The sequence below is a fragment of the Schistocerca americana genome, chromosome 3, assembly GCF_021461395.2.
Source record: "Schistocerca americana isolate TAMUIC-IGC-003095 chromosome 3, iqSchAmer2.1, whole genome shotgun sequence".
In the NCBI taxonomy this organism is placed as follows: Eukaryota; Metazoa; Arthropoda; class Insecta; order Orthoptera; family Acrididae; genus Schistocerca; species Schistocerca americana.
Window position 1 is genome coordinate 599,996,771 of NC_060121.1, and position 144,179 is coordinate 600,140,949.

Consider the following 144,179-nt stretch of genomic DNA (forward strand, 5'->3'; position numbering starts at 1 on the left):
TCCTAAAGAACACAAAATGTTGTATAGAAATATCTAAAAAGGGAACATAACGTATTAAGAAGATATCTATACCCAGTACCTCTTCAAAAACGGCGGTATACAACAGTACCGTGAGCTGTTTAGTGACATATGTTGCATTAGATAAGACAATCTGCGTACGTTACGAGGCGTTACTGGCGATATGCTTTCGAATGCGAAATCTAAAAGTTTTAGTGTGGTCATTTTCTACAAAATAAAAATGTATACGTAATAAAAAGACTATAGCCTAATGTGACTGAGAAACTAGATTGCGACACATTTCATACAAACAAGCACCAATTCTTTTTAAAATTATATAAACGCTAAACTAATGTGAAACAGTGATAATGTAACATAACGTTGACTTTATTATTACAGTATAAACAAGAACGTAAAACTGTAGAATTTAAACTTAAGTGTTGGACGATCGCAATCGTATTACTACAACTAGCAGGTCTTGAAAGACGTAAAATACGGTTTTAGTCTGAAGTTTTATTCATTGAAAAAGCAATGTGACTCTCTTTTACCCTGATCAAAGGTTTCCATCTCTTCCAGTATTTTCAGTATATATACAGGGTGGTCCATTGATAGTGACCGGGCCAGATATCTCACGAAATAAGTATCAAACGAAAAAACTGCAAAGAACGAAACTCGTCTAGCTTGAAGGGGGAAACCAGATGGCGCTATGGTTGGCCCACTAGATGGCGCTGCCATAGGTCAAAGGATATCAAAGGCATTTTTAAAAATAGGAACCCCCATTTTTATTACATATTCGTGTAGTACGTAAAGAAATATGAATGTTTTAGTTGTACAACTTTCTTCGCTTTGTGATAGACGATGCTGTCATAGTCACAAACGTATAAGTACGTGGTATCACGTAACATTCCGCCAGTGCGGACGGTATTTGCTTCGTGATACGTTACCCGTGTTAAAATGGACCGTTTACCAATTGCGGAAAAGGTCGATATCGTGTTGATGTATGGCTATTGTGATCAAAATGCCCAACGGGCGAGTGCTATGTATGCTGCTCGGTATCCTGGACGACATCATCCAAGTGTCCGGACCGTTCGCCGGATAGTTACGTTATTTAAGGAAGCAGGAAGTGTTCAGCCACATGTGAAACCTCAACCACGACCTGCAACAAATGATGATGCCCAAGTAGGTGTTTTAGCTGCTGTCGAGGCTAATCTGCACATCAGCGAGAATCGGGACTCTCAAAAACGTCGGTGTTGAGAATGCTACATCAACATCGATTGCACCCGTACCATATTTCTATGCACCAGGAATTTGAGGGCGACGACTTTGAACGTCGTGTACAGTTCTGGCACTGGGCACAAGAGAAATTATGGGCGATGACAGATTTTTTGCACGCGTTCTATTTAGCGACGAAGCGTCATTCAGCAACAGCGGTAACGTAAACCGGCATAATATGCACTATTGGGCAACGGAAAATCCACGATGGCTGCGGCAAGTGGAACATCAGCGACCTTGGCGGGTTAATGTATGGTGCGGCATTATGGGAGGAAGGATAATTGGCCCCCATTTTATCGATAGCAATCTAAATGGTGCAATGTATGCTGATTTCCTGCGTAATGTTCTATCGATGTTACTACAAGATGTTTCATTGCATGACGGGATGGCGATGTACTGCCAACATGATGGATGTCCTGCACATAGCTTGCGTGCGGTTGAAGCGGTATTGAATAGCATATTTCATGACGGGTGAATTTGTCGTCGAAGCACCATACCATGGCCCGCACGTTCACCGGATCTGACATCCCCGGATTTCTTTCTGTGGCGAAATTTGAAGGATATTTGCTATCGTGATCCACCGAGAACGCCTGACAACATGCGTCAGCATGCTCGAACATTACGGAAGGCGAACTACTCACTGTTGAGAGGAATGTCGTTAAACATATTGCCAAATGCAATGAGGTTGACGGACATCATTTTGAGCATTTATTGCATTAATGTGGTATTTACAGGTAATAGCGCTGTAACAGCATGCGTTCTCAGAAATGATGTTACAAAGGTACATGTATCACATTGGAACAACGAAAATAAAATGTTCAAAAGTACCTATTTTCTGTATTTTAATTTAAAAAACCTACCTGTTACCAACTGTTCGTCTAAAATTGTGAGCCATATGTTTGTGACTATTACAGCGCCATATATCACAAAGCGAAAATGTTGTCCAAGTAAAACATTCATATTTCTTTACGTACTACACGAATATGTAATAAAAGATGGGGGTTCCTATTTAAAAAACGCAGTTGAAATCCTTTTGATCTATGGCAGCGCCATCTAGCGGACCAACCATAGCGCCATCCGGTTTCCCCCTTCAAGCTAGATTAGTTTCGTTCTTTGTAGTTTTTTCGTTTGATGCTTATTTCGTGAGATATCTGGCCCGGTCACTATCAATGGACCACTCTGTATATACGAATATGCAAATGGTTCAAATGGCTCTAAGCACCATGAGACTTAACATCTGAGGTGATCAGTCCCCTAGACTTAAAACTACTTAAACCTAACTAACCTAAGGATATCTCACACATCCATGCACGAGGCAGGATTCGAACTTGCGACCGTAGCAGCAGCGCGCTTCCAGAGTGAAGCGCCTATATCCGCTCGGCCACAGCGGCCGGATATAGAATATTTAGGAATTTTGTATAAGACAGTGAAGGTTACACTAAACACAGACAGGAAGAAAGGGAAATCTGTGTGTCATATGTCAAATTGATTCCACTGTCACGGTAGTCGAAAGAAGGCCTACACTTCACTAGCTTCTCGGATTTTATTAATTTGATAGGAAACGATTGTATGCATACACTAAAACTTTTACATGCCATAAACGAAAGCGTGTCTGCAGTAACATCACATAAGAGCCACAGCGTGTTTTACAAAAGGAGCCCATATCACTAAACAACTAATTCTAGTAGTCCAAGGTACTCCCGCACACTCAAATTCCTTACGACATACTGTGCAGTGACATAAATGGCAGATATGCTGAACTTCACTCAAAGCCGAAACGCATAAAATTGTGAATTTCATACAATAAACACGGCGATGACGCTGGATTATTAAATTTGCGAGCGGTATTGTTTTAACGTTAACAAATGACAAATTAGAAAACAGTAGTGATATCACATCTCAGTTAGCGCTGTCTAGCGGACCTTTGCAAATATTTAAGAGATGACTGTCGTAGCTGACTGAGAGCATCACTCTAGTCGAAAAATTACGTTTAAGAATGTTGCCTCCCAGAGCTTGAGCAGAAGATAGCCAGGACTAACCGTGGAGGCGTAGAGATACCGGCGTTTTTCTTCTAGCTGGCTGTTATCACGGACGCATTAACCGGCGAGGAAAACAAAATTTAAGTGAAAGTCGGTGTTATTGTTGCGGTACAGGTCGGCGACTTCTGGCGACACTGGCGGCGCTGATAAGGAGGCTGGGGGTGGCGGCAGGCGGCAGATAGGCGGGCGGAGCGCCGCACCTGCTGGCCGCTGCGGCTGCCGGGGCAGAGCCTGCGAGGTCGCCGACACTGACCTGCCGCGCGCTGATAGGCGCAGCGCGCTTCCGCAGAGTCGCGTGCCGCAGATAACACTCGCTGCTGCCGCTGCTGCCTCTACCGCTCACTCCTCTGCAGTCTGGCTTCACTCTCTGCGAAAGCGGAAGACAGCGTACTGGTAGCGAACCCTGGTCAAGCACTAGCGGTCGTTTGTCCTAGTAAATCACCAGACAAGGTATTACCCACCACTTAAAAAGCACACTGGACGCTTTGGAGCGCTGTAAAAGGCGTAGAACTGGTATCATATGTTCATATGACCCTTCAACGCTGACGCACACTTATGTAATCAAAAGTACCCGGACACCCCTATGTAATTTCTTTTATTTTCATTTCTTTTTTCCTTTTTATTCCCACTCTCTGCAGGAGGAGGGCAGGCAGTTAGAGAGAATCTCCAATCCTCTTTTCAGCCTTTAGGGTACATAATTTTTTTTCCTTTCTGTATAAAGTATTTTTATCAATATTTTTTGAGCTACATCATTTTTTAAAAAGATCTTATATAAATATGAGGGGCGTTCAATAAGTAATTCAATACAGTTTTCTTCTCAAAGTAGGTTGAAGATTCTAGAACACTATATTAGGAATTGTATAGTGCTTGGAAAACCCACTCGCGACATCAGATTCCCAATTGATAGCGATCTCTGACATCTAGGCATGACAGCTTACTGCTACGGACTGGATCGTGCTTTAAATGTGTAATCATACAGTCTAAGCTTTCACGGCCGGTATTGTCTTAACTTAAACCTTCCGGGCTGATAGGCCGTGGTCCACCTATAAAACTCTCCCCTGACGTTTCGTCTTCGACTGCGGGGGACATCCTCGGACGATGTCTCCCGCAGTCGGAGACGAAACGTCAGGGGAGAGTTTTATACTTCGACCACGGCCTATCAGCCCGGAAGTTTCAAGTAAATGTGTAATGTTTAGTGCTTCTAAATACATCGCAGTGGACTCTGTCATGCAGTGGTATTTGCTGTTGTCTCTATTCTATAACGCAGTAGAATCTTCCTCCCGCCTTTCGAACGTAGTCTATAGTACTTTTGAAGACTCATTCACGGCGTAAAATTCCCGACTGATCAGTTTACTGTTTCCGATAGTTGTACTGCTTGCACGCATGCGTACGGCACCGGCGAGCAAGGCTGGCGCACGTGTAGGTCTCTCTCTCCCAGCGAACGAGGACGGGCATACCTTGCAGTCGGCAGACGTTGCGCTTCGTGATCGCGAGTTCGTGTGATCGTTAGGATTTTTTTTTTTCATCATATATGTTCAGTGGATACGTTGTGGTTGAGGAAGGTGTTTATGCTCTCAAGCGTCAGTGTGTACAACACCTAGGATATGTTTAATGCTGCGGTGTACTTGTGACGAAAATTTCATTACTTGATTTGCATAATGTTTGCGTGTGATACTCAAACGTTGAAAATATGTTTTATTGTGAAGAAGGATCATCGTAAGGTGGAGCTGTTTTAAGCGATCTATTTGACGCCTGTAAATTGATAAATAATTAATTTGACAGGTTAGTGCAAATGAATTGTTTCACTCTATTTTTGATATCGAAATTGCGTCAGCTTTCCCTTTGTCTCCAGCACTAGCCAATAGGAATACATTATTCAGAAGAGAGATGAAAACCTCTGTCTTCATGTTTCGAGACACAGACAAGCAGGGACTGGCCTCTTCACAGAGATAGAGACAGGAATCGAGTCTGGAATTTGAGGTTCAACAGAATGCTTTGTTTGGAGGTCACAAGATCAAAGGAGGCCGATACCTGGTCCGTGATCGGTGGTATTTAGTAACGTGATTTGCAGTTAGGACATTGGGCTGTTTTGACCTAGCCGGCCAGAGTGGCCGAGCGGTTAAAGGCGCTACAGTCTGGAACCGCACGACCGCTGCGGTCGCAGGTTCGAATCCTGCCTCGGGCATGAATGTGTGTGATTTCCTTAGGTTAGTCAGGTTTAAGTAGTTCTAAGTTCTAGGGGACATGACCACAGCAGTTGAGTCCCATAGTGCTCAGAGCCATTTGAACCATTTGACCTCCGTGGCGGCGCCCTGACGATAAACACACACATGGGAGACCCCAGATGGTGTCTAATATACCGTACTTTATTCCATTCCCTGCTGATTACAGTTATTGTGTCACTGGGAGCAAGGGTGAGGGGTGCAGTCACGATGTCTATAAAGTGGGGAACCCTGTCTCCCACAAACTGATTAAATAAAGAATATGTATCAATATATTATTGGCTATGAACTGAATTTCGTGTCCTGAGATCTTTCCTCTCCAGCACAGAGTGAGTCTTTTTCCTACCAGTTTCTTCTGGGAGGGGTGCGGATGGAGGCGGCGAGGGGTTGTGGGGTGGGACATCCTCTCGTAGTGGCACTGAGCTGCTCAGTCGATCCCTGCATGTCAAGGTGAGTGCACGTACAAAAATTTTCCAATAACACGACACCTCCAATCTGCAAACAGTGTAATTTCATAATTAGGACATGTAGTTGTTGCTGGATGTGAGCTTTTCCCACCAAATAAAAGTGAGATCCAGCCCCTGCGAATTGAATTTTATAAACAAACAGCATATCCTACGCTATATAATTGAATTATCTGTCTTGAGAACCTTCCTCTCCAGCACAGACGGCACCTTAGAGCCCATGGCGCAATCCATTCTCAGTCAGGCATTTGCCTTCCAAGGAGTTCTCAGGTGCATCGGTCTTCCACAGCGGTTTACCGGGTATACGCTGCTGATTCAGACCAGCCGTGACCGACGGCTCATGCAGGCCCGGCACTGGGGTGGTACAGGGCGGGAAAGAGAGAGAGAGAGAGAGAGAGCACTTATTTTGACAGGAATTTTTCAGGTGCTTTTGTTCGGGGATGAGCGTGTCTTCCAGTCTGTAAGTCACGGAGCCAGAGCACACACCTCTTGGACCCCAGTGCACGGTGCTACCTCTGACGGACACGTCGCTTCTTGGGGCCCTAGACGCACCCTGACTCCGGGCAGTCTGCGTAGGTGGCGCTCTGTGCAGGCCAGTGGACAGTGCCTGCTTCTCACTCGAAAGATTTTTAACAATGTAATTACGTGTGATGACGGTATTCCTTGCAAAATCAGAATAGAAAGCATCACAATTTTTTAAATATTGCATACATCACCCTCTATCCCATAAATTGTTTAAATAAACAATATTCTGAACATTGTCTAAATTGTTTAAACTATATTCCATACACTGCAATCGATTTCCCTCCAAATGGCCGGTAAACTGAGTCTTTTTCCCATCAATTTCTGGGAAGGGAAGGGGAGGGCAAGGGTTGGGGGGGGGGGGGGGGTTCCCAGAGGGTATATTCAATTAATTGATTTAATTAATTAGTCAATCAAATTGGTGTCAAAAGTGTGCTTGTATGAGCGAGGGGAGTTCCCAAAGGATGAGGGAGGAGGAGGTGGAGGGGGTTGGAGGAGGAGGGGTTAGGGTGGGGGAACAATAGTTTAAAGACCTGTCAATGAAAAGGAAGGATTATCCCCAGGTGTGTCATAATCCACTTAGCAGAACAATAGGTCAAGCATCTGACAATCAAAAGAGAACAATAGTTTTGCCCATGATGGTATACTTGCATTTGATGTAGGCAACCTGCACTAAAAATTTTCCTGATTATCTCTTTGTCACACTACTGAAATGTGTTTCCCACTGCAAGATGTTTACACAATTCTTTTTTCGCCCCTTAGCACCACTGTGTATATAACGCTGGTGAATGGAGAGCTGTGTGCTGACATTGTAAGGTGCCATGACACCGATCTCAAGTTCCGATATTCTGACGGCCGTATAGGGACTGTCGTAATTGATCACACTGGTTTTGGCCTCTTAACGTTAAGGGTTTTCGAACTCCTGTTTGAGGAGCCGCTGGACGTTGTGATGGCAACGGCAGTGAAACGTGGAAGACGTTTGAAACCTACTGTGTAAGATAAAAATTGAACTGAGAAAACCTGGGTTTCATCGCAGCAACAAGCTGCACCTGTAGCCTGTCTCTCCTAGACTGCTGCTGGAGGCAATACCAACAAACAATGGCGGTCTGCAGATGCGAGCCATCTGTCCCGACATCATGGTTGTTAATCGTGGAGTTGTACCCACCTCAGCTTTTCTGCATCTGGCCGCATGTCGGACGACAGCCATCCCCCGTCCGACACGGAACAATACGTTAGGAAGCAACAATCGCCGAGGAAACGGAACAGACAGCGCTGTATCCCTTCTAATGACTGCCTCCATCGAATGTGGCCACGGGATAACGACCCTCCTATTGAAGATGCGCTGTCCTCTTTCGCCCTGTCACCAGATGATGTGACGTCCCTCCCTGCCTCCATCTCCAGACAGCATCCACCTACAAAATGGTTCAAATGGCTCTGAGCACTATGGGACTTAACTTCTAAGGTCATCAGTCCCCTAGAACTTACAACTACTTAAACCTAACTAACCTAAGGACATCACACAGATCCATGCCGGAGGCAGGATTCGAACCTGCGACCGTAGCGGCATCCACCTACAGACCCTGACATTCCCCTACCTGCATTTGATGCTGTTGCCACTTTTTCTATGTGTGGGTGCACCTCTGATGGTGTTACAGTGAACCGATATGGTGAGATATCTGTCTCAGGGCAGACAATGTCGCTGCTGATGATGGAGGTTCTGGAGGCATACAGAGCCTTGTAAACTCATTGGCGGGGTTGGCTCCCTCCCCATCACAGTGATGTGCCCTTCCACCTGGGCCTAATGGGGAGCTCCCCATGCTTCCTCTGTGACTGCATCGCCTGTTCCCCCTGGTGATGGCAGATTTTCAAGCTTTCTGCACAGCTATGTTAAAAGTCAATACCAATCGCGCGTACCATAAACTGGCACTACTGTATGAAATGTTGTATGCATTGGATGTCGGCGTTGCCCTCCTTCAGGAAGTGCGTGTTTAAATCTTTGTGCTCCCCATGGCTTTAAGGCAGGTGTCCCACTTGCTTCCACTACTGGTATTGGACTGGGGATCCTCTCACTTGAGTATCATCGCTGATACGGTTGCCTGTCTTCCTGATGCCAGATGTATGCCTCTCACGTTTAGTGGTGTCAGGCTCATCAACGTCTACGAAGCATCTGGTTCAGGTTGCTGCCACGAACATTCTACTTTCTTCTCTGAGGTGATCAAGCCTCTCTTCATGGGTCAGCAGGCTATATTATTCATGAGAGGTGACATCAACTCTACCCAGCCAACCAAAGACCACCTGGTGCGTCACTCTACGCGCTCGGAATTAGTGGCAATTGTCCAGCAGTTCAGCCTTGCCCGCATCTCGTGGTCGTGCGGTAGCGTTCTCGCTTCCCACGCCCGGGTTCCCGGGTTCGATTCCCGGCGGGGTCAGGGATTTTGTCTGCCTCGTGATGGCTGGGTGTTGTGTGCTGTCCTTAGGTTAGTTAGGTTTAAGTAGTTCTAAGTTCTAGGGGACTGATGACCATAGATGTTAAGTCCCATAGTGCTTTGAACCATTTGAACCAGTTCAGCCTTGTGGACTTTTGAGAGCATTTTCATGGTGATTGTCCAGTGCAAAGCCTACCTTTCAAAAGGCCTTAATTGATTACGGGAGGTCACGGCTTGGTGGCAATGAACCCAGGATTTTTACATCATGATTCTCTGGGCATGTGCTGTGAAGCGATATCCGCCAGAGCGTCAGGCGATGGTGGATCATGCCAAGGCATAGCTCACTGCCCTCTGTCGACATCACGTTGAAGAAGCTATGGTCGGCGTGCGCACATCACATACGGCAGACTAGCAGAGGAGCGTCCATCTATTTATTTCGTAATAGAAGAACAGCGCAACCATAAGAGGACTTTGATTAATGTTGTTACGACTGAAGATGGGAGCGCGTAGACGCTCAATGCGAAATACAGGTATGATCTGCCCTCCACTCACATTATGTTATGCATACACTCTGCACAACGTCATCACCCTGCCACTCCTTTGGCTTAGTTCCTAGGGATACAAAAACGTGCCTGCTTCTCGACATCACGGAGGATGAAGTCCATGATGCTACCTAGGCGGGTTCTACCAGCAAGTCACCCACCAATGACGGCCTCCCACTGGAATTTTATAGGACATTTCGTCTCCTATCGGCGCTGGTGTGGATGTAAATTTGTCGGTGCTGTATGTCGCCTTGAAGTGGAGGCGACGTGATTTTGTTTTATATTATAATTTATGTAAATAATGGTTATTCTTTGAAGGTATGTGGGTAGGGTGGCAGACAGAACAGCTGCTATTCTTACGTTCACCTGTAACACTACTATTTCTCATTGTCTTGTAAGTAATGTCCGCGGAAGTTATTGCCTTACCTCGTTTCTTCTTAACAGTAGTAGCTCCGGAATCTTCTTCTGCAACCTTTCTTTTGCTACTGAAATAAATTTCTTCTGACCATGTCACATGGATAAGGCACTGTCTTCGTGATATAAAATTTTTGTAGCAGGAATTTTAATAGATGTAGGTTTTCCCTCCTACTAAATAAAACCTCTGCTCCAAACTTCTAATAAACACTATACTGAGTAATTTTTGGTACTAATTATCACTTTTATCTCTACACAAAAGATGGAAGCGCCCGAAAAAAGTGATTAATAAAAGATAACTGTTAACAATTGGACATTAGAAAACTGAAATCAATGAGGTAACATTGATTGTATACCCCATATTGTATAATCTTGTTAGGTTTATCTTCCTATAAATCATGAGAAAGAGAGACAAACAGTTATAAGAATATTACAGTCTTTCAGTTATTCCAGTTTAGGTACACTACTACTGGCCCCTACTGTGTACTGTCGTTGTCCAGAATTTAGCGAACGACAGCATACAGCAGTGGGGCAGTTTTTTGGTTGTTTAGGGTTTCTTTATTCGCTGATCAGAGCAGACGCTACATTACAGTTGCTACATTGAATTGAAACTCTTTTGTAAAGTAATTCTTTTTATTAAACACTGACCAACACGATTTTCCCTGACAAAGACAACACAAACTTAACCTATTTATTTATTACCCACAATGTAGAAGCCCAACGCAGTCTAACTGCTATACGTTGACAACATGACTTCCGATAATTAACACAAAAGAATGGACCAGAGTTGCAAGAAATCCTAACAATAATACAAATCCAAAAACTACGAAATTAAAGAAATATGAAACTACATCCAACTCTGTTAATTGCTTAAACTCGATTCAATCACGAATCCTGATTTTGGAAACCCCATTCTTTTTCATGTCACTTACCTTTCAAAAAATTTTCACAACGTGAGCTACAGATATTACAGCAAGTGGCAACAACAGCCAGCTAAATGAAAAGTTTCTAAGTACTATAGAATCTAACTACTAGGAGGCATTATCTCACTTTACAATGCATGCCCTACCAACAAAGAATCTTCACTAAGAATATCATGTCCATATACTTCCATATCCACTCGCTAACTGGTAGTCAATCCAACCACAGAATCTCTTGCCGAGGACGCAGAGCGCTGTCAGCGATATTAACCCAGTCTATAGCGCTGTCAACATACAAACAGGCTACTTACAGTGCCCTTGGCCTGATGAGGTATCAATACCCTTTACTGTTCGTCCAGATTTAATTATCTTTTTATTGGTATTTTTTTGTTTATTATTTTTTTAGTACTCCGGCAAGTGTCACCTTATTTTTACCCTTTTATCCATTACTTAATATCCATTTTATATAATGGTTTTGCGCAGTAATATTACTTACAATATTTAATGCACAATTTACAATATTTAATATACTTTTTTTGTTTTTCCTCATCACTGTGCCCTCGTTAGTTCAATTTATAATCCTTCCTTACATCGCACCCCTGCAGTGGACGTATTGACTATTTAAGTTCTGTCTCCACTCCGCATTGTTAGCGCGTAACAGTCGCGTAGTACTGGAGTAAGACGATATGTCTCTCATTTCTGCCAGAGCCATTTAATTTTCTGTCTACTAGTTCGTAAACTACGACGAACCCTACATCGCTTCAGAGTCCGAAGAAGGCACTTCGTACAATCGACATCTTGACGAATGACCATCGAGAGCAAGGTAAACCTGTTAGCTTTATTTCATTCATCGCTTTCCTCCTGTAGCCACGTCTTAAGCTGTTGCGCCGCTATAGAAGGTTTATACTTGTTTTATCCTTGCCGTAGGCACACGCTGTATTCATGGTAGTAAACCACCCTTATCACTTTTCGCACTTCACTCGGTTCGGGTATGTCTTGCATCACAATCGTGTGTCTTTATGTAATACGCATAAAACGTTACTCAGAGCTACCAGGTTATATACAAGAATCATAGGAGTTAGAAGTTATCTTCATTTTTCTAACTTTCTTGAACTGACACATGGAAGTAATTTGTTGTTTTGAAACAAAGCAAAATTAGCCTTATTTTTATTTACTTACATATCCTTCCTTAGTTACAGGGACTCAGGAAAAAATCTGAAATATTCTTTCATCCTAGTGTCTTTCAACAAAGACAGGCTACAACTAAACTCAGCGACATCTACTGTCTACGGGGAACCATGGCATTTGAACGAAGGAAAAATATGGGAGTCTCTGTCCAAACTTAGTCTGAAATTCATCATTTCATCAAATCATAACAAGCAAACAGTTTGTTTTATCTCATGTTTTCATGTATTCTTATCGCGCTGTCTACTTGTATTTGTGTCAACTATGGGGCAATTCCTCTTTAAATGTACGTAGTCTCCCGGTTTAGAAGTTCCATCGTGTAGATTTTTACTCGTTTTATGGTACCTTGATACAGAAGGCTACTCCATTTCCTCATGTTATTGCTTTCGCTGGAGTTAGCTTCTTAATTCTTGTGCCTACCGGTTATTTTCATCAGTAGTTCTGTTCAGGTACCATACTGACGTAAAGTTTTGATTGTGTTATTTACTAGTCTTATTATCCTTTCTTATGCCCAAAGTACATACCGAGATCGCCGTACTCCAGAGATAGCCATGTTCGCTTGTACAGTTCGTCATTTGAAACGCTGTTTGATACTCATACCTCGTGCATGTGTCTCACAGTAAATTACCTTTTAACTCGTTAGTTATGGTCTTAGATCTTTCCTGTACGTCATAAAGTCATTCACGTACTCTATAAACTCCAAAAAACCCAACCATTCCACATGCGTGTCGTTACTTATACATTCATGCACAAAACACTTGCAATATGGTGGGATCCAGTTTAAAAGGAGCGACCAACCTAATATTCAGTATTCCTGTCTCTAGCCGGGACGTGGCACTGCGTCATTCTCCAGAAAGTAAATTTATCATTAATTAAACTACTAACAAGGTGGAAACACCCCGTCGCGACGCCTCAGATTTAGTGGTAAGATGGCTCAGTGGATAGCCCGCGAAAAACTGAACACAGATGAAGCATGAAGACGGGAAGAAGGTGTACTGACCTGTGATAAAAGAAGCAAGATCGGAACAGCGAGCGACCGAAGCTCTAGTTGTACACAACCGCGGTGTTGGACCCCTAAGGGGGAGACGCGTATTCAAATCTCCCTCGTGTCCCACAACTTTTACACAAAATTATGAACTGTCTGTCAGTTCATTGACGTGTCTGCTCTATGTATTCAGATTTTTGTCTGTGTCGTGGCGTACATCGGTTAGCAACAGCAAGGTGTAACAAAGGAACCTTAAGACGTACATACCTCCTACTTGTTCTGTATAAATACCATATGTCCTGACTCTTGTATTACGTTTTGGAAGTTTTGACTCTTCAGTTCTTTTGTTGTAACATAGTTTACACCCATGTATTTTTTTTCCATTACTGTAAGAGGTATATATGGCTTCTCACCTGTTTTCACTATTCACCACATTTACTTTCTACTGTAGTATATTCTTACTATATGACACATATTCTTTAACCAATGTGTAGCATGACAACTGACAAGTCTACAGAAAGAGAGCAGTTACGTCAATGACCGGACGGGCGGTTCATGAATTTGTGAAAAAAAAAATGCACGATGGAGATGTGAACACGGATCTCCTGCGTTTCAGTCCAACACCGGACCACACAACCACGACAGCGTTACACAACCAAGCATAAGCCGTTCACTGTTTCTATTTAGCTTCTTTTTTCACAGCTCTGTACACCTCCTGTTTTCATGTTTCATCTGTGTTCATTTCTGTGCGGGATATCCACTGCGACATTTCATCACCAAATCCGAAGGGGCTGCGGTTCGGAGTTTCCTTGTAAGCATGCAACTGCCTGTGCGTCAGCTCGCGTCACATTCATATCGAACTCAGTACGTGGTAGTATTCTCTTTCTATTTACTTTCACACTCGGCAAAGTTAAATTCTTCATGCATTCTTATCTTCTAAACCTTGTGTTAGTGAGCACAGATATTTTGATTTTAATATGACCGCAAGTATGAGTTGAACGGAATGGACAGTGTCTTGAAAGGAGGATATAAGATGAACATCAACAAAAGCAAAACGAGGATAATGGAATGTAGTCAAATTAAATCGGGTGATGCTGAGGGAATTAGATTAGGAAATGAGACACTTAAAGTAGTAAAGGAGTTTTGCTATTTAGGGAGTAAAATAACTGATGATGGTCGAAGTAAAGAGGATATAAAATGTAGACTGGCAATGGCAAGGAAATCGTTTCTGAAGAAGAGAAATTTGTTAACATCGAGTATAGATTTAAGTGTCAGGAAGCCGTTTCAGAAAGTATTTGTATGGAGTGTAGCCATGTATGGAAGTGAAACATGGACGATAACTAGTTTGGACAAGAGGAGAATAGAAGCTTTCGAAATGTGGTGCTACAGAAGAATGCTGAAGATGAGGTGGGTAGATCACGTAACTAATGAGGAGGTATTGAATAGGATTGGGGAGAGGAGAAGCTTGTGGCACAACTTGACTAGAAGAAGGGATCGGTTGGTAGGACATGTTTTGAGGCATCAAGGGATCACAAATTTAGCATTGGAGGGCAGTGTGGAGGGTAAAAATCGTAGAGGGAGACCAAGAGATGAATACACTAAGTAGATTCAGAAGGATGTAGGCTGCAGTAGGTACTGGGAGATGAAGAAGATTGCACAGGATATAGTAGCATGGAGAGCTGCATCAAACCAGACCACAACAACAACAACAACAGCTCCCCTCAACTTAACTGCCGCTTGTTCTATTCATGTCTGCTGTATATGTAAACGACTCCCGGTTTAACATTTTGGTGTCTAACGCATAGCATAAATAAGCTACAGGTTTTTGTTTTAATGTATCGTACCGTTTTTTTAGTTCTTTTGCGTATAATCTGTAGTTTTGTTAAAATAATGTGGTTAGCTTATATGACAGGTAACTCCAACTGTAACCCATAGTACATCTAATAAATATTAGTGTACTTCGTAGTTAGGTTTAGTGTTTGTTGAATTTATTTTCCTACCGCTCTCTTGTAGATGTCCTTTCGTTTGTTTTCCCTCCCTTTGCTATAATAGTGTTTCTTTGACTTGATCTTTATACTTTTGTCAATTCCCTATTACTCGTGAATACTCGTTTTAAATTACCTAAATACTATTATATAAATATATACATACTATTTTGTTAATTCCATATCTGTGCTGATACCAGTAGCGTTGGTTATTCTATAGGGTTTTGGTACGCGCGAGGTATTACGTCACTATTGTCGTTCGTTAATTAAGCCATATCGCTCTGCGCACGCGTCACTTTTCCCGACATGCTCCTCAGTGTTTGTGCGTCTCCCACCGCCATTCCTGTACGTCAGAAGTGGTTCTCCCCACCAGTTACGTGCTGTAGGCCGGAATGCGCCTGTCGCTTGTAAACTGTCAGTTGTAAAAGAGGCGACACATCCAAAGAAAGACGAAAACGGAATCATGGAAACCGTTTTTTGCTGTTGTGTCATGTGTTTTAAAGTCTGAACCGGATTTCCTAACACAATTAAATGTGACGCCGAAAACAGCTGTTACAGTAACAGATTAGTCAGCACAATCGGTATTTCACTTCAGTTAGACGAGTTGTAAACAGCTTCCGTCTAATATTACCGCTTATCCTTCATTGTACAAAGAGCCACTCCGTCCACTCTGTCCATACTAGCTAAAAATATTTGAAAACAAAACAAAACTTGACAGCCCAAGCACGTTTAAAAACCAGTTGCGTTTACATGGCAGCAAAAATCGACTGCAGAACTGCAAAACCGGCAACTAGAAGCGGATTTCCAGAAGCGATTTTGACCAACCAAAATCGGTATTGGAAAATTGGTGTACGAATTCTGATTTTGGGAGCCCCATGGAAACAGGGCGTGTGTTGTCCAGCACTACGGCGATTCGAAGTAGCTTGATCACATACTGTTTATTTAATCGTCGCGTATTAGCTAAGTCGTTAAACATCCTGGCACTTACATAAATCGCATCAATGCTTGTTCATGCAAGCTACCTGCCTCAATCGCAGACTCAACGCCCAAATAACCAAACAAGCACTTCTATACTTTGAAAGAATAAACACTATCGTACGACTGTTACAAATAATTATTCACGCTGTTAAGTGTTAATGCAGCTGAAGTTTCACTGTCAACAAAATGAAATTCAATTTAATTCTTATAATAGGAAAGGAGCCAGCTAACTTTCCAGATTAAAATAAAAGAATATGTTTCTCGTAAAGGCACCTTCATAACATTGGAAACACAGTCACAGTGACAATGCAGTGTCGTGACCCAGGTTCCTCTCGTGATAGTTATTGTAATGAAAGCAGTCACCTCACCAGAACATTGTGGGAGGCACTGATGGAGTGTGAAAAAGTTATCTTCAAAACGCTGTTTTACATGTCCCCAACCAATAATATTCAAGTTGGGATTGGATTAATTTACAGTTACTTTCGTCAAAGAGTACATACCAATATGCATACACTGTCAAGATTTTTCTGAATCACCAGCGTAATAACCTTCAGGTTCAGAAACACTGTATCTGTGCATAAGACACCTGAATGCTCTATGGAAGGCTGTAAATTGAGATGCAAATAACTTTTCAAAATATGGACAACTAACAAAGACGCTTATACCGGATAGCGTCGTCTATTTTCCCAGTCTAATAGAAACTATGAACCGTCCCCTTAAAAAAATTATAAATGACAGTGCTGGTAAACCTCTTACGTTATTTCATTTTCAAACAGCTGAGCAGAACTGAACGTACTGAGACATTACTCTCTTTGCTAATTCTGATCAACACTAAACTGACACACAATATTTTCAGCGCAACGCAATCTGACTTTCAATAATCCCTACAAAAGAATGGCCCTAACTAACAATAACCTATACCTTTCATGAATCACTCACCTCACAAAAATCTTCGTTACTCGAACTACTGCAATACAGCGAGCGCCAATACTGCCAGCTGAATAAAAGATTCAAACTACTGAAGGCACCAACTACTGATAGGCATAGTTAGCAAATGAAAGATTTTGATAGAGAACAAACAATGTATTTACCTTAATAATGTTAAAAAGTCATCATATATATATACAGGGCGTTTCAAAAAGAAAGAGCAGATTTCAAACATTTGTTTCTCAAAAACTACAAATGATAGAAACACAATTCAAACGTTTCTTGTCAGAGAAAGGTTCAAAGTTTTTCAATGGTCCGCGCAGAAGTTCCATGCAAATCCGCAGTGGCGCTGGCGTTTGTTTGTAGGAAAATGGCGACGACACCACAGGAACGATCATTTTGTGTGCTGCAATTTGCAAAGTTAGAGTCCATTGTTGGTGTGCAACGTGCATTCCGCCGTCAATTCAACAAACAGCCGCCTCGTCATAAGCAAATTTATGAGTGGCATCACAGATTCGTAGAAGATGGTTGCATCTGCAAGCGAAAAAGCACGGGTCGTCCACGCACATCGGATGAAAATGTCGAGCGTGTCCGTGCAGCTTACGAAAGGAGCCCTAGAAAATCCACGACACGGGCAAGTCACGAACTAAACATGTCTAAAACAACGGTATGGCGCGTTCTGAGTAAGCGTCTGCACATGAAGCCGTACAAACTGCAGTTATTGCAAGCATTGCGTCCTGACGACCACAACAAAAGGTTCGAATTTTCAACTGCAATTCTACAGGACATGGAAGAGGACAATTTTGCCGAACGATTAATTTTTTCAGATGAATCAACGTTTCACATTTCTGGTAAAGTTAATCGGCATAACGTACGAATTTGGGCGAGTGAAACTCCGAGGGACGTTATTCAACATGAAAGAGACTCACCAAAGGTTAACGTCTTTTGTGCAATTTCGGTAAACAAAGTTTCTGGACCTTTCTTTTTCATGGAGAAAACTATCACAGGAACCATTTACCTGGACATGTTAGAAAACTGGCTATTTCCTCAACTTCAGGAAGATTCAAATCACTTCATCTTCATGCAAGATGGCGCCCCACCACACTTCTCTGAACCTGTACGACGGTACCTAAATAACACCATTCCAGGACGGTGGATTGGAAGAGCAGGAGCACAAGATCAATGTCATCGTCTGTGGCCTCCCAGGTCACCAGACCTTACTCCCTGCGATTTTTATTTGTGGGGGTACATAAAGGACTGTGTTTATGTCCCACCTATGCCCGCTACTCTTCAAGAGGTACGACATCGAATTGTTGCGGCCGTGAATTCGGTAACTAAAGACCAGTTGCGTCGTGTGTGGCAAGAAATGAGATACCGGTTTGATATTTGTCGTGTAACAAATGGTGCTCATATTGAGGTACAGTTTTGATATTTGTTGTGTAACATTTGGTACTCATATTGAGTGAAGGACCGTTGGAATTGTGTTTCTATCATTTGTAGTTTTTGAGAAATAAATGTTTGAAATCTGCTCTTTCTTTTTGAAACGCCCTGTATATATATATCATGATATCCAGTATTACAAATTTACTCTTTCTGATAGACACACGTCCAGATCGTCCGCTCTCAAAATTCCGCCATCTCTCTCCCCACATCCACCTCTGCTGGCGGCTCAATTCCAACTGCCCAACGCTATACGCTGTTCACATCCAACTGCCGAACACTACAATAGCGAATATTCCAACAATGCCAACCAGCCGCAGACTGCACACAGCACAGCCAGTGATTTTCATGCAGAGCGCTACGTGACGTTACCAACATAAAAACCTAAACAGCCTACTTACAAAACTATCGATAAAACAGCAACCACAAGCTGCGAAACAGACTCGCAAATCGGGAGCTGTGCGGTGCAGAGACACTACAAAGACCATGGGTGACACTTAATCGAAAACAGGTTAATAATCACTAAGTTGGAGCCAGGCAGCGGACACTGACCCTCGAACGACGAGACACAAACTTCAACTGCGCACTCGCGCCGAGGCAACTACTGACGGGCTCTGACACACTCCTGAAGATTACAGTAGGAGGGGAGGAAACTGCGAGGTTTGCAGCGGCAACAACTGAAAATTTCCCTCTCTCTTCCTGCATGTGCGGTAAGTCCGCTGAATTTACTCCTCCGGCGCTTGTTGCATGTTGTCTTGGTGAACACTTCTGGCAGTGTTCTGGCTCTCACCTTATGATTGGCGGAAAGATGTCTGGGCGTGAAAATTCAGATCGCTTCCCAACTGTTTATAGAAACATAGCTGTGGCTCTTTCTCTCCTTCCTCTATTTTATTCTCTCAGGAACTCACGTGGGTCACACTGCTTTGGAACGCCGTTTGTAGTGCTCTGGCTTAAGACATACCCAGAGCGCCTGTCTCGCGTAGGAATTCTGGGTGGAAAACCTCCTGGATTTTCACTATTTTGTAGCCAATGCCCTAAAGCTTGCAGTTGGCCTTTCTCGCCATGTTCCAAAAAGTGGGGGAAACACGAGTTAAAACGCCAGAATTCACAATCCCTGCTCTTACAGTCAGATATTTTGTGAGAATGTAACACAAAATAATTACCGTATATATATTATCGCTCGGCGAGCATATGACAAACCAGTGCCATCAAACAGAAACTAAAAGAAAACAACTACTGTTTCACAGCTCAAATAGAATGTACCAACACACCAAAACCTAATTGACTGAAGCTTCATCTCTGTGACAGCCAGAGAAGTTTTCTTCTTGTTATAAAAGACAACTTAGTAGCAAATACGATCCGAAAGAGCACCAGGAGCGTTGTAATATATAGATTAAATTAATCATAACTCAATATGGTTAAAAGCTTTCCCAATTTTATAACTTCCTTGCGACGAAGCAGCTAATAATTTTTGATTCCTCCATAAACAAACGGAGCCAGCCCTTGTGGCCGAGCGGTTCTAGGCGCTACAGTCTGGAACCGCGCAGCTGCTACGGTCGCAGGTTCGAATCCTGCCTCAGGCATGGATGTGTGTGATGTACTTAGTTAGGTTTAGCTAGTTCTAAGTCTAGGGGACTGATGATCTCAGATGTTAAGTCCCACAGTGCTTAGAGTCATTTGAATAAACAAACGGAATAATATTAGCGGCACTATAATGTTCTACAATGAGACGTGTGGGAAACTATTGTTGAGTCTGCCGAGTTAACTGAAACTGACCTGCGACAAAGATATTCTGGGAGGACAAAAGCCCCTGCACAATGGGACTGTGGACTCGAATGACGCGCTCTGGCCAGGCGGACGGCGGCAGGTGGCGGATAATAACTCCATCCGAGGACCACCGTGCCACACACACTGCTATTACGCTTACCGCGGAGAAATTAATTTGAAAAGAGCCCTAATCCGTACGCATGAAGGGCACCTAACGACAGCGGCCGAGTGGACACCGAGACATAAATTGGGAGCGCGAGTTGGGCGGAGCCGCTCTGCCCTATGTTTATGTCAGATAACGCGCGCAGTGGGTGGCCCGTGCACTCGCCTCGGCCATCTCCGCCTCTCCTCGGCGGAATTCGGCTCTCGAGAGGGAGCGATGCGCACCGCCCGTGTGGCGCCGGCCTCTCCAACGGGTGAAAGGCGCTCTCTGCTATTCGACAGTGCCCTTTGATCATCTTCAGCCCCTCTCGTTAAGGGGCACGTCTTGCAGCAGTGAAAACTCCCCCGCTATAACCAGCCACAATGTTCGTGTTTATTTGTGTTGCTGACAAAAGATTTACACAGTTTTATTCACAAATATTCACTCATTTTCTACTTCAGTTACATAACACAACAAAGGAAAGACATGCTTCAGTAGTATCTTCGGTTGCGAATGCGGATTCGTTTCATTTTATTTTTATTTTGTTTTTTGTTGGCCCCCTCCATCACTTTATGTATTGCGCTAAGCTTTTCGTATCAGTGTCACTACCACATGTAACACTTCCATTTCTGTCTGCTTCAAATCCCTGATGTTTCTTCGTTGCTACAATTATCACCCACTAGTATTTCTCCAGACACCAAGTCAACTATTACCTATAACTGGTTGCCACAGCAGCTGTCCCACCAACGTCTCCTTTCATCTGGTAGAGATTCTTAGACATATCTGCACCATAATCTGCAAGCCTCCCAACGGTGTGTGGTGGAGAGTATATCTGATACGTCTAACTGATCGCCCCTTCCCTGTTCACTTGCGAATGCCGCATGCGAAGAATGATTGTCGGTAAGCCCTTTTATTAGCTCCAGTTTCTCGATTTTCTCATCGCCGTCTTTTCGAGAAGGAAGTAATATATCATCCGATTCTTCTCGAAAATACTCTCTCGAAATTTCAATAGCAAACCTCTCAGTGGTGCACAACGTCTCTCTTGTAAGGTCTTCCGCTGGAGTTCGTTGACCGTTTATGTAACTCTCTCAACCCGAGTAACCGACCCCGTGACGAAACGCGCCGCTCTTCTTTGGATCTTCTCTATCTCTTCTACCAGTTCTGCCTGCTAAGGCGTCCAGAAAGGGTCACAGACTGATGAACGGTACTCATGAATCGGTCGAACAAGCTCCTTGTAAGCCCCTTCTTTCGTGGATGAGTTACATTTTCTTACGATTCTCCCTACAGTTTGGCATCTGCTTTTTGTTCTATTTCTTTTATGTGGTCATTCCACTTAAGGTCACTCTATACAGGGTGAAGCGAAATTACTGCACTCAGGCTTCGCAGCGCGACTCCTCACGTACCAGCGATTAAAAAAAAAATGTTTCTCACAAAATTAAGCTCGGAGAGTAGATCCGACAGAAAAAGGACGTTAAAGAGTGGCAATCTGGTAACACCGTAACCACATGTATGGTAACTATCTCTGTCAGCACATAGTATCCGTGCTGTACAGCGGGTGCAGTCGACAGAGTTTGGGGTTGGCATGCGGGAGGTCGAGGGTTTAATCCAGAGTTGGGTTGCACTTTTTTATTTGTTAATTTCATTCTGACATTTCATACTGTAATATACACCGTTTCTTAGATCACATGTAGCCTAAATTTACAACATTTTGTTACGCTGAACATAACAAATACTTGGTTAGACAAATAAAAAAAGAGAGTTGAAACAAATGACCTGTCATAGGACAATAACTACAAGAACAATATCGATTTCGAGATGCTAAAGATGACAGCACACTACAATAACACATCATCTACTTGTCATTTATACTACATGCAATATGAGCGCTCAGATGTCGTACATTAGAAACAGTAACAATAACGATGTCCATGTTAATGACAACATGACCTCCACAACAGAAGACGTTGTCCTCAACACAACAGACGCTCAAAGCGACCACCCTGCATGTCCAAACATTGCGCACTCTGCCGCATCACACGCGTACAAATGAAAATGACTCTGAGCACTATGGGACTCAACTGCTGTGGTCATAAGTCCCCTAGAACTTAGAACTACTTAAACCTAACTAACCTAAGGACATCACACACATCCATGCCCGAGGCAGGATTCGAACCTGCGACCGTAGCGGTCGTGCGGTTCCAGACTGTAGCGCCTTTAACCGCTCGACCACTCCGGCCGGCACACGCGTACAGCTCTGGACCCTTCACAGCACAGCTGCGTCCACATTAACAAGAAGAGCATGAACACACGCTACACAATTCTTCCATATTCATCGGTGGAGTAGAGTAATTGTGCTCTTTCGGCTGTCCCCACAGGAAGAAATCCGGAGGATTAAGATCAGTTGAACGCGATGGCTGTACAACTGGACTTCCACTCTTAGCCATTTCCCTGAAATGTTCTGTCCAAATACTGTCGCACATTCATTCCAGAGTGTAGAAGTTTACCATCATATTGGAACCATATCCTCTGCCGAACATGCAGTGGAACATCGTCCAGCACATCAGGCAGATAGTTTGAGAGGAATGCACGATTCCTTCGTGCAGTCAACCGGCAGGCAAAGTACATAGGCCCAAACACCTGTCGACCAATATTCCACACCAGACATTGATACCAAAGCGAACTGGGTATCCACAATCATGGGTGACGTTCAGGTTAATCTCACACCAATGGTGGGCATTGTGCATATTGAAGACGCCCTCACGAGTGAATGCTACTTCATCCGACCGTATTACAGTGTTCATTAGCTTCCTGTTGTTGTTGGAACCATTCACAGAATTGCATCCGCTGATGGCGATCTGCAGCATGCAGTTGTTGCGTGGAAGCATAATGATAGGGTTACAGCCCATTCTCGCGCAGCACGTTAACGACTGTGCATTGCAAGACACGCAGCTGCCTTGCTAAGCCACATGTACTTCGCCGAGGTTCTTGGTGTATGACCTCCAGAATAGCTTCGTCAGTAACTGGTGTACAGCGACTCCGTGGATGACCTCTGTCACGCGATATTTGAAGGAGAGTACCTGACTCCCGAAGGTGCATCTCCAGATCACGAAACATTTTCTTCTGGATGGCGTTGATAACGATATCTAGCAGCATTTTCACGAGTGGCAACACCATCCCGGTTATCAGATGCACCAGGGTCCAGAAGCATATCGACATATTCATCATTTGTGTACCACACATCTGCCACACTGGTTTAGAGATTTGCAATGAGTAAATTCTATAGATGTATGTACACTCTTTGACATAAAACTCGACCGGCGGCCGGCCGCCGCAGAGGCAAAGTCCGCGCCGATCGCGACATGGGACAAATAAACTGACCAACTCGCTAATTCTCTAAGTCCCGCTATCTGCACAATCTGGCAACACTGTAGACTGCGGCACTTCCTGGAGGAAGACTTGTCCCATGTTAGACAAAATGTAGATTGTATACGCCCGTGGTCTAGAAGTAGCGTGCATTGTGTCTGTCTACAATGTCTATGGCTCGAGACCAGCTGGCGCAAAAAAATTTTATAGCCTCTTCTCTCTGAATGCTGAAGACGTGAATGTAATGGTAGCACAGATTCAATCTGTTTCACTTTCTGACACACCGACAACAAAATTTTATCCAGTAACCATTTTGTGGCATATTTCTTGCAGACTGTCCTCCTCTGGACGCCGTATGCGGCAAGCTCCGGGATCCACTTGCTGGCTACCGGCAGCGGCCGTGGCGACAGCAACGGCGCTGCACTCCCCCGTTGTGTATCGAAAGCACCTGCTACCGCTCATCGCTTTTGATAATTAAAAACGCTTTATTATTATTAAATGTTGCTCCACAGAAAATTTCTACGATTTCCATTCTCGCTCGAAGACAACGGAGACAGACGCCCTGATTAGTACATGGGTACTGTATTATATTAACCGGCAAAATATGCCGCACATATGGATAATGAGGAAGTCTGCGTCTTCATACGTTTCCTCCTTGAAATCTGTATGGCCCAAAATTAATTTTATAGACTGGGACGAAATCAAACCACCTCACTACATTAGATGATAGGCGAATGTGAGAATACTATGTCGGGACTGCGAAAAGTAACTTGAAAGTTAACGAAATTTGATATTTCGTTTGAGTAATTCGGTGAACAGTAAAGTTTTAGAATTCAATTATAAAGCAGGTATGACACAAATAGGATTCATGTGACGAACTACTATAGCCTAAAGACCTGGCACTCACCACTTAGGGCTAATGAAGAAAATGATGAAGACTGGATGACTGAGTGCTAGGAACCATTAGTTTATAAGCAGGAATGTGTTGATTACCATAATTATTTTTAGTAATGGTCAATTTAAATTCATGATTTTGATTAGTTTGTTTCAAAATCCGGTCTGGAATTGCAGGAAAATATTACCTCGTGGCTGTAAGTAATCGAGCTGCTAACAGAAATTCATGGTAGAAAGTAATGCTCTTAATTTTGATCTGAAAGAATTAGTTTTCAAAGAAGCCATTTGTAACTTCCATCTATTTTAGTTTGTTATTTGACTAGTTTCTGAAATTAATGGATTAAGGCAAGGTTGCTAATTTAGTATTGAGAGGCACCCACATGCCTTGCTCATACTGTGGCATCAAGCAGTCAGGCCTGCAAGATGAGTGGTCTGCCATGCAAGTGGGCTCATTCTGATTTATCGAGTAACATGAACTCTAGTGCTCACAATTAAGTTACAAGTTATTCTCCTGTTTGAATATTACGCAACGGAAACGCACATCCGACTATTAGTAATTTACAGAACTCTGACTGTTCACTACGAACTGGCAATACTACATTTTCTTTCTTATTTAACGGCTTTGATCAACACGTAGCCATCACACTGAATATGAATGGCACACACATTATAAATTCTGGATATCATGACAGCATACAATTCGAAGGAAAAGGCCACCAGTCTTTTTCTTTTCACTATCTTATTTATTCTGATAAATTCTATAACCTAAACACACAAATTCTATAACCTACAACAATAACACATGAGAAATTCCGCCCAGTGGGCATGGCTTTACATTGGTGATTCTCTATCTTATGGTCTCGTAATTATTTAACGCTACAGTGCACTTTCTGGATAGGATGGTGGATCTTCTGCTATATCTCACACTTCGACTCTCACAACCATCATCACGAAACTTTCCTCCAGACCAAGCGGTACAAAAGGAAGATGCATAACCCACTACCTCTGAAACTACCTTGCTACTCTCCCATGCAAACCACACATACTTAAATTACATGACATACACTACACTGCAACATGGAGTACAACACAAGGAATAGTCACAACATTATCACTTTCAGCTTTCCCACTTCAATTCGTATTCATCCCAGTTTCACACGACACTGCCCCACTTCGTAACTTTTCTTTCCTACTACGAACTCTGGAGGATATATGCACGTCTTCCTGTGCAATGCAAGCCAAGTGGCGTTGCTGGATAGACGGCTGACTCACCTTACTTCTCTCTCAGAGTATTATAGTTTAAATTAAGCGTCACACGGAAACATAACACGCAAAGTAATATTAAGAACATAATCATCACTCACGCGAGTCCTCAACTGATACCATGGACGAGTACTTCGCTTTATCCTTTGTCTCATACACAGATTGAGACTCACACAGTACTCACCACGTGGAAGTACTCGTCTCTAATTTCAAGTCCTGCACACGCCATTTCTTAAATATTTCCAACTTATAGTACACACGCTAGTAACTCAGTTTAACTTAAGCACTCAGAAGTATTTCAACTTATTGCTACACGTGGTTTCATTGTGACTGTTGGTCACTTCCGAAGATTACTATGATCCCCTTAATATTACCTGCCTGACATTTAATTCTCCCCACAAAAGTTCCTGAAATAGAGAAATTATTATTCTGAACTGCTCTGAAGTATTTCACATGCATACCATGTCTCCACTCTTTTGTCCCTACGGAGCACACCTAAGACAGGTCTTACCAACACTAGATCCAGCGGCAGAGTGCTGAAACATGGCCGTTCTTCAGGTCCTCTCGCACCTCTGCCGAAGTGGGGGAGCACCTTGCTACCGTATTGGTCAGCCACATTTCAGGCGCTCAAAGCTTCGGTAAATTTCATCTCTTTGGTTCCACCAAAGGTGGCCAAAGGATCGTCTCAAAGATGATCATATATTCACATTCACTATCTGCAGTTAGCAGACGACCATACATTCATTCATTTCACAGATCTCACCAAACTGAATGTAGGGATTTATTTTGTGGGAGTGCACATGTGATCAATTAAATAAATAAATTGTCATTCTTTCCCACACTGGTATCCGGCTTCACTGTATTAATTGAAATTGAGTTATTATTAGAAAAAATATGTTGTACTGACAATAATAACGAAGAATGTTGTACCTGTTTTAAATGTCGGGCGGTACTGTACCCTTTCAGTATGAATGAATAAGAAGTAACCTTTTGTGAAATGAGTCAGTAGAAATTTACGTGTGAAGCTGATTCTTAGAACAACGGGATTTGAAAGATACGTAGGAATCAGTGAGATCGTTTCCTGAATTAAATAAAGGGGAAACAGCATAATAGTAATTCGTGTAGCCATGCTATGCACGCTATACACGAACACTAAGTACAGGGTTATTACAAATGATTGAAGCGATTTCACAGCTCTACAATAACTTTATTATTTGAGATATTTTCACAATGCTCTGCACACACATACAAAAACTCAAAAAGTTTTTTTAGGCATTCACAAATGTTCGATATGTGCCCCTTTAGTGATTCGGCAGACATCAAGCCGATAATCAAGTTCCTCCCACACTCGGCGCAGCATGTCCCCATCAATGAGTTCGAAAGCATCGTTGATGCGAGCTCGCAGTTCTGGCACGTTTCTTGGTAGAGGAGGTTCAAACACTGAATCTTTCACATAACCCCACAGAAAGAAATCGCATGGGGTTAAGTCGGGAGAGCGTGGAGGCCATGACATAAATTGCTGATCGTGATCTCCACCACGACCGATCCATCGGTTTTCCAATCTCCTGTTTAAGAAATGCCGAACATCGTGATGGAAGTGCGGTGGAGCACCATCCTGTTGAAAGATGAAGTCGGAGCTGTCGGTCTCCAGTTGTGGCATGAGCCAATTTTCCAGCATGTCCAGATACACGTGTCCTGTAACGTTTTTTACGCGGTAGAAAAAGGGGCCGTAAACTTTTAACCGTGAGATTGCACAAAACACGTTAACTTTTGGTGAGTTGCGAATTTCCTGCACGAATGTGTGAGGATTCTCTACCGTCCAGATTCGCACATTGTGTCTGTTCACTTCACCATTAAGAAAAAATGTTGCTTCATCACTGGAACCAAGTTTCGCACTGAACGCATCCTCTTCCATGAGCTGTTGCAACCGCGCCGAAAATTCAAAGCAATTGTAAACGGTAAGGCTTCTGCTTTAGCCTTTCCCCTAAGATTTTCCAAACCGTCGGCTGTGGTACGTTTAGCTCCCTGCTTGCTTTATTCGTCGACTTTCGCGGGCTACGCGTGAAACTTGCCCGCACGCGTTCAACCGTTTCTTCGCTCACTGCAGGCCGACCCGTTGATTTCCCCTTACAGAGGCATACAGAAGCTTTAAACTGCGCATACCATCGCCGAATGGCGTTAGCAGTTGGTGGATCTTTGTTGAACTTCGTCCTGAAGTGTCGTTGCACTGTTGTGACTGACTGATGTGAGTGCATTTCAAGCACGACCTACGCTTTCTCGGCTCCTGTCTCCATTTTGTCTCACTGCGCTCTCGAGCGCTCTGGCGGCAGAAACCTGAAGTGCGGCTTCAGCCGAACAAAACTTTATGAGTTTTTCTACGTATCTGTAGTGTGTCGTGACCATGTGTCAATGAATGGAGCTACAGTGAATTTATGAAATCGCTTCAATCATTTGTAATAGCCCTGTATTGTGAAAAGTTCTGTGTGTGTATTTAAGAATATTTTGGAGGGGAGGTTTTAGATGGTATATTGTTTAATGGTGCCGAGGTATAATTAGGAAATCAGTCTAGGTAACTTGTGGAGGTTTTTTTTCTGTTGCAATAACGTACCGCGCACGAATATGAGGGGAAGGTAAATTTCTGAATCGCGACCGTGCTAACGTTCCAATCATGCGAGAGTTAGTTAACGTCGAGGCACGTCAATAAATGAGAGATGTTTTTGGGATCACACAGTGACTGAAGAATTTATAGAGTTTTTCTAGTTCTGGTCCGCGTGGAGATACCATCATTGCTTTGCCCAATGGTAATAAGAGTGATAGTGTGTCGCTGTGACGTTATAATCAAGCATTGTGGGCTATCCTTCATTCCTTCCCGTGGGTGAGAAAAAGGTTATGTTTGTAAGAGACCATAGGAAGTAGAAATATCTTTATATGTGCTGTTACAAGATCAGCTGTTAGGCAAATTTATCCTGTATGTTACTGGTAATACCGTTACTATGTTTTGAGAGATGAAAGTAAGACAGAATGAAAAGAAACAGCTTACAGAACGGAGGAGAAGTTATTATGCAGGCCCAGTTACAATTCCGGTTACTTACGCATTTTCTTTAAACACAGTCGGGTGATTAACAGTGTACCAAATTTGGGGTTAACATTTCAGAATCAAATATTTATCCGTTGGGCATACATGTGTTTATTTATTTCTTTGAGTAAAGAATTTAATTAGTAGTTGCTATGTGTAACAACCACCCAGTGCCACATTTAATGAGAATACACAGGGACCATTTAACTTTAGTAGGTTACCGGAACACTTTAGGACCTCGCAACTGGTTTGGCCTTTATTTTTCTTTCAGTACCCTAATCATCCTCCCTCGTTTTCTATAATTGCTCAAGCCGCGCGGGATTAGCCGAGCGGTCTGAGGCACTGCAGTCATGGACTATGCGGCCGGTCCCGGCGGAGGTTCGAGTCCTCCCTCGGGCATGGGTGTGTGTGTTGTCCTTAGCATGTTGTTGTTGTTGTGGTCTTCAGTCCTGAGACTGGTTTGATGCAGCTCTCCATGCTACTCTATCCTGTGCAAGCTTTTTCATCTCCCAGTACCTACTGCAACCTACATCCTTCTGAATCTGCTTAGTGTATTCATCTCTTGGTCTCCCTCTACGATTTTTACCCTCCACGCTGCCCTCCAATACTAAATTGGTGATCCCTTGATGCCTCAGAACATGTCCTACCAACCGATCCCTTCTTCTGGTCAAGTTGTGCCACAAACTTCTCTTCTCCCCAATCCTATTCAATACTTCCTCACTAGTTATGTGATCTACCCATCTAATCTTCAGCATTCTTCTGTAGCACCACATTTCGAAAGCTTCTATTCTCTTCTTGTCCAAACTACTTATCGTCCATGTTTCACTTCCATACATGGCTACACTCCATACGAATACTTTCAGAAATGACTTCCTGACACTTAAATCAATACTGGATGTTAACAAATTTCTCTTCTTCAGAAACGCTTTCCTTGCCATTGCCAGCCTACATTTTATATCCTCTCTACTTCGACCATTATCAGTTATTTTGCTCCCCAAATAGCAAAACTCCTTTACCATTTTAAGTGCCTCATTTCCTAATCTAATTCCCTCAGCATCACCCGACTTAATTAGACTACATTCCATTATCCTTGTTTTGCTTTTGTTGATGTTCATCTTATATCCTCCTTTCAAGACACTGTCCATTCCATTCAACTGCTCTTCCAAGTCCTTTGCTGTCTCTGACAGAATTACAATGTCATCGGCGAACCTCAAAGTTTTTATTTCTTCTCCATGAATTTTAATACCTACTCCGAATTTTTCTTTTGTTTCCTTTACTGCTTGCTCAATATACAGATTGAACAACATCGGGGAGAGGCTACAACCCTGTCTTACTCCCTTCCCAACCACTGCTTCCCTTTCATGTCCCTCGACTCTTATAACTGCCATCTGGTTTCTGTACAAATTGTAAATAGCCTTTCGCTCCCTGTATTTTACCCCTGCCACCTTTAGAATTTGAAAGAGAGTATTCCAGTCAACATTGTCAAAAGCTTTCTCTAAGTCTACAAATGCTAGAAACGTAGGTTTGCCTTTCCTTAATCTTTCTTCTAAGATAAGTCGTAAGGTCAGTATTGCCTCACGTGTTCCAACATTTCTACGGAATCCAAACTGATCTTCCCCGAGGTTGGCTTCTACTAGTTTTTCCATTCGTCTGTAAAGAATTCGTGTTAGTATTTTGCAGCTGTGACTTATTAAGCTGATAGTTCGGTAATTTTCACATCTGTCAACACCTGCTTTCTTTGGGATTGGAATTATTATATTCTTCTTGAAGTCTGAGGGTATTTCGCCTGTTTCATACATCTTGCTCACCAGATGGTAGAGTTTTGTCAGGACTGGCTCTCCCACGGCCGTCAGTAGTTCCAATGGAATATTGTCTACTCCGGGGGCCTTGTTTCGACTCAGGTCTTTCAGTGCTCTGTCAAACTCTTCACGCAGTATCATATCTCCCATTTCATCTTCATCTACATCCTCTTCCATTTCCATGATATTGTCCTCAAGTACATCGCCCTTGTATAGACCCTCTATATACTCCTTCCACCTTTCTGCTTTCCCTTCTTTGCTTAGAACTGGGTTTCCATCTGAGCTCTTGATATTCATACAAGTCGTTCTCTTATCTCCAAAGGTCTCTTTAATTTTCCTGTAGGCGGTATCTATCTTACCCCTAGTGAGATAGGCCTCTACATCCTTACATTTGTCCTCTAGCCATCCCTGCTTAGCCATTTTGCACTTCCTGTCGATCTCATTTTTGAGTCGTTTGTATTCCTTTTTGCCTGTTTCACTTACTGCATTTTTATATTTTCTCCTTTCATCAATTAAATTCAATATTCCTTCTGTTACCCAAGGATTTCTACTAGCCCTCGTCTTTTTACCTACTTGATCCTCTGCTGCCTTCACTACTTCATCCCTCAAAGCTACCCATTCTTCTTCTACTGTATTTATTTCCCCCATTCCTGTCAATTGCTCCCTTATGCTCTCCCTGAATCTCTGTACAACCTCTGGTTCTTTTAGTTTATCCAGGTCCCATCCCCTTAAATTCCCACCTTTTTGCAGTTTCTTCAGTTTTAATCTACAGGTCATAACCAATAGATTGTGGTCAGAGTCCACATCTGACCCTGGAAATGTCTTACAATTTAAAACCTGGTTCCTAAATCTCTGTCTTACCATTATATAATCTATCTGATACCTTTTAGTATCTCCAGGGTTCTTCCATGTATACAACCTTCTTTCATGATTCTTAAACCAAGTGTTAGCTATGATTATGTTGTGCTCTGTGCAAAATTCTACCAGGCGGCTTCCTCTTTCATTTCTGTCCCCCAATCCATATTCACCTACTATGTTTCCTTCTCTCCCTTTTCCTACACTCGAATTCCAGTCACCCATGACTATTAAATTTTCGTCTCCCTTCACAATCTGAATAATTTCTTTTATTTCATCATACATTTCTTCAATTTCTTCGTCATCTGCAGAGCTAGTTGGCATATAAACTTGTACTACTGTAGTAGGCGTGGGCTTCGTATCTATCTTGGCCACAATAATGCGTTCACTATGCTGTTTGTAGTAGCTTACCCGCATTCCTATTTTCCTATTCATTATTAAACCTACTCCTGCATTACCCCTATTTGATTTTGTGTTTATAACCCTGTAGTCACCTGACCAGAAGTCTTGTTCCTCCTGCCACCGAACTTCACTAATTCCCACTATATCTAACTTCAACCTATCCATTTCCCTTTTTAAATTTTCTAACCTACCTGCCCGATTAAGGGATCTGACATTCCACGCTCCGATCCGTAGAACGCCAGTTTTCTTTCTCCTGATAACGACATCCTCTTGAGTAGTCCCCGCCCGGAGATCCGAATGGGGGACTATTTTACCTCCGGAATATTTTACCCAAGAGGACGCCATCATCATGTAATCATACAGTAAAGCTGCATGCCCTCGGGAAAAATTACGGCTGTAGTTTCCCCTTGCTTTCAGCCGTTCGCAGTACCAGCACAGCAAGGCCGTTTTGGTTATTGTTACAAGGCCAGATCAGTCAATCATCCAGACTGTTGCCCTTGCAACTACTGAAAAGGCTGCTGCCCCTCTTCAGGAACCACGCGTTTGTCTGGCCTCTCAACAGATACCCCTCCGTTGTGGTTGCACCTACGGTACGGCTATCTGTATCGCTGAGGCACGCAAGCCTCCCCACCAACGGCAAGGTCCATGGTTCATGGGGGGGGGTCCTTAGCATAATTTAGGTTAAGTAGTGTGTAAGCTTACGGACTGATGACCTTAGCAGTTAAGTCCCATAAGATTTCACATACTTCTTTCTTTATAATTGCTCGAAGGCGTCGGGGGAAGTGATAAAGCTAAATTCCTGATAGTGATGAATGTTTATCTCCCACCATGTATTCTCTATATTTTCCCCACAGTGTTTCTGAATTCCTTGACCCAGGAGGTAACGACCTCGTAACCTCCGCCCACATATTTTCAGTCGGGTTGAGGTCTGGTGATTTTGGCACGAAAGGAAGAAGTTTTATTCTCTGCTGACCTTGGAACCAGTTCTCGATTGCTCTGCTATTGTGAAGCGGGCTATGGTTCTGTAAAGAAATGATCATCCATTAACACAGAAATTAAATACTTCTGACTGATACTATGAATACTTAATTTCCATACTGTGATAAAATTCGACAACTGCAGTGGCTGTGTGGTCTAAGCTACAGGTTTGTAAATTATTCGCAGGATTCCACATTCCAAAATACTTTGCTGATATCTGTTGACAAAAATCTACATTGACAAGGGGAGGGTGCTGGGACGGATATCAGAATACAGAGTGAATGGTAATATAGTTTAAGGTGCCAGTTATAACACGCAGGTAGGCCTTCTTTCAGAATATACCGTCCTCTTATACTTTGGTAATGATGAGGTGGGGTGTATGTTGTTCAATACAGTGCAGCAGTCTGTTAAACTGTCAGACTCTGTTGCATAGTTGTAAAGCTAATCTGCTTCGCTGATTCAAAACGATTGCTAGCCTTCACTATACAATTCTTTTTTGTATCTTTCCACTGACAAGGATATATATAAATAAATCTGTTCTCTACGGAATTTACACGTGCTCGATCGCCCCATGTGTTGCATTTACCGAAGGCGACCGCAGCCGCCGACGTCGTGTGTTCACACATCGTGTCTACGCGGCCCCACACTCGGAGTAAACGCCTACAGTTGAGATAAATAGCTGATTTCAGGAATGTTAATGAAATAAATCTTCCTGTCATATTAGTGAGAACCAAATACCACTACGAGAACGTATCTTCATGTGATGTTCATTGCTCAAGAACAATTCGTGTATGCAACGTCGCTGTTATGACTAAGATCACAAAATCTGTAAATCGTAACCCAATTCATATATTTGCATGCGCCTACGAAATATTAAACATGAAAACAATTTGTTTCTTTGCCGTATAATTTTTAATCAAGGCAATGTGGGCTGTTGCCAGCTGATATCAAAATTGAATGTAAGGGAGGAATAAAGAAAAAGATATACGAGAAACAAATCTCGAACCCATGAACAACTGTATACTATCCTGGAAACGTGCTGATGCGGCTATCTCACAATTTCAGAGTATAAGAAAACCATCCTGTCCGCTTTTCGAGGACAATATTTCCAGACAGAAAGCACACCACGGTGAACGGCTTTAGGTTGAGACACCAGGAACCTCAAACTACATCGCCAATACGTTCATTCTCTGATTCCTAACCCCGTCATCACGCACTTCCCATGTCAAAGTGGCTGACAGAATCGAGCCCGAACGACCTGTGATTAGGTGATACTGACCTACATCCACTTAATATTTTCTTGTCATCTCGATCACATATTGAGAGTAATCACCACAGGAGGAATGGTTTTGAGTTAGGAAACGTATTTCAGTTCAAAATGGTCGCTTCATGAAAAAGGTGGCCATACCCTCGTGTTTCACGTTGTGAGCTGTATACGTCAGCTACGATTATGGCTCTGAGCACTATGGGACTTAACATCTGAGATCATCAGCCCTTAGACTTAGAACTACTTAAGCCTAACTAAGCTAAGGACAGCACACACATCCATGCACGAGGCAGGAATCGAACCTGCGACCGTAGCAGCAGCGCGGTTCCCAACTGGAGCGGCTAGAACCGCTCGGCCACAACGGCCGGCTGCTACAATTATGGTAAGAGCAGTATTTACTGCTGTGCGAACAAGGCACTGCTGCAGTGAAGTGCTCAATTTATGTAACTATGGATGTTTCTTTCACTAGTTCCAGTTTTTCTGCAAAAGCTTTGTCTTATCAATTCATTCCACTACTGCTCTTTTTTAAGTTCTAATGCCTAAGGGACCAAATTACTAGGGTCATCAGTTCCTAGACGTAGAAACTACTTACACTAACTTAAACTAACTTATTCTAAGGATAGCACACACATCCATGCCCAGGGGAAGACTAGAACCTCCGACGGAAGCGGCCGCGAAATTTGTGACACGGGAGCCCCAGACCCTGCGTCCACCCCACGCGGCAACTGCTGTTATAAAGGTAACAACTAAGAGACTATTCATAACCCTCCGTATCATGTGTGTTCTGGAAGCCTCTCAGGATTTTCGGCAGTAGTATTCTTCGCGAATACCAATTTACATCAGCAACAAAACAAGACCAAGTCCCTCAAGAGACTAGAATTCACTGCCAGCGACACGAATTTGTGTTGTTTACATCATCTAGGTGTGAAACAAGACGGTAACAGTTACTGAAGCAATAAACGAGGTTATTATTGATGTATTAACTATGGCAGCTATGAAGATAAAAACGTATGAAAATGCACATCAGCGCATTTTCCCATTGTTTCCTTTCTTCTTCAGTAGTCTCACATTACATTTTTCTTTGTGAATCTACCATATGAGTTCGATGTGTTGGACTATTATCCATAATAACACCTGATATTCTAGTCATGTATAACAAATTTCACGGAAGCTGATCAGTATAAGTACACAATTCATTGGTAGATTTCAGCGGTGTAATGTGCTATCGGGTTGGCGTCTGGCAGCGCAGCTCCACTAGGGCTGACAGAAACAGGCCGTGGATAGCAGTGAGGCCTTTCTCATCTGTCCAATGCCTTACTCATATTGCTACTGTTTTTGGTACTTGGCAGACGTTTTGAAAGGGTTTGGGACACCTGTGGTCATTCACTCTCTTTCAGGACTGGTGCCGAAGGACCATGCTCAATTCGCAAAATATTGTCTTTTTATAATGACGAATAATCTGTGTAGTCGTATCACGTTCATGTGCCATCTACATCGCAAATTTAATATTGCGATCCTAGGACCTAACCTGCAACAAGTTTTGTATTTCATAATCGGAACTATCTGCATTAGCCGTCATCAGAGCAATGTCAGGGAATAGAATGCAGCAGTGCCTTGGTAGCTACTGGGGGACCTCCTTGAGTCGTGATCTAACGAAAGGGTAGTTGCTGTTTCACATTATATTACACTAGCAAGAAGTACCCAATTTTCCTTTTTCTCTGCAAACTTCCAGAACTAAATTCAGTAGCAAAATGCTAAGAAGATATTTGCATTGTGCCAACTCAACGATCAACCTATTTTTATAGATTTTTATTTTCACAGACATTCTCGTTCTGCATTGCAATAAACTTCATTCATTATTTGCTTGTTCTCGTTACCATTATTATTGTCATTCTCTCACTCGCAAGAGTTTTCACATCCCTATTAGGTATTGATGCACATGAAAAGTGTCTATGAAAGAAGGGAATACTGAATGTTACGTCATGCAGAATACAGTCATTTACTTCGGCACCTCGTAATCAACGCTACAGGAGAAGTGAGATATATAAAGTTGACAATGTGAGGACAGATATTGTGGCACAACTCTGCAACTACTTCTGTTGATTTAACACAGTGTTACCAGATAAACTTGTGCTCCGGAATCGAAAGTGTAGTACGGGCTTTGCCACAGTAGCAGAGAGCTGCTAATTTCGGACCATGATCGTGGATTACCTTTGGGTCAGCTGCTGGTTAGAGTGTTGCAGCTGTAAATGGAAGGCTTTGTTTGATAGTCTTGTGCTGATGCTGACTGAATAAATTATGCCAGTGGATAAAAAACGGTTTAGTTTTGAGACCTAACCCTCGAGGGGGGAGGGGGTGGGGGAGGGAGGCACAGCGGTCTGCTTCATGAATTCCAAAAAACAACGCAGGAAAGGTTCGAACAACTACTTTCATGCAGAGACTAAAAAATTGTTCAAATGGCTCTGAGCACTGTAGGACTTAACTTCTGAGGTCATCAGTCCCCTAGAACTTAAAACTACTTAAACCTAACTAACCTAAGGACATCACACACATCCATGCCCGAGGCAGGATTCGAACTTGCGACCGTAGCGGTCGCGCGGTTCCAGACTGTAACGCCTAGAACCGCTTCTTTTTTTGTTTTCTTTTTGTTTTTTAAGTACCCGACCGGGACTCGAACCCGGGATCTCCTGCTTACATGGCAGATGCTCTCTCCATCTTTCCTTTTTTTCTTTTTTTTTTTTTTTTTTTTTTTTTTTTTTTTTTTTTTTTTTTTTTTTTTTTTTTTTAGAGAGAGTGTTCAGTTATGAGTAGGTGGAGACAAGGCGGGCAGGGGTCGGAACCCGAGGCCTGGTCGCGATGTCTCCCCCTCCCGTCCCTGAATCACTCCCTCAAAGTAGCTTTTTGATTTATTTTTATTTTATTTTATTATTTTTATTACATTTTTTTCCTTCAGGAACGGGGTAAATGAACAAAAGATCTTTATTGGTACAAAACTTAAATACAACAGAAACGCCATCCTTCCGGCGAAAATAACGCAAGACATTATACTCGTACAAGGCGTGCAAATTTTTTTTTATGAACAAGGTGTAGGAAAAAGAAAGAATAATAATACTGATGTAAGCTAATAGGTGTGAAGCGATATGCAGTGGAGTGAGGGAAAAACCAGTGTGTCTGGTATAGTGCATAAAAGAAAGGAGGCGCGTGTCCATGCGCCTCTCCACTGTGGTTTACAATGTAGAAAGTAGCGCGGGGAGTCTCAGATGTCAGCAGGGGGGGCGGGAGTGCTGACGGCATGTGGCACCATCCAACTGAGCGGGGGTGACGTAAAGATCGCGTGTAGGTAACTGGCGAAGAAGGCGCGGTAGCGCGGTCGGTGTTCGACTTCACTGTGGGCCGTTTGCAAGTACTGCCAGAAATCAAGGCGTGATTTGTCGCCATCATTATACTTGTAGGTGATCGTCCATCCCTTGACCCATACAATCGCATGATTTTTGGTGGCGGGGAAATAAGTATTCTCAGGATGGATAAAAGTCCATGGGTCAATCGAGTCCGGCGGAACGCGGAGGTAACAGGCAACGAACTGTCGGGCAAGTTTCCAGACGTCACTGGTGGCAGCACAAGTCAGTTGATGGACATCGCCATCCACGAGGTGGCAAATGGAACAAAGTGGAGAGTCCAGTAGTCCGATGGCGTGAAGACGATGATTTGTGGCGAATTTTTCATTTGCGACTTGGTACCATGTTGCCCGGACGTGGGAGGGAAGAAAAGGCTGTTGGATGTGACGCCAAACCGTGGGCCACCGCGTGGACGGATGTCTCAGTTCGATATTGTTGCTGGATATGGAACGAAGGAGTGGGGTGTAAAAATCTTTAGGTCGAGGAGAACGCGTGGTCGGTAAGTGTGTGTGAGCACAACTGAAGTCGACGATGAAATCAGAAATGTGCGTCAGGTGGTGCTTGATGTGGCCGACTGGTACTGGTGGTGTTATGGTCGCGGGCACAAGAATTTCAAGCAAGCTGCGCGTAAGGGAGGTGCCCCCGTGCCACTGCTTGTGCATGGTGGACATGTACAAGGACGCCGCGCGGAGTCGTACATTGACAAGGCCGAGGCCCCCCGCTCGCGGGGGAAGGGTGAGCGTGTCGTAGCGAACCTTAAAGAGCGTACCGGCCGTAAGGAAGTATCCGAAGGCAGCCTGGAGGCTGCGTCCAATAGTTGATGGGAGCGGGAGGACCTGTGCAATGTGGACTATTCTGGACGCCACATGTTGATTGAGGTATTGGACACGTTGTAAAGAATCGAGTCGTCGGAGAAGATTTTGTCGCACCGTCGTGCGGATAGTTTGGAGTGCACGCCGAAAATTGATGACAGCGGAGCGGCGCACGGTGGAGGTGAAAATGATACCAAGGTATCGTAGTTTTTGTACACACGGGAGAGGTGCTAAGTCGTCGTGTGAGAGGCCGCGTCCAATTGGCATCGCCGCAGATTTAGCCACATTCATGTTACTGCCCGCTGCAGTGCCGTACGCTGATATCAAATCAAGTACCGTGTGTGTTTCACTCCGTGAGCGGATCAAGAGGAGGAGGTCGTCCGCATATGCACGACATCGAAAACTGTGCTGTCGCAAAGTGAGATCAGAAAGGTGGCTCGTCAGACTCCCGATGAGTGGCTCCAGGCTTATGGCATAGAGTAGGGTCGAAAGTGGGCAGCCTTGCCGTACGGAACGACGGATCGCCACTGGTCCCGCCACACGGCCATTAACCTGAATCAGCGATTCGGCGGTGCCGTACAGGCGCCGGATCACGTCGATAAAGGCTGGTGGAAAACCCATGCGGTTCATCACTGAGAACAGAAAAAGATGGCGTACTTTGTCGAATGCGCTGTCAAAATCAATGGCAACCACTGCGGCGCGGAGTCTGCACGCCGCTGCCAGTGCAATTAAATCGCGACATTCTCCTGCGGTGTTTGTATATTAACTGAGCCACCCGGAGTTGTCTGTTCCGGGGATAGAATGCTGGGCAGGACCTTGCGGCATCGCGTTGCCAGTAGGCGTGTAAAAATTTTACAGTCTGCGTTAAGCAGAGTCAGGGGACGGTAATGTGCTGTCGTCACACCTGGTGTCGGTTTGTGGATGGGTATAATAATTCACGTGACGAGGGACGGCGGTACGGCGTTCCCCATCGTCAGCAGTTCATGAAACATCGTTGTCCACCGTGACGCCATTAGTGTGAAGAAAGCGCGATAAAATTCTATCGGCAATCCGTCGACACCAGGTGACTTATTCAGAGCACCTTTTTTTTATTGCATCGTGGATTTCGTCACGCGTAATGGGCTCCATCAGCTCGTCCGCTTCGTCGCTGGTGAGAGTGCGAGTTACGTGTGGTAACACAGACTCCTCAGCGAGGTTGTCGGTAGTCTCCTCCTGGTACATTGTGCGGTAGTGGTCGACAAAGGCACTGACGATTTCGGTCTGGCAAGTGACGTGCTGGCCGCGACAGGTGGTGATCTTGGTGATGAGTTGTTGTCGTCGATGTTTCCTATCGGAGGCGATATGATGCATGGTCGGATGTTCTTGTTCCGCCGAATCTTGACATCGGGTTCGCACCATAGCCCCCTGAAGTCTACGGCGTGTCAAAGTTACAATTTGCGCCTTAATCCGGCTGCGTTCACTCTGGGTGTCGGGGGTGGGTGGTTGCGCGTCCAGGTCGCGGAGAACGGCGTAGAAATAGTCTGTAGTGTGCCGGCGCCACGTAGCAACTTCCTTTCCATACTGAATCAAAGTACGTCGAATGGCAGGTTTGGCACATTCCAGCCACCAGGTCAAGGTCGTGCAGTATTTAGGTAAGCGACGTTCACAGGTGGCCCATGTCTCGGTAACACGTTGAAGACATTCGGGATCATGAAGATGGGAGGTGTTTAGCTTCCACGGTGCATGACTACGCCAGACCACTTGCTAGGGCAAGAGAATGTTGCAAATGTACGTACAGTGGTCCGAAAAGGCCAGGGGCCAAAGTTGTTCACCTTGGACTGCAGGTGTGAGTTCCCGAGAGACGTAAATTCTACCAAGGCGGCTCGGGGAGCGACTCGTCTGGTAAGTATGTCCGGGCGCGTCGCCGTGCTGAACTTCCCAAGTGTCGCGGAGCAACAGATCTCGGACGACAAGACGCAGTTCTTGACAGGTGTTGTAGTGGGGCACTTGATCTTTAGGGTGCAAGACACAATTAAAATCACCCCCAAGCAAATAATGGTCGCAGCGTCCAAGAAACAAAGGAGTGATTTCTTCTGAATAGAAGAGTGCCCTGTCGCGTCTGCGGGTGGAGCCTGACGGAGCGTAAATGTTGACAATACGCGTCCCCATGATGGTGACGGCCATGCCTCTGGCAGATGGAAGGTGTGTGATATCGGCCACTGGAATGCCTTCTCTGGCGTAGATGGCTACGCCGCGTCCCAGGTGGTTACCAGGAGAAGGATAAGTGTTATATCCCGCGACGTCTGGAAGTGTGGCCAAGTGTACTTCCTGTAGTAGTGCGATATCGACGTCCGACGCCCATATCATCTCTCGCAGCAGTTGAAGTTTCACTGGTGAGCTAATGGTGTTAGTGTTGATCGTCGCTATTCGGTAGGTTTGGAGCCGTACCCCGCCGTGGAGAAGACCTCCACCGGCGGAGGATGAAGAGGGGCGAGGCAACGGCGAGTCGCGCCGTACGCCACCTGACGGCGTTATCAGCTGCGTAAAGGTGCTTCCGTCTGGGGTAACTCTGTCCCCAGCGTGTGGTCCGGGTCCTCATCGACGTCCTCACTCCACACCACTGAAGGCGCTGTCGTTGTGATGGTCGTACGTTCCACTTCGGTCGTAGGGGCGAAGGACGTCTCGGCGGCAGTCGCAACGGTGGAGTCCATTGGTTCAGGAGCGCCTGAGCGAGCCAGCAGAGTAGGCATCGACACAGCCGCAGTCGGCGTCATGTTGTCGTCATTCGTATCGTCGTGCAGGTTCTCCGAGGCCTCGTCTGGTCGGACGGCCTCTGGAGCATCAGGGGGAGGTGATCCGCCTCGTTCCGAGACCGTACGGCGCCTCCTCTTGCGCCTCTTAGGTGAACGTTGTTTGCGGGTTCGTCCCTCCGTGTCGGAAGACGGAAGGGAGTCGCGTCGCTCTGAGAGGAAGGCCGTCGCGGGAACGTCAAATGAAGGTGCGTCCATATGTTCAGGCGGGTGGGTGTCGGAAGTCGTCGCTGTTGGTAGTGGCTCCGGAGTAGCGTCAGGCTTTGAGCGCGACTTGTCGGCCCCGGCGGTATCCGTAGCAGCTGGAAGGGTCACCGGTACGTGGTCCGATGGGCGGCGGTCGGTGGGAGGAGAAGATGCGTAGGTGATCGGTAAAACCGTCGTCGGAGCCGAAGGTGCCACGGTAGCGGCTGGCAATTGGGTGATTCGTCGCTGAAGACACTCAGATCCGAGGTGGCCATCTTTGCCGCACCCGGAACAGGTCTTGGGTTGGCCGTCGTATATGACAACCGCGCGGCACCCGCTAATTTGCAAGTAAGATGGCACGTGGCGATGGAGGTCGATGGTGATCTGCCGTACACCGTTAAGAACGGGGTACGTTTGGAATTGCGCCCAGCGTTCGGCAGTGTGGCCATGTACAGTGCCATAGGGACGGAAAGCCGCGATAACGTCTTCCGCCGGAAGCTCGAACGGGAGTTCGAAAACTCGTATGGTGCGCATTCCTAAGTCGGCATGGTCGACAGTGACCGCTCCGACATTGCCATCGGCGTGGCAAAAGCGTAATCCATGGTTGGTGTCTCGAAGTATTCTTTCACATACCGCGTCATTGACGACTTTGACGTACACAGTACTGCTTAATATGGACAAATGGATGCCCAAGTTGTCGGGAGCTGAGATCTTAGCAACGTCGCTTAGGAAGCGTTCCACCTCCAAGGCCTTTGGTCGTGCGTATTCGTTGCAGAAGTTGAATCGTAATGTTGATTTTCGAAAGCGGTTGGCCATGGTTCTAGTGCACGTAAGCGACACGTAAGTGACGGCCGCTGAAATGTAAACAACAGCGAGCGCGCGCGCACCGCAGGCGGTAACAACAACACGTCCGCACTGCACGGCGGCGAAAGCCGGACTGTTCGGCCACCCCGGCCGGCATGCAGAGACATCATTTGGAATCTGTTCATCGTTTAAGGGGTGAGAACAATAATCAGGCTACTTAGTATTTAATAGAGCATACAGATTTCAAGGGGGAAACGTATGAAAACGCAGACTTCCTCATTATCCATATGTGCGCAACATCTTTCGCGTTAACGACAGTAATATCCCGCTTTACCTCTTCTTAAATCTCAAATGAAATGAATGCCATAAGGAATCGAATATTTGTTGATTGCATCTCTTCTTGCTTCCATCCCTACCAACATATTTCTTCATTCTCGTGGTAATCATGACATTCTATATGTATGCTGTAAAAGATTGCACGTGGACACATTCGACATCGATGTGCAAAGAGTTTGATATCTTACATTATACTCAGTTCAAATAAGCTTTCGATGTATTTTTACTTCGTTTGTATTTTGAGATTATTATGAACGTTACTGAAAATTGTCTCACGTGCTTTACGCAGAATTAGAAACACTGAATTATTGAAACATTGAAATGATATAATGTCGGCGTCACAGCCTTCTTCGACGCCATAAGCTGAGACTTGTATCTTTCTGGATTAATGATAATTGAATGCCTCAGATGTATACATAGCCCACAAGGCGACGTCAGAAACTATCAGGGGAGAACGCCGCAAAGAAACCAAACGTGCGCGCGCGTTCCCCTCTGAAGAACCGTATCGGACAATCACGACAAGCATTTCGCTAAAGAGCTGCCTCGTAAGAGAGCTGAGATTAGGCAGCGTCGTAGCAAGTATTTGCCAACACAGTGATAGTGCATTTATTTATGGGTGTAGCCCCGCATTGCCTCGCTAATTCACTTGGCATTCGCTTTTCACATCGAAGACTGATACGATATAATCCACTGTAAGATGAGACACTTAGAATGTATATTTAATTTCTGGACTCTAAGAACGGCGTTCTTCACATAAGTAACACCTGTTTGTGTGTTTAATGTTGCGTTTTGAGGCTCAGGCAATATCGCAATGACTGTAGTCCGCCTGTTGTCGCCAGTGCTACATTAGCTCAGGACTTCGCTTACGTGTTCCGGTGCTAGTGCTATATGAAATAGCAGTTCGAAGCTCCGTGAAAGTCACTGAATAAAACTTCTTATTTTCCATTTTAATTAATGGAGTTGCAAACTGCTAGTAAGAATTCCTTATACGAAATCTGAAGAATGTCTTTACACATAAATCTTCATGCAATTTCGAATTATATTAATATCATGGATGTCTGCTTTTCAAATGCCAAGGTGCTTCACTGTAACATATTTCTTGAAAAGATTCAAACCGACTGTCAACGATACGAATTTGAGCTTTGTTAGTCATATAGGTCTAACATGTAAGGAGGTTGTTTATGAAGTGAATATGTTGATTTATACAGTTCCTGTCTTCTAAATTTTTGCAATAGCATTTAACTGTAGACGTGTTATGGCACCGGCGTTAGCAATTTCTTTCCGTTCTGTGAAACCTCAGAAACGATAAATTTTTTGGGTTAATTCTGATGACCTTAACTGTCACATCCGATCAACGGCAAATACATTTTGAATCCATACATGGAACTCCAAATGTGCAGTGTTCCTGCACTGCTACAGAGCATGCATTGCATGGTAGTCACACAGTTTATCGCATAGACTTACCACAAGGAATGAAACAGAAACAGTAATACACTTTACACCACAGAAACTCACTCTGACTTGACGAAAGCATCCAAATATTGGCCAAAATTTGCACAAATAATTAACTTTGAAAGGAAAAGAAACGAGGTATGAAGCATTCATAAATTCATCGAATGTAGTGAGGTGGTTCGATTTCGTCCCAGTCTATAAAATTAATTTCGGGCCATACTCAGCTTTTGCCGGTTAATGTAATGCAGTACCCATCTACTAATCAGGGCGTCTGTCTCCGTTGATTTCGAGCAAGAATTGAAATCGTAGAAATTTTCTGTGGAGCAACATTTAATGATAATAAAGCGTTTTAAATTGTCAAAAGCGATGAGCGGTAGCAGATACTTTCGATACAGAACGGGTAAGTGCAGCGCCGCTGCTGCCGCCACGGCCGCTGCCGGTAGCCAGCAAATGGATCCCGGAGCTTTGCCGCATACCGCGACCAGACAGTCTGCAAGAAATATGCCGCAAAATGGTTACTGGATAAAATTCTCCTATCGATGTGACAGAAAGTGAAACAGATTGAATCTGCGCTACCTTTACATTCACGTCTTCAGCATCTAACATTCTGCGTGGTGTCTGTTTGTTCTATATCGTGTCTCCCTACCACTTTAGCGCAACGACGCTCTGAGCGTGTTTTTTAGGGAATTGACTAGTTTGAACCTGGGACCTGTTGCTGGTAAGGAGACGCCAGACCACACATGACATGTAGAATTCAGAAGAGTTCAGTGAGACTAGCGATGATATAACAAAATACTTAATGATTTCAGCATCAGCTCCACTGCACTCCCTGTAAAAGAATCTTAATACTAACTAAATTTAGTGGAAGGGGTTCAAGGCTTTCCTATTTTTAGTTAGCTGGTAAAATAACGTCGAAAAAGCAGTTAAGTTTACCATTGGAAATTTTATTCTACTCACAAAACATTGTTTATAAATTGCACTATTGACAAAAGGAAATGTTTTAATACAGGATGGTAGAAACCAACTGCGTTCAACAAAAATGTGAACGAATATTCCCTGAGTGGGTTTCCAAGTTCTACAATGGATCGAAGGATGACCTATGCCATATCACATCTATAATCTAGGTTTAAATTAAGTTTCACAAAAGAGAAAACTATCAAAATGGTCTACAGTGACCCTCAATTATCTTTAATTATTTATTTAACTTGTCGTAAATTACAGTGGCTGATGTGGCTTCTCAATAACTATATAACAGAAAAATCATCGCGTTTCAGATTTTTACTTCAAGTGGCAAATGTGAACACTATGAGCTTTAATTGACGATCGACTTTAGTATTACGCAAAAAGGGGATGAAACAGATGAGACATCTGCAGTTCTGAGTGAAGTTTTATGTGTTGTTATGGGGCATCGCGTGCAATCATTACCTTGTCGGTGTTCGTCAGGGGGTGGTGGGCAGCACAGCTCCGCTCACCTCGCCGTCTTCGAAGCAACTCTCTCCTAACTTCTCCTTACTACAGTTTACCGAAGTTGGTTTAAAAAAACTATCTGGTTGTGTTTTCACCGTGGTGGGGCAATGTTTTTAAAGTTTGCAACGTAACAGAGACGCGAAAAAGTCTCACGCTAAAACTTCCAGCTGGTGTGGTCCTTTTAGCGTTATCATAAGATCTATACTGTTTTTCTGGAGGGCTCTATCTTTTAACATGGACTGGGGGGGGGGGGGTGGTCCTAACTTAACAGAGACGCGAAAAAGTCTCACGCTAAAGCTCTAGCTTTTAACATGGGCTGGGGGGTGGTCCTAACAGTTAGCTGTCCGTCCCTTATCGTAGGGCTTTCTAACTTAACGCGGTTCTGCTCTCGGCTTCTGTTCTCATTTCTCCCCTCGGAACTGCGTCTGTCTCACAGTGGGAAGGTATGACATGCATTTAGGCATTCTTGTGTTTGTCTGTGGTATTCCATTTGCTCACTCGTTACTCGTATTACTTTGGCTAATTTAATGTCACGATTTATTCGGAGCTATGTGACATACTACTGGATTTGCTTATCATGTCAGGGTTTTCATGGAAGGTGTTGGATTTGCCTGACACCTTACACATCACCACCCTTCGAACTTAATTTTTGTACTGAAGTTAGGCAATGATTGAATCGTTGTCCAAGCCAGTCAAAAATTATTCTGTTATCTAAATTTTGTTGCCTACTGTTCAGCCACGTTATTCTGTCTATGCTAGTTTGTATTACTAATTTATATTTTTATATTCTTCCACATTATTTTCAAAAGTGATAAGAGAAGAATATTTTTATGCTAATATTAATTTCTAGTTATTTTCTTTCTTTATTTAAGTGTGAAGTTTGTTTTTTAAGAAGTTTGCTATCGAAAGTGAGGAGTCTTTCACATTGGTTTTCTTAGAAATATATTTTTTTTATAAATGTAGTAATTAAGTAAAATCTATTCCTAACACATTTTCTAAATATCATGTACAAGTAAAATGTTTTTGTTTCTAGACACTTATTTCAACATTGTTACACTAACAAATCAGAATTATTTCCAAGAATAGCTTTGACAAAGAAATATACATACACAAGTATTGAGATATTATTCTAACAAATGGTACAAATGTTGAAAAAAGGGGGGAAAACATCCAACAAGATAATTTTTTATTCTTTGTCTTTATAAGGAGAAAATAAGTAAAATATAGTTATTCTTTTATTTTTATAAGGAGAAAAAGTAAAATATAGTTATTCTTTTATTTTTATGAGGAGAAAATAAGTGGCATATAGTTTTAGTGTTTATTATGCCTTACTTTTGTTCTTTATATACTGTTCATTTCCGAACTAGTAACTTATTTTTATCGATAGTCTACTTTTTGCTTAAGTCCATAGTCAATGACTGTTATTTTTTAGTTTATTAGCTGTCTGGTGTGCTTAACTTATTTAATTTTTCACACGTTTCTTTTGCACAATTCCCACATCACATAATTTGATCTCATACATTCACACAATCCTATGAATGTTTAAGCATGAGGTTGGCGGATGTTATTTGCACGAAGGTGATGGACTTGAACGAGATGGATGTGGGCAAGCATTTGATGTACAGCTTCGTTTGTTGTTCCTTGTAGGCTTTGCAAGTGTGTGTTGCTGTTGTGAAGGTCCCATAATGGAATGGAGCTGTGAGTGCAGAATCTCGTGGTTTACTGGCTTTGTATGTGTGAAAGTCATCGTTATGTGTCGCTGAAAGCGGTCGTTTTTCGTTGTAATACTTCGCAGACGACTAGTTTACAATAGGATAGGGATTTGGGAAGGTATGTCGTCTATTCTTCACCCATCTTCTTTCTTGGTCTCAATCTTGCAAATCTTCAACGTCTATTCTTCCTGCTTTTTCTCTGCTTCTTGCTTGCTTCTTGGTTCTTCTCTGGGCAGGATACGGAAATATTTATTGATAACTAGTCGCTTTGAAGTTGTCCTCCTAGTAACAGTTTGATAAATGGTTTGGGCATGTCATTTCTACTTTGTGGACATTTTCTTCAGTTTCGTGCATCAGCGTGCTGTTTAATAGCGGTAGTGTGACTTTTACACATTTTTCTTTTTGCCAGTGGTGGCTTGCCCAAGCAGTCTTCTCATCGGGCCGTTTTTTGCTCGCTCCGTTCATTCCGGGCACTCGGAGACCCTTCCGGCTTTCAACGCCCCGTCGCATCTCTGCAGGGCTCTGCCACTGTGCGGCTCCGTGTTCCATCCCAGCAGGGCTCCGCCTAGTTGGCAGATTTATTGCTCACTTTTGATACAAGGGCCTTCTGTTGGTCTCACTGTCCTTTCCTTTCTCTCGATGCTTCTGCCTTGTAGGGATCGTTTCTCGCTAATTACATCATTTTCTTTCTTGATACTTCTCTTGTTGCAACTAGTGGGTCGTTGCATCCCGCCCTTGCTGGAGTTTTTACAATGGTTCTTACAAGAAGTTTTACTTATAATCATTTAACATATGTCTAGTACCTACATTGTTTTACGCCTTCTTAAAAAGCTTTACAAATTTCGGCGCTCTTTCCATGTTACAATTCTAAGGTATTTTGAGTCTTAACTTCTACAAAAATCCTCAAATTCGTTTTTTTATTTTTTTTGTAGTGTTGTGGTGTATAGCATTTTAGTATTTCATGCTGTTAGACTATCTACTTTTTATCCCTTCACCTTAATTTATGGTACTATTGGTGTTATTTTTGTTTTTGTTTTTATTGAAACTACTTCCTTTTTCCCACCTTTCTCTCTCTTCATTCTTCTTTCTCCTGACGATCTTATCTGCAACATAATCTTGAAATATTGTGCTGATTATTTACAAGTAATAAAATTCATCTTCAAACTTTTTGATATGGCTCACATGGTGAAGTCCTAAGGTTTTGCCTGTTTTTGGGTTCATTAGTTCCACAGCATTATCATGAGCAATTCAGGTAATTATGCCAGTTCCTTTGTATGCAGCGTAAAACTTATGTATTTTGTGTTTCTGTTTGCTGGAGAGATGGTATGTTTTTACAAATACTTTCTGGCCTACTGAGAATGTTCTTTTAATTGCTGTTCTATCTCCTCTTTCTTTTCTTTTAATGGCTGCCTTGGAGAGTGCTGTTGCTATGACTTGTTTGTGCTGTCTACGTGGTACAATAGGAAATCTATCATTTTCTCTGGTTATGTTTGGGGGTTCAATATTTTTAAGTGCAGTAACTGGAGGTAGTAGTGTAGTGCTATGTGGCATTTCAGTTATTACTTCTTGAAAATCTTTAAGGTATATATCCCAAGTGTTGTGTCTTTAGCCTGCATATAATCGGCATAAAGTGCCTATGTCCTTCATAGATCGTCCTGCTGGATTTACGCTACGTTTGTACTTAGATATGTATATGGGTTTTATTTTGTGTTGTTTTAACGTGTATGGCCATTGCACTGATTTGTATTGTGGGCCACTATCCGAAATTATTCGTTCCACTTGACCTACTTGTCTGAGAAAATCTTGTCTAAATGCTTTGCTTATAGTAAGACCTGTTGCCCATTTTAATGGTGTCAAGGTAACATATTTAGAAATAAGTTCCAAAACGACAAATATGAAAATATATCCATTTTTGTGCGTGGGAGGGGCCACATCAAATCTGTTGCAGCTATTTGTTTTAATCTTTTAGGGATTATTGGAAACATAGGTGGCTTGGTTTGGAAAGTGATGTGTTTAGCCCCCAATACATTTTTGGCATTTGACTAATACTGTTCTAATTCGTCTTTCCATATTAGGAAAATGGTTTGTTTGTTTTATTTTTAAAAAGCATTTCTTTGGTCCAAAGTGGCCATTACTTAAATGTGTATACCATATGTACTTATTAATTAGATCATCTGGGATATAAATTAACCATTCATTCGTTGCAACATTTCGTCTAAAAATTAAAACATTGCTTTTTACGAAATAGTGCTGTCGAATGTCTGGAAAATCCTTACTTCTCCACTTGTGTTTGATTCCTAGTATTTCGGGATCCTTGTCCTGTTCTTTGCCTATGTTTTTCAATGCTGTCGTAATGTAGTTTTCGAAAGGTACTTGCTTCATATAGTACATTGTAAACTGGTCTTCTGCTGCTTCCAAAGCTATGTTATTGGATGCACCCTGTGGACATCGTGATAAAGCATCTGCTAATACATTCGCTGATTCTGGTATGTGTGTAATAGTGAAGTCAAATTCTTGTAGTATTAACATCCATCTGGCTAACCTCCCATGAGTTAGTTTGGCGGATGACAGAAATTCTAATGCTTTGTGGTCAGTGTATACTTTTGTTTTTCTTCCGAATAGGAAGTATCGAAAACGTTGGAAGCCCCATACAATGTCCAATGCTTCCAGCTCCGTGACTGAATAGTTTTTCTCGCTTTTTGTGAGTACCCGACTGGCAAATGCAATTGTTCTATATGATCTTAGCCCTACCTGTTCGTATTCTTGGAATAAAACAACTCCTAAACCTGTTTTCGCGCTATCAGTGGCCATCCAAAAATTTTGTGTTAGATCAGGATGTGCTGAAATCGGTGCCGTTGTTATTGCGTTTTTCACTTTTAAAAATTCTTCATTGGCTTGTTGATCCCATACCCATGGCGTGTTTTTTCCAGTCAATGCACATAGGCGTGGTGTTGCGAGAGAGTCGATCCTAATAAACTTTTTATAGAATCCGGTGAGACCTATAAATCCTCTGAGAGTTTTCTTATTATATGGAGTACAGAATTCTTTGATTGCCGTTAGTTTTTCTGGGTCGGGCATTACCCCATTCTGGGAAATTATGTCTCCTAGAAATTTGACCTCTCGCCTTCCAAACTTGGGTTTTGTTATATTTACTGTGACCCCATGCTCTTTCATGATCTGTAAAAACTGATTTAATGTGTCACTGTGATGTTCCCAAGAGGCTTCTGCTATAATCACATCATCAACATAACAAGTAATTTTTTGTAAAATTTCAGGACTGAGTATAGTATTAAATCCCCTAATAAACGTTGCTGATGACATGTTTAAACCAAATGGCAATCGTTTAAACTGGTAACATCTACCGAATACGATAAATGCTGTAAATTTTCTACATTCTGGGGCCAATTATATGTGCCAGAAACTACTCCGTAAATCAATTGATGAAAATATCTTAGCACCGTGGAAGTTTTGTATCAATTCCTCTAATTTTTCTGGGCGATCTGTCTCAGTGATTATGATTGTGTTGATCTGTCTGGAATCAAGCATTAACCTAATGCTCCCATCTCGTTTTTGTACAATATGGAGCGGGCTGTTATATGTGGAGGTAGCTGGTTCAATAATATCGTCATCTAACATTTTAGATATCTCCTGGAATACTTTATTCCTGTAGCTTAATGGGATTGTATAGGGTGGCACTCTAAATGGTTTGTGCTGTTTTACTTCAAACTTGTACTGAAAGTGTTTAATACTGCCAGTCTTAGGTAAAAAGACCTATGCTTTATCTCGTAAAATACTCTCTACTTCTCTTTTACTGTGTTCCGAAATACCTTGAACTTCTTTCAATTTTTCGTCGATGTCTTTATGGACTTCTAACATGAGTTGAGGCGATTCCCCCTTTTGTGCATACCATTCTAATTCTTCACCCTCTTTATCTCGCGTCATTCTTAATTGTTTGTTTATAACTGGTATTTCTTCGAATTTTAGCTTTTGCTCAAAGAGAAGTGTGACATTCCCGAATGTTACGCTACCTTTCCCCATATCTATTATCGCTCATCTCTCATTTAAAAAATCTGCACCTATAATCAAATCTACAGTTAGTTTAGGTATAATCACGAAGTTAGATTCGATCTTTTGACCTTGGCACGAAAGAGTTAACCTTGTCTGTCTCGTAACGTCCGCAGCATTGTTTCTAATAGGACCTCTTACTTTAATCTTACGTGTTTTCAGAACTGGCAATTCCTCATTGGCATTACACTGCATGAATAAATTTTCTGAGATCGCAGTCAGTTCACTTCCGCTATCAATTACAATATTGACTGGGATATGCTGTGCCATGGCCATCGCAATTGGTTGAATTTGAAAGTGTTGGTTCTGTTCTTCTTCTTGTTGCATCAACGAATCCTCCACTGAATCATACCTGAGTCTTTTTAGGAATTTCCCTTGTGAATTCGAATTTTCTGTAGGATAAGCTTCGACTGCTACTTCTCTCTCTTTTATTTCCTCTTCTCTATTTCTTCCTTCATTTACGCTTTCTTCAACATCCTCTACTTTTTCCTCATTCTCGTCTATTTTCTCCTTCTTCGTCGCTACTTCCACATAATCGCATCTAAATGCTCTAATTATCGCTTCATGACTTCCTTCATTATATACGTTGGGTTGTGTGCCCACTCGTAACTTATTTTCAACTTCTGTCGACAGCGCATTATCCTCATTGAATTCGCTTTCCCTGGTTTCCATCTCAAATAGCTCTGCAATACTCATTACTTCGTCCTTTCCTCCTACATTTGTTGTGCATGCCTCTGGTAATTCATCTTCCTCGTCAGTATTCTCCTAATTAATTTCGTCCCAACACGACATTGTTATTTTCTTGTCTTCGTCTTCATCTGGTCCCTCCGGATTTGTTTCTTCCTTCTTCTCTTCCCGTGATAAGATTTTTACTTCTCTGTTCAAGGTGCTGCAATTGTCCTGGGTCGGTGCGTCATTCTCTTTGGCATGGGCGCTTAGCTGTCAATTCGAACGTTTATCGGGGTTTGGTGGTCTTACCTCCACCTCTTCTATCTGTATTCTCTTTTCTAGTTCAGCTTGTTGATAGTGATTTCTTTGTTGATAATTTGTCGGTCTACTGGTTCTGCAATACCCGTTCCGGTTGTCGTTATTCCCTCTGTAATAGTTCTTGCCGTTCCTGGGTGAATTATAGTTATTGCCATATTCTCTTCTAAATCCATAACCGGTTCTTTGTTGAAATCTATTGTCGTTTATTGGTGCGAAGTTATCACATGTTTCGTAATTATTGTTTCTTCGTACTGTGTCTTGTGGATTCCACTGCTTTTTGCTTTCGTTTTCACGTGCGCTTCGTCTTTTTCTTGCGTCATCTTCCGAAAATATGAACTCTAGTTCCCTTAGAATAACTTTAAATGCTTCGACGTCATTGCCTCCGCGACCTACTAATGATTGCTGGTATCTCAATGGTAGCTTCATCGCGCGTAATTTAATCAACTCTCCGTCACTGTATGGTACATCTAAGCATCGATTTTTCTTTGCCACTAATTCGAAAAATTTCACGGGACTCTTCTCTCCTGAATTTTCAAAACATGGATTCTGTAGTAATTCGTACTTCACTCTGTTCTGTGCTTCGCTGGACCAATATCGTGAGAGAAACTTCTCTCTGAAATCTTCGTACGATTGGCATGTCGCTGCAACATTCTGCATGGTTTCTGCGACTGTTCCTGACATGTGTGCACATATAAAGTCTAATTTGTGTGCTAGCGTCCAGTGTTCTGGTAATCCTACTCGGAATTGATCAATAAAAGTTCGTGGATGTAATGAGTTTCCTTCTCGAAAGTGTTGAAATTTTCTGACTGTTAGGAAATGATCGTTGTCGTACGTCGTCATAGTTCCATATGAAATTCGCGATTCTTCGCCACTTTTGTTTCTGATCATTTCTCCCGTCGTCCTTTCCGGTTGTGGTCGACCCATTGGATATTGTCCACTGTAACTTTCGCCTACCCTTGCGTAGTATCGTTGGAGTGGTACGCAATAATTTTCTTCCATCGGTTGTGAACGTTTAGCTGAATGCATTGCACTGTACTCTTCGCGACCTGGCTTTCCATTGTCACCTATGTTACTTTACGCCTGTGATTGGAATCGCAAATGCGTAATATCTTCGTTAATTGCTTGCACGGATGTGGTTGCAGACTCTGTGCTTGTTCGATCCTGTTCACTACGCTCTTCAATGGTTTGCAACAACTCTGTTCGCAATTTCTGAAATTGTCGCTTCGTTTGCGCTTCTATTTTGACTATGCGGTTATCATATCTTTTCAGCGCTGCTTTTGTGTTACGTTTGTGTAACACACTGTTTTCAACAACTTCACGCGCTGTACCTGCTGCTTGTCTAGTAATTTCATTTATCTGTTTCTCTAGTTTCTTGACTTCTCCCTGGGTGTTGTTACGTAATGTTTTGATCTCGTCCTGAATGTCATTACGCAATGCTTGTACGTCCGCTTGTACCTTGTCAATGTCTTCTCAATTGATTGTAACCTGTTATTAAGTTTCCTATCACTTCTCGAGATTCTTTTGCCTCGTCTTCAATATGACTTAGGTGTAACTGAATTTTTTTGTTTTGTTCTATAATCTCACGCATTTGTCTCGTGATTTCTGCAATTTGGTTCGTCGTTTCTGCATTCTGAATTTTAATTTGGTTCGCAATTTCTTTATATTGTCTTGTCATGGTTTCCGTCATTAATTGTAATAATTCTGCCAGATTGGTGGGTCCTATTGCGTTTTCTTCCGACGTCCTACGCTCTGTGTTTTCGCCCAAGTGTTGGTTCGCAACCGATTGCATTGAACTGTACGGTGACACGTTTCTGCTCGCATTCCTTGTACTTTGTGGTGATGGAGCTCTGATTACTTGTACTATGGGTTCTACGTATTCAAGACGCAAGTTAGAATCCTCATCGACTGTCTCTCTACTTTCCTGCTCCTCTGTCGCGTGCTGACTTATGTTTTCTATGCCTTGACGTACATTATCCTCGTTATGGTGCGTTATATGTCCTATTTCTCGCGATACTGCATCATCTGTTGTACTGTCCTCTATTATCTGTCCGTCTTCATCTTGGGTCTCTACCTCAATTCGGTCAGGGTCCCGATCTGCCATTGCTAATCTTTCCGAATCCCTTATTTTCTGCCGGCCGCGGTGGTCTAGCGGTTCTAGGCGCGCAGTCCGGAACCGCGCGACTGCTGCGGTCGCAGGTTCGAATCCTGCCTCGGGCATGGATGTGTGTGATGTCCTTAGGTTAGTTAGGTTTAAGTAGTTCTAAGTTCTAGGGGACTGATGACCACAGCAGTTAAGTCCCATAGTGCTCAGAGCCATTTAAACCTTATTTTCTGTTTTATAAGCAATTCACGCGCCCTACTTCGTGGCAACATGCGCTTATACGATCTCACGCGTTTCATAAACTTTTTGCACACACGACTTCACAAACCATTCACTTACTTGTTGGGTCAGAACCAACTTGTCAACGATGTATCCGCCACCTGTGCGCTTGCATTGGAGAGGAAACTTAATTCTAACAATATTAAAATTCATAACTTAATTATGCTATTGTCTCGGCCAGACTCACTTTCTATTGAATACTTTTACTATCTATCGCTGCAGCTACTGTTTTCGACTATGTATAAATTAAGAAAAAAAATTTTTTACTACGAAAATTTTTCAACAGGATATTTTTCTGATCTAGTTATGCATGTGGTCGACCTTCAATCATGGAATTTTACCATCCTGGCAGGGTCGCCATTTTCTAACATTCTGCGTGGTGTCTGTCTCTTCTACATCGTGTCTCCCTATCACTTTCGCGCAACGACGCTCTGAGCGTGTTTTTTAGGGAATTGACTAGTTTGAACCTGGGACCTGTTGCTGGTAAGGAGACGCCAGACCACACATTACTTGTAGAATTCAGAAGATATCAGTGAGACTAGGGATGATATAACAAAATACTTAATGATTTCAGCATCAGCTCCACTGCACTCCCCGTAAAAGAATTTTAATTCTAACTAAATTTAGTGGAAGGGGTTCAAGGCTTTCCTATTTTTAGTTAGCTGGTAAAATAACGTCGAAAAAGCAGTTAAGTTTACCATTGGAAATTTTATTCTACTCACAAAACATTGTTTATAAATTGCACTATTGATAAAAGGAAATGTTTTAATACAGGATGGTAGAAACCAACTGCGTTCAACAAAAATGTGAACGAATATTCCCTGAGTGGGTTTCCAAGTTCTACAATGGATCGAAGGATGACCTATGCCATATCACATCTATAATCTAGGTTTAAATTAAGTTTCACAAAAGAGAAAACTATCAAAATGGTCTACAGTGACCCTCAATTATCTTTAATTATTTATTTAACTTGTCGTAAATTACAGTGGCTGATGTGGCTTCTCAATGACTATATAACAGAAAAATCATCGCGTTTCAGATTTTTACTTCAAGTGGCAAATGTGAACACTATGAGCTTTAATTGACGATCGACACTAGTATTACGCAAAAAAGGGGATGAAACAGATGAGACTTCTGCAGTTCTGAGTGAAGCTTTATGCGCTGTTCTGGGGCATCGCGTGCGTTCATTACCTTGTCGGTGTTCGTCAGGGGATGGTGGGCAGCACAGCTCTGCTCACCTCGCCGTCTCTGAAGCAACTCTCTCCTAACTTCTCCTTACTACAATTTACCGAAGTTGGTTTAAAAAAACTATCTGGTTCTGTTTTCATCTGACCAATCAGGGTCTCAATGTTAACCTTAAGCTCTGCCTACAAAAATTCTGTCCATCCAATGAGAAACGTTATACTTTTCGTGGTGGGGCAAGGTTTTTAAAGTTTGCAACGTAACAGAGACGCTAAAAAGTCTCACGCTAAAACTTGCAGCTGGTGTGGTCCTTTTAGCGTTATCGTAAGATCTATACTGTTCTTCTGGAGGGCTCTAATTTTTAACATGGGCTGGGGGGGTGGTCCTAACGTAACAGAGACGCGAAAAAGTCTCACGCTAAAACTTGCAGGTGGTGTAGCCCTTTTTGTGTTATCGTAAGATCTATACTGGTCTTCTCGGGGGCTCTATCTCTTAACATGTGCTGGGGGGTGGTCCTAGCGTAACAGAGACGCGGTAAAGTCTCACGCTAAAGCTCTAGCTTTTAACATGGCCTGGGGGGTGGTCCTAACGGTTAGCTGGTAACGTGGGTGTCCGTCCCTTATCGTACGGCCTTATAACTTAACACGGTCCTGCTCTCGGCTTCTGTTCTCGTTTCTCCCCTCGGAACTGCGTCTGTCTCACGGTGGGAAGGTATGACATGCATTTAGGCATTCTTGTGTTAGTCGGTGGTATTCCATTTGCTCACTCGTTACTCGTATTACTTTGGCTAATTTGATGTCACGATTTATTCGGAGCTATGTGACATACTACTGGATTTGCTTATCATGTCAGGGTTTTCATGGAAGGTGTTGGATTTGCCTGACACCTTACACATCACCAGCCTTCGAACTTAATTTTTGTACTGAAGTTAGGCAATGATTGAATCGTTGTCTAAGCCAGTTAAAAATTATTCCGATCCACAGATATTGAGGACAGACACAATGCACACTACGGCTAGACCACGGGCGTATACAGTCTATCTTTTGTCTAACATGGGACAAGGCTTCCTCCAGGAAGTGCCGCAGTCTACAGTGTTGCCAGATTGTGCAGATAGCGGGACTTAGAGAATTAGCGAGTTGGTCAGGTTTTTTGTCCCATGTCGCGATCGGCGCGGACTTTGCCTCTGCAGCGGCCGGCCGCCGGTCCAGTTTTATGTCAAAGAGTGTACATATATTGGAGTCTGTCACGAGTGCGTTTCTTCTCTGAAAACTACTCCCTGTCTGGTGGACAGCGCATAAAGTATAAACATGCCGTCTGTCCTGTGCGCTGTTCAACCTAACGCTCATTACCCCTCTGACAGATACTGTTCTGCATGATTCATCCCGACACCGCTAATTATGAAATGTTTGGATTCGAATCACACTGTTTCCTAAATAGTAATCGAGTTTGGACATTATTCACAAGGGACGCTGCTAGTCCAACTGGCAACATAAGGCCCTGTCGAAATGCAATGGATCCGAGCGAGGCAAGAATAATAGTTGGTACTCATCTATGGGACCATTGGAGGAGGGTAAAAGAAAACAGGTTATGCATGTTGTAGATGAAGTGGTGAAAATAAATTCACGCTCAAGACGTGGAAATGACTTCTTTCAGAGCTGACAATGTGTAGTATGTAAGTGCACATGATTCGTAAAGTACCCGCTGCAATCGCCGTTGATGATTAAGAAGCCAGGTACCACACCACCTGGACTACATTTACCAAATAAGAAACATATACCTCAACCTACGATCGAACCATCGTCTTACTGCGTGCTAATGCTGTACTCTGTCCGCTGCACCATCTGTACAGCACGACCAATATGTGCTGACAGAGGTAGTTACGGGACATATGGTTACAGTGTTGCAAGATTGCCACTTTTTCACGTCCTGTTTACGCTGGATGTAGTCGCTGGACGAAATTTTGTTCAAATGGTTCAAATGGCTCTGAGCACTATGGGACTCAACTGCTAAGGTCATTAGTCCCCTAGAACTTAGAACTAGTTTAACCTAACTAACCTAAGGACATCACAAACATCCATGCTCGAGGCAGGATTCGAACCTGCGACTGTAGCGGTCTTGCGGTTCCAGACTGCAGCGCCTTTAACCGCACGGCCACTTCGGCCGGCTCGAAATTTTGTGACAGACTTTTTTTTTATCGCTGGCATGTGAGGAGTCGTGCTGCGAAGCTCAAGTGCGCGAATTTCGCTTCACCCTGTATACAGGGTGGTCCATTGATAGTGACCGGGCCAAATATCTCACGAAATAAGCATCAAACGAAAAAACTACGAAGAACGAAACTCGTCTAGCTTGAAGGGGGGAACCAGATGGTGCTATGGTTGGCCCGCTAGATGCCGCTGCCACAGGTCAAACGGATATCATCGTAGTTGATATCCGTTTGACCTATGGTAGCGCCATCTAGCGGGCCAACCACAGTCAACGGACCAACCTGTATACTTTACGGTAGATACTGTTTCCAGGAATTTATCATCAATACGGCAGAAGTGCAGTAGTGGATTTCTTCTCATATATACGCAATATGTTACTTGTATTTACTTTCAGGGTCAACGGCCAGATACTGCACCATTCATCAGTCCCCTGTAGGTCGTTCGGCAAATCAATACTGTCTTCTGGCGTTGTTATACTCTTATAGATGATCGCACCATCTGCGAACAGTCTCAAGGAGCTTCCAACGATTTCTACTAGAGCATTTATATACAACTGAACAGTAACAGTCCTATCACTTTTCCCTGGAATACTCCGGAAATTACCTTTAGATCTATCGATTTTGTTCCGTTTGGACGTAAGAGCAACGCGTTGGGTTCTGTGTGTAAGGAAATCTTGAATCCAGTCGGAAAACTGTTGCGATACTTTGTGAGCCCGTACTGTTTCTCTAAACGGCGGTACGAGTCAGTGTCAAGTGCCTTCCTGAAGTCAAGGAAGACGGCAGCAACCCGAGCGCCGTTGTCTGCAGGCCGCTGGATCTCATGTAGGAACACATCAAGCTACATCGAACCGCCCGTCTCTCCTTAAACTGGGAACATTCTTCGGAAGTCCATTTATTTCAGTAAATTTATCACTTTAAGAATTTAATAGTTGACATGGGAGTACATCCAGAAGTTCTACACACAGGAGTTTGACAGTAGCCACGGGTGCCTACGTATTTACATTTTTATAAAGCACAAAATACTTCAGATGCTACTCCAGAGTTTCCATGGTCAGCGCTTCACTGCTAACATATTCCTTGCTATGGCCACTCTATGCATCCTGTTTCAGAGACTGGAACATTGTGTTTTACCAAAGACACATTTTAGTATTCAAAGCCACTTTGTTCTCAGTCCTGTCCATTTCGAACATACGTTGCGTGTAAAGCATTATATCCGTTCCTTCCAGCAGATAATCAATATTGTCTACGAGCCTTAGCGTTGGTATCAGTAGCCTGTGCGCATTTATTTCTCTTTTGAGAAAGCTTGTGGAACAACTCTTTCATCAGTTAAGGTGACGGCAACACAGAAAATTCTCCACAGAATGAAAGTTTTCTCTTATGTTTGAACAGTTCAAGAGATGAATCAGAAACACAGACAGTTGATAACGAAAATAAAGTCGTTCAGGCAGTTATGACAGACATTGAGGACAATATCACTCCAGTGACGGAGAAAGAAAGAAGCTTGATTATGATATTGGTTCGGTAAGACAAAGGCAAAGTAATACAAAAGCGAAAATCGACAACATGACTCCTCGCGAAAGTGTGAACAGTGTTATGATAAAAACAAAACGTGGTGTTAATCCTTTAGTACTTTACTTTCCGTCCGAACAGGCCTTGGAAGGCCCAACAGTACCGACCGGCTGCCCTCAGGCGTCACTGGACGCGGATATGGAGGGGCATACGGTCAGCACATTGCTCTCCCAGCCATATGTCCGTTTACGAGACCAGAGTCGCCACTTCTCAGTTAAGTAGCTCCTCAGCTTGCCTCACAAGGGCTGGGTGCACCCCGCTTGCCAAAAGCGCTTGGCGAACCCGATGGTCATCCATCCAATTGCTAGCCCAGCCCGACAGCGCTTAAACTTCGGTGATCTGACGGGAGCCGCTGTTTCCACTGCGGCAAGGCCGTTGGCTGGTTAGTACTTTATTGCTGTTTTTTTTTTCTTGTTGAGAAGGCACAAGCTAGAATGTCACGGAAACTGTGATCAATGGCAGTAAAATTAAAGCTACTGTAGTGTGGTTAGCTATATTATTTCTGTTACAAATTACACCATCAGTCTATAAATATGTATGAACTATTTCCGTTGTTCTTGTTACGTTAATCCACTATGAATGACAGTATAAACAACTGTCATAAAAGCAAAGAAGTCTTCTTCGTTAATCAGTTGCCTTCCTGATAATTCGGCAAAAAATGATTCAAATGGCTCTGAGCACTATGGGACTTAACTTCTGAGGTCATCAGTCCCCTAGAACTTAGAACTACTTAAACCTGACTAACATAAGGACATCACACACATCCATGCCCGAGGCAGCATTCGAACCTGCGACCGTAGCGGTCGCGCGGTTCCACACTGTAGCGCCTAGAACCGCTCGGCCACTCCGGCCGGCGATGATTGGGGACTGTGGTTTGTAGTGAGACAGGAGAGGAAAGAAGTGGGCTATGAAAAGAGAGCAATATCAGACATGTTTATGAGCTTACATGAAAATGGAGTGAAAGTGAGCAGGAAACAGGACGTGCTGCTTCAGCTCTTTGACAATGTAAGGCTGGCGAGTCATGGTTGCCAGTCTCTATGCCACCCACGACCAGAAATACCAGTGAATGAGAGATCAGAAGACTTTACTGGCCAGAGGAATAACTCAGTACCCTCCATATGAAAGTAGGGTGGAACAAGTCGGGCAGCATACGATCTAGCGTTACTTTGTTTAAAGACAACGCCAAGGAGATCTCACAGGTGGGGCAAAGCAATCGGCTTTAACGCCTCAGAAATGTAGTGCATGCTGTCTGTGGTACGGGCTGTTCGACATAGAGGTGATCGTGTTATGTACCCATTGCCACCCTATACCAGATCACAGGAGGTACTGAGCCCTTATGTCGCTGACAAAAACAAAGTTCGTTCCCCTCGCAACCTCCGCGCAGTGACGCCTCCATTGAGATGCTCACACATAAACGGGACGCATCAGAAAATACGATGTAGTGACAACCCTGTGTCCAGAGTTGTCGCTGGGTGCACTGCTATAGGCCCGCCACCCTTTGCTGCAGCGGCGACCAGAGACACAATAATGATAGCTGAGGTGACAGTTGGTGGCGCACTGTCCGCGTGGATAGTTGCCTTGCTGCAGGTAAGCACACTTCCTAGCTCAATGTACGAGGACGAGCTGAAAAGTAATACTTCCGAATCCATTATTCTGTTCACAATATCGTTTGAGATATTACGTGTCATGCGTATTACTCAGACGACTTTCCCACTTCACTGACGCAAGCTACAACCCTGTGCCACAAGAGGCCTCCAAATTGTGGCGTATAACATGGCGGTGTGTAACGTAACTACGCGGTCCAGTCATATTAACTTGACCACCGACTATTTTTTTTAAAATATAGTGTGTAGTGTGGACTGAAGAGATCATCCTTGATGACTTATTCTTCTAGGATGGGATGTAAGGATAAAAGGAAAACACTTTATTTATTACGCATTCAGTTAGGCTTGGACACGCAATGGGTCCTTTAGCCTGCTGTCTTTGGTGATGTCTATCTCCTGTGGAGGGTGAAATGTGTCAAGGCTGTTATGTGTGACTGCTTCCTCGTGTTATGACATATTGCCTATGGGGGGTGAACCGTTATTGACTTCGGTACTCGATACTTGTGCCATCTTGCAGGGTTTACCGTTCTTACCGATTCTAACTGTCGAACTTCGTCCCTAAGGGCATCGATCTTGTCAAAAACTCGTAGAGCCTTGTCATGGACCTTCTCTTGTATAGTGGTCTCGTGGAGTGCGGTGCGGATGTCGACGTTTCTTGTCCACCATGCAGCTCCTGTGATCCATCGATAGCAAATGTTTTGCAGCGCTTGGAGTTTGTTGTAGTTGGAGACGCACGTAGTGCCCCACGAGGTGGAGCCATACAACACTGTGGGTTCCACTGTTGCCTTATACAATTGGAGTTTAGTCTTAGGTTTGAGATCCTTACTCTTCAGGAACGATCAATGACCTGGCCATCTTCTGGGCTGCCGTCTTCTTGTCGTCAATATGCTGCGTAAAGAGTAATTTTTTGTCAAGGTAGACACCGAGATACTTCACTCCCGGCGACCATGGGATAAATTGGTCAGCTATTTGGAGTCTGTCGTTCAGAACTGGTTTCCTCCGTGTGAACAGAACGGCCGCCGTCTTCGTCGGGTTGATCGTTATCTTATTTTGCAGCGCCCAGCGTTCCATTACAGCAAGTTGCCGTTGCATCCTAGCGATTAGCTGATCCAAGTTTCGTCCAGTTGTCAGAAAAGCCGTATCGTCCGCATAAAAACTCGCCGTAACAAGGGGGACTGTTGGGATGTAATTTATATATAAGTTGAAAAGCAGAGGCGAAATGACAGAGCCCTGCGGAATTCCTGCGGAGATCAGTTTTATATCAGAGTTTTTGTCATCGACTTGGACATACAGTTTCCTGTCCTGCAGAAAGCTGTCTATGAGTCTAATGTAACAATCCGCAATAGGGGTAGTGCGATGCAGTTTGACGATAAGGTTGGGCCGCCACACCTTATCGTAAGCTTTTTCGATGTCAAGGAAGACACCAATCGTGAAGTGCTGCTTGTTGTGTCCTTCTTGTATCCGTTCGGTGATCCGTAGAAGTTGAAGTTCGGCAGATAACTTGTCCTTGAAACCGAATAGTTCGGGTCGTATAACATCATGCTCTGTAAGCGTGTCTTGGAGCCTCTTCAACAGCACTCTCTCGAGCACCTTGCCAAGGGTCGGCAAGAGGCTAATTGACCGGTAACTGTTGGGTCTTTACCTGGCTTGGGTATTGGAACTACTCGAGTAGTCTTCCATGCCGTAGGAAAATATCCCTGCAGAAGGCAGCTGTTGAGAATTCGGGTAAGGAGCACAGTTGGCTTCCTGGGCAACTGTTTCAAATCGGTGTTGCTTATGGAGTCGTTGCCCGGCGCATTATTCCGAGTCTTCCGGATAATTTTACGGATCTCTGCTGGTGTGGTGAGTTGTGGGCGGCTCTGCACAGGCGCAGCACGAAAAGCAGTCCATTCTGCTGTAACGACGGCTTCCTGTTCTTGCAGGCGGACGTCGTTCACGGGGGTCGCTGGTGTAGACATCTGTTCTTGGTAAGTCGTAGCATCTTGTCCTCTGATGGCTCGTTTAGGTGGCCGCTGGTGTCGTATGTTCTTGACTACCTGCCATTCGTTCTTGGTTCGAAGTAAGAATTCACCCATCTTATCTTCCCAGACCTGCTGTCGCCACTCGGCCACTCTCCTGTGCAGTTCTCGTGTTAAGACGTGTGTTTCTAGTCGATCGATCGGGTTTCTATAGCGGAGCCAACGTCGCCTACTCCTGTTTCTCTGTGTCTTCAGTTCTTGGAGTAGAGGCGGGAACTCATCGGAAGCTACTACAGGGTAGACCGTGTGAGTAGTTGCCCTCCGTTTGGCTGCCTTTATCTTCTGCGTCAAAGTTTGTACCGCGATGTCGATGGCTTCCGGTGTTGAAACGTCCTGCGACGGACAGATATTGTTGTCAAGATATGTCCGAAATTGACCCCAGTTCAGAGTTTGTGAGGTTGGGAGCGGAAGGTTGGCCGTTGCGTGTTCCACTATGCTGATAACAGGTCGGTAGTCAGACGAAAGATCGTCGACGGTGCGGAGCTGGAGGTTCGTCTCAATATTTTTGATGATAGCAATATCTAGGACGTCTGCTTCTTGCCGATCGACGTAAGGAATCCGTGTGGGCTCTCGTGGGCCATGGACTGTGATGCCCAGTTCATCTTCCATGGCAATCGAAGTTCGTCCACGAGGGTTCGTACGCCGGGAATTCCACGCGACGTGCTTGCTGTTAAGGTCACCTCCGAGGAAGATTTTGTCAAAATTGGTGAAGATACTCCTTAGGTCGTCTGGCACCAGGTTTTTACCGGGGCTGTTGTACGCCGCAATGAAAGTGATGTTGCCTGACGCCGATCGAACCGTTACTGCTGTTGCCTCCAGATGTTGGAGGTGTGGTAGTGTTTCATGATGGTGCCGCAGTTCCCTTTTAAGCAGAACTGCGGTCCCTCCACCTCGTTGGCCTTGTCTGTCCGTTCTATAGACGTACATGTTACGAAATCTGAGCTCAGTTGTTGGACGAAGGTGCGTCTCCGATACAAGTGCGATGTCGATTTTGTTACGTTGTAAAAATTCAGTGAATTCTGTTTTCTTGTGTTTCATTCCGTTGGCGTTCCCTATACAGATTTTCAGGTTTCTCGTGGTCCCAGGGCGATCCATCTTAAGGTGTTCCAAAGGCCTTCAATACACTTTCGATTAAAGAAAGTATCCCCACTAGTTGTTGCTGCACGGCGGTGAGAAGTTTCGCGACATCAGAGAGCGCTGGAGCTATAGATTCCCTCAAATGAGCTGGTGAGACGTAGATTTCCGGTTCCGGTCGGCGTGGTGATGCTGCGTGGGCGTATGAATAATGCTGGCGGTGCTGTCGAGGTGCGCGTGCTTCAGGAGGAGGCTGTGTTACTGGCTGCCGTGTCGCCGCCGGCTGTTCTTGAGGCGGTTGCTGACAGTGGGGCGGAGAGTGTGGCGTCAGGTTGGAGTTCCGTATTACACGAGTCCTCCGTTGAGAAGGCTGCGGGGAAGACCGTTGTCTGTATTTCCTGAGAAGTTCCTGGTACTTCTGGCAGCCACGCCATGCGGCAGGATGGTCCTTTTCACAGTTAGCACATTCCGGCGGAGCCCCTCGGGGATGAGTACATGCTGAAGATCGGTGTTGCCCTCCACATCGAGCGCAGCGAGCAGGCAAGCTGCAATAATTAGCCGTATGTTCGAATCGCTGGCAGTGGCGACATTGAACAGGTCCTTCTTGTCTGTTGTAGGTTTCAATAACGACTTTAGTATGTAGAAGGTATTTGATGTCGTAAATCTTGTAGTTTTCCTTTTGGGCTGGCAACGTGACACAGTAAGCATCTTGAGGTCGTAATTCCTTCGTGTTGTCGTCTCGATTTTTAAACTGGTGGACGTTGATGACAGGAAAACCCTTCTCTATCAGTGCGTCTTTCAGCTCTTCCTCCGTAACTTCGGCAGGTAGACGTTTGACACCGACTTTGAGGTGCGGCCTGATGTGTAAAAAAGTGGATGTCATTCGACACAAAGAAATTGATGGCCCGCCGTTGATCTTCATAGGAGTCAAAGTGATATTTTATCCTGTCTCGTTGGTAGATGGCCTTAAGACTGCCGTCAATACTCGCTTTCAGCGCCTTGTTGAGTTCCATGTAGTTCTTGGTATGGTAAATAGTAGCGGGCGGGACTTTGCGTAGTAAGTTACGGCCAGAGCCATCTGTCCCCTCTTTATCTGCTTCGAGATTGACGTCACTCGTCTGGTCCATACGTTCTGGAGCATCCGTAGTATCCTCCGTCGCAATAGCCGCATAACGGTTGGAAGTTTTCAGTTCTTCTGGACGTTGTCGCTTCCGAGAGTTGTTCTGCTTAGGAGAAGCGTTGAGTCGATTTCTTTGGCGAACTAGTGTAAAATCGCCCTCTCCGTCGGTGGGCAGCATGGTCCAAACTTCTTCAGAGGAGACTCCCTCCATTTCGTCGCCGTCTTCTGGTGGAGAAAAATGTTGCACGTCATCTACTTGTTCTTCAGGCTGTGAAGTAGGAACTGTACTAGTGCGGTTGTCGTATACTTCCTGACTTTGCAGAATCATGTGTTGTATTTCACGTCTTAGTTCCCATTGTTGCCGATCGTTCTGTGTTAGCTGATGTCTCTCGTCACAGGGGTTTGACGTACGGTGTCCTCCGCTCTGCATTCGCATATCGCTCGTCGTGGTCCTGTCCTCATTATGTTGCCTGTCAGAATCCGTTGTCGTTGCAGGCGTCGGCGCCGTTGTATCCGTCCTGTGGGGAGCGGGGCAGGCCCCACCGACCGGCCAGCGGCCGGCCCCGGCGCCACCGAGCCGGCTGGCTCGGACGCGCGCGTTCCATTGTCCGCACTCTTCGGCATCGCGCGCTCAACTGCCCACCGACTACGTTCGAGATGGACGTGCAACAACCCTTACACGCGACAGGTGGCAGCAGTAGCAATGGAGGGAATATAAAGTATGACGCAAACGCTTTGTAATGCGGAAAAGGAGAGATTTACCTCACGTGCAAATGGGCACGATCGTTGCCTTTCCGGCCAAGGGTGGAAATATTTCTGAAACGGCAAAGTTTTTAAGATGTTTGCGTGCCGCCATGGTATTTGTATATCGTGCAGGGCAAAATGGCGCTATCCAAAACCGGCGCCGAGGCAACTACGTGCACCACAGGCCATAGACAAGAGGGGAGAACTGCGACCGTTGAGCAGCTTACCGCCAAAGTGAACCCAGCGCCTACCAACAGCGGCTCCTCAACGACCGTTCAGCGAACGTTACTGCGCGTGGGCCTCCGCAGCAGGTGCCTGGTCCATGCGCTATGCTGGCTGCTGGCTTCGGCGGCGCAGGCTGGAATTTGCACGCCAGTACCACTGAGTGGTAATAGGTAAGCTTTTCAGATGAAACACGTTTTATGCTCCCTCGGACAGAAGGCTGTTCGCGTGTGTGGAGTGAAACGTCTGAAAGCAAACACCCTGCAATAATCGTCAGAAGGGACAGTGCAACGTGTCACACAGCTCGCAGTGTACGTGCGTGGTTCGAAGAGCACCAAAGGGAGTTTACCTATCTCCCTCTGGCCATCAAACTCCCCGGATCTAAATCCAATCGAGAATCTGTGGAATCACCTCGATCGGGCTGTTGGCGTCGGGGATCCTCAGCCGAGAAACTTACCGGAGCTGGCCACGGCAGTGGAGTCATCATGGCTCCACATCAATGTCAGTACCTTCCAGAAACGCACTGGCTCTCTTCCTGCACGTCAAATAGTGGTTATTGAGGCTTCTGACACTTGGTCACATTAAGGTGACTGGACAGTGTATGTAGATGCTTGAGAGACAGCGTATTGTAATCGAGTTTGTAACCGCGGAAAACATGATGGGTTTCTTAACAACGTTGTGACAGCAGTTGAATGCTGGGTTCACCATTTTGACCACGAAAATGAGAGCATCGTTGGAGTTCAGTCACAAAGAAGTACAACCATGCCACGAGCAGGCACATTCATGGTCACAGTCTTCTGGGATGTTGAAGGTGTGGTACATTTGTAATTCATGAGTAATGGCTTCACCTCTCTCTCTCTCTCTCTCTCTCTCTCTCTCTCTCTCTAAGAACGAAAACGAATTCGAAGAGTTTGCCCTCACGTGGAGGACCCTCTTCTTCAGCATAATAGACCACACACGAGTGCTGCGACATCTGAAACGTCCGGCGCTTCGGATTCACTGTCGTCGATCATGCTCCATAAAGTTCCCACTTGGCCCCATCCAGTTTTCATCTGTTTCCAAAACTTAAAGAACATTTTTGTGGATTTCACTCTGTCAGTACTGAAGTGGTGCGAGTAGAGTTGAGGTTGCGGCGCCGTCAATACAAATGGTTCAAATGGCTCTGAGCACTATGGGACTTAACTTCTGAGGTCATCAGTCCCCTAGAACTTAGAACTACTTAAACCTGACTAACCTAAGGACATCACACACATCGATGCCCGAGGCAGGATTCGAACCTGCGACCGTAGCGCTCGCGCGGTTCCAGAGTGAAGCGCCTAGAACCGCTCAGCCACGCCGTCAATACTGTCAAACGTTCTACAGGGACGGCATCAACAAACTGGTCCCTCCTTGGGAGATATGTGTTCATCGCCAGGGGTGACTACGTTGAGAAATAATTATGTAGACATGAAGAATAAAGAAGTAGAATGTTAATATCATTTGTTTTATTTTAAAAGCTTTAAGAGTTTTCACATCAAAAATTCAGTGTACGGTCCTCCGAAATTCACATGACAGTCGTCGGATGACGACCAACAGTAGCACCAATGTTGTTATTACTACTGTCACTATTAGTGGCAGCAGCAGCAGTAATACAAGTATTGCCAGTATTAAATTTATTAGTTCACAGTATCACTTACATTGTTACAGTAGACAACAAAATCATTTTATTACTATTTCGATATATTAAAATTGTTATTCCTTTGGAAATTATGACGTAAAAAAATACTGTATGTCAGTGAATGCCTGGTCCGATGTAAGAGAGGACCTGATGGCCCTAATCAGATCAGGATAAGTAAATAAATAAATAAAATCTCGCGGAACGATGACTCACACCCCGATCCACGACGGTCCTGCCTCCATCGAATTCCAGCGTGTGTTTGTAGACGTTCATTCTGCTTTCCAAAGGCATAAAACGATATTCTCAAGAAAAAACAACATTAAAATGCCATTTATGAATGTCCGCTGGGTACTGTTTCCTTACATACAAATCTTAGATGGCTTCACAACTACCTAATCGTTTGCATTCCCATACGGTAGTGTACATGTCAGTTTGGTGTTTGCTGCATGCATTCTTCATCGTTTTTTCAAAGCTAGTATTGAAAATGAACAATGTATTTATTTGCTGGGGTCCAAGAAAATACAAAGAAGACGATCTAATGTGCAGACGACATAAGGAATCATTCAAAAGTACCATGGATATGTGGATGAAGATCATAATTTAAGGAAAAGTCCAAAAGAGGGCTTTATCCAAAAGTGGATGTGGAACGTGGATGATGACGGCTCAAATGACTCTAAGCACTATGGGACTTAACATCTGAGGTCATCAGTCCCCTAGACTTAGAACTACTTAAACCTAACTAACCTAAGGACATCACACACATCGATGCCCGAGGCAGGATTCGAACCTGCGACCGCAGCAGCCGCGTGGTTCCAGACTGAAGCCCCTAGAACCGCTCGGCCACCGCGGCCGGTGGGGATGATGACGAATAGTAGGCATTTTTCCAGAATGAAGAGACGAGGTACTGACAGCATTAAGACTCTGAGGACGGGTCGTGAATCGTTCTTGGGTAGCTCAAATGGTAGAGCACTTGCCCGCGAAAACAAAGGTTCCGAGTTCGAGTCTCGGTCCAGTACGCAGTTTTAATCTGCCAGGAAGTTTCAGTAGACATCTTAGTGATCGAGAGCGCGTGACTACTGAAATTACAACGGATGTTGAGAAAGTACCTACTAAGCACTTATTCCAAAACATCAGCTACAAACTACGAAAATTGTAGCTTAGCAGATGTCTTTCTCACTCGGAGACAAACCTCGACTCCATTAGATGACGTTCTTTCTCAGGTATTGCGCCCTTGGCGCGCCATGCCCTCTGTATAGTGCATCCTAAAAAATTTCTTAGAATGGCTACCGTCGGTCAGGTTTTCCTAATTGAAGTTATCAGATGGCTCACCCTGACAAGCGTAAACTGGCCTTATGTAGTCGTGCATTTTGGACGGCAGCCAATGAGAGTTCTGTTGATAAAGAATGCGGCGTCAGCAACTGCTTGTCGTAGTCGGTGTCTTTTTTTTCTGACGACCTGCTGTTTGTAATAGCAGACTGACAGCACAGCATCTTTGTAGGTGATTGCCTCGCTCTGGGCAGCTGTGATTGCGTTGGCGTAACCATGCTCTAGCTCAACTTTTGAGATATGCGATACTGCATGGATCGACCATGACGTCCAAACTGATTACTGTAGTCTCGCAACAATGTTTACTCAACCTCCCCCCGCTTAGGCGATCACAGGTAATGTCAAATTTTGTTACTTTTCTAATTCTGTCATTAATATGATGTTAATACATTTTCTGTTTTAATATGGTATAATTTTAGTATAAGTAATTATTCTTTTATTACGGATTGATTCTCTCTCTTTCCTGTTATGCCTAGTGAGTGAGTGACACAGTCGCCTTTTTTTGTCCGCTGCGGCTAGTAAACTGGCTACTTTTAACCAACCACACTGACAAAATATCATAAGATGATGACAATAATTTTATTAGTTTCGTTTATTTTAATGTTAAATATTTGAATGAAAGAGAATGTTCATGTGCTAATTAGCTCCGTTGACGAGAACGTAATATATACATCAACAAGTTATTTCGTCTTGACTACATTTTACTATGTAACAACAAAGAAGGTAAACATTTAATTTTTCATAAGTTAACAGTTTATTATTTACTTTTTCCTTTTCTTTTAAAATAACAGTCATCGAACCCGCAATTAGAATAAAATATTGGGAAGGAGACATTACGTAAGTAAGAACGTAGCTGTTTCGTGCCTGTTTTCCTCAGCTGAAGTAAATAGCTTGCACAAAGTTCTAAAAAATCTGTTATATTACCACCAAACTTGCTTCATGAAATTTTATTTCTGCTGATAGCTTCACCAAAGCCCCGTCATCTGACAGTCTAAAAACTTGAAAAACTAAAGATGTACCAAAGTTAGTGTGTCGTCAGGTGCAGCCTGTGACACTTCGCGTTCACTATTAGTTGGAATTTTATAGACGAGATGCACCATATACTGCGTTACTGAGCAACTCTTCTTACATAGATTACAGCTAAGTCGACCCGGTCTCAAAATAAACAGCCTGTTTACGGAAGACAAATTTTCATGTTGCACGTCTACCAGATGATGGCGTTGTACACAAGCCGCAGAAACAAAGGTTCAATCAAATAGTAATTTTCATGGTAAATGTGTCGCGTTTTAACCTTCTACGTCTGTTTGACAGCATCCTATGAAGGAATCGCTTACATTGTTGTTTCGTTACTATTAACAAAAGTAGTCTTTTTTGCGATGTTAAAGACGAGTGCTCGAAAACTTTGAATTTACCGCATTCGAAGGATATGTTTCAAGTCTTACTCAGGATAGACTATTAGAACATTCAGATAAAGTGACAAGAAACATCACAGACTCACCCGACTAAAGCAATCGAGCAAATCACCTGTCACCGACAACTGCCTCGACTATGATCATGGAATGAAATGCGACGCGGACAGTATCGTGAGACTGAAGTTTCTGGACAGTGTCGTTAAGAGATGTCGCGAAACCCAGTAATCCAAGAGGGAGATCTGAATTTAACGAAGGTTTGGGATCCGCCGCTCACTCTGAATGATTAATACCCCTTTTTACACTACATATCCTACTCAATGGTCAGATTGGAGGCGACTCCACTGTTCATTTGTAGGAGTAAGCCTCAGTCAATTGCTTATAAGTTGATGAGTAATTAAATCAAATAAGATTACGGTGAATCACTGGAAATTTATCTCCCTGAATAGTATTTGGTCAAATTGAAAATAAAACTTTCGTAATAGCACCAAATAGAGTATTAAAAAAGCAAATAGTCAAATCAGAAGGCTCTGAACAACCCTTCCTAAAAGCTGGACAGGTTGCAGATGTAACTTCAGGAACGCAATTTAGAAACCAATCAATATTTATTCACCAATAAAATCCAAAATAACTTCAACTGCGAACAATAATGATGACTAAAGGAATGCTTGATAGTCTTTGTATAACACAGTAGCTATTTCAGATAACTATATCTCAACATGTGGGAAGAGCCTCAGTTTCGTATCATCTACAGCCACACGCACATTCATCCCAACAATACACACACAGAAAGAAGAGAACTTAAGGATAAATGTATACATCAGATTAAAAACTCGATGGGCTAGAGATATGTTAGCTTTACTGATAAGCTGCTTGGTCGGTAACTCCCACAGAAATTCTCCATCTCGGAGGTACGAAGAATACAGTAATATTTAGGATGGAAGCATATTTTCATACGAGATGAACAACAAGCTTGAATGAAAATAAAGTTGAGCTGAAGGCTCTCCACATGACGCAAAGACATGTGATCAAATTTACCAGTTAACACCGAACTCCCGAAAATTGTTCCAATAAAGTAAACTTATACACACATGAAAGGTTAGAAAAACAAGACAAAGAAAGCAAAAACGGTATTTACAGAGCTGATGCTTTCTATGTACCGTATGAGAAGCACGTGGTAGTCACTGCCAATTCACACACTAACAGAAACCCGAGACTCGCGAAATGGATTTAAAAATTGAACATCGGAAAAAGTTCTAACACGACAAACGAAAATACACAGTGTATTCACATATAAAAGAGTCACATTAACTGAGAAGAGACATAGGTTGGAAAAAGCACTCTCCCATCGCTAAGTGGCGTTAGGACAAAGAATTGTGTTAAATAACTGAAATAATAATGAACACTGTCGCACTTCCTAACTGAAATACACTCTCCGGTATGATTTACAGTGGATGTACTTCTAAGGAATTTATTAGCACCCTAAACTCTATCAATTCCTTATACATTCCAACTACTTAACTTACATTAGGAAAGATAGCCTAAAACAGATACCCTAACCTTCAGAAGATCCAGCGAACAGTGTCGTTCCACACTACCTTATAGAAGTCCACGGATAGTAACGAAAATGGGCAAAGAAAAGACGTCCCTGCTACTTGTATCAACCTACACCATAGTTGCTGACCAGTCTCCTCTAATGTATCTTTGGCCTAGCAGAACGCAACTTAAGTTATACATAAAAGTTCCCTGACCTACCACTACCATTCAAAGAACACGTGCCCGTGAACCGAAGCACATGAAGCATCACACACGGACTCTTACACACTCTTTGTAGCAGACGAGGTAAGGAATACGGATACATAGTACTGGACACAAAAATACAGTATTAATACGAAATAAATGTGGTTATAGGAACAGATACATATCCATTACACCTATAGATGTGTGAATCGTAAAATATTAGTATAGAAAATACAATGTCTGAATATCAAAGTACCACTGTGGCTGTCTGAGGAAACGCTGTTATTCATATTTCTCTCCAAAATTGAAAGCACAGATGTATCGCCACATCTGGGAGCTGCGAGGAAGAGAAAAGTAGAAGGCAGCTCACATGAGCCAATAGAACGGCTCACGTTACGACGTTACAAGTTTATTAGGATCTCGAAAGCCATATTGTACACTATAGTTCGAAAACGCTAAGAGAATATGAGTTTTACGGAATAACATCGCGGGCTCTAAAAAACAAATGAGCATAATAGGGCTTAAAGGGCACGGGTGCGGAAGTGGCGTAACACCTCTCAGCTCGCAGCACCTGATGAAGACGACTCTGTCGGTCATCGAAACATCGTTACCATCAGAAACTCGGTTGAACAACTGAAATCACACCACTTCTCACGAAATTCGGTCTTGCGAATCGACCATATTCGATGGTTCTATTGGTAACCAAATTATCCAAGGATTCACAACACATGTGCACACCAAAAATGCACTGGGTACATCCACCGAAATGATGACATTCTTCATACATACGTAAGTACGAAGTCATCCAACAGTAGTGACTCGGTGAAACACACAACGCCTGATCTATATAACTGGAAAACTTAATGAAGTAGTGTTCAGTAGTATTGTTCTGGTAAACAAATTGTGTCAGAAACAAATACGTCGTCAGGTTTTCAAGAACTGTCAGACTGACTTAATTAAACAAGCGAAGTTAAATTGTTGCTGTCGAAGAACTGAGCACACGACTTCAAGACGACTTCACTTTTTACTAACAACTCCTAAAAACACAACGAGAGTGAAAAGTTTCGATTGTTGAAGAAGTGCGGAACCCTGCACGATGCTTACAAACTCGTGAGGCTCAAAGAAGCACACCAATGCACTGCTAAGTTGGCACAGCTTTTTGAGCTGCGACAGAGATTTTGCAACTATAAATGGACGAAGAAAGGCAAGCAAGGCCTTTTTTCTGCAAGATTTACACAGGATCATTGAGTCAGCTAAAGCTAAAAACCCATTCCATATAATTCCATGCATACAACAAACTCTTTGATCTTAAAGATGCTGGTAAACATTGTTGTCAATGCAGGCATGTAAGATCCCCAAACGCAGTATGATGCCTAAGCGTCTCAACAAGTTCACACAATCCCGTAACTGTCCTACTGTGAATAGCCGACAATTTGAAATGCGGCCGTTGTAGTGATAACATTACGAGCCTTTGTTTATAATATATATTTCTTTACCTTATGTCATAAACGTACACTGAGGTGACAAAAGGCATGTGATACCTCCCAATACCGTATCGAAAATCCTTTTGCCCGGTGTAACTCGACCTGGTCATGGACTCAGCAAGTCATTGGAAGTCCCCTGCAGAAATACTCAGTCATGCTGCCCCGATAGCCGTTTACAATTGTGAAAGTGTTACCAGTGCAGGATTTTGTGCAGGAACTGACGTCTCGGTTATGTCCCATAAGTGTTCGATGGCATCCATGTTGGGCGATCTGGATGGCCAAATCAGTCGCTCAAATTGTCCAGAATCTTCTTCGAACCTACCGCAAACAAGTCTGGCCCAGTGACATGGCGCATTGTCATCCAGAAAAATTCCGTCGTTGTTGGGAACATGAAGTCCATCAATGACGGCAAATAGTCTCCAAGTAGCCGAACATAGCCATTCCCAGTCCATGATCGAGGCCATTCCATGTCAACACAGCACACGCCATTACGAAGCCACCATCGGCTTGTACAGCACCTTGTTGACAACCAGGGTCCATGGCTACGACCGTACCAACAGATGACTAAGGTTTTCCAGTCGTCTAGGGTCCAACAGATAGGTCATGTACTCAGCAGAGGCGCTGCAAGCGATGTGGTGCTGTTATCAAAGACACTCTCGTCGGTCGTCTGTGGCCATAGGCCATAACGGCAAATTTTGTCTCATTCTCAACCGGATGCACTCTTTGTAGGTCCCACATTGATTTCTGCGATTATTTCAAACAGTGTTCTATGTCTCGGTCATTAAGTAAAGGTAGTCGGAAACTGCATTGTCCGTGGTGAAAGGTAATGCCTGAAATATGGTATTCTCGGCACACTCTTGACTTTGTGGATCTGGAATACTGAATGCCCTAACGATTTTCGAAATGTAATGACCCATGCGTGTAGCTCCAACTGCTATTCCGCGTTCAGAGTCTGTTAATTCACGTCGAGCGGTCGTAATCATGTCGGAAACCTTTTCGCATGGATCACCTGAGTACAAAGCTTCGACAATGCCCTGCCCTTCTATACCTTGTGCAGGCGATACTGCCGCCATCTGTATATGTTCGTATCGCTTTCCCATGATTTATGTCACCTTAGTGCATACGTATACACGACCCAGTCACAGTAATGTGACCACCGCCTACGCTCGACGTCAACGTGCAATACCCACTCACGAGCAGCAGGTGGCAGTACTAGCAGCAGGGTATACGTGAAGTGTGTCTTGGCGATGCGTATAAGAGTGCAGTCGTTGTCGATATGCGGAAACACAGCTATTTCTCTGGTGTCAGAAGGGCATGATCATTGGCTATCGCGGCAAGGGTGGAAGCGTTTAAGCGTTTCCCAAACCGCTACGTTTGTAAACCGTTGGCGTGTCTAAAGCATACCGTTCATTGCAAAATGGCGCTATCCAAAATCGGCACTGAGGCAACTGTACTGCACCACAGGCCATAGATGACTGGCGTAAACGACCGCTGCGGAGGTGTGTATGGCCGAACAGACGTGCAACTGTTGAGAAACTGACAGCCCAGCTGAACTATGGCGCTACCAACAGTGTCTCGTCAACGACGGTACAACGAACGTTGCTGCGTTTGGGTCTCCGCAGCAGGTGCCTGGTTGATTTTCGTGGCATTCCTTGGGTGATCTTGTCATTCTGGAAGGCACAATGCGCAACAGAAGAATGCATCTAGTCTTGGGGACCAAGTCCACTCCTACACGCAGCTTGTTTTTCCTCGGCACGATGGCATCTACCAGCAGGACAATGCAACGTCTCACACAGCTCGCAGTGTACGTAGAAAACCAGAATGTGTTTACCGTACTGCTTCGGCCACCAAACTCCTCGGGTTTAAACCCAGTCGATGAGCTGTGGGACCGACTCGATCGGGCTGTACGTGCCATGGATCCTCAACGGAGAAACCTAGCTCAGATGGCCACGACAACGGAGTTGGCATGGCTCCACATCCTTATCGGTGTCTTTCAGAACCCCACTGACTCTCTTCCTGGACGTTTCGCGTTGTAATACGTGTTTACTCAGGCTTCTGGCAGGTGTGGCTGGACAGTGCACATAAAACGTTATTTCTGCTCGGTTCCGGTAATAATCGGAATAATACGTATTAAAAAACTATTACAGCCACTGAAAATATTTCAAGACTGGAAATATAAAACATTCTTAGTGTCATTTTTTCATAAAACGCGTTTTCAGTTCTGTTGTGTTTTCGGTGCTCTCTAGCATGCCGCTGCACATGTTCCAAGTGTCAGATCATGGAGAACATATTTCAGACTTTCATTACTACAAGTGTATGGTGTTTGTGCCAAGGAGTACATCCCAATGGAGTTCCAAGTGCTATTCGTGAAAGCGTCAGCCATTTAGCCTGGGATGGCTGAAATGGCTCTGAGCACTACGGGACTTAACATCTGTGGTCATCAGTCCCCTAGAACTTAGAACTACTTAAACCCAACTAACCTAAGGACATCACACACATCCACGCCCGAGGCAGGATTCGAACCTGCGACCGTAGAGGTCGCGCGGTTCCGGACTGAGCGCCTAGAACCGCTAGCCTGGGATGGTTTGAAGAGATAATTCACAAGCTTTCGGTTAGCGGCCACAGCTTTTCGAGGTGCGACAAATATTTTGCAACTATAGAGAAACGAAGAAAGGTAAGCATGATTGTTGAGTATCTAATGTCAATGCTTACAACTGACTTCTTAGATTTTAAAGATGGTGCTAAACATTGTTGTCAATGCAGGTATGGAAGGTGTCTCATACTCGTCCATCTCAAACAGCTGTATAAAAATTCTTAGTCTGAAACAGAAGAATAGAAAAATGTCAGTGCATTCAAAAGATGAAAGGCCATGGCAGATGTATAACGTGCCGTACTCTATCTCAAAGACCAGTCATGATTATCACTTGCAAAACCGGAACACCTATTGGCAATTTGGCAATTTCTTCCTCAATAACACAGGGAGATTTATTGTACACTATGCAACATCTGATCCAATGCATGATGTTCAGTAAGATACAGATGTCAATGTTGAGAAAACTATTTTTGTCATACTCTTGTACAAAATTCGTATTAAGTGTGAAATGGTTCTTATTGACAACAGTACTTCTATATAAAACATTACCGCTATATTTCGAGATTTGTATTATCACAGTTAAACCATAGAGCCTCCGTTTAAGGGCACTTAAAACAAGAAGTTTCGTACTGGCACTTCAGTTACCTGGTAAAGCTCGTTAATCGTTCTTACCACATCATTTATTTCCTAATTTGTGACGTAATTTTTTGCAGTGATGCAGTAAGGCAGCATAACTCTGAGGTATCAGAATACCTTCTCAGTTTTTTCAACACAAATAAATTATGTACAAAAGTCCGCCTACCATGCAAGGGGCCCGGGTTCGATTCCCGGCAGGGGACTGGGTGTTGTGTGTCCGTCATCATCATTGACTCGCAAGCCGCCGATGTGGCGTAACCTAAAAAGGACTTGCAATACGGAGGCCGAACTCCCCGAATGGGGCCTCCCGGCCAACAATGCTATGTGATCATTTCATTTTTTATGTACAAAAAGACATACGTTGCGTTTTTTCCTTTTGATACTTGTCAGATTTAGTACTTACTATCTTTTCCGTTTCGACTCTTTGTTTAAAAAATAAGACAAGTGAAATGCACATGACACATAAATCTAAACTAATTTTTGGTGTCAGAGATGGCCCTGGCATAAGAACAAAATCACACATTGTAATCAGCTTTGTTGAAAGTCAACGGCTACCAACGCAGGAGAGGAAGCAGAAGACGAACAGTTTGCCAGCGGTATTTCCATCATTCTTGCGACAATGGAACTACCGTTACCGCCGGTTCTGTTGTGCTAGCTGAATGATTGCTCAACATGGAAGGTTATTGGCTCGCAATATAATGGATAACTGCGTAAGAGAGCGCTCATTATTCAAGCACAATGGGAGAGCCGTTACCCTAATGAAGCCGCCCTTCAAGCGCGAGAGGTCCGTTTACTGCTTCCGAAATTCAGGTCGGACCTGTTCTCGGTCGTAGCGCAGCCTCGTCGTATCTGGCAATTGCTGATCCACTTAACGCAATATTTTACGCAAACTGTCAAGTTCAATACGCTAACAGTACTTCTGACTGATGTGAGGTACTGTTATTGTCGTTACTCTTTCTTTACATGGCCTCAGTCAATCAAACCATACTGCTAGGCTGTTTATCATTTCTTGAAGCAACAAACATACGAAAAGCTTAATAAAGTGTAGAAATACATAGATACATGTGTTAAAACATTGTTTCCCGCGTCCGGCCATCCTGATTTAGGTTTTCCGTGATTTCCCTAAATCACTCCAGGTTAATGCCGGGATGGTTCCTCTGAAAGGGCACGGCCGACTTCCTTCCCCATCCTTCCCTAATCCGATGAGACCGATGACCTCGCTGTCTGGTCTGCTTCCCCAAAACAACCAACCAACCAAAACATTGTGTTAAGATTACAACGATGAACAGCCAAGTTCCAGTACATTCATTTTATATACTGTGGGGTAAGACGCGACTTCAGATAGCGATGTTAAGAGCAAGGGAATATAAATAGGTACGAGTATCTAATACAAAAAAGATTTAATGTGTTCTGTTCGTGCGACATTCATTGGTTAATATCTCGCCACCAGTTATTCTCTGACGTAATTCGGTTCGCTATTTGTCCGTGCAGAGTTCTCGCAACACTTTATGGACGAGAACTAAAACTACTAAAGGTAAAAAGTATAGCAATAACTGCGTTTCTAAATGAAAAACAACTGAAACTACTCACATTGAGGAAAGTGCCAGACGTCGCCTCAATTACTCGTACTATTAGTTCACACAGAATATCTCGCGCAACGAGCAGTTCAGCGTGACTGATAAAGAGTGTCGGTCGCGATCGGAAACCATTGTTACGTTTGTTGCCGCTGACAAAATGGACAAAGGAACAGATTTTGTGGATAACATACGAACAATTTTAATGTCTACTGCAGCAACAGATTCAGATCTGCAGTTTAGAAACGTTAATCGACAAAATGAAATTTCCTTAATAGAGGTCAGCAATAGATCAGAAATAGCATTTGTGTGTAACGTAACTCACTCTCTGCTTGCAAATAGTAGACGTAGGTGCACAAGTACATTTCATGTTCTTTCATTTCTGTAAACACTGGAGACTGTACCACAGTGTTCATCGGCAGCAAAATACAAATCATATGGAAAGAAACGTAAGTGTCTCCAAAGGTTTCCAACTGATAGACCTAATACTCTTTACAGAATTACAAATGAAACTACATGTTCATGGCTGTAACCAGTCACTTGGGTGCGATCATACACAAAGCCTACATTTTCTTCATAGTCACAGATAATCAAGAGTCAATATACCTCACAGAGAAGGAAAAGTTCAAGGGTAACGGAAGTTACACGAGTGTACCAAAGAAGAGCAGAATAACAGGACGCAGTGTAGTCTCATTATAAAATGTGATTTATCAGACAGGGACAAAAGCAGTCCTTAGTGAAGCTACATTCACTGAGAAAAAGAATCAGCAAGGCAGTCCACAGACAGTCCTATCGTCTGGAACAGCCGTCGAAAACCCTCAGTCGGCAAGAAGTTTGAGGCAGGTAAATCATCACACGTCGAACTTACCCATTATATTGCGATCCAGTAGCCTTCCCTGTGAAACAGTTAGATAGCACAACAGAGCTGCTGTAATGGTAGTTAAGAACGATGAGCATACAGGTACTCAAAGCAAACCGGAGGAAATGTTGCTGAAAGGCTCTCGAATTTCCAGTTGCGAAACATTGTTAAAATACTGCGACGTTTCGACGACTGTCATATTCTTCATTTGGCCAATGTTGTAAGTGTGGCACCCAGCTGGAAGATGATCAGTACGATACTCATCGAAACGTCGGGGTAATTTAACGCTTCTACCCAGCTGGAAGCCCGAGAGCACTTCACCAGCAGAATACGCCGGGAGAGAGAAAAAAAGACAAAACAAGAAAGGAAACAAATATCTGTCACTCACCACACCACATTATTACCAACTTCAGCTCGTAGCTGTTGACCTCATGTCTGTGCTGCGTAGACAGTTGCTGTTGTCCTAGATGTGTCGCTGATGCAAGAGGCGTAGATGTCCTTAGCACTGGCAACCACTTGCTGATACCAGGTATACGAGTCTCGTGCCAGACTCCTGCAGTCTTCAGGAGAGAGCCGGGTGGACGCGATGGCGAGGACCTAGTTACGCTCGAGAGTGCTAAGAAACGGTCATTGACAATAACACGTTTATTATGCAGTAATATGGGGTTGTCTTTCCAAGCGCTGCGCCACTGTGAGGTTGGCGGAGCAGTATCTCATCACCAGCGGAAGACCAGCATGCTCTCGTCTTGCAGTTCCGCGAGAACAGCGAAGCGTCGGGTGCTGGCTGTTACGTCCCGGGACAGACGACAACCTGTGGGCTCCGACGGCCTCCAGCTCTATGTGTCAATCTCCAAAGTGCGCTTGACGTCGAAGATTCGCACTCAGAAATCAGACCCCAATTCCACAACAAGTACTCGCTGACACACAGGGATCAGCTCGCAGTCACCATTTCGGAGACAGGAGCCGGCAGCATCGGTGTCTGCCACAGGTACATGATGAGCAGCTGCAGTGGGCCCTCGCTCTCGGAGGTGGATGACGCCCGTATCCAGGTGTCACGCAGTTCATCTCACTGGATAGCTGCAACTGACGTTTGGGCTGACCCTACGCACTGGGCAGTCGGCAATCGGCACTCAGCAAGGAGACGTAAGAAGGCTGAGGTACTGATGTTGGCTATTTCCTACGCACTGGGCAGTCGGCAATCGGCACTCAGCAAGGAGACGTAAGAAGGCTGAGGTACTGATGTTGGCTATTTCCGTGTGCCCTGCGGCGGTGGGGATGGCTATGATATCATGCTTCCAGGTTTTCCCTCGCTCCCAGCTCTCCTAGTGACTTCAGACTTCCACAACTTCACCTTTCAGAGACTATTTTCTGCTGGCTTGGCAGCTGTATACTTATTGTTGCATTGTACTAACCTTAATTACGACACTCTACTTTGTCACTAGTATGACAGTATCTTTCAGCTCCCGTGTTTCTCTTGCAAACGTGAGGGCCCGGTTGTTCCCCGTGCTGCGATAGCCTCCGTGTTTGCCGCAACTCCCTCAGCATTTCACCCTAGCTGGCAGTCTACTGGTCCTTGACACAGGCTGTTCGGCTTCTGGGAACTGCCACAGTAGAACTTGGACGAATTGTCTGCTGAGGATACAACCCTGGGCTGTAACACTACATTTTCATATCAGACGAAACATTAATCATTTTCAGGAGACGTTACGCTAACACAGTGTAACCCCCGCCTTTAGTCTTGGTAATGATCTCAGTTCGGCGAGGAAGAGAGTACATAAGTTTCTTCAAGTGCGCCTCATCCAGCTAATATGAATATATGAAGATAGCATCTGTTCTTTCGGACATGGTGACAGTGCAGCTGTCTAAAATGTAATTGCAATTAAATGAATACCATTAGCTGCTTACAGGCGTTGAAATACGTCAACGGGGACAGTTGTAAATGTGTGCCCCGACCGGGAATCGATAGAGCGTCTGCCATGTAAGCAGGAGATCCCGGGTTCGAGTACCGCCCGTGGCACACATTTTCAACTGTCCCCATTGATGTATTTCAACGTCTGTCAGCAGATAATAGTATTGATTTAACTGTAATATCACCCAGCTAAGGCCACTCACTCATGGTCAGATCCCATAGAGTTGCCAAGTTGGGAGGATTTTGGGAGATACGTTTCAAGCTCTGTTCCAAATAGTCACAGGCAATTTCCAAAGGATTAATATCGGGTGTTTAGAGGGTTAGTCCATGTATAACAGGGTATCTTAGAGTTCGTAAACTTAGGGAGTTGAAATAAGCATATTGGCCCATGTACACGATAACCCCACGCAACACGGCCTCTGACATTAACTGTACCCCCTACACACTGTAGTTCATACACTTCATTGCGCTGTCGTTGCACAGATCGTCTTGCTCCATCTGAAAGGCAAAATCACGACTCGTAGGATCACACCGCAAGCCTGCATTCTGTTACGTACCAGTTTCTGTGTTGTCTAGCCCACTGAAGACGTGCACCTTTTACGTTTCGTTGTGAGCAACGGTCATTTTTTTCTCCAAGTCCACTGCATGAATTTCCCTTCGCACAAATAAAGCAGTTTCCCGGTCAGCATTTACTTTGCCACTAGGCGTTTCAATGGTTCACAAATCTTCAGGTGAAGAATTGTTTATATACCTGGTGTTGGTGAAGAGTTAGACGTCTTTTCACAGTAGCAGGGCTAGGGCAGTATGCGAACAGGTTACGTTGCGTCTTTTGCTGCTGATAAAAATTGGTCATTTAATGAAAAAAATGTTCAAATGTGTGTGAAATCTTATGGGACTTAACTGCTAAGGTCATCTGTCCCTAAGCTTATACACTACTTAACCTAAATTATCATAAGGACAAACACACACACCCATGGCCGAGGGAGGACTCGAGCCTCCGCCGGGACCAGCCGCACAGTCCATGACTGCAGCGCCTTAGACCGCGCGAGTTATCCAAAGAAAGGCACTCTTAAGGTTGAAAAAGATGAGTTCCTGACAGTGAATTGTACTTTCAGGGACGGTACAGTTGTAAAACGTCTGCGTACTGCTGTCTGATGTACATTTACAGTATCACTTCAAAGATGTTGTATGTTACAGATAGGCTTGTTTACATTGGAAACAAAGCTGACACATTGAACAGTTTCTAGAAATATATGTTTTTCTTTTAAAAAAATATTATGGCTGGGCTGCACCAGAATATGGACATGTGCACAACTCAGTTATTATATTAGATAGTTATTCGTGTATAAATATGTTTTTGTTGTAACTTCTTATGTATAGAAAGATCATAATAGATCTTGCATATGCTTTGTAGGTTGAACTTCATGAGAGATGAATGGGAGTGGTTACATCAATTGTTGTGCACTGGAACTATAAATTATCAGCAGTCGCAGCCCACATAATGTCGACTCTTACGGACGAAGTACGGTGTGTTGAGTCAAACTCGAAAGCTTCTGGCAACTAATCAGTTACGTCTCTACGTTTACCACATCTTATTGTGCTGTGAAATAATGTAAATGCCGTGTGACATAGTTGGCTGGGATATCCCACGGGGTGGATTCAGCCCCTTTTATTGCGCATATGTGAGGGCTACGTCGTCTGTGTGTAATTGTAGAGCTAAGGCGCGTGTAACGGTTGTGTGTAAAGTAATGTTGCGTTTGCGTTATGATAACCCGGTACCAGCACATAGCCTGCTTCTCTCCAATAGCACCAAAGGAGCCCCCGAACTCAACATTCCCGTCCGACCTGACGGATCAATAGTGTCACCACGTCCTCAATTCATGAGATATTGCAGAGAATTTGGAATTTAATCCAGAAAATTGACGCAATGACGTGATCAGTCCATCACCTCTTCTCTCCTTGCAGGCCAAATTGGCAGTGGAAATTCTATTCAACACCGAGATTCGAACCGGTTTACTCCCCGACTATCACACCGCAAAGGTACCATTACCGAGCTCGGCTACAGAGACAGGTTTCTTACAGCGCTGAATACATTTATAAGTGACTGGTACGTCCACTGCTATGACTGACATCAACGGTGGACGGTCGAGGGACCCACAGTGCTCCACAGCGAGCACTGTGCTCATTTAAGGAAACGACTTACAATACTGTTCAATAAAGAAATTTTTATGTGAAGAGTTATACCCTATCTTCACAGATGTTGGTACGCTGAATTCGAAAATGACAACAGTTTTTGTTTTTTAGCCGTTGTTTTCGTGCTACATTAATTTGTTGTGTCCTTATTATGTTTTTATTTGATTTTATTTTTTCCCCATTCTCGTTCTTGGAGACGAGAAGTTCAAGCGTGATCGCTCCTTTTGGAGCGCAAAAAGTGCGAATATATTCCTACACACTTACAAGACACTGACTGAAATGGGGGTACCAGACATCTCACTCTACATTCCTCAGCACCTTTAAAATTTTCTCAAACATTTTGACATGCGAACATATTCGAGCTTTTTTTCTTTTAATATGTATCTAACCGCTTACTCCCACAATCTCCACTAACAGTTGATGTGTGTCACGTACCATTTTGGTATCTGAATTTTTGGTAAGCGAAGCGATTGTGACCGAGCAGCGATGTTGAAAGCTGTATCTTTGAACTGCGCGTGGGAGCGGTGGAAGCAGACGATAGCCTCAGAGAGACGAAGTTCTGCTGTGTTAGAGGTAGGCTGATAATGTTAAGCAGTGTTCGGAAGCCATGGCAACATTATGATTCAATGTCTCAGTTTATCACTTTGTTCAATCAACGTGATTATGAAACTGATTTTTGAAGGAAGAAATGTAATGGAATATCAGGTAAATTCATTATTGCTGCACCACTGAACTAGCTCGGTTATTGTACTGAAAGTTGTTAGATTTGAGAGATAGGAAAGTGTATTGTTTGGATGTTGAGGAGATCGTTTAATTTAAAACCTGCCTTGAGCGCTTTTGCTCAATACACGAAAGAACATAATGTTGTCATTTTCGCGCATGTTTCATTTCTTAACAACCTTCCTCTTACATTCCTTTTTAATGGATGATCCAGCGACGTATCTTCGATATACTGTTCGATTTTTAATTAACAGATAACTCATTGCAATGACCTTGTCAACGGGATCAACTTCTATTGAAAAATTCTTAACAAAGATGCTGCGGACACAATTTTGTCAGTAGCTTTACGCAAATGTGCGAATGAAACAAATTTCGATGTGAGCTCTACAGCCACGAAAATATAACAAGCCTCGTCTTATGGTAACAATAGAACCGTATGAGCCAACGGCTGTTAGATGACGTAATTTCAAAGGAATAATAGGGTACAACTGAGACTAAAAGGAAGATGTTGTTGTCTTGGCTTTTTGGCATAATTTGCATTTCATTAGAACACGACGAATGCGTTTCTCGATATTACAGAAGTAAGACGTTTGCGCAGAGTGAAAAAAACATTTGCGGGCCCCATAATGAGCGTAACTGAGATGTATGAACCATATAAGTTTGTTAACTAGATGCTTGGGAATGCAGACAAGCCAGGTAGGACTGTCAGGTGTTAACTGATTAAACAAGATGCTATTCCGGACAAGACAGCAGAGTCTGATAGAAGGTTTGGTTTTGTCGCTCCGTTGCTCTTTGGTGTCTTTCCAGATCGGATCCTTGTCTTGTTCTTTAGCGACGTCGGTCATCACCGAAGAAATAAAATTTTCGAAACCTACTTGTTGAGTGTATAACACACTGAAACTGGAGTGACAAAATTCTGTTGAAGAACCAGACGGAGTACCACTAAGTGAGCGAGATAATGCATCAGCGACAATATTTTCAACACCAGGAATATAGATGACCGTAAAGCGAAATTCTTGTAAATACGTAGCCCAACGAAGTAAACGGCTCATGAGAAAATTTTGCTGACATAAGAAATTGTAACGCTCTGTAATCAGTATATACATTAGTATGTCTGCCAAATAAGAAGTGACGGAATTTGGCAAACGCCCACACGACTGCTAAACATTGACGTTCTGTTATAGAATAGTTACGTTCAGTTGGATACAAAACGCGGCTAGCGAAAGCAATGCTTTTCTTAACAACAATGGAGTCGTCTTCGATCTCTTGAAACAGATAGACACCAACGGCCATTTCTGAACTGTCAGTGGCCAAACAAAGTCTCGTGAAATACAGGATGAAAAAGTGGAGGAGCGTTCAATAAAGCTTTCTTTAAATTGACGAATTCTTGTTGAGCTTGATCGTCCTAGAACCAGTTGGAGTTTTGCCGCTAAGTTGGCACAAACGAGGGGTATCGACAGCCTTGTAGTACACAAAACGACACCAAAAATTTACCAAACCGAGAAAACTTCTGACTTGACGTTTGGAAGTGGATGTGGTGATGTCACGCATAGCTTGCAACTTATCTGCGTCAGGTTTAACGCCAGAAACACATATGACGTGACCTAAAAATCTGATGTTAGATTTGCCGAATTCAGATTTTCTCAGGTTGATTTTAACACCGTGGTCAGAAAAGACTTGTAACAAAGAATTCAAGGTGTCATTGTGCTCATCCCAGGTATCTTCAGATATGAGAATATCATCAACATTAGTGGTAATCTTATCTTTCAAATGCTCTGGTAAATTAGGATTTAAACCTCTGATGAATGCTGCAGACGAAATGTTTTATCCAAAAGAAAGTTTACAGAACTAATAGCATATGACAAAACAGAGGAAGGCCGTATATTTGCGGCAATTAGGATGCAATTCTATCTGCCAGAAACTATATTTTAAATCGAAGGAGGAGAAAACTGTGTCGCCATGAAATGTCTGAAGAATCTCTTCCAAGGTTTGCGGTCTATCGGTTTCCGCTATAATAATGTTGTCAATTTGTCTCGAATCGAGATTAAGCCTCAGTAAACCATCCTTCTTTTGCGCAATATGAAGCGGACTGTTATCAGGCCTGGGCTGCTGGCTCAATAATACCTAGTTGAAGAGTGGAGTTAATTTTCCTGACGTTAAACAAAAGGAATGGTGTAGTGTTGTCCAACAAAAGTATTGTATCGCTTAACTTCAATTTCATAAGGAAAACCACGAATAGCGCCAGGTATATTATCAAAAACGTGAGCATGAGTTTGTAAGATTTCCCGTAATTGTTGTTTATGAAAATCAAAGGTGACTTTACAATTGTCAACTTTGTTCTGAATCATGTCGAAAATCTCAGTGCCGTCATCGTTGTGCTCACAGCACGGGTCAGTAGAATCCAATTGTGTGGTGCACCAGTCGATATTTCTTTTGAAGAAAGAAAATGGAGGCGATTGGTATCTTGTTCCTCGCTAGAAAGGCTCTGATCAAAATTTAAAGATATCATATTGTCGTTTTGCAATGTAATACAAGAGTCTTCCCGGTTGACTGTGCGGTCTAACGCACGGTTTTCGGGATAGGGAAGGAACGTCTGGTGCCCGGCACGAATCCGCCCGGCGGACTTGTGTCGAGGTCCGGTGAGCCAGCCAGTCTGTGGATGGTTTTTAGGTGGTTTTCCATCTGCCTCGGCGAATGCGGGCTGGTTCCCCTTATTCCGCCTCAGCTGCACTATGTCGGCGATTGCTGCGCAAATAAGTTCTCCACGTACGCGTACACCACCATTACTCTACCACGCAAACATAGGGGTTACACTCGTCTGGTGTGAGACTTCCCCTGGGGGGTCCACCGGAGGCCGAACCGCACAATAACCCTGGGTTCGGTGTGGGGCGGCGGCGGAGTGAAGTGGACTGCGATAGTCGTCGTGGGGTTGCGAACCACTGCGGCTGCGGCGGGGTCGGAGCCTCTCCGTTGTTTCTAGGCCTCCGGTTGACATACAATACAAGAGTAGTTAAAATCCAGCATCCCCTTATGTCAGTTTAAGAAATCGATGCCCAGAATGACTTCAGTTGTTAATAATGGAACGATAAGAAAGTTGGCGAAAAACGTGTGACCTTGAGTAGAAAATTGTAAATGAGTTTGAGATTTAAATTCAACGCTTCTGCCAGGTACGGCACCATTTACTTTGATTTTATTGAGGGGTAGCATCAGACAAGAATCGTCAGAATTGCAGCGGTTTAATGCTGCGTCACTCATGACGGTAACGGGAGAACCAGAATCCAGAACTGGTTTTAATACATGTTTGCCAACTTGAATGGTAATAACAGAATGATAAAAATGTTTCAGAGGCTCTTCAGTTTCATGTAACAATAAATCCCTGATGTCTTCCAAGCGGATCAAATGCTCTATAATGTGTGCAGAATGCTATGTACCCTGTGTTGGAGCGTCGTCGGCATCATCTGACGCCTGCTCCGCTAGTCATTGTTGCGTAGCGTCTGATCCGTTCGTTGCGATGGCAGATGCGACTTCAATGATTTGAACAGTGCGCTGGGGTTCTGAATGATTTATATTACCTTGACGCGGATGAAAATGTTAATCTGGTTCATTTAAGCATAAAGAGTGGTTGTTATTAAAGTGCCCTTTATTCTTGAAACTATGATTAAAATTTCTTTTTCCCGGCTTATTCCCATTGTGACCCTGAAAATTCTGGGCATTGCCATAAAAGTTTTGCTGATACAGCTGTTGTCTGTAATTACGGAAAGTGTTCCTGTGTATCAAATTATTACTAGAACCATTTTGCGAGAATGATTGCTGCTGTTACAGCTGCTGCAGCAAAGGCTGATTCACGTGTTAATCGGAACTAACATAGTGCTGACTAGACTGTTGAAAACTGTGATTCTGCTGTTGGTAGTAATTAGGATAACTTTGGTTCTGATGAAAATGTTGTTGCTGATTATCATTAAAATTCTGGTTGTTGTTACATCTTTCCATTCCCAAAATAGTTACTCTTATTGTAATTGAAAAACGTGCCAGAATGACCACTGTTGTGTTTGTAGTGAAAATTGCGGTTGTTGTTAGAGAAGTTATTACTATTCTTCTGCTGAAAAAACGAATGATCAGTTTCAAGTAATTGTAAAAGGTCACAAAAAGCATGTACGTTAGATGTTTGTTAACCTGCTCTTAACACACATTTCAAATTTCCTGGAAGTTTTGAAATACAGAAGTGGATCAAACCTGACGGGCTGAATGGCTCAAGTAAATGCTGGGTTTGTTGTACCGTGTATTCAAAGTATTGTTTTGACGTTTCAAAATTCGAGTTGTTGATGTTCGGTAAATTTATCAATTTGTCTTTTATAGCTCGCTGTGTCGTCTCAGACCAGTACGCCGCGAGGAATGCGCTTCGAAATTCTGCAACTGATGAACACTGGCGTGCAATAATAGGTCGCATTCTCACTGACGGTTCCCCTTCCAAAAAGCTCCAAATAAATTTATAATTTATGGGACACAGGCCAGTTTGACTGCAAATAAAAGGTAAATTGTAAATCCAGTCGAAGGGATGTAGACAATTAGGACCATTACGAAATACTTTGAATTTTCTGACAGATAAAAAAATGTTTTTAGTCGAAACCATCGGTTCTAAAATTATCAAAAGACTGCTGTCGGTTGAAAAAGGTGCAAGAGTTGTTATACGATTGTAAAGTGTCTCTTTCTCTGACCGGTTTAGTAAGCTGAGTTTGCGAAGAATGTTCTATATTCCGATCGATACAATGCTTGGCAAAGTTGTGTGAGCAGTCTTGAGAAATGGTATCGTTCTTATCGTCGTACAAGCGAGCATTAAGTTTATTAAGTTCCTGTTTGATTTGACGATTAATTTGCATCTGTTCCTGCTGAAATTTTTCAAATGATTGAAATTCTTCAATGTCAGTGAAGTGTACCGGTTGTTTACCGCCAGAGTAAGTGTCATGATTTATTTTTAATTGTCAACAGTGTCGGCGAGTTCTTCATATTCAGCTTTGATATTGTCGTACTATTCGTGAATTTCAGTACAACATGACTACGCGTGTCTTTTTCAGGGTAGCAACAACTTCACTGAGTACCGACTTTCTAATTTTAGCAATAAGTAGGGCTTTGTCTTGACGCAGAGTTTCAGAAATGGCATTAAGTTGGTCATCAATGGCTGCTTCTCTGTCTGACACACGTTGATTAAGGTTGTCATGAGCAGTAGTTAGTTCGCTTAAACGAGAGGTTACATTGGTAACCTCTGTTGAAATATCACTCACGCGATCTGTTAAAGCTTTGTGGCTGTCATTTAACTTGTCATAAAGTGCTTTCTGATTGCCACGGAGCGCATCTACAGATTTTTTATTCTCTTCGAATTTGTGGTACAGCTCTTCCAAGTGAGCAGCCTGTGCTTCATCAAAACGTTCTGTAAGAGATTCATGATTTTAGTACATTTATCATTAAGTTCTTGAAATTGCTTTGTAAGGGACTCGTTACAGTTTTTAAGGTCGTCAGAACGTTTCGTAAGTGAGGTGTTGCTTTCTTTAAGTTGCTCAGAAAAACGAGTGGATTGTTCATCAAAACGAGAGGATTGTTCATCAAAGCGTTCATTATTTTGTTTTTGCATGTCACCTAATAACTGAAACAAGCGATCGAACTGAGCTTGCGACGAGAAATTCGTATTGTCTGGACTCAAATGAAGCTGTTGCGTGCCAGTTCTGTCACAAAAACTCCGTAAAGGCTGGGTGTCGCATTTTGGCATAGGTAGAGGATCTTCCATAGTTGTGTGTGTGGTATTACTTTTCTCAGAAAATAAAATATCAGAATTACCACAAACATATTTATCTGAATGTGGAGCCATGCCAATATCAAGAGTGTCTTCAATGTTCGTGACTTGACTATCCGGTTTCAAAGACACAGCATCTTGCATTATTGTGCCAGAAATATGGTTGGTATTAGTAGCAAAAGAATGATCAGCAAAGGTACTGTTGCTGTCGGTTGCATTTTGCAAGTCTGGGTTTTGCGAATCACAGATGTAAAAGACATGGTCGAGAACAATAACATCAACGCTGAAAAGCAAAACATAGTATTAGCAAAATATGCGTTGCGCCAAAGTACAATAATAATTAAAGTAAGATAGAGCAGTATACAATTTGTTTCTCAGAATATTCCTACGTCGCCCATACTGTACAAGGACACCGCCAACTGAAGGTTATCTATAAAAATGTAGCCTGAAGTATATTGTTTCTGGCTGTAAGCCTGCGCTGTGTTAATAAATGAACTGTCGTAATGAAACTTGTACCGTCGTAATGTGAAAGTCAAGTAATTAATTCCCGTAATGAAAAGGGAAGTCTTTCATACTGTAAAAGTTAGCAATCTGACTGCAAAAATGTTGAATAGTGTAAACTGCATGAATAATTAACTTGGACATGAAACCTAGTGTAACTGGCTTTGCAAAATTTGATCACAAAACTATCTGAAAAACAATGTTAGCCCTGATTGAAAAAATAAAGAAGTATCATAATCTTCTCTCCTTGCATCTATTGTGCCCAGATCTGGATAACGCGTTGCAGTACCGCTCTGTCTTGCGGGCCGCTATGCTAAAGCTGCAAATTGCTGTATCTTTACAGAGACACTCCAGAAGTGAAATGAGTTCTCTGTTAATTACAGATCTGTCAGTTTATCGAAGATACTTGGTTGCGTCATCCATTAAAAGGAACTGTGAGAGAAAGGTTGGTAAGAAACGAAATACGTGCGGAAATGACAACACTATGTTCTTTAGGTATTGAGCCAAAGAGCTTAAGGCAGATTTTAAATTTAATGAACTTCTCAACATGCTAACAATACACTTCCCTACCTCTCAAATCTAACAACTTTCAGTACAATAGCCAAATTGGTTCGATGGCGCAGCAATAGTGAAAAAAAATGTAACATCATTATTGAATTTACCTGATATTCCATTACATTCCTTTCTTCACAAATCAGTTTCATAATCACGTTGATTGAACAAAATGATAAACTGAGACATTAAATTTGAATTATAATATTACCATAGCTTCCTAACTAAACCACTTAACATTATCAGCCTACCTCTGACACAGCTGAACTTCGACTTCGGCTCTCTAAAGCGAAACATTGTCTGCTTCCACTGCGCCCTCGTGCAGTTCAATGATACTTAACTTCTGCGATACAGCTTACAAAATCGCTACTCGCTCACAATCGTTTCAGTTACCAAAAATTCAGATACCGCAATTATATATGACACCTATCACAGTGACTCACTCGCATCCATTAGTCCATCACTGTAAGTTGTTCATACCCATCCACTCCCAGTCGCCCTTTCTCACTCACTCAACCTAACTCGTTGTCATCATCTGTTTGTATGTCTCTGTCACAGCCACAGTCCCCTTCCTTCTGCCCTACGACTACAGGCTCCTCTCACTGTCTCCCTCTTTCTCTCTCTTACTGCTAATACCTCATTCCTTCTCACTTCCTCTTCCTCGTACTCATTGTCGTATACTCTGACTCCATTATCACTAGCTATCGCATACTTTCAATTTTCCACTTTCCCCTTCTGGTTATTCCACCCCCAGCCCTGTCCCCTTCACTATTTTCCTAGCACTGTTCTGTCACCTTCAACTATGTTGCTCTGCCACCTTGTCCCTCTCTTTTCCTCACATCGTCATTGTCTCATTCGCTTTTTCTATAACACAACCACTGTCTACTATCTTCCAGTATTTATTAATTTTCCGTCTCTATCCCACTGCCACTGTTCTCTTCTCTCTCAACAGTGAATATGTCCGCAAGCCAAAATTATTGGATCATTTTCAAAGCTGCTGAGGATCGTAGAATGAGATGCCTGGTATCCCACTTTTCAGTGAGTGTAGTACAGATAAACAGGAACGTATTCGCATTTTTTGTGCATCGATAGGAGCATTTTTCCGCTGGTTACATTCTTTTTCGTGCTGCAACAAGGCATTTAACTCATATGGAAAAAAATTTATTGGTCAGTAAAATTTAGATTATTTACACATATGAAATTGAAATATCGCAAAACTAATTTTACACTTTAGACCGGATTTCGCGTGCAAAACGATTTTGCTAGTGCTTTAGTGGATCCCTGATGATAACTTTACAGGGTATTTCTCCGTGCTATGTCACTTTATATCTTAAGCGTACAAGTAGTCTAACTTTGAACCTTTGTGTCTCAAAAACGGATAAGGATATGGAGAAGATTTTCAAGGCTGCTCGAGATCGGGATCTTAGAAATATTTCTACAAAATTATAGTTTACCATAGCCGCCTCGGAAACCGGGGCTGGGTTTTAGTAACCAAAAACAAGTTTTGGGGGTGTTTTTCGATAATGGATAAAGGTCTTTGAAAACATGGAAACCGCTCTTATAGATAAATTTCTAGAGAATATACCGTTAGAATTCAAGCAATTTTCTGCAGTTACCATACCGGATTTTACGTGTAGAAGTAGATTAACGTCGAACCTCTGTATCTTGAAAACGGATAAAGACATCAAGAAAATTTTCAGGGTTGTTCGAGATCGGGACCTTATGAATATATCGTAAAAACTTCAGCCATTTGCTGTGCACAGCCGTCTTCGTATCCTCGGTTGCGTTTTGTTCCGCTGGCGATGTCGAAAATACAGTCAGAATTACCTAAAACTTGCACCACAAATATTGCGGGGACAGAAAGTGCTATTGACGTGCGCCTTTCGCAGAATGGATTGGAAGTCAGGGGCTTTAATTGTCAGCCAGTCAACAGTTTTCAAATGAAATATGCCTATTGACATTAACAGTATGGTAAATTAGAATATCGTGAGAATATATGGACAGGTATCGTATTTTGGAAAGTTACCACACCGACACATGTAGAATACCTGTGGTAGCACCACTAAAGAATAGTCCGCCCCTGGTAGCTCAATGGTCAGCGCGACAGAATGTCGTACCTAGCGGCCCGGATTCGATTCGCGGCTGGGTCGGAGATTTTCTCCGCTCAGGGACTGGGTGTTGCGTTGTCCTAATCATCATCCTTTCATCCCCATCGACACGCAAGTCACCGACGTGGCGTCTACTCGAAAGACTTGCACCAGGCGAACGGTCTACCGGAGGGGAGGCCTGAGCCACACGGCATTTACATTCTTACTAAAGAACAATACAAGTGGGCACATAAGTTACGTGGATTCTGACTAGTAATGTGACAACTGACCGTCATATATTGTGTTCAAAATAACCATTGGCAACGGCAATACACTCTTCGATTCTGGTATGGAACGACTGTTGCACTCGTCCTAGCATTTCAGCGGTAATGTCCGAGCATTCTGCAGTTAATGCATCGTTGCATATCATCAGGCGTAGTTGGTGTGTCCTTGTTGACAGTTTCTTTCAGTTTTCCCCATAGAAAAAAGTATACTGCCATCAAATCCGGGTAACCGGCTAGCCAAGGTAAAGGTCCTCTGCGTCCAATCCAACGATTTGGTAACAATTCATGAAGACATGCTGTAGTACTTCGTGCACTATGGGGTGGACTGACACCATGTTGGCGCCACAGGTTCCTCCCAGTCTGCAGAGGAGCGTCGTCTAACATCCATAGAAGACGGCCTGTCAGAAGGCTGCGGTACTTGTGTTCCGTCTACGGAAAACGAGCTTATGAGCTGATGTTTAATTACCTCACACCACTTGTTTACACTCCATAGGCGGTGACGTTCCACCTTAGAAGCCAACGGAGATTGTCAACAGACCCATAGTGCGTGTTTCGGCAATTTACACGGCCATGATTGGTAAATGTGACTTCATCACTAAACAAGATACATGATACACGTGGAGTTCTTTTTCTTTTGCTTGTGTCTTTTTTCCCGCAATGACGCAGGGTCGGCATGGTTAACCGGATTTTGCAAGGTTAATTTAGGGGGTGGCCAGATGCCCTTCCTGCCGCCACCCCATACCCCGCGGGATGGAATTATTGTATCCCAACTGTCTGTGGCTAGTGTAATCCAGGGAATAGTGCGAATGTGTTCAGGTGTCTGCGATCCGTGTAACTGATGCGGGACGTGGGGACCAGCCCGGTATTCACCCAGTGGGATGTGGAAAACCGCCTAAAAACCACATCCAGGCTGGCCGGCACACTGGCCTCCGACGTTAAGCCGCCGGGCGGATTCGATCCGGGGCCGGCGCGCCTACCCGAGTCCAGGAAGCAGCGCATTAGCGCTCTCGGCTAACCTGGCGGGTCACATGATACATTTAGAGTATCGTGTCTTAACTCCCATATTCAAAAGTTAGCATGATTCTCATAATAGTTTCCATGCCTCTTGATAGAGAGAGATGTGGTAGGGGTGGAACCTACGAAAATGGAGAATGTGTAGGACACTTGCCCGACGCACACTACACTTCCTCGTGCGACTACGTTGGGGCTAACATGCGGATCAGCTGCAACAGCGGCGAGAGCATGAAGTTCCCCGTCTTCTGTCGCCACTTGTTTCCTTCTGTTACGTTGTCGAGGTGTTTCACACTACCAGTTTCACGTAACTGGTTGAAGAGGTTGCTAGATAACTGTCGAGAAACTCAACGTCTATTGGAATACCTTGCCCCTTACACCGTACAAGAACAAACTGCATTCTTGCTACACACTCCGTACACCGTTAGCGCGTCGGCTTTTCCTGCATTGGCAAATACCATCGTCCACTCACGACCTACTGCTTCGACTGTCATATACGGACTGACTAGCAACTACACAGGTCGAATGGCACAAGCCAGCGCCGGTGTGGAAACTTTTCAAAATAAGGTATCTCGTAAACGACTCGCACTAGAATCCTACAACAAACACCATTGACACTCTGATTTACCCTGATTTTAGTTTCTTAATGTCAATAGCCATTGTTGCATTTAAAAAGTGTAAGTTGCACAGAATATGAATTTCCTAATAAATAGACACTTTGTAAGTATTATTACAATTTTTTGGTTGGCTATCACTACTAGCCCCTGTCTGTTAACCCATCCTGTGAGCCGGCCGGAGTTGCCGAGCGGTTCTAGGCGCTACAGTTTGGAACCGCGCGACCTCTCCGGTCGCAAGTTCGAATCCTGCCTTGGGCATGGATGTGTGTGATGTCCGTAGGTTAGTTAGGTTTAAGTAGTTCTAAGTTCTAGGGGACTGATGACCTCAGCAGTTAAGTGCCATAGTGCTCAGAGCCATTTGAACCATTTTACATCCTGTGAAAACGGTACATCTAGAGCACTTTGCATTTACGCAATATCTGCTGTGCAAGTGTTAGGTGCTTCACCCTGTATAGCAAAAAAGACAGTTTTTGTGAGGTTTTCCGAGGAACCGCCCATGAACTAATGGTGCCTCCGTAAATCGCATCAAGCCTACCGTAGACCACATCAAACGCAAACGTAACCAACCGATTTACTCCACTTGCCTAAGCAGGAGGAAGTGTGGTACATTCATATTCGACCCTGTATTGTAGGGTAGTGAGACTAGGACGAGCCATCTGCTTGTTATACAAATCGTTCCTAGGGCTAGGGCTATCCAAAACACTTGACCCTAACTTTTCATCGCCAACAAACCTCGAGGTATGAGCACGGGAAAATCTAGTTTTTGTGTGCAGTGTTTTGGAACATACTAGGTACGCATGCTGTCACATGCATACCGATTCTCATCCACAAGACCAACAGCACAGATCTGAAAACTGCAGAAGAGTGGCCACAAATTTTAGGAAAATAATGTTATAGCTTTGAAAATTCTGTCAATAATTTCTTTCTTTCTTTGTTTCTTTCACTGGTGCCATGTCCCGCGCTGACGCAGGGTCGGCACTGTTAGGAACATATTTAGCAAGGTTAGTGGTAGGGGTGGCGGAATGCCCTTCGTGCCGGCGCCCCGTACCCCCCCGGGACGGAATTAGTGCACCCCTGCAGTCTGCGTCTAGTGTAAGTCATGGAATAGTGCGAACGTGTTCAGATGTCTGCGAGTCACGTAACTGAAGTGGAACGTGGGTTCAAAAATGGTTCAAATGGCTCTGAGCACTATGTGAATTAACTTCTGAGGTCATCAGTCCCCTAGAACCCAACTAACCCAAGGAAATCACACTCGTCCATGCGCGAGGCAGGATTCGAACCTGTGACTGTAGCGGTCGCGCGATTCCAGACTGTAGCGCCTAGAACCTCTCGGCCACTCCACCCGGCGCGGGACGTGGGGACCAGCCCGGTATTCACCTAGTGGGATGTGGAAAACCGCCTAAAAACCACATCCAGGCTGGCCGGCACACCGGCTCTCGTAGGTAATCCATCGGGCGGATTTGATCCGGGGCCGGCGCGCCTACCCCAGTCCAGTAAGCAGCGCGTCAGCGCGCTCGTGTACCCTGGCGGTTCAAAATTCTGTTAATAATTTAAGGGGAGGCAAAGCGTGTGTTCTCATAATTCGGCTGTCGATAACTGTTTAGCGACAACCACGTTAACACTTCTGTTCGCTTCTTTAACGCTGAACTGCAAAGCGTCCTATTTATTCACTCTTTCTAGTGACACGTCAAAGGGAGGAGTGGCTGGAAGCACGGGAGGGAAAGACAGCAAGCGCCGCCGAAGGCTGCTGAGCTGCGAGCAGCAGATAACTGCCACGCACGGCGCGCTGCAAGGTCTGGAGTACGTGTCGTCAGCGTAGCGCCGCGGCGCGGCGCGGGACAAACAACCTGGCGCGATGACGGGGGCAATCAGGCCACCGCGAGGAGCGATAATCTGGCGGTCCCCGCCCCTCCCCTCCCACTCTGCTCGACCCGTCGCGGACCGTCCACCGGGTCTCTCTCTCTCTCCTCCAGTTCCAGACAGCGCCACAACTGCCATCCTTCTGCGTCTCTACACGGCTCAAACGGCGTACATCGCGTCGGATCCAGAGGGACCGAGCCACTTGGCACCGAGGATACACCGCGAAAGAAATAGGAATGAAAGTTATTCATCAGTTACTTTTGGACGAGTTGATGCAGGAACGTATGCATTCTCTGGGTCTAAAACTGGTTGAAGAGCTGATCGCGTCTTCCTTTCCCTGCTCTGACTTCCGTTTTCGATTGTCTCTCTGAACTATGTCGGGAGAGTAAGGGATATTTTCTTCGAATAAAGAAAAAAGCTCTCCTCCTTCCTCCACAATGAAGTATTCGTCTTTGATGATCTCTACGTCAACTAGTATTTCCGTCCGCCCCCTGTAGCTGAATGGTCAGCGCGACGGAATGTAAATCCTAAAGGCCCAGGTTTGATTCCTGGCTGGGTCGGAGATTTTCTCCGCTCAGTGACATCCCCATCGACGCGCAAGTTGCCGAAGTGGTGTCAAATCGAAAGACTTGCACCCAGCGAACGGTCTACCCGATGGGATTCCCTAGTCACACGACATTCACAACTATTTTTTCCCAGCACGTCTCATTGTGTTGTCATTTTAAGCATTAAGAATATGTCATTTTCTTAATTTACTCCAAATTTTGAAGAAATATCTCAAGTAAGACAATTACCATTGAAGAAATATCGTATCATACCACTATTCCTCTAGAGTGATTCAGAAATACCACATCAGGCCGGCCATAAACAAATTGGGGGTGGGTGGAGGTCATCAGTCTTTTGACTGATTTAATTCGGCCCGCTCCGAATTCATCTTCTGTGCCAACCTTTTCATCTCGGAGTAGCACTTCCAACGTACGTCTTCAATTATTTGCTGGCTGTATCCGAGATCTGTCTTCCTCTACAGTTCTCACCCTTTACAGCTAAGCTCTCTCTAATACTGAGGAAATTAGTCCCTGATGTCTTAACGTATGTCCTATAATCCTGTCCCTTTTTATTGTCAGTGTTCTCCGTATATGCCTTTCCTCATCGATTCTTCGGATAACCTCCTCATTCCTTATCATAACAGTCAACGTAATGTTCAACATTCTTCTGGTGGAACCACATGTCAAATGCTTAGATTCTGTTGTGTTACGGTTCTCCCACAGTACATGTTTCTTTGGTTAGGCTAGGTACAGTAGAACCCAGGTGGGATAAAATTCAGATCAGTACCCATCGTCGGGCAATGTGAGGGCGCTGGATGTACGAATGAGCAGCGAATACATGTCACATGTTAAGAAAACGAATTCAACATGGCGCTTCGAAAGCAACTTCTCCAGTCATCCAGTTGGCAGACGTCAGTTTGGTCGCCTAGTACCAAAGTACATGCCTGGAAATCGAATGGTCGAGGGACCGAATCCTGGTCAGACTTAGAAAAATTTTCCGTCAGCTTTTATCCTAGAATTCACCACTCAAGAACTTGAAGATATGCCAAAACTGACGACACGTGTTTCCGACTCCATGTTAACCGCAGGACACCTCACCCCGTCAGCACAGCTGGGGCACGTCGGGGTCATGCAAGTCGCTGAAGAGGTGTCCAATTGAAAGACTTGCACCTGGCGACTGAATATTTTGAACGACTCTCAGCCAATCACACCATATGATTCTGTCATTACTTTGTAATGAAGAAGTACCTATGAAACTGGACATTCCTATATGTGAGTGTAATCACTAGGAAAATGGCTGCTTTTTTTGCCATTCGAACTGAAGAGCTTAATTATCCGCAGGCATTCATGGAGCTTTCTGATCCATTTCAGTCTCCAAATCAGTCAAAACAACGTATCTAGGAGAGGACCAGGAATGCGATCTCTCAGGTTTTGTCGGCCTGTTGTATTCATGTTTCATTTTCGGGTATCCAGCCGCCTTGTTGGTTCCATTTTTCTGAAGTACAACCCGTTTGAAGACCGGAAGGCACACCACTGAAAACGTCTTAGCTTCGAAATACCGTTTCCACTGTGTTGCAGATGGGAACATCAACAGTAAACTAGAATCATAGGCAGCAACTAATTTTGTTACTGGCACTTTAACTGACAAGATTCATTGGTAGTTTTCAATGTCTCTATAAACAATGGAGTTACCTGGTTTGTAAGAGTCGGTTGGACCCCATAAGTTAAGGCGACGAGAAGTTTGCAGAAAGGCAGAAGAGCGACTGCTAAGAGAGCCGGGCGTGGCTGCCCGCGTCACAGTTCTAAATGTGTCCGAGGCGATGCATGGCAACAGTAGGCATCGTATTTTTGTACGAATAATCTCGGCACCAGAACAAGGCTGTGACCCCCCGCTGGTGGTGATAACCCGCACAGAAAGCCCGTAGTTAGCCTTTGTTGGAGGGCAAGTAAATCAAGCAGCGACCACACTGATACCGACGAGTCGTGTGGAAAACTTCCAGGGACGTCACACTGTTTGCCCGCAGATGGCTGGCCCAAGATGACTTTCGTAGAGGGCACCGAGTTATTTCCATCCTGCACGTACGCCCTTTTCTCAGTGGTAAGTGCCCAAATAAAGTTGCATTACAACTGTCTACGTTAATTAGATGAAATAATATTTCAGCATGAGATATGTGTCCATTTCTTTCCGTCCACAGAACCCTAGTTCAAGTTTTTAGCCAACCGGGAAGAGGACTACATAGTTTTACATGTTTATTTTGTGACTAGACGCAGTCTCCCAGAACGTGTGGTCAAATGTGGCTCAGTGATCCATTGAAATGTGGGTACGAACGACAATTCTGGTCTCCAAAATGAAACTTTCCAGACTCCGTTTCAAGACGGGATCATTAACGTTCGTTACTGAAATTTTAATGGATTTTTTTTTAAAAAAAGAGTTATTCCGAGAAGCATGACGTAATTTGTAGTTCTGAAATGAACAGTGTGAGAATCAGCGGTCTACAGTAACTTTTGTAACGTGATATCCTGCTTTGTAATACCTCGGATTTACGACAAAATAATTTTCTTTGTGAAATATCAGGCGTAATAGCTATATGGGGCTCAATGCTATTTACAGAGAGATCTCTCTCCCAATATTATCATCCACTATGCAACATAATGTTTACGTGAATAAACTACGAAAACTGATTACAATAAGTCATCTTATAGGGAGAATTTAGCCCCCTGTTGGGAAGACTAAGTTCCAATATTTTGCTTTCGAAAACTATAGGACTCAATTTCTGAGTGTAACATCAGCGAACTACATAGAGTATCGACAAAGAAAGCCGTCGCGTTAACTGTGAGATCTAAGGTGGAGAGTGTATCTGCTAAACAGGTACTTGATGTAGTGAATGATTTTCGGTTTATGAGGAATCGTAGAGTGTTCTCCACATCCAAAACTCTCGAGTACGGACATTCAAAAGTCACTTTTCTACGTTTTGAAGCATAAAGAAATGAATTCGAGCGTCGTTATGCCACTATAGAGTAAACATGGTTCCGGGAGACAAAACTACAACCGAAATATTGGATTCGTAAACGTAAAAGTTTACTGGCTATATAGAAGTGACTTCTTGCTACAACAAAAATGAAGGTGACTTCTATTTCTTTCTGTTTTATCACAAGTAATATCCTACTACGAAATGTTACTGGGCCATTTCAATAGCTAAAGCATCAGGATAGCTCCTCCTTATACCTTGGCCATTATACAGAAAAACTGGACGAACTGTGCTGCAGAGTTGTTCACCAGTCATCACACACCACACATTCCTCCCTTCTGATCATTCCCTACCACCTAGACAGAAAAAAGGTTTGAAGACGAAACTACCGTTGATGTAGTCACCGGTACTGCAGACGATATGTTATAATATACAATCAAAAGTATCCGGACACCCCAAAAAACATACGTTTTTCATATTAGGTGAATTGTGCTGCCACGTACTCCACATCAGCGACCTCAGTAGTCATTAGACATCGTGAGAGAGCAGAATGGGGCGCTCCGCGGAACTCGTGGTCTTCGACCGTGGTCAGGTGATTGAGTGTCACTTGTGTCATATGTCTGTACACGAGATTTCCATATTCCTAAACATTCCTAGGTCCACTGTTTCCGATGTGGTAGTGAAGTGGAAACGTGAAGGGACATGTACAGCACAAAAGCGTATAGGCCGACAGCGTCTGATGACTGACAGTTCAAAATGGCTCTGAGCACCATGGGACTTAACTGCTGTGGTCATCAGTCCCCTAGAACTTAGAACTACTTAAACCTAACTAACCTAAGGACAACACACAACACCCAGTCATCACGAGGCAGAGAAAATCCCTGACCCCGCCGGGAATCGAACCCGGGACCCCGTGCTCGGGAAGCGAGAACGCTACCGCGAGACCACGAGCTGCGGACGACTGACAGTTGAAGAGGGTCGTAATGTGTAACAGACCATTACACGAGAATTCCAAACTGCACGTACTGGAACTACTAATTTCAGACTGCAACCTTCCGCTACGAAAGCGTGCTACGGTGGAACTAACGGTTGGGGAGGGTGTTGTATCTTGGAACACTTTTCTGACTTCCCTCTAATCAGTCATGGAGATAAGTTTAAATTATTTTCCTACTCCGTTTTGAAATGATAGCACCTACTTTTCGTGTGCTGTGATCTGTTTTTTTTAAAGAAATTACAAAAAAAATTTTTTGGGAAAGAAAGGTTTTTCCATATGTGTAAAAATAGTTCTAAGGTATAAGATTCATGTTACATATAAGGTACAACAACAGCTGTTGCTCAATATCCGCCGAAGACAGATATACGCAGAACACCGGTAAGGGTCGATAAGTTTACACTGTCTTCCTGAAGACCAGGAACAGGTTGAAAGTGTAACACGTCACTCCCGGTCAGAGCGTCCTTTGACACGACACCATTCTTATCCTACTCATTTTGAGCGAGTCAATCTCAATCAGACACTGAATACGGACACGAAGGTACTGTAGAACTCATTCTCTTCCACTGCACATTATTCTACACCTCTAGGTGGAAGATACCGTTTACATCTGACGTTTGCAGGGTTGGATAAAAATATGGAAACACACATTACAATGCCCAGTACAGTGTAGGAAAAACAATGACATTCAAAAAAGCTTCCAGACCTCTCAGAATGGATAAATACATGTCCTCCATAGTTCTCAAATTCATCCTACAGCATTCTTCCCTGAAAATAGAGGCAGTTTCCGATAATGAAAATGGAGGTTTATAGCAATCAGAAACCGTCCTCCCTAAAGTAGAAAAGAACGGCTTAATAACAATGAAATCTGGTGACTTTTGCGTGTAAAGTCAAGCGCCAGCACGACAGCCGGCAACGCGAGAGCAGATAGGGGTGTGAAGAAGACGTAAGCCAACTGCACGCTGTCCGACCTATCTCCAGGACGATAACGCGGACAACAGAGGCCTCTGGGCGAAGACGTAAGCACCGCGCCCGACTGGCTGCGGCCCAGTTCTACAGCAGCGTCAAGACTGGCGACTGGGACAGAAGCGCCAACACTCGTTACTTTGCTTGTACATTCTATGTAGCTCAATATTAGAATTGTTATACTGAAGAAGCTTGTTTATTTTGCATGTCGGCCACTGCTTGCGACACAGCTATGCAATTCTCGAAGTATTCATCATTTACTTTTCGTAATAAAACTCATTAGTACGATTTGTTTGAATTGTTGTCCAGCGATCCGAGATAGCAGGTTTCCTAGACATCCCACAGGATTCAATTGTGACTGTGGTGGTCAGAAGAGATGCGAAAATTCACCCTCGTGCTGACAAAACTAGTCCTAGCCGATGCGATGTATATGAGCAGCGGCCCTGTCGTTTTGGAACACAGCATCACCATTGGAGAACACAATTGTACCACGTCAGTAGTGTGTGGATACGTTGGAAATTTGAGTCGCTCAGCGACCGTGTCCGGAAGACCGAGGCGGTCAGGCAAACGGTAGCGAGAAACGGAAAAATTCGGGTTCTGGTCTCGGTCCAGTACAAATTTTCAACTTTCTCCTTTGACATATTTCAATGCCCAATAGAAGTTAATGTTTTTATTTCCTTTGGATCATGGGTTAGACTTGATCAGCCAAAATGGTCACATAATCGTTGGCAGTAATACGACCTTGCAGAGTAATCACGGGGCCCACGGAATACCATAATATGGCTGCCCAAATCCCTGCAGTTTCACTATTGGGACGTTAACTCGGACAGAACTTGGGAAATGAAACAATACTCATCCGACCAAATGACTTTCTTCCATTGCTCCACAGTGCATGTTTCATGTCTCCGGCACTACGTTTTCCCGTTATGGGCATTTGCATCACTGATGAGTGGTCTAGGAATTACTGCTTGTCCTGCAGTTCCCTGCATATGGAGCTCCCTTCGCGTTTTTTTGGCGGTGACAGGGTTCGCGATTGTGACACTGAGTTCTGCACTGGAGTCTGTCGCAGTTGTCATCCACTTATTTTTCGTCACAATGTTCACTAATGACCGTCCGTCATGCTCACTCAACACACACTTTCGTCGCCGTTGTGACATAGCGGATGACGTTTTTCCACTTCCCTGTATGCGATATAGATCTTCGACATGGTACCTCTTGAAACCCCAAACACTTCGGCTACCTTGATTACGGAAGCTCCCACCGTACGAGCACTATGTCCGGATTCACTTAGGACCGACAAAACGCACTCACAAGTACACAGAACACGTTTTTGACAACGTGAAACACTTGCAACGTATTGAGGAGGTTAGTGGAAAGTAGACTGCGTAACCTGCAGGCTAGGCCAATACCTGCATTTAGGTCCACGCATGAATTTCTGGCGGTGTTTTCACATTATTTTCCAACCCCTGTACACAGATATAAGTGACCCAAAAACTGCCAATCATGCGACCACTATCTCAAGCGAATTAAAAATAGACTATGAGAGAAGATGACACTGCGGACTTTCCACGGTGTCACATGTCTAAAACAGGGAGTAGAACCTACAGTGGGTGCGAGTAAGAGGTGTTGTCATGTAGTGAAAATGAAAGTGAATCGATGAGTGACGTCATTATTCTCGTAGGGGTCATACCTCCATTGTGAGGTGTCCATATCCTCTTCACCTACAACGGTACCTATGTGACAGAAAACTGTATTGCTGTTCTCACATCTGGCGTAAGTCCAACAGTTTAGTTTACATAACTGATAACTTTACTGTCGTAGTTACAAGAACAGCAGTAATAGAATATATTCAGTGCAAAACGCAACTGTAAGTTCACAGTGTAGCAGCAGTACTAGAAAGCAAAGGCCCTGTAAGGGAAGCAAAGGCTCTACGTCATTACAGACAGAGCCATGTCTGCAGGAGCACATAGGAGTGAAACATTGTTGGGGGACCGGAAAGTAATGTCGTATCTTTACTTTAAATTCAAACAGGTAAATTTATAACACGTATTATTTTTAATCAATGTTGTAATCTCATTATCAACAACCTTTTGCCCTCTAGTATGCAAATTTTCATTCTGGGCACCATCCAAATAATCCAATTTTTTGCAACTTAGAAAATGTTGGGGCGATCGGAATAAATGGAAATCCGATGGTAAATTATCGGGTGAATGTGGTGGATGAGGCTATAGCTCTCATCCCAATTCATTTTTTCCATGTTTCTCCTTGCGCAGTGCAGTCTTGCATTATCCTGTAGCAGAATAACGCCTTTTGTTGATAATCACTGGGTATTTTTCAATTAAAAATAATTTATTGGGTCCAGTTCGCAGTAAGCGTCTGCATTCACAGTTTGTCCAGGTTTCAGTACTTCATAACAACGACCCCGCGAATATTCCACCAAACGCACTAAAGCTCCTTTCTGGGGTGTAAACCTTTCTTAGCAGTACTTCGTGACGATTCATTTAGAGAGCCACTTGCGTTTGCTTTTCGGACTATCACAGAGGACCCACCATTTATCTCCAGCGATCAAGCGATCGAAAAACGCTTTGTCTTCTTCGGGCAGATAGTAGTGTCGGACGGAGAGAACACTTGAAGTATTCACTTCGGCATTGTACTGGGTCCTGCCAAGCTTATATTTATTTCTGCGGAAGGCCTGTTGGATACTACAACAAACACAAAATATTAGAGCTTCGTATTAAAACTTAAACAATCTGAAACATTTAACTTTGAATGTTTGTGTAGTTAATACAACTCGCGCTGCTGGATCTGACTATTTCTCGCCGCCGCTGTCGTTCCCGGAGACTGGCGCCGGTGTGGTCCTCGCCGGGGAGGCGCCGCCTTCCCCCCGGTTAATGGCTTCCGGCGGTCGCCGCGCATGATCGACCGCAGCGGCAGTAAATCGCACAGGCAGGACCGCGTCCGGTGGGCGCTCGGACCACCGACCGCGACGTCTGCCCTCGCGGCCACGTCGCTAGCTTAGCTCGCTGCACTGCAAGCCTTTTGTGGGATCGCCGCAGAACAAATTTGCTCACATTTTGTGGCACTGCGAAAAGGTTCTGCAACTATTAACGTCATCAAATAAACTGCCGCATAAAAGAAATGTTACTTTAAAAAAATGTATTGCTCTTTTATTTTTCCATTTCATCTGGACACTTGTTGGAGTGCGACTATAGCCCGAAAAAAATTTCTTGATAGTTGACACTTCACTCGTTGGAGCTGGTTTTCTCCAATCACAGCGATCAACGTCAAATCTGAAACGTTCATCGTTACCAAACTGCCATAGTAATTGGTCAACTGACTTCCAATTACTTGTCCAGCATTTCCAGCATTCTTTCTTGGTGTGTTTGGATTCCGAATCACGGGTCTTTCCCTTTTATTTCGTGTTTCATCACAGATGATAACCACACCAAAAACAACACACACTCACACACACACACACACAATGACGCTCATGAAATAAACACGTTTCATACATAGCACTAACCAAACAATACTGGAAACTTCCGCACAAGGCGCCATTCAGCATCACATAAAAAGTTACCAAAAACGCAGGGATTGACTTTAATTAGATTTTTTTTTGAAGGCTCCAATTCATCGTCGCGTTCGGGTCACCACAGTCATAAATGTAACGAGCCGACAAGGACTTGCAGCGAAGCGCTGTGGTCAGCATATAAACCAAATGTATAGAAGGTCGTCGCTTCGAATCTCGCTAGATATCACGAAATTTTATTTGTTTCTAAATCTAATAAAAAGAGTTTGATCATCATTTTTAGTCAGTTATTAGGTTTACATGTACATTTTTATTTCTAATTCTTTGCCGTGTCTGTTTCATTCTCGTATTGACTTTTTTATTTGTTCTCACTTTTCTTCCTACCATTTTTCTTCGTGCCAACGAAGACTGCTCCTCGGTTGATAACGTGGCAACTCGTGTACCCAGTGCGACCACAGTTTCAGATACCCAATGTTAGCGAGACCTTAATTTACTTACAGCGCTAAAACTGAATTTCTTCTGTCTTGAGTTTGCTCGTAGAGATCTGCTTCAGTTGCCGTGAACAAAGCGATCGTGACTTTAGTTCAGCCGCAGATTGGTGACCGTCGTTTTCTCGGATACGTTGCACATCACGAGACTGCGGTTAGGTTAGGATGTGAGTTCACAATACGAGCTACAAAATGCGTCGCCTGCCACAGGTTAGTCATCGGTCACTAAAAAGCCGGCTGTCGCATAGCACCTTGCATTTCCAATATACCTCGCAGGGGACACTTCCAGCATCGCTCCGCGTTACATATTAACAGCATTTGTGAAGTGACCCGCCTTGATAGTGTGTCACCTATAACCGAGAAATAGACGGGAGCCGATGTGGCAACACTGTAGCAGCATGTTACAGAAATCAACCATCACGTAATTTTAATCGGACTATAGTTTCGATCGTCTTGAGGTCTGTGTAACTGCCTAATTAACGTGTAGTGTTTGTGCCTGAACTACAAATCAAATTACAGTATTCAGCATCATAGTCTAAAATATGTACAACTGAGACGAGTGTATATATATATATATATATATATATATATATATATATATATATATATAAAAAATCAACATGGCTACGGATTCTCGCGCGACATATAAGTCGGCTGTAGTGATAGAAATGTAACAATGATTAAACGTAACGTTGCCGGTAAAGCAGAAAAAAGGATGCACTTCTACAGCCCATGACCTCAAACTGCTGTACTTTTTGCAATTTGTTAGCGCAAATACCAATATCGCAGCGAGGCAAGCAGATACAAGCGACCATTGATATATATTTCGTTAGTCTTAGGGTTTCCACTGACAATTTCTTGAAAAATGTTCTCTGATCCTAGAATGAAGTTATGTTAGGGACTGTGTGTAAATTTACTATTGTAAAACCAACACTGCACACATTTATTAACTCCAATCTGCTGTCTACATGACATCAGCATATGAAATAAGAATCAAATTCGTACTGTAACTCACGAGGCGTTATAGATCAGTACTCGAATAATAGCTGATGATTATAATTAAACTGATCGTGTTCCGAGTACTGTAGCGTGGGCTGTATACATGGCGAGAGGTATGTTCATCAATCGGTACACTCGCAGAGTATGCTGAAATAGTAATGGCTCTACGTTCTGACACCGGTGACAATGTGCCGCTGCAAACTATCTGAATTGGTGCGGGTGCAGGAAAAGGGGAGAAACGTTGAAAGACATAATGTGATTCTGACTCGTTCGTTAGGATATGGTCACAAATTACACTATGCGTTCAATATGGTCTGCTAAATCAGCAACGTGCTGCATCCGTAACACTGCGTGGTTGACAGTTGCTCATTGCATATCCGATGTAATCGGCGCGATATGCTATGCCATCGCATGCTGTCCTTCGGATCAGGGAAAGTCCGGATACGTCGCTGATAGAAACGATCTTCCACATATCCCCACAACTAGAAATCACATGCTTTTAAGTCGGGGGATCTGGTAGGCCACACATCTTGAACTTGACTACAGATGATGCGGTCGTTACTGAAGGTTTCTCGAAATAAAACTTTCACCTGGCAAGAGACATAGGGTGCCGCCCCGTCTTGCCAACTTGCCGATCTCACCGTACATCTAACAGGCCCGCGAAATGTCATCTCCTCGAAGAAAAACGGATGGAAATGGAGGAACTTGTGGAACCACACTGCACAGTCACATAAGCTGAGTGCAGTGGATGTTCCTACATAGCATGTTGTGGAGTAGAATTCCATGTGCGACAGTTTTTTGCATTCAGGCACCGTATAAAGTGAAATGTGCCTCACCTATCGAAAGAATATGCCCCAGCCACATGTCATCTACACACATCAAAAAAAGTTTTGCATCACCTCGGTTCCGAGAGTTCCGAAACCTATACAGACAACTGGATTAGAGATCAACAGAAACATCATTTCGTCCTTTTTGTTGCTCATGAAAACCACAAACTGCATGTTGTACCACCATACAGCGAGACCTTCAGAAGTGGTGGTCCAGATTGCTGTACGCACCGGTATCTCTAATACACAATAGCACGTCCTCTTGCATTGATACAAATCACATATGTCAACTGAGGTAGTCCATGGTAATGCTACTTCTGTCTCTTGTTTTTCCTTTAATTTTACACTAGTATTGAGCTATATAGATCAACTGAAGTATAGGATCCTAGAACTCAAAGAAGGGACATACCTAACATTATGTCCGAAATACGGGTGTTTGTGATATACGTCTATCATACATTTTCTCTGTCCTGCATTCCTTTGTTTCTCAACATCCTTCTTCGCTGTTAAATCTGTGCATTACATCATCTCTGGTAAGTTCTGACGTCTTTGGCCAAAGCCGACGGTTGTACCCCCTGCTTCGGTAGTCCCGAGTTCTGTGTGATGCAGTGCGGGCTGTATACATCAATGGATGCTGAAACATCGTAGGTATGTTCATTAATCAGCGCACTTGCAGAGTATGCTGAAAAAATAATAATTTAACTTTCTGCCACCAGGCGAAAATATGTAAGCAGGCAGACGTTCCCTTTTTTGACTTCAGTAAAATGTTTGTCGCTTGGCTACGTGTGTTGATTTTTTTGTGAAGTGACTTCTGGTATAAAGGGCAAAGAAGGTTGAAGTTTTCCACATGAAACGCAATGGCTATTAACAAGAAACATATTGCACTCCTGATAAAGTTATTTTATCAGAACGCAGGAATAGCAGCGCACCATTCCCTTCGCAGTAGTTGATGACGTTGCTGCAGTCACTGCCGCCCACGCAGCGCAAGCCTGAAATTCTGCAGCCAGTGCTCGAGCTGTGTCACGGGCATTGTCTCTCCCTGTTCAATAGTTCATAAGTTTCTGTGGCGCATTTTACACTGGTATCCCTACAAGAATGTGAACCAAATGAAACCCCAAGATAGGTTACAACGCTGCGACTTTGGATTTCATTTTTGGCATGCACGGAAATACACACATCATAAAAAGGTTTGCGTCACCCCGGTTCCCAGCCCTCCTGAAGATAGACTTCGACTGTGAATACTGTACACAGACACAGTCCCTTTGACTGTTCAGAGATGTCACTAATCCCTCCCCCCCCCCCCCCCCCCCCCCCAAAGATTTAAACAACCATGCATGAGCAGATGGAGGAGCTCCGACAGCCTATCAGTTCCTGTCATTCCACCAGGAGGGAGGTACACGGCTAGTGTTTTCTGTAGTTCAACCACGCCTAGACGATCAATACCGCGGTTTGATCGCGTCCGCATTATTACTTTGTGCAAGGAAGGGCTATCAACAAGGGAAGTGCCATGGCTTCTCGGAGTGAACCAAAGCTATGTTGCTCGGACATGAAGGAGATACAGAGAGACAGGAATTATCGATGACATGCCTCGCTCAGGCCATCCGAGGGCTACTTCTGCAGTGGATGACCACTACCTACAGATTATGGGTCGAAGGAACCCTGACAGCAACGCCACCATGTTGAATAATGCTTTTGGTGCAGTCACAGGACGTCGTGTTACAACTCAAACTGTGCGCAACAGGCTGCATGATGCGCAACTTCACTCCCGACGTCCACGGCGAGGTCCATCTTTGCAACCACGACGCCATGCAGCGCCGTACAAAAATGTTCAAATGTGTGTGAACTCTTATGGGACTTAACTGCTAAGGTCATCAGTCCCTAAGCTTACACACTACTTAACCTAAATTATCCTAAGAACAAACACACATACCCTTGCCCGAGGGAGGACTCGAACCTCCGCCGGGATCAGTTTCACAGTCCACGCAGCGCTGTACAGATGGGCGCAATACCATGCCGAACGGACTGCTCAGGATTGGCATCACGTTATCTTCACCGATAAGTGTCGCATATACCTTCAACCAGATAATCGTCGGAGACGTGTTTGGAGGCAACCCGGTCAGGCCGAAAGCCTTAGGCACACTGTCCAGCGAGTGCTGCAAGATGGAGGTTCCCTGCTGGTTTGGGGTAGCATTATGTGCGGCCGACGTACGCCGCTGGTGGTCATGGAAGCCGCCGTAACGGCTGTACGATACGTGAATGCCATCCTCCGACCGATAGTGCAACGATATCGGCAGCATATTTCCGAGGCAATCGTCTTCAAGAACGACAATTCGCGGCCCCATCGTGCACATCTTGTGAATGACTTCCTTCAGGATAACGACATCGTTCGACTATAGTGACCAGCATGTTCTCCAGACATGAATCCTATCGAACATTCCTGGGACAGATTGAAAAAGGCTGTTTATGGACGACGTGACGCACCAACCACTTGGAGGATCTACGCCGAATCGTCGTTGAGGAGTGGGACAATCTGGACCAACAGTATCTTGATAAACTTGTGGATAGTATGCCGCGACGAATACAGGCGTGCATCAATGCTAGAGGACGTGCTGCTGGGTATTGGAAGTACCGGTGTGTACAGCAATCTGGACCACTACCTCTGAAGGTCTCGCTGTATTGTGGTACAACATGCAATGTGTGGTTTTCATAAGCAGTAAAAAGAATGGAAATGATTATGTTGATCTGTATTCCAATTTCCTGTACAGGTTCTGGAACTCTCAGAACCGAGGTGATGCAAAACATTGTTTGATGTGTGTAATTTCAAACCATACAAGTGTTTAATTTTTTAAAATTTTTTTACTTAATACATAAAGACGGCTTTGTCGAAATCCTTGCTTGCACACAATTGCTAAGATTAGGAGACAACAACACTGCTGTTTGTATGAGGTCCTAGTTCATGTGTAAAGAGTGTACAAGAACAGTGGCTCATTGGGAATAGCTTTAATGTTTATGATATTTTGTGTAATTTATATCATTTTCGTGACGTGCGCAGTTTGAACTTGTTTGATGTTGCTGTATTTTTGCAGTTATGTACTGACACAACGACAATATGTGTACATGTCAGAGTAATTTAATGTTTAATGTGTGCTGAAGCACAGCTGCCTGCAGTTGCAGCACTTAATAATGGCCTTACGGCCGAAATCGCAATTTTGAAAATAAAAACTTTATACAGTCAGTGGCGAACACAATGCCATTTAAAATGTTTCTGGATAAGGCTTATAGCGTGTTTATTTTCAAAAAAGTTTTTCTAGATGTTTCCTGACAGATGTTGTTGTTGTGGTCTTCAGTCCTGAGACTGGTTTGATGCAGCTCTCCATGCTACTCTATCCTGTGCAAGCTTCTTCATCTCCCAGTACTTACTGCAACCTACGTCCTTCTGAATCTGCTTAGTGTATTCATCTCTTGGTCTCCCTCTATGATTTTTACCCTCTACACTGCCCTCCAATGCTAAATTTGTGATCACTTGATGCCTCAGAACATGTCCTACCAACCGGTCCCTTCTTCTTGTCAAGTTGTGCCACAAACTCCTCTTCTCCCCAATTCTATTCTATACCTCCTCATTAGTTATGTGATCTACCAATCTAATCTTCAGCATTCTTCTGTAGCACATCGTTTCGAAACCTTCTATTGTCTTCTTGTCTAAATTATTTATCGTCCGTGTTTCACTTCCATACATAGCTACACTCCATACAAATACTTTCAGAAACGACTTCCTGACATTTAAATCTATACTCGATGTTAACAAATTTCTCTTCTTCAGAAACGCTTTTCTTGCCATTGCCAGTCTACATTTTATATCCTCTCTACTTCGACCATCATCAGTTATTTTTCCTCCCCAAATAAGAAAACTCCTTTACTACTTTAAGTGTCTCATTTCCTAGTCTAATTCCCTCAGCATCACCCGATTTAATTCGACTACATTCCATTATCCTCGTTTTGCTTTTGTTGATGTTCATCTTATATCCTCCTTTCAAGACACTGTCCATTCCATTCAACTGCTCTTCCAAGTCCGTTGCTGTCTCTGACAGAATTACAATGTAATCGGTGAACCTCAAAGTTTTTATTTCTTCTCCATGGATTTTAATACCTACTCCGAATATTTCTTTTGTTTCCTTTACTGCTTGCTCAATATACAGATTGAATAACATCGGGGAGAGGCTACAACCCTGTCTCACTCCCTTCCCAACCACTGCTTCCCTTTCATGCCCCTCGATTCTTATAACTGCCATCTGCTTTCTGTACAAATCATAAATAGCCTTTTGCTCCCTGTTAAAATGGTTCAAATGGCTCTGAGCACTATGGGACTCAACTGCTGAGGTCATTAGTCCCCTAGAACTTAGAACTAGTTAAACCTAACTAACCTAAGGACATCACAAACATCCATCCCCGAGGCAGGATTCGAACCTGCGACCGTAGCGGTCTTGCGGTTCCAGACTGCAGCGCCTTTAACAGCACGGCCACTTCGGCCGGCGCTTGCTCCCTGTATTTTACCGCTGCCACCTTTAGAATTTGAAAGAGAGTATTCCAGTCAACATTGTCAAAAGCTTTCTCTAAGTCTACAAATGCTATAAACGGAGGTTTGCCTTTCCTTAATCTTTCTTCTAAAATGAGACGTAAGGTCAGTATTGCCTCACGTGTTCCCACATTTCTATGGAATCCAAACTGATCTTCCCCAAGATTGGCTTCTACTAGTTTTTCCATTCGTCTGTAAAGAATTCGCGTTAGTATTTTGCAGCTGTGGCTTATTAAACTGATAGTTCGGTAATTTTCACATCTGTCAGCACCTGCTTTCTTTGGGATTGGAATTATTATATTCTTCTTGAAATCTGAGGGTATTTCGCCTGTCTCATACATCTTGCTCACCAGATGGTAGAGTTTTGTCAGGACTGGCTCTCCCAAGGCCGTCAGTAATTCCAATGGAATGTTGACTACTCCCGGGGCCTTGTTTCGACTCAGGTCTTTCAGTGCTCTGTCAAACTCTTCACGCAGTATTGTATCTCACATTTCGTCTTCACCTACATTCTCTTCCATTTCCAGAACATTGTCCTCAAGTAAGTCGCCCTCTATATACTCCTTCCACCTTTCTGCTTTCCCTTCTTTGCTTAGAATTGGGTTTCCATTTGAGCTCTTGATTTTTATACAAGTGGCTCTCTTTTCTCCAAAGGTATCTTTAATTTTCCTGTAGGCAGTATCTATCTTACCCCTAGTGAGATAAGCCTCTACATCCTTAGATTTGTCCTCTAGCCATCCCTGCTTAGCCATTTTGCACTTCCTGTCGATCTCATTTTTGAGACGTTTGTATTCCTTTTTGCCTGCTTCATTTACTGCATTTTTATATTTTCTCCTTTCATCAATTAAATTCAATATTTCTTCTGTTACCCAAGGAATTCTACTAGCCCTCGTCTTTTTACCTACTTGATCCTCTGCTGCCTTAACTACTTCATCCGTCAGAGCTACCCATTCTTCTTCTACTGTATTTCTTTCCCCCATTTGTGACAATTGTTCCCTTATGCTCTCACTGAAACTCTGTACAACCTCTTTCCTGACAGATAGTGTTCCATTAAGCGGTATTACAAGATAATTTCATTGACCATCGCAGGGAAGCACTGGACTTTACGGAATTGCAGTGGAACTGGATAGGGCTTTTACTTCATCTGAAGATGAAGTCTGCAGCTTATACCCGTCAGTCATTTTTATTATGAACGTATTGCGTCAGACAGAACAGCAAACTCACTTCCACAATGTTGGGTAGTCATACATAAACCTATCAAGTTCAGACGATAAGTCATTTGTCAGTCTCATTAGTCAAAATTAAGCCTTTTATCATTTTCTGACCGAACAGTCCATATTATTATTGAATGACAAGACAAATTAGACACTCCTAAACTCTTAATGTACTCTGATTTGTTCGCAAATGATCGAGTTTAACAGCACACGTACTAATGCCAAGCCATCTGAGTACTTACAGAGATGGAGCAAAAATGTGGAAGTAATGCGAGAAATGTATGTTCAACGTAAATGCAAGCGTACGGGTTATGCTCTTGTAACTGACCACGAACAGCTCCTGTGCAATTATCTCCAATGCGCTACAAACATCCGTCGTATTCAGATCAGCGTTGGGTGTAGTTGTGAGTGCATTATGTCGGAGCTTAACGAATCTGTGGTGTGCTTGTATGAGTGTTTCGTGTTTCAAGACGCACCGTATCGAAGATATCACGTACACGGAAAGAGAAAAAAAGTCATCGCCTATGTCACAACGCGGACGAAAGCGTGTGTTCAGTGATCGTGACAGACGCTCACTGAAGAGGACTGAGTCGAAAAATAAGAGATCCACTAGCCGGAAAAAAAGACTGCAGAGATCAATGTCTTGCTCGGCAACCCTGCCAGCACCAAAACAACACGGAGGCAGCTCCATAAACGGGGAATTCCAGGGCGAGTCGGAACTCAAAACCCACACATCATTTACGAATACGCGCTACCAGAACAACGTGGCGCCGAAGCCACAAAATCTGGACTTTGGAGCAACGGTAAGAATCCATTTCACCTAATTAGTCTTGTTTCACACTGTTTCCAAATTCTGGCATAGTTTACTTCACAAGAGTGAAACATGGGGTTCGATTATGTTTAGAACAGCCATATCATAATTTTCCTTGTACTCTATGGGAACTCCGCAAGTCGCATTACTGCCAAATATAATGTGACCATTTTGGTTAATCAGGTGCATCCCATGGTACAATGTTTGTTGCCCAGTGATGTTGGCTGTGCTCCAAGAGAACAGAGCCCCTGCTCCGACAGCTCGCATCGTTCAGGACTGGTTCTGTGAGCACGGAGATGAATTGTCCCATTTCTCCTGGCCATCGCAGTAACCAGATCTTAATACTGTTAAGCCTTTGTGGCCTATTTTGGACAGAGTGGTGTGTGATCGCTATATGCCTCCATTATCGTTACCCGAACTAACCACCGTGTGAAACATGTACATTGGCGATAAGTGAAACATGTACGTTTGAAATAAAACTGAAATTACCTAACTGACAGTAGTGTAAACACAACTTTTACAATGGGAATGGCTTGTGAACTTGCAATTTATCTCGTAGCTTATGCGCTTCGCTCCGTCCTGAACTTTCCTGACCGCAAGAATATAAATCATCAATAACTTTAAACCAAACGAAATCTGCATGAATTTACGTAACACAAAAACTCAGTCTGATGCAACACTATTGATTTGAAACTGGCCTTGGTAATAAAACAGAACTTGATCAATTTGAGGATAATGGTCCCTGTACTTATTGAATGCTATCCCTGAAATAATAAAAATTTTTTACCTTTATCTGCGCAATGGTAACTGTCTTCGCACTGTTCGCTCTTAGTACTTCAAACTGTATAGTTAGCAAACAGCAATTGCGCAAGGCTGTTGCTTGGCATACATTTTTATTAAATAGAATATGATTGAGACAAGAACGTCTTCATAAAAATAGTTAATCAAAATAGACATGGATCTAGGAACTAAATTGACTAGGAGTAAGTCACAATATGGCACTAACTTTATAACTTGTATTTTGACTCTGAAAATTAATAATGCTCACAATGAACACATTCAATAAACTAATTATACATTAACAATTAGCTGTCCGCAGCTCGTGGTCGTGCGGTAGCGTTCTCGCTTCCCGCGCCCGGGTTCCCGGGTTCGATTCCCGGCGGGGTCAGGGATTTTCTCTGCCTCGTGATGACTGGGTGTTGTGTGATGTCCTTAGGTTTAAGTAGTTCTAAGTTCTATGGGACTGATGACCGTAGATGTTAAGTCCCGTAGTGCTCAGAGCCATTTTGAACAATTAGCTTTACAAAATCATTGGATGTGAATGCTATGCATTGCCTCAATCATCACTTATGAATAGCCGCATTGCATTAGTAACCAAACAACTTCCTTTACTTTAGTTATTTCCAACTTCTGTTGCTATTCCCTTTACAGTTAGGAAACATCATAGTATCTTGCAAATAAAAAAATTTTTACTGCCCGTAGCGAGTAAGAATATACCCAGCACACATCAGGTACAACACGTCTTTACACTTGATAGTCCTCCATACATCTCTCGATTTAAAGTTACTGTAACACATTAGCCATAATACCTTGAATCAGCGATCGCTGTTGACCAGAGACGCTACTTCACAATTGATGCTACATTTGATCATCTTTGGTTCAGTATAGCATTTTCTTACAAAAGTTGAACTAATTGACCCTGTGTGTACACTTTTCATGTGTTGCAGAAAAAATGGTATAAGAATCCCCTGAAAATCATACAGGACCTGTATTTATCCATTCCGAGACGACTGGGAGCATTTTTGAATGCCAACGGTTTTCCTACCTCCTGTTACACGTGGTATTGTGCTGTGTTTATGGTGTTTCCATATTTTTGTCCGACCCCTGTAGACGTGATTGCCGCGAACCCCTTCGCTGGGCGGTAATACGTTTCGCTGACGGTAGGACACGAAGTGATTCCTATCTCCCGAGTACATAAATTATTTACCGCTATCGAAAAATTAATCCTAGAATTTTGATATGAATTCATCGGAATAGTGCAATAATGAGTGGGAGTCCGGTGGTTATTTTGGAATGCCGGAATATTGCAATACTGAGTGGGACTCCGATGCTATTTTGGAATGCATCTGAAGATTAACTTAGCTGCTATTAATAAATGAAAGTAGGGGGTATGGCGCGCTGACAAGAGGTTCCCCCCCCCCCCCCCCCCAAGATCTTGCTACACTAGCAGTTCAGAGCGTAAGTACACTGGTGTCCAAAATAAGAGCAACAAACCGCTATATCCCCGTTCTGTGTCTAAGTGACGATATAACCATACTGTCAACCGATGTACATACGATTGCGTTCATCACGGAAGATGGGGGATTCCGATCAACGGAGAACGAGGCCTGCCGTGACGTCAGGGCACCCATCAGACGGTGTAGTATTTGTCGGGTAGTCCCACATCCACAATCGATATGTACACAGTCATAGGCGGTGCAGCACGGCACAGAGAAGACTCTTTCCAGACTCTATGCAGTGGAGAGCTGTGGGAGAATGGAAGCAGGACAGTCGCAAACTAGTTTGGCTCTGTTATGTCCTAGCCAGTAATGCCACCCGAGCCCGCTGCCAAAAGGTTGGCAGCATCAAAGTCCGGACGCCGTCCGCATAAGCAGCGCCAGCGAGACAGCAAATCGCCGCAAGTCTGCGCGCGCCGCCGCTGGCTGCTGGCTTCTTAAGCGCTGGAGTCCCGAGCGCTAGGACAGTTCTGTATTCGCCGCTCAGTTGTATACTCGCCACCGAAGTGTGTACTTGCAAGTCAGTTGTGTGTTCATCGCAGCAGAGTTGTTGTTTGTCGTCAGCCGACGCTGACCTAGCCGCTCCGACTCGAACTAGACAGATTTCTACTGTGTTTCTGTACCTTCGTTAATAAAGATAAGTACCGACTTTTATTTAATCAGAGTGTTTGGGTTTTCATCTTTCTGTTCACTGTTCCAGCGGACCGGTCGGCCCGCTATTAAAAGTGTGGCGGTGACTTCGTAAGCCGTTCCTACAGTGAATTGCTTGTCGCTACGAACGCCGCCACAAAAGGCTTGATGGTTTAATGTGAATCGTTCTGTTTCTCGGATGTGGAGACAGTTTGTAGAGACCGAAACTGTATCCCAGCGCCGACCACGTGTGACAAGTGTGTGATCACGACGGTACCGTCTTAGTAATGCACTGCAACTGGTATTTGACTTCACAGCATCCATTGGACGTATTGTGTCGAAGCAAAAGGTGTAGGGAAGGCTTCGGCAGAGTGGTATTTACTGTCTGAGACTTGCTGTATGTGTACCTCTGACTGATGAGGGAACGTCTAGAGTGGAGTCGTCAACATGCCACCTGGACGGTCGAACAGTGTGCCAATGTTCTTTTCACAGATGAGTCACGATGTAGGCTGGAGCGTGATTCTCGTCGGATTCGCATCTGGAGGGAACGCGGAAAACTATATCGAGACCCAAACCTTGTGGAATGAGACCGATACCAATGAGTATCCCTAATGGTGTGGTTAGGGATTATGCTGACCACTCGAACACCTTCATGAAATTGTAATGGTGAATCGGTTAGTTTTAACTGCTGTGAGGTATCGTGAAGAGGTATTGCGACCTCATCTGTGGTTGCTGTGAGGTGCTATGGCCCAGAATTTATATTGAAGGACAATAATGCTCGAGCTAACAAAGCTTGGGCGGTTGATGTTGAAAACGGAATATATTGCACGCATGGCGTGACCTGCTCGCTCTTCCGATTTGGATCCCATAGAGCACGTCTGGGATGCACTGCCGAGACGGGTTGCATCATGTCAACATCCACAAATTACTCTCAAAGACTTGCGAGCAGCTCTGCAAGGAGAATGGGCGTTATTGCCTCAACATGAGATTGATGACATCATTTACTGTATATTCTGTCGTTGTCAGGCCTGAGTTGCAGCCAGAGGTGCTCACACCCCACACTGAGTACATTAATCTGTTGTCGGAATGTGTGTGCAAATGGGTTAAGTTGGAAAAATGAACATTTTTGTCTACCTTATGCATGTAACAGTTGTTTACGTTCTACATTCTTTAGATTGTCTCTATTTTACTATCACCTGTTTATACTGTTTTGTGGCAAAGTCAACGCAACCTTGCAAAATTTCCGCTTGTTTCTTTAATTTTGGGCACCAATGTAGTTCCTGCTGACGTAATACCCCACGAGTGCTGCATCGTGTCGCGGTTTCCTCATCCCACCTTGTGACGTCGTATGACTGCTATTACAGCTATCAGAAATGCTACAGAATTCCTGGCGTTAGGTATTTGTAGAGGGATGAACAAGACAGGCCAACAAAGGCCAATGAGCGACAGAGACTGAATTCGGCCGCAGGTTGGTCCCCAATGCGTTGACGTTCGGCTTCTCACACACACCAAACGAAAGGCTTGGGGCCGAGGGATTCAGTTATGTGGAATCGCAGTTGGCTCTGATAATTTGCCGAGGTTGCTCCCGTTTTGTTGTTGTCACGAAATACCGTTTTAATTACAATTTAACAGGCCAATATTATGTGGGAGGAAGAGGATTTGGGCGGGAGAGGATTCAGCAGTGCTCCCATGTGCAGCATTTATTTTACTGCAAGAAGCTGATCTTCAGAAAAGGAAAGAAAAGAAACGATGCTGGTGGACGAGCTCTCTTTTAAAAAGTAGGGAGTGGTGTGGTGTGGAAAAATTAATATCTGACCTTAAAGCTGAATTGCAATTGGGTTATTTCATAAATTTTTCCTAATGAAATTTCGAATTGTTATTGAATTTTGTAGGCCATAAAATTTACAAAGAAGGCACCTCTTTCAGGAGAGCTATACCAGTAGTAGAAAGTTAATAGTCGCTGCCTGTTTCGTTTGTCGTTCACGGCGCAAAGGCAAAAAAGGCAAAATTTTCTTTTTCACATCTAGTGCATTCCTTTCTAATAGCTGAGTTATTTCTCTCAAAGCGTCTAGGTTCTTTACTTTGTTTCTATAATCAGACTTCGAAGGGGCTGTTCACCATAAAAATCTATCGGAGTTAATGCTATCTCCATATTCCGCTTTACACTCTAGTATTTTTAAACAATGAATACACACACTTTGCGAGAGCAAGTATTACCTGCAGGGGAAAGGGCGACTGTTAAAATTAAGTTTCTAAGGATACCCCTAAGTCGCATTCAGTACGTTTTTTTGACTGGTTTAGCTCTTTCATTTAACAGCCACCTACTCTGTTGTTGTTGTTGTGGTCTTCAGTCCAGTGATTGGTTTGATGCAGCCCTCCATGCTACTCTATCCTGTGAAACCTCTTCATCTGTGAATAACTATTGCAACCTACATCCTACTGAATCTTCTTAGTGCCTTCATCGCTTGGTCTCCCTCTACGAATTTTACCTTCCACGCTTCCGTCCAACACTAAATTGGTGATCCCTTGATGCCTGAGAACGTGTCCCTTCTTCCACTAAGCTGTGCCACGAATTTCTCTTCTCCCCAATTCTATTCAGTATCTCCTCATTAGTTACGTGATCTACCCGCCTAATTTTCAGTATTCTTCTGTAGCACCACATTTCGAAAGCTTCTATCCTCTTCTTGTCTAAACTATTTATCGTCCATGTTTCACTTCGATACATGACTACACCCCATACAAATACGTTCGGAAAAGACTTCCTGTCACTTAAATCTACACTCGATGACAACAAATTTTTCTTATTCAGAAGCGCTTTCCTGGCCATAGCCAGTCTACATTTTATATCCTCTCTACTTCTACCATCATCAGTTATTTTGCTCCTCGATGTACAGATTGAATAACATCTGGGTCTGGTTACAACCCTGTCTCACTCCCTTCTCAATCACTGCTTCCCTTCCGTGTCCCTCGACTCTTATAACTGCAGCCTGGTTTCTGTACAAATCTTAAATAACCTTTCGCTCCCTGTATTTTAAGCCTGCCACCTTCAGAATTTGAAAGAGAGTATTCCTGTCAACATTTTCAAAAGCCTTCCCTAAGTCTACAAATGCTAGAAACGTAGGTTTGCCTTTCCTTAAATTATTTTCTAAGATAAGTCGTAGGGTCAGAATTGCCTCGCGTGTTGCAACATTTCTGCGGAATCCACACTGATCTTCCCCGAGATCGGCTTCTACCAGTTTTTCCATTCGTCTGTAAAGAATTCGTGTTAGTATTTTGCAACCGTGACTTACTAACTGATGGTTCGGTAATTTTCGCACGTGTCAACACTTGCTTTCTTTGGGATTTGATTTATTATATTCTTCTTGAAGTTTGTGGGTATTTCGCCAGTCTCATACATCTTGCTCACCAAATGGAAGAGTTTTGTCATGGTTGGCTCATCCAAGGCTATCAGCAGTTCTAATGGAATGTTGCCAATTCCCAGGGCCTTGTTTCGACTTAAGTCTTTAAGTGCTCTTTCGAATTCTTCATGCAGTATCATATGTCTCATTTCATCTTCATCTACGTCCTCTTCCATTTCCATAATATTGCCCTGAAGTACATCGCCCTTGTTTTAGACCCTCTATAGACTCATTTCACCTTTCTGGTTTCCCTTCTTTGCTTAGGACTGGTTTTCCATCTGAGCTCTTAATATTCACACAGGTGGTTCTCCTTTCTCCAAAGGTCTCTTTGATTTTCCAGTAGGCAGTATCTATCTTACCCCTAGTGATATATGCTTCTACACCCTTACACTTGTCCTCTAACCATCGCTGCTTAGATATTTTGCACTTCCTGTCGATCTCATTTTTGAGACATTTGTATTCCTTTTTGCCTGCCTCATTTACTGCATTTGTATATTTTCTCCTTTCATTCTATTACCCAGGGATTTCTACTAGCCCTCGTCTTTTACCTACTTGATACTCTGCTGCCTTCACTATTTCATCTCTCAAAGCTACCCATTCTTCATCTATTGTATTTCTTTCCCCTGTTCTTGTCAATCGTACCCTAATGCTCTCTCCAAAACTCTCTACATCCTATGGATCTTTCCGTTTATCCAGGTCCCATCTTCTTAAATTCCTTTCTTTTTGCAGTTTCTTCAGTTTTAACCTACAGTTCATAATCAATAAATAATGGTCAAAGTTCGCATCTGCCCCTGGAAATGTCTTACAATTTAAAACCTGGTTCCTAAATCTCCGTTTTACCATTATATAATCTATCTGAAACCTCCCAGTGTCTTCAGGCCTCTTCCTAGTATCGGCCTGCTTTCATGTTTCTTAAACCAAGTGTTAGTTATTATTATGTAATGCTTTGTGCAAAATTCTACTAGGCGGATTTCTCTTTCATTCCTTACCCTCAGTCGATATTCACATCCGACTTTACCTTCTCTTCCATCTCCTACTATCGAATTCCAGTCCCACATGAATATTAAATTTTCGTCTCCCTTATCTACATGAATAATTTCTTTTATCGCATGGTACATTTCTTCAATCTCTTCATCATCTGCGGAACTAGTTGGCATATAAACTTGTACTACTGTAGTAAACACGGGCTTCGTGTCTATCTTGGCTACAATAATGTGTTCACTATGCTGTTTGTAGTAGCTTCATCGCAGTCCTATTTGTTTATTCACAATCAAACCCACTCCTGCATTCTCCCTATTTGATTTTTTATTTATAACTCTGCGTTCACCTGAGTAGAAGTCTTGTTCCTCCTGCCACTGAACTTCGCTAATTCTCACTATATCTAACTTTGACCTATCCATTTCCCTTTTCAAATTTTCTAACCTACCTGCCTGATTAAGGAACCTGACATTTCACTCTCCGATCTGTAGAACTTCAGTTTTCTTTCACCCGATAACGACGTCTTCGAGAGTAGTCCCCGCCCAGAGGTTCGATTGGGTGACTGTTTTACCTCCGGAATATTTTACAAAAGAGAATGCCATAATCATTTAAGCACACAATAAAGTGGCAGGCCCTCTGAAAAAATTACGGCTGTAGTTTCCCTTAGCTCTAAGCCGTTCGCAGTATCAGCACAGCAAGGCCGTTTTGGTTGATATTACAAGGCGAAGTCAATCAGTCATCGACACTATTGCCCTTGCAACTACTAAAAAGCCTGCCGCCCCTCTTTAGGAAGCACACGTTTGTCTGGCCTCTCAACAGACACCCCTCCGTTGTGGTTGCACCTACGGCACCGCTATCTGTGTCGCATAGGCACGCAACCCTCCACACCACCGGCAAGGTTCTTTGGAAGGGGGGGGGGGGCACTACTGTGTTATGAACTGTAAATTCCACAGTTTCTGATAATGCTTTTGTTAAATTAAAACATTCTAAGTGCGACTTGTGGCTGTCCTGAAAACCTTAAATACCCACCTGTTCTAGAGAGACAGCAAGTCGCTACTGAACCAACGAACATTCGACTCTGCGTCCACAGTAGGAGAGGGATGCCAAGGCCAACCAACCGCCAACGCTGTAATGTTACCGCCAGCAGACCGAACCGCAAACAAGGCTCTGATTTACAGGAGCCCAGCTGCAGCGCCCGGACTGACCCATCTACAACGAGCACCCGCAGCGACAAAGGTAACGATGCACGGTACCTCGAACTAACATAACCTCACCTTACATGCACTGTCGCAGCCAGGAAGCCCGCTACTGCCCTTACTACCCGTCCTACTGTCGCAGAGGTTTTTTTTTTTTTTTCCTTGGCGCTTGCCTTGGCACTTTTTTCACTCTGCTGTTCGACCGCTTTCGTCCACTTTCTGTCTCCTGATGGATCATGTCATCCAGTAATCCTACCCAGACGCATGGACAACACCACAGCCCGCACCCTGTGACTGCTGATTCGAAAACTAACATATTATACGGAGGTGACGGTAGAACTTTTGATTTGGTCACCAAGTCTGTGTAGGCGTGGAGGAGCCCCATCCTATAAAATAACAAAATATGATTTACCGCCTGTACACACTCAGCAAATCTCAGTCAGCAAAGCATTTGTCTGTCTTTCATTGTCCGTCGTTGGCCTGGTGTGTACGCACCTGTATACAAACCACAGAATGATCGACGAGCGAACCTGAGCTGTTCTGCGGGGATGGGTGGAGGCGCATTTTCTTACTACGCCCTTTTTGTTTAGTGTACAACAGGTACACTAGAATGAGATTTTCCCTCTGCAGCGGAGTGTATGCTGGTATGAAACTTCCTGGCAGATTAAAACCGTGTGCCGGACCGAGACTCGAACTCGGGACCTTTGCCTTTCGCGGACAAGTGCTCTTCCATCTAAGCTACCCAAGCACGACTGGTGCGTTTGGAAGGTAGGAGACGAGGTACTGGTAGAAGTGACGCTGTGAGGACGGGGCGTGAGTCGTGCTTGGGTAGCTCAGATGGAAGAGCACTTACCCGCGAAAGGCAAAGGTCCCGAGTTCGAGCACCGGTCCGGCACACAGTTTTAATCTGCCAGGATGTTTCAACAGGTACGCTGCTTGGCGGCGAGGGTTACTCTGCGTGCGTGAGTCAGGTGGCAGTGAAACCGGAAGGCAGAAGCGGCAGCAGGTAGCAGTGTGGCAGAGAGTGCGGGCTCGCCAGCTCGCGGCCACGTGGCGGCCGGCACGGAGGGCGTGCCCCAGGGCCGGGGCCGGGCCGCGGCCACGCCAGGTGCGGCACGCGCCACACAGACACACAGACCACACAGGCCGCGCGCTTCTCGCTCTGCTCCCTTTGTGTCAGCTGACACCCTCCTTCCCCTGTCTTGCCACCCCGTGCCTGCGTGGCTGACCACCCTGCGCTGTTGTTCGGTAAACGAAAACAGCGCCCATTGAAATCCGAGACCATACAAAAATCTGTGGCATTTGCTCCCGGTAATCCTCGAAACTACCTGTTCACTAGGTCACGGCCTGTCTGCTGTCTCGAATGTCCCGGCCCACGGGAAACGCTCAATTTCCCCGCTGTGAGAGGCTGTGTCGCCCTGTCAGAGCTCCGTCGACGTCGCTACGCAAATGGTTAGCAATGCGTTCATCCTTCCGTCAGAAGAAAAGCGCCGCCAACTGTCGATGTAATGTTGTACAATATTTTTTGTGTGTAACTTACAGTTTTGAAGCTGTGGTGCGTTCTTCTGTGTTGTTACACACAAAAAACGTGATACAGACTCATTTCCGTTCGTAAATGCATAACAAACAGAAAAATAAATTACATTTTGCTGTTTGCAGATGACAGTTTGTATATTGCGTAGTAGAACAGCTACCAAAATAAATGGACAGTAACATCATGTAAGGTATGTTAACTAATGCATACATCCACTTTTCGCCAATTAAGCTATAAATAGAACTTCGACATAATGTTATAAACAACACAAATGTTAGTATGTAACAACAATTTTATAGTTAAAAATAAAAATTAAACCCACTGATGATAGCACAAAAGTACTGAAACATGTATGGGTGAAACAAAACAGAAAAAATGTGTCTTGAATAAGGCGGAACTTCTCATCCCATTTTCGTAGCAAGCACTGACACAACAAGAAGAGCTGCACCACAAGATGATTGTAGTCTTTTTGGTCTGCAAAATTGCAATTCGTAACTACTTTGAACACAGTTCGTTGCGTTGTACTATTTTCCTTTGAAAATGATGGAGTCATCTACGTTTCCTCCACCCACTGTCAATTTCGTCTCAGGCACCTTTCCACTTCTGCAAGGTTTTCACGAAAGCACATATGTTATGTGGACATGTGTCCGGAAACGCTTACTTTCCATCTTAAGGCTCATTTTATTACTTCTCTTCAAATCACATTGATCATGGAATGGAAACACACAGCAACAGAACGTACCAGCATGACTTCAAACACTTTGTTACAGGAAATGTTCAAAATGTCCTCCGTTAGCGAGGATACATGCATCCACCCTCCGTCGCATGGAATCCCTGGTGCGCTGATGCAGCCCTGGAGAATGGGGTATTGTATCACAGCCGTCTACAACACGAGCACGAAGAGTCTCTACATTTGGTACCGCGGTGCGTAGACAAGAGCTTTCAAATGCCCCCATAAATGAAAGTCAAGAGGGTTGAGGTCCGGAGAGTGTGGAGGCCATGGAATCGGTCCGCCTCTACCAATCCATCGGTCACCGAATCTGTTGTTGAGAAGCGTACGAACACTTCGACTGAAATGTGCAGGAGCTTCATCGTGCATGAACCACATGTTGTGTCGTACTTGTAAACGCACATGTTCTAGCAGCACAGGTAGAGTATCCCGTATGAAATCACGATAATTTGCTCCATTGAGCGTAGGTGGAAGAACATGGGGCCCAATCAAGACATTACCAAAAATGCCTGCCCAAACGTTCACAGAAAATCTGTGTTGACGTGATTGCACAATTGCGTGCGGATTCTCGTCAGTCCACACATGTTGATTGTGAAAATTTACAATTTGATCACGTTGGAATGAAGCCTCATCCGTAAAGAGAACATTTGCACTGAAATGAGGATTGACACTTTGTTGGATAAACCACTCGCGGAAGTGTACCCGTGGAGGCCAATCAGCTGCTGATACTGCCTGCACACGCTGTACATGGTACAGAAACAACTGGTTCTCCCGTAGCACTCTCCATACAGTGACGTGGTCAACGTTACCTTGTACAGCAGCAACCTCTCTGACGCTGACATTAGGGTTATCGTCAACTGCACGAAGAATTGCCTCGTCCATTGCAGGTGTCCTCGTTGTTCTAGGTCTTCCCCAGTAGCGAGTCATAGGCTGGAATTTTCCGTGCTCCCTAAGACGCCGATCAATTGCTTCGAACGTCTTCCTGTCGGGACACCTTCGTTCTGGAAATCTGGCTCGATACAAACGTACCGCGCCACAGCTATTGCCCCGTGCTAATCCATACATCAAATGGGCATCTGCCAACTCCGCATTTGTAAACATTGCACTGCCTGCAAAACCACGTTCGGGATGGACACTAACCTGTTGATGCTACGTACTGATGTGCTTGATGCTAGTATTGTAGAGCAATGAGTCGCATGTCAGCACAAGCATCGAAGTCAACATTACCTTCCTTCAATTGGGCCAACTGGCGGTGAATCGAGGAAGTACAGTACATACTGACGAAACTAAAATGAGCTCTAACATGGAAATTAAGCGTTTCCAGACACATGTCCACATAACATCTTTTCTTTATTTGTGTGTGAGGAATGTTTCCTGAAAATTTGGCCGTACCTTTTTGTAACACCCTATATATATATATATATATATATATATATATATATATATATATATATATATATATATATATATATATATCATTACATATGCTGATTCACCGTAATGGATCATATTCTACTTTATATTTATTTTAGAGTGTTTTATGAAGTAGAAGAGAAAGGATTTTTAAATGCAGTGTTGGTAATTGATTTTTGTTTTTCTTCTAGTTTCTGAAGTCCCGGGCAAAAGTTCAAATTTTGTGATTAGTTCCAAGAGATAACAAAATAAATTATTATCATCATCAGTTGTATAAACATTAAGATCACAGTTTCTCTTCATCAGTAAAGCACGAGAACCATAGGCAGCGAAATAATTGAGCAGTTGTCAAAGGGTACTATCACGAAAGGCTCCTGTTTCTTTTTCTACGTTTTCCTTAAACAGATTCATAATCACTGGAGCGGAAGAGGCATTTAATGATTGGTGCCGATTCCGGGAAACCACTCAGATGACGAGAGGACAAAACTTTTACATGGATTCAGCCTCTCATTCTTAAAAGAACATGGATATTCGGAGTTTAAACGTTCACGATAACATAAAGATCAATCATGCTGACCACACTTTATAACACAATCGTTAAACTGGGAATTTCTTTTCTCGCAAGTCCAATCAGCCTTACCCGACACCCAAAACTCCGTGTCCACACGGCAAGATGTTTCCAATCGTCGAGGAACTGAGCGATTGGTATATCATTCTGACCGTTTTTCACAGGGAATTGATGACTATGTTAAAAAATAGTGTCATGTATCTGTTTCATTTTAAAGTGTACCGCAGCATTCACTGAAAAGTACTTGGCCTGGCATAATAAACTGTAGGTTACATTTAGAAGTCCTCTCGTACGCCTGTTCTGTTGAAGAGTAGGATGGATAAATGCTTATGGAGAGATTTCATTCATTTTATATAATGCTTAGGGAGACTTTTGATTTGTTACTCACAAGTTACATCTAAATATAACCGGAAAAGTTGTACAAAAAACACAAAACTTCGACCACGTTTGTGGTTCTTTGTCAGTTTTTTGTGGTGTCCTAGAGCTATTTGCGAGGTGCCGGGGCTAGCAGTATATTTAGCACTAAATTCTTCTAGAATCTTCATATGTAAATGATGCTCTAAGCCCCTCCCCCCCCCCCCCCTCTATTCTAACTCCGACTTTTGCTGTTGCACATGGATTAAAAAGAAACGCGAACTGACTGTAATCGACCCTGCAAGTGGAGTAGAAAAGAGTTTGCCACCTGCAATAATTTAATTTGACAAATAAGTTAAATAAAGGAAAGTTTCATTAATGTAGTGAGAAATGATAGGCTTGCTCTACCGAATAACAGAATGAAAGTTCAGTCCAAAATAACAACATGATTTATTATGACTTAATTCAAAATAATAAACAAAACACACGAAACATTTACAATACATCAAATTGGCTCATATTGGATACTCAAATAAGTGCTGTGAAGGTGAAGTTGTCCCTAAACTAGATTGTGACGTTTATGAGGAAGTGGTATGTGGAGCCAATTCCTTGCAACTCAAATCTTAAGAGAAACACACAGACAACCCAACATTAATTGCTGCTACAGTAGTGAGAACTCAGACAGTGAACACCCAAGACAGAACAAAGTTAGAAAAGACGAACAGGTGCGCTCTGCTGAGCTCTGATTATCACCTAGGAAAATTGCCTGCTTTGCCAGTGCTGCAGACGTACATTACCAAGCTGTCTTCTTAACTGCAAGGACACGATCTGGCGTACCAGAGGCGATGGCTGGTTGCTTCGACGTCCCGTCGTGGTGATGAGAATGTCGTGAGTATAGCCCGAAACAAATTATCCTGGTCTGGTTGTTCCAGACTAAAGACTCCCTAGTAATACAAATGCGCCTCTGAGGGGGACGAAGAAGGTTCGCTACACAATTACTGACGGTACAGTGATTGATTTTAACAAGCGAAACCACACAGTAACTCCGATACAGTCAACTTTAACCAAAACTGCCCAAGATGGACAACATAGGCCGCTTGTACGCAGAACGCTCAATTGCCAACTGTACTCGAAACTTCAGCAACTTCATCAAACAGTTAAAATTTAATGAAATTATATTAGACAGCCAACTGAAGGAAGGCTGTCCAGAGCAGCGAGAGCTCGGTCTTGCAACCTACTCTGACCGAAAGGCGAGAGCCGACTCTCTCAAGAGCACCTGTACAAGCCGAACACAGAACATTCCCGCCCCCACGACAGTGGCCGTGGTTAAACGTTCCAATCAGCAACTCGAAAACCGGCGGAAAATTCCACTCTATTGCCGAAGCACTACCATTCCACCAACGGAGATTCTTGGCGACAATTTCTGCACCGATTTTGCTACGTCACGGAGCTATGCCCTGAGCAAGCCAATCACAGTTACGATTTTGCAGAAAACGCGGGAATTTGCCTGCTAAGACTGCCTGGGAACACAAGTCATTCCCACGCCTCGCTGGTAGCCCGCCGGAAACGGTTTTCACTAAGTTTCTGCGAAATAACGGAGTCTCTAGCCCAGCCGCCCCTTCCGGCGCATCTGGGCGTGTCGCTCCCGCTCTTATGACAATGTCGGCTTCTGGAAAGCATCCACTCGACTCCCTCACACCCGTCGGCTTAACCCTTTCGAGCTCAGCGGAACTCGCCTGTCTCCGAACCACCCGGGTGACGAGAGGCACTGCGTGGGAAGTCCGCGTGTGAAGGAATAGCAACTTTTCACCGCATGCAATTAGAGAGGAAAATCGAATTAGAGTAAGATAGAAATATGAGAGGGGGCTTCTGCCAACGTGAAATAGCGGAGTTTCATTAGATTACTGTTAGCTGAAGGATTGAAGCCAAACGAAATTCACCATCAGGTGGCAGTGCAATATAGCGAAAGTTGAGTCGAGTCCAAGCGTACGAGTGGGTAGGTGAGTTCAGACCGGATGTGACAAGTGGTGAAGATTCACTACGCCCAGGACGCTCTGTCTGTGCAGTCACGGAGAACAGATTTGCGAGAGTTATTGAATTGATACAGGAAAACAGGCTTATTACAATGTGTGATATTGTTCACGACGTGCTGATATTCAAGAAAGTGTATAGGAAGTGGATCCCGAATCAGAAATGAAATAAATGTGCAAGGATGTGTGCAGGGCCACATGAAGTTCATCTTTCGTCTGCTGTCCCCCCCCCCCTCCCCCCCCCCCCCAGCCGGCCACGGTGTTCTCGCGGTTCTAGGCGCGCAGTCCGGAAGCGTGCGACTGCTACGGTCGCAGGTTCGAATCCTGCCTCGGACATGGATGTGTGTGATGTCCTTAGGTTAGTTAGGTTTAAGTAGTTCTAAGTTCTAGGGGACTGATGACCACAGCTGTTAAATCCCATAGTGCTCAGAGCCGTTTGACCCATTTTTTGACCCCCCCCCCCCCCCCCCCCCGCTGTTTTCTCCAGATCTGGCACCTTCAGATCACCACATTTTTAACTCACTTTAGGAAGGTTTTAGTGGCTCAAGGTTCACTAGTGGTCAGGGAGTCCAGGCCGCAGTGCATACCTCGTTGCACATCCGCCCCAAAGAACTCTTTGTATGTTGAACGTAGAAGCTTGTCCAGCGCTGGCATACAGGCAAGTAACTTGAGGGGGATGATGTTGAAAAATAAATAAATGTTGTATTCCATTCTCGTAATAGACCCTTTGAAAAATTTCCGGTTTTTATTGAATGACACTTGTAGAAACGATAACTAACCAGTTTCAAAACCGAATCACAAAACTAAAAACTTATAAAATCAGTCAATATCAATTAAAATGGTGTGAAAACACTTTTTTATGATGTGTTCTACATTCTTGTGTTTGGTTCCTATTTCTTCTTCTATTCAAGGAATAAATTAAACGAATGACAATGTTTCCCCTAATGTCTAGCTAATGTTTCCTCTAATGGAAGCAATGGTAATACATGGAGAGACGAGAGGAACTGGCACAGTAATGATGACAGGAACTGGAGAAACAGAAGGCGTGAGAAAATATAAATTATGTGGGAATGAATGACGATTTCTGTCAGAGACGAGAGGTTGAAAGGGAAAGGTGTCAATTTTAAGTGGGAAAACTATCTGAAGATGCACTGCTGTTACTGTTTCACGTATAATGATTCCTGTAAATCCCTTCTCTGTTCGATATACCTTGGTCTGAAACACAGGGCTCTATCCCTATCTTCAATGAAATGGAGAAATTCTTCCACAAAATATGCCGAATCGTGAATGAGTTTCCATTGCAGTGATTCCGGTAGCTTCCTCTTTAAAGGTGAAATCTGAATTAGTACACCCCATTATACCAATTAGACATTTGATCCACTCCCATAACACAAAATTCTCTTATATAATATCTTTCCCACTTTTACAGCCTACCCCTTCAAAAACCATTCTGCAATCTCAGCTGCTGTGCCTGTGCTCAATACTTATTTACGAACATAGTTTCATATATTTTATAGTCCAAAAATTGTTCAGCATTTTGATGTGGCCAGGTTTGAACTCCGTCTTCGAACTTTCTTTTTACAAATTTAATCTTAGCGACCTCACTTATCCAGCTACAAAGTTATATCTACAAGCAACCAAGAAATGCAATCCATGGCATCTGTTCTCTCCACTACAGGATTCCTGCCATCAAATACATTGTCCTGCTGATACATTATTAACGGTTCCTTTCAAACTATTATCTGCTGTTCTAATTCTCTTTTATCACTATTCATCCCTTTGTGCCACTCAGAAATTTCCACCTTCATAGACTTGAGCTCTGCATCCGTTTGCCTTTCTTATAGAGGTTGGGCGAGTATTAAATACCTATGAAAAATTGTCTAGAATGTCTTCAGACTTAACGAATTTTCAGGAAACAAAAGAATTTCTTCCTTAAAATGGCAGAATTCTGATGCATTGCTTAAACTCAGCCTAAGCACCACCATTACCTACAACTTTCCGTAAACAGATATGATTTTTGCGACAGACTTCTGTAGTAATCCAGTGGTATGTTTCCAAAACCTTGGCGAAATTGCTTCACCAGTTCAGCAAGAGTTTTGGGTTTTGTGCGATAAACTTCGTCTTTCGCCCACCCCCAGAATAAGAAATCGCAGGGCGTTGGGCCAGGACTCCTTGCTGGCTACTGAAGGGGCCAAAGACGTCCCAACCAACGTCCTCGAAAAAGTTGTCGAGCTATCCCCGGACAGGATATGTGAGGTGACATAGTGTCTCATCCTGGTTGAATACTAGGTCATTTTAACTGTCTCTGTGGAAAGAATGCTGTGAACATAATTTTCAGCAATACCATACCGCTCTGCATTTTTTATGTCCGGTATGAGATACTGACCCACAACTTTCGTGGATAACATGCCGCGCCACACTGTGACCTTTGAGCGATGTTGCCTTTCTTCAGCAACCACCCTTGGATCCTCTGTTGCCCAATAATAACAACTGCACCGGTTATCGAACCCCGCCCCCCACCGTGAAACATGACTTCATCTAATCGCACTATATTGCCGAAAATATTGGAGCAACCTTCATACCACACGAGCATCATCTCCCTATATTCCAACAGGTGATCACAATCTTCCGGTGATTATTCCTGGCAGTAATGTGTTTTCGTGGGCGAAAATTCAGCTCCTTCTTCAACAGAGTCCAGATTGTGTATTGGGTTTCTGAGCACTTCGAGTAAACATTTCCTGAACCACTTGCACATTACCTGTGTCCATTAGCTTCGATTAGTAACTCGTTATGGTCTTCACATTGACCGAGGAAAGAGGTCATTTCAAACTTCGCCACCATCTCTATACTTGTACATGTATCACCACAAATCGTAGCATGATGCCAGCTGAAAATTTCGAAATTTGTGGTAAGGTCTTATGGGACCAAACTGCTGAGTGAACCGGTCCCAAAGCTTACACACTACTTAATCTAGCTTACGCTAAAGATGACACACACAGCCTTTGCCCGAGGAAGGACTCGACTCGAATTTACGACGGGGGGGGGGGGGGGGGTAACTGATCTTCTCTCGTCAAGGAATTGAATGACTAGTAGACCATACTGACAGACTTGATGACTATGTTGTAAAACAGGGTCATATATCTCCGTCACTTTGAAGTGTAGTGCAGCATCGAATGAAAGTTAACTGACCTGCTTCAGTAATGTGTAACTTATTTTTTAAGTTCTCTTGTTCATAATAAATGCAAGCGTAGATTGTCCTTGCGTGCCACTATAGCTCAGCCCCGCAACCCCACTAGAATTATGTGGTTTTGCAGTTCTCCATCCCTCATCCATGACGAAGGTCTCGGTTTTCAACTGTAGGGGTTCTATTCGAAGTATGGGCGTCGAAAAAGCATCGCAGCAAAGGACGTCTTGTGGCAAGTCGGTTATGCAGCTGGGAATTGGATGCCGAAGTGTCATGTTGACCAGAATGTTCTAGAACGCTTCAGAGTATCCTAGAATTTTCGAGAATGTTTGAGAGCGCTGCACTGTGGAAAGTTTCGGTGTGTTAAAGAATCTTCCAGAACGTTCGAGAGTGTTTTAGAGTGTTCCAGAATTTGCGAGAATGCTCGACAATGTTCTGTAATGTTCCAGAATGGACGATAATATTGTCAAATGTTCCATTACGCTGTTGTGCCAGCTCAGGAAGGTATATATATAAGAGAAGACGAGGCATATGTGTCAGTGTACTTTTTGGAAATTGATTAGAGGGGGGGGGGGGGGGGGGCAAGGAAAATCGAAAGTGATAGAAAGTGACATAAGATTTGACAATGTTCTATAATGTTCTACAATACATCAGAGTGTTATAGATTATGCCGAAATATCCTCCAAGGTTTCCGAATGGACGCTTTATAATGTTGTGAAATGTTACAGAAACTTCCAGAGGCTTTTTTAACGTTTTTTAAATATTTTTCAGTGTTTTGGAACGTTCTCTAACGTTTCGGAATGTTCTCAGTGTTCAATTACGAAATGAATAAATCAGTGACATAGTACTTTATATCAAATTAGAGTATTGTTGAATACTTAAGTGGATTTAAAAGAACTTTACTTTTGAGCATTGAGAGTATTTTTAAGCGTGAAATAGAAACATTTTCACGATTTCTTTAACGTTCATGTTTGCGAGTGATCTGTAATGTCCTCAGAAAGAAATTCAAAACAGTCGCCAAGCGAAGTGGGCCTTTTTCAGGTAGTTAAGCAGTAGAATAAAAGAACTTTACTTTTGAGCATTGAGAGCATTTTTAAGCGTGAAATACAAACATTTTCACGATTTCTTTAACGTTCATGTTTGCGAGTGATCTGTAATGTCCTCAGAAAGAAATTCAAAACAGCCGCCAAGCGAAGTGGGCCTTTTTCAGGTAGTTAAGCAGTAGAGTATACCAGCCACATGTTTACCTTGCTCCTTTAAATATTTTAGCCTGTGATGAATTCTGCCCCGTGACAGCATTCTGATACTTGTATGGATGGTTCAAATGGTTCAAATGGTTTTGAGTACTATGGGACTTAACATCTGAGGTCATCAGTCCCCTGGAACTTACAACTACTTTAACCTAACTAACCAAAAGACATCACACACATCGATGTCCGAGGTAGGATTCGAACCTGCGACCGTAGCGGTAGCGCGGTTCCAGACCGAAGCGCCTAGAACCGCTCGGCCACACTGGCCGGCACTTGCATGGATGTAGGATTATATTTCTGTCTCAGATTTCCAGTCGTGAGTGCTTGATTTCTTTGTACAATTTGTTCTAGCTACAGTTATCGAACACTTTCTCTACAGCTAAGAAGGCGATCAAGATTTGCGCGTTGAGCTTCGAGCTAGGTGCAGAAGTTTAAGTACTCCGATGACTGATGTTCCCAACAATATACACAGCCGGAAAAACATTAGTGCATCCTTTTAGAGGCTTCCATTTCAGTCAGGATTCATTGTTTCAACAGTGCATATGGAGTACATGAAACGATTACATTTATCGATCAGTAGCACAAGTGGCTTTGGAGTACTCACATTAGTACGTGATGTACCCTCCATGAGCAGCAGGGGAGGTGCTGACTCTGGGATGCAGTAGGTCATGCAGATGGCGAATTCTATCCTGCGATACGTTATGCCACGACTGCTTGATCTGTTCACGTAGTTCTCTAAGAGTTGGCTGACGAGTCGCAAAAGTCACTTCTCGTCCCATCATATTCCACACGTGCTCGATTGTAGAGAGGTCCGGAGAGCTTACTGGCCAAGGAAATTGCTGTATTTCTTCCAAGCACAATCAGTTTCACCTGCCGTGTGTGAGCGAGCATTACCCTGCGGAAACAACACGTCTCGTTCTTGTTGCAAGAACCGCAGAACACCAGGTCTAACAACATTCTGCACGTAGCGAGCGCTGTTTAGCGTCCCACAGGTGAACAAGAATTGTAGCTTATCGCACCGTAGGTCATAAGGGCTGGCGTGGAGCCAGTGTGTCTTCGACCAAAGCACTCTTCGAGACAGTGCTCACCAGGCACACTTAAACAACCATCACTTGCGGTAGGCAGAATCTGCTTTCATCGCTCCAGAAGGCGGGGCGCCGAATCTGCTTTCATCGCAGAAGGCGGGGCGCCATTCCATCTTCTAAGTGATCCTCTGACAGCACCAGTCGAGCTGATCGCGTTTATGCTGTGGCGTAAATGGAAGAAGAGCTAGAGGTGTCCGTGCCCTTACTCTCATTGCTAATAACAGTTTCGCAACAGTTCGTTTTGAAACGTCTGGGCTCACAAGATCTCTTATATGTGCTGTGGAAGCTGCACGATCTGCCACTGCTGCCTTTACAATGCGACGATCCTGGCGGGCGCCTTTACTGCGTGAGAACTTCGTCTACGTGTGTGAGAATGTTCAGGTGACCACTGGTACGAGCACTGTTGTATAACTGATGCAGCATGTACATCTTGTGTGGCAATTCTCCAAAAGGGCCATCCCGCCACTAGAAAGGCCACAATTTGACCGTTTTCAAGTCGCTGACTTGGCTATAGGGTGAAAGCAAGAGTGCGTCTCCGTAGCAAGGCCGCGTGCTTCCGTCATACGTTTGCACAGTACTGAACCTTCTGCCTGTGAGCATTCCCTATTAAAGAGTGGATACAAACTGCAGTCTGGCAGCTACGCCACAACACTATCGGTTGGCGGACGACGTTGAAACCGTTATCAGTACATCTACTGTCTGCCAGGTGCCATACGCCGTGATCGCATCAAAATCAACGTCGTATTTCAACGCGTACTTTTTTTCAGCAGTGTACTTAGGGCCAACACAGTGGGGAATAGCACTTTTCTTATTGGGCACTATGTGACGCAACAAATCGGACATGAATTCAGTAAGAACTATTCCTACAAATCTCTGCATTCTCATTTTCTACATTGTTGAACAGTTCTTCTGACAACACCGTTTTTACATATTTCAGCTGAAATAAACTGTTGTAGTTCTAAAAGTAGTTCTATCACTCGATGTTTTAACCTTATCCATGGAAATTTGCTGCTCTTTTCTTGCATAAAGCGCTCCAGCTTTCCTATTTTTATGTTTTCATCGCATATTGAAATAATTCGCCATGAAGTGTGCTCTTGCACCTCCTATTGCTGCTCCTAATTCATAGAAACCTCCACCGGTACCTGCCAGAAATCGGAAATCTCCTTTGTCATTTCTATTAGGCCTACATCCTTCTCATCTACGTTTTGTTGTCAGCGTAATCTCCTCCCCCACACCCATCGCCTCCCCACCACTGCAGTTTCCTTTTTCTCTGCATAGTTTTTTCTTGTACCCTAGTATTGTTTATACCACAAGGACCTTTTTATCTTTTACGCTCTTGCAGCGTCGAGTGAAACGTAGCAAGAAACTAGATAGGCGATAGACGTATAACTGCGTGGTGTCTCTATTAAGCCTGCCTGTCTGATTATAAGTATTAGCGCCCAACATTAACTTTACGCATCCGCTTATTTTGTATGTTTAATTCTCTATACTTGGTGTGGGATGTTCTTCCCTTCGCATCCAAATTCGATTTTTTAACTGCCTTAATAACGCAGTTCCATCATCGCAGCGACGTACCCCGGAAAAACAAAACAAACTCCGACTATTTACTCCTCAATTAAGCGCATTCAGGTATAAAATGCATTCCGGAAAAGTCGGAACCGGGACCGGCTGGCCTGGGTGTACGGTTGCGCACCGACCACACGCGCGGTGTAATTAACCGTCCGTCCTGCCCGGCAATTTTCACCAGCGTAATGGAAAGCAGGAGTGCCGGGAGCCGGCCAGCGTCCGGCGACCAGAGGGGGCAATTTTTCCGGATTAATCTGCGGGGGGCAGGATTTCTGCCCCGGTTTTTTCCTCGCTCTCGCCATAGTGTTTATTGGGATGGAGGCAGCCGCTGCCTCGGGAAATGAAGACATCAGACGGGGGCTGGTGCGAGGTAGGTGGCCCGCTACTGAGATTAAGCTACTATTTACAGTGCTGGCCAAGCCCACCTCAGCCGTTCATATGTTCCCAGCGGCACTGTAGAGAAAAGTAGAAAGGAAAAATATTATCCCGTTCATTATAACGACAGTAATATACAACTGCATTCAACTGGGGCGGATGTATTACAACCAGTGAAGCAATAAAAATCTGTGGGCGCTCCTGTACTCGACATTTTAAGGCTTTCCTTTCCGCCCATAATGTAGCTAGAGGTCTGTTGGTAAGGAAAAATGCTAACCGCATGTACAAGTCCCGTTTCCACACCTGCATCCGTATCCGCCAATCCTTTATCCTCACCCCACTGCGCGGATACAAAAAGGTATAATCTGTTTGGTACGATGGTGCTGTGACGATAGAATTCGATTTAGCCTGATTTATCGACTGCTGAGGTATTACCTATTACTTTACATTCCACTGGCTAAAAAATCACAGGTCGTTCATGACCACACTTCAGTACAACATACTCTGCCACGTTCGTGATACGTTCCTTACTTTACAACATTCTGTCTTAATTCCTGGAACGGATTCTGTTAAATTTCTCTCTACATGGGGAAAGCGTCTTCCGAGTAGCCGTCGGATCGTGCATATTGTTAAATGTCAGTCACATAGTTTGTTGGGGACTGATGACCTTAGCTGTTTAGTCCCCCTTAAACATCCCAACAACCACCACCATAGTTTGTTTATTAGAGTGGAAGCAAAATACTTGCAAGAATGTTTCCGTTAAGAAATTTATATTATCTGTGGGACAAGCGGTGACCAATTTCGCAGAGGATCGAGCATAATAATTTTGACAAGAGGTGTGTTACACGCTGGGACAGGCTCAAAGCAAAAGAATAACACCTCTTCTGCCGGAAAGGGCTGCTGTTCGTCCTATAAGCGAAGATAAATATTTATTAGTTTTACTGGCAGTAAAAAGGGAGTCCCTCAGCTCCTATTGTTCAGATGGGCTTACTGAGACTGACTGACCCTACTGAAAAGACAAAACGGACTCTTTCATTCCCGAAAAAGAACTTGATGTCTGAAATTTACATTAAAAAATTGCGGCCAGCAACCTTAAAGGTCTCATCTGACGAACATGCCTTATCGACGTTTTCATTGGCAACTGCAACTTAACATTGATGGAGAAGTCATCTCCACTACCCGATATACTCCGTCAAGAATTTCCTAGTTTAGCCCCCTTTGGGTATAAGGGTTCGCCAGTATGACCCATTGTCCAACTCCACGCTGAGGTGTTTTACTTGTACTTTGTTCAATGCGTGTAACGGCCTTGCCGCACCGGATCCACCGGTTCCCATCAAATCACCGAAGTTAAGCACTATCGGATGTGGCCGGCACGTGGATGGGTGATCATCCTGGCTGTCACGCACTGTTCCCATTTTTCGGGGTGCACTAGATTAGATTAGATTTACTTTCATTCCAATTGATTCATAGTGAGGAGGTCCTCCAGGATGTGGAACATGTCAGAAAAACAATACATGACAAATATTTGCAACTAAAACAAATAAGCTAATGTACCATTCCACAGGTCCCAAGTGGAATGATCGTCATTTTTTAATGAACACTATATGAAAGAGTCATTTTACAAATACTAATGCACTGAATTTAAAATAAAAAAGTTTTTATTTATTTATAAGGTAATATTTATTTATAAGGTAATACTCGTAATGCCAATTGAGGAATATACTCGACCGAATAGTAGCGTCTCTGGTCAAAGAAAATCATCATAACGACCGGGAGGGCGGTGTGGTGATCACACACCCCTGCTATCCTCAGCTGAGGATGACATGGCAGTCAGATTGTCCCGATGAGCCACTTGTGGCCTGAAAATGGAGTGCTTCTTTTGTTCAATGCGTTCTTGACACTCCAATGCTTTCACATTAGCACTTTTTATCTGTTGACATAACTCTTCCAACGTTTTTGCGAACTGCTTCACGTATTCACTCTGGGTGCTAACTTGGGCTGGATCATGTCAAAAGGTGAAGGCATATTTTCCCCATATGGTAGTTCGTGTGGCGAAAGACCTACTCCTGCATGGATTTCGTAGTTGTACACAGTCACAACATAACTAAAGTTGTAATGTGGCAGATTAAACTATGATCAATTTCGCACCTTTCATAAGAAGGTGAATATGATATCTAACTTACTTTGGCGAAAATGAGCAGATTTGTCCATAAGTCTTTAACGCAAAGGGATGACACTCAATTGATGGTATTAACACACCGATCCTACATACTACATGACAAACAGCAAGAGGTGAAACAAGCAGCTAGAGGAAACATTTTGTTAGGAAGAAGGTACGAGCAGGTGTGAAGGGCGCACCATGGGCAGTACAATGGAAAGGTCTTAGGAGGTGTCCAACCGCGAGAGCCAACGAATGGGTGCCAGGTGACTCGTGCAGGAGAGTCAGTGGGCCACTGGAGTGGGATGGAAAGAAGCTTCAGAAAACTTCATTTCAGAATTTCCAAATGGATACAATCAAACCAGTGACACAGTTGATCACGTGAACAGTGCGTGGTTCGCTCATGCCGTATGCATGTAACTTTTAGGCGTCTGGAGCAGGCACAAAATATACGTTTGCCGGAAACGAACTGGGAAGGAGTAAATTGCCGAGGTTTCGACACACTTTAATGGTAGGGCCTTTGCGATTGGCAGAAAGAGTTTCCACAAAATAAGAGGAAGGCTCTTATTGGTCGAAAAAAGCCGTGGCATGGAACATGAAAGGATCTGGGTGGGAGACAGTTTTGCTACTAGAAAGACAAGACCAAAATTTTGGAGGACACCCTCCTCTGAACTGGCGTCAAGCACAGAACGGGGTGCATAACGGTCTGTATGACGCAGAGGAGAAATCTGTGTGAACACTGTGTTCACTGTGGCTGACATTCAGCTAGATGTTAGCTGTAGCGTCGTTGAGCTCCAGAGAAATGAACCAGCCACTTAGTTAAGTATTCTTGCAAGAGCTGAGAGGGCATTGTAATATGCAGGCAGCTCCAGCCATGCACATGCCTATCGCCATATTCCAAGACTAGGGATGAGTGCATGTTTTCTCGCCTCAATAAAAACATAGGAGAGTTTCTGTTGATAAAATCAGCGAAGGTTTTGATTAGCTTTTACGAATTTCAGGGGATGAGAGCAGCCATGCAGACTACAGCTCATCGCAGCTAAGGTAAATACCATGAGCAGAGACGTAACTTGTTGGTTCACCAGCACGCGACCACTGTGAATTCGAGCAACCTTGGGTAGTCTTTTGCTCAGCTTGTCACAAAACTAACCATCCTCCGTAGACTTGATTGTCATCCTAAATAGTACTGAACTTAGAACCGAAATCAGATGATTTATCATAATATTGGCCAACTTCATGACGTAATAGCAAGAAGAATGTTGTAAAGAAACTTCTGGTTAAAATCTGATATTGTTGTGTTTAGAGGTATTTCACTTACTCAGGAGGAGACGCTTTATCTTGACAACTGTCCTAACATTGTCACATTGCAAACTGTGTAAATTCGTGTATTTCTGTGAAAAAAATGTGTGTGTGAAATCTTATGGGACTTAAATGCTAAGGTCATCAGTCCCTAAGCTTACACACTACTTAACCTAAATTATCCTAAGGACAAATACACACACCCATGTCCGAGGGAGGACTCGAACCTCCGCCGGCACCAGCGGCACAGTCCATGACTGCAGCGCCAAAGACCGCTCGGCTAGTCCCGCGCGGCTTCTGTGAAAAAATTTCAGCATCAAAAACCAGTTTGTTTACAGCTTCAACACTGTTGTGCTCTGTCACAGAATAAGGGTCCACTCCTTACCCCAGTCATTTATTTTAGAGATGTTAACACACTCAAAGAGTATTTATGCTGACCTCTGATGAAAGAGAAAAGGAGTGAAGAGTCAAAAAGCATATATTCTAGTCCAAGTGTTAGCTATTCACGTAATAACCCAACACTTCTGTGGCGTGCGGTGGATCTTCTCTGTACGACAATTTGCTTGTGAGTGAATGGAATAGTACGCAACTTCTTCAGTTTTAACAGGCGACGTAACTGTTTCATCAAACCAAAAATAAAAGTAGGTTCTGTGACTGTAGTTTTCGGTACTCCAAATTTAAGCAGCCAGTTATAACGCAGGGTTTGAATTAAAGTGTTCACTTTTTGGTCTGGTATCGCTATTATTACTTGGTATCTCGAAAAATGGTCGATTGTGGTGAATACTTACTTACTTCCTGCTAAACTCCTATTAAATTGCCCCATTAATGTCAATTCCTACAATTTGAAATGGCTGCTCTGATTCTGGTAACCCTTTCAGCTGCATATTTTCTGGCGACTCATGTTTTTTCTTTGAGTACACTGGCGGCAGTTTTTAACATACTGTTCCACATTATCACCACATCATGCTCTCTACCAAATATCTCTACAGTCTGTTTGTCAGTAGTGCTTTTACCTCCATGTCGGAACAGTGCATTGTCATGTGCCAGTGCTAACAATCTGGTTCAGGGTGCTGCTGGAACAACAACACGTGACCCCCATTTTTTCGATCTACACAGTAAGCCTTCGTGCAAAAGAAACTGTGGTTACTTGCTGTATAACTGGCATTCTTTTTGGCAGTTGCTTGTACCTTCTTCCAGTCTGTTAGGCTGAATCAAGATATTTGTAAGATCGCAATTTTCCTACTTAGTGTGTCCGCATTTCTGTGTTTAACACGAGGCTTCCAGGCTTATGAACTACCTCATACTGAAACTCACTTAACTTCAGTGTACATCTTGTTATTCGATCTGAGGCAACACGAAACATCGTGTATTGAAGCTAACATCTCTTTTTCAGTAATCGAATAGTTTTATTCAGTTTTATTTAGCTGACGACATGCATGTACCACTGGATGTTCTTTCCGATCTATATTTTTCTTAAAATGGCACCTACAACATTATCGCTTGTATAGCACGAGAGTGTAAATTGTTTGGTAAAATCGGAAAAACTAATACGGGATCTGACATAAATATCTCTTTTAAATCTCGAGATGACATTTGATACTGTGATGTCGAGTCAAATGTAATCTTGTTTTTGAATAATCTAGTCAGTGACTCTGCAATTTGCGCAAACCCTTGGACTAATTTTCGCTAATAATTTGTTAAGCCAAGGAATACTGTAACTGTTTTACTGTTTGTGGAACTGCAAAATCATACATCCAAGGTAGTTAACTTGTGAACGTGCGAAATGAAATTTGTGAAGGCTCATTGTGAGGCGAGCTGTCCTTAACCTATCAACTACTTCCCTTAGGCGCTTTACGTGTTCATCTTAATCTTTAATAAAAGCTATGACGTCATCCTAATAGACCATGCATCTTTCAGATTTGAAACCATAAAGGATTCCTTCTGCAAGCGCTGGAATGTTGCAGGCGTATTTCTTAAACCAAAAGGCATTCTACAGTGTTGGTAGTGACTACTCGGTGCTGTAAAAACTGTCTTATGCCAATGTTCTGGACATACTTCAGTTTGGTGGTAACCGCTATTTAAATCTATTGTGGAAAAGAACTTACACTTTCCCAGGTTATCCAAAGTTTCAGTTGTATCAGCAATCAGATAGTCTTCAGTTACTGTGAAATATCTGTAATCACAAGAAAATCAATATTTTTTCATTCCTTTAAGTGAGCTATTCGGTACAGTTACTACACTTGCTGAATGAGGACTATTGTTCTATTCTGTTATTCCTTCTACAAGTTACTGATCTACAGACGATTCTATCAGCAGCCGGAGGTGTTTTAGTAACCTGCACTGCTTACGTTGCACTGGTGTTTGATTGCTTGTTGGCATCTGATGTTGTATTGTGGATGTAATTGGCAGTGGACCTTCTAAATTAAATAAATCTTTTTAATGGACTAACAATGATGCCATGGCTGACAGATCGTTACAGTTAAAACAACGAGCTTTGTTACGCAACACAGATTTGTTGACAGTTTGCTCGACATTATGCTGTATCACCGACCTATCACTACGTTCTTCATGGACTGCTTCTGGAGTAGCTATTACTAACCCCATCGGAAGACTCACTTCGCCCATTCCGAAGTTGTACAGGCTTATTGGCACCATAACATGACCATCTATGTTCCTTTCATGCGCTATACTTCTTCGTAGAAAACAATGCTGTTCATCTCAAATGTCTTTAGTCAACAGTGGTTCTACCAAAGAATAAAGCTTACTGCAGTACATAGAGATCTACTCTACCCCAAATTAACTTCCCTTTACCTGCCGGTACTCTGTCAGGCGAAACAACGTTTAATGCACTTTACAAATTTTATTAGTACTGTCTTGACATAGAAACATTTGCAACTGCTTTAACCATTGAAAACAAATCCTCTTTAAGTTGAACTGTTCGATGCCAAAGACTGATTTTAGCATGCTGCTAACTAGAGAGTCTAATTCAAGTATTGCACAAAATTCCTGTCCCACAGTTGGCAATACTTCCATGTACTCATAAAAACGTCTGTTTCATACCTTAAACTTGAGTTGTACTGCATCTATCCTATAATCCCCTACTGTGTGCATTCGATATCTAAAAGTTTTGATTCTCCTTTTGTTCATGGCCGGCCGTTGTGGCCGAGCGGTTCTAGGCGCTTCAGTCCGGAACCGCGCTGCTGT